The 144,179-nt window shown below is 39.1% G+C and overlaps 3 protein-coding genes across 14 annotated transcripts; 1 reads left to right on the top strand and 2 right to left on the bottom strand.

Moving 5' to 3' along the window:
• Window positions 1-20,666: 20,666 nt before the first annotated feature.
• LOC148875503 (SUPPRESSOR-OF-WHITE-APRICOT/SURP RNA-binding domain containing protein 1-like) lies at window positions 20,667-37,517 on the bottom strand. 4 transcript variants are annotated; one of them, XR_016105063.1, is made up of 5 exons: window positions 37,362-37,517; window positions 35,425-36,495; window positions 22,404-22,684; window positions 20,856-21,951; window positions 20,667-20,755 (listed from the first exon to the last, which is right to left on the bottom strand). XR_016105063.1 is itself a non-coding variant. In XM_088964820.1 (4 exons), exons 2-4 carry the CDS (start codon window positions 36,426-36,428, stop codon window positions 21,122-21,124), a joined length of 2,115 nt encoding a protein of 704 aa, XP_088820946.1. In that variant the 5' UTR covers window positions 36,429-36,495; window positions 37,362-37,517; the 3' UTR covers window positions 20,733-21,121. The 4 variants fall into 4 exon arrangements, 2 of the variants coding, with proteins under 2 accessions (XP_088820946.1, XP_088820947.1); XR_016105064.1 differs by having other exon boundaries at window positions 37,075-37,367; XM_088964820.1 differs by having other exon boundaries at window positions 20,733-21,951.
• Window positions 37,518-41,311: 3,794 nt separating this feature from the next.
• On the bottom strand, window positions 41,312-104,679 carry LOC148875504 (uncharacterized). Of its 8 annotated transcripts, XR_016105065.1 has the most exons (12): window positions 103,817-104,679; window positions 103,488-103,535; window positions 103,267-103,332; window positions 91,337-91,423; window positions 91,085-91,189; window positions 67,161-67,274; window positions 66,882-66,982; window positions 59,512-59,623; window positions 42,178-42,302; window positions 41,848-42,057; window positions 41,695-41,749; window positions 41,312-41,576 (listed from the first exon to the last, which is right to left on the bottom strand). XR_016105065.1 is itself a non-coding variant. In XM_088964822.1 (11 exons), the coding sequence occupies exons 1-11, from the start codon at window positions 104,399-104,401 to the stop codon at window positions 41,502-41,504; spliced, it is 1,473 nt and encodes a 490-aa protein (XP_088820948.1). In that variant the 5' UTR covers window positions 104,402-104,679; the 3' UTR covers window positions 41,312-41,501. The 8 variants fall into 8 exon arrangements, 3 of the variants coding, with proteins under 3 accessions (XP_088820948.1, XP_088820949.1, XP_088820950.1); XM_088964822.1 differs by lacking the exon at window positions 41,848-42,057; XR_016105067.1 differs by lacking the exons at window positions 41,695-41,749; window positions 41,848-42,057 and having other exon boundaries at window positions 42,178-42,253.
• Window positions 104,680-121,202: 16,523 nt separating this feature from the next.
• Window positions 121,203-138,870, top strand: LOC148875505 (Zinc finger C-x8-C-x5-C-x3-H type family protein). Of its 2 annotated transcripts, XM_088964825.1 has the most exons (12): window positions 121,203-121,523; window positions 121,620-121,940; window positions 125,380-125,517; window positions 125,821-125,854; window positions 133,141-133,282; window positions 133,375-133,431; window positions 136,714-136,811; window positions 136,917-136,988; window positions 137,130-137,344; window positions 137,429-137,646; window positions 137,915-138,112; window positions 138,432-138,870. In XM_088964825.1, the coding sequence occupies exons 2-12, from the start codon at window positions 121,814-121,816 to the stop codon at window positions 138,525-138,527; spliced, it is 1,395 nt and encodes a 464-aa protein (XP_088820951.1). In that variant the 5' UTR covers window positions 121,203-121,523; window positions 121,620-121,813; the 3' UTR covers window positions 138,528-138,870. The 2 variants fall into 2 exon arrangements, with proteins under 2 accessions (XP_088820951.1, XP_088820952.1); XM_088964826.1 differs by lacking the exons at window positions 121,203-121,523; window positions 121,620-121,940 and adding an exon at window positions 124,897-125,265.
• Window positions 138,871-144,179: the final 5,309 nt, after the last annotated feature.

Raw genomic sequence — 144,179 nt, forward strand, 5'->3', positions numbered from 1 at the left:
TGGGTTGTACAAGTACCATTGAGGATATTAATCAGAATTTTGGAGTTTGATTCCACCATAATCTTATCTAAGTTAAGGGTAACCGCCATGTGTAAACCATCCAGCAAAGCCATAGCCTCTACAACTAAATTGGAGTTCAAACCATAAGTGTTAGAGAAAGCACTAATAAAACCATTTCTTCCATCTCTGATGATATCCCCTCCACCACATGGGCCAGGATTTCCTCTAGCAGCACCATCAACATTCAATTTAAAGTAACCCTCCGAGACTGCTAATAAACGCACCACCTTGATGTATCTACTCTTAATTAGGTGAATCCACAACCCCAAACCCTGTAAGGAGAGTTGTTGATTAAAACTCACCTTGTGGGTGAGATTTAGAGGAGAAGAGACCTCATGAATCCATCGCACTATCACCCAAATCACTATATTAGAGCATTTGAATTTATTTTTCATTCTGCACTTGTTTCTTTCTTTCCAGATTTCCCAAACTACAAAACAAGCAATCAGCCCTACTGTAACAGCCCCATTGATTTTTTTTTCTGAGACTGTTGAAAGCCAAATAGAGAAAAGCTCCTTAATACTCTCATTACCCTTGAAAGAGAGCCTAAACAATCAGCTAAAGAAAAGCCAAACTTTCCAAGTTAAACAGCTATGCACCAACAAATGGTTGATATTTTCCTCTAAGTGAACACGACAGCAAACACATCTGGAGACAAAAGGGACTCCCATCTCCTTTATATCAGAATCCACCCCTACCTACCCAACCATAAGTTTCCAGACAAAGAAACTTATCTTGGTGGGCACTAAAGCATTCCAAGCTACCTTGTACCAGTCCACCGTAGGACGAGCAGTCCAATAGAAGGACCAAGTTGATTTTACAGAGAAATCCCCTTTCGCCTCAAGAAGCCAAATTATCTTGTCTTGGCTGTTAGAGAACTTCACACCTGACCCTTGAATACTACTAAGAGCCTCCTCCTCAAGAAAACCCCTAACCTGATCCAGGCGCCAAATTCCTGCCTCATCAACAACATCACAAACTCTCAACTACAAATTTAGACCATCTAGCTGAATGGCTTCCTCAATTAAAGGACCATCCATGGTCCAATTATCAAACCAAAAACTATTTTTTCTCCTTCCCACTAACCACCTCGAGAGAAGGACTAAGTCACCTCTTAGTTCCGTGTTAATTTTCCAAGTACGAGAAGTGTAGCAAGGAGAGGTGGCTGTATAGAAATGATCATGTTTCAGCACCTTGAATCTAAAGAATTCAGCCCACAAAGAGTTTTGAAAAAGCACTCACCACAAAGCTTTCAACTTGAGGGCTTTTTGGACATCAGACAAACTTTTGATTTGTAGCCCACCTTCAGAAAAAAGGTCTCACAATTTTCCTCCAAGCGATCCAATGGTGATAATTACCTGAATCCGAATTAGACCAAAGGAATCCTTTCATCAACTATTCCAGGCGCTTGATAACCTTCTTGGGAGTTGCAACTGCTGACATCAAGTATATAGGAATACTACTCAAGACATGTCTAATTATGATAAGCTTACCTCCAACTGAAATCACTTTCCCTTTCCAACCCAAAATTTTTGCTGCCACTTTCTACACAAGCCCATCAAAGGCTTCTACTTTCACACGACCCTTACCAATTGGGATACCAAGGTAAGTGAAGGGAAGAGGATTATGCAAGCAACTCGTGGTTGAAGTTATAATTTGGATTCTGTTGTGAGAGGCTTTTGTTAAAGTGAAAAAGCAGTTATTTGCCTTGTTCACCAGTTGACCCGAACATTGCTCATACCTTCGGATTATTGACATTACTTTATCTAACACTTGCTTGGACCCTCTTGTGAAGATGATGGTGTCATCTGCATAGAGACTGTGAGTGATAGGAGGGCATCCTCTATGAGTCACATAAACACTTGTAGGATACTTTTCACCCAACTTGGACAAATTTCTGTTGAGTACATCTTCTACAATGATAAACAAAAAAGGCGAGAGTAGATCCCCTTGCTGCAAACCTCTGGTGGACTGAAAATACCCTATGACTCCTCCATTCCAAAGAACTAAAAACCAATAATTCACAACCATTTTTCTAATCAGCTCAATCCAGGCTTCACTAAAACCGAATCGTCTCATGGCATTGAAGAGAAAGTCCCAATTCAGTCGATCATAAGCTTTAGCAATATCCAGTTTAAGCACTACATTTCTTCCCACTACCTTCCTTTCAATATCTGTAACCATTTCCTGCACCAAAGCTACATTATCCATGATGTTTTGCCCCTGAATGAAAGCACCCTGCTCTTGTGAAATTATATTAGGTAAAATGCCGACCAATCTCTTAGTAAAGATTTTAGCAATAATTTTGTAGCAAAAATTACCTAAGCTGATGGGACAGAAATCTGTGAAACTTTCAGGAACCTTGCATTTTGGAATCAAAGCAATAAAGGATGAAGTGTAACTCATCGGAAGCTAGCCACCATTAAAGAAGAATTGGACAACCTCCACCATATCCGCTCCAACAATATCCCAACATGAGACAAAAAAAATGTCTTGTGAAACCATCCGACCCTGGTGCGCTGTCTCTGTCCATTGCATGAACCACCTCTTGATTTTTTGTCTCAGAAGGAATGACCAAAAGAAAGTCATTGTCTTCCTGATTTACCACACACGGAATGATTTCCAACAAATCCTCATCACCAACAGCCCCTTCCACTGAAAAAAAACTACATAAATAGTTTACTGCGCCTTGTTTAATCTCCTTTGGATCAGCAATCCAGTCACCTGTAGAATTTTTCATTTTCCAAATTCTGCTTTGCATTTGATTCATCTTAATAGAGAGATGAAACAATTTTGAGTTTCTATCCCCCTCTTTCAACCATTTAATTCTAGATTTCTGCCTTCAAAAAATTTCCTCCTGTTTGTGAACTTCGTGAAGTTTCTTCCTCTCCTCTCTTAACTCCGTGAAGCTAGCAAAATAGTTCATCTATAAATGATTCATTTTAGCATGTTGAACCCTATCTTCTGCCTCCTTGGCAGCCTTATGAACATTCCCAAAAACCTCCCAATTCCATTGCTTGAGTTTACTCCTTAATTTATATAGTTTAAGAAATAAACTCACCAATGGATTGGCATGAACCTCCTCAGTCCAACAGTCCCTAAGAAACGTGTGAAAAGAGTGATAAGAGAGCCACATCTGCTGAAACCTAAATGGCTTGGGATCTGTTTGCCTTTCTTCCTCAACAGAAAAAACCAAAAGGTAGACAATCCCTAACAAACGTGTGAAAAGAGTGATGAGAGAGCCACATATGTTGAAACCTAAAAGGCTTGGGACCTATTTGTCTTTCTTCTTCAACAAAAAAAAAAAACAGAGGGTAGTGGTCTAAACAGGTGCGGTTAAGATGAGTCATAGGCTTCAAAGGGAAGGGTTGAGCCCAACTAGAATTAACCAAAACTCAACCTAGACGAGGCCAAACACAGTCCAAGCCTTCTTTGTTATTGCACCAGGTGAATCTACTTCTAGAGATACCCAAATCTACCAAGCCTGCGGCATTTATCAGATCAGCAAAACCCTCCATTGTGGAAACATCAGGATTTCTTCCCCCCCACATTTTCCTCTCTATAAGTGATCACATTAAAATCTCTAGCTAACAACTAGGGTTCAAAAATACCAGAGGCTATGTTCTGAATTTTGACAAAGAGACATTCTTTCCAACCGGTAACATTTGGCATAAACCACAGAAAGAAAAAATAACTCATTGGCAGTGGTGGCGACTTTCACAATTAGGATTTGGTCACAGCCCTCAATCAACTGTATAGAGAAAAAGCTATTCCAAAATAGAACAATTTTACTATTGATACTAACCATAAAACCAATCATGTTGAGTCTACGATCCCTCTAATAATACAGAATAGATCATTCATTGAGAATTCTAAAGGTAGTCATACCTTTGCCAGTCTACGATCTGGTAACTAGTTTGTTCTCACTGTATATATTTTTTGTGAAGCCTTTTCTTGCAAACCACCTGTGTCCAGTTCACTTCCACCTCTAACCTATCTTTGCCTTCAAATAAGGCGTAGGAGGAACCTTGAGCTCCTTTAGTAATTTTATCGAGCAACTTGGCACCAAAATTGATGACAGTGTTGTACCCCCTACAAGAAAGCCTCTCGTCCAATTCCATCTTGGATTATTGCAGCTCCTCAAGACTCCAAATTCTGTCAGGTTTCCTAGACGAAGGAGATCATCTCCATACTGATTGGTCAAGCAGCTTCAAACTAATGCCGTCTTTGGAAGTAAAGGATTTCCGCACCCCCTCCGTATATCATCTATTTTGGGATTTCAGGTTGTTGAGAGTCTAGATCTCTTCTACATTTGGATTTTCTATCACTTCAATTTCTGGGACAGTTGCTTGGTTTCTTCGAACTTCCTAGTAAACCTGCTTCACAGTTTTTTTTCCTAGGTGCTTGTTCAGGTTCTACAAGCTTTGAAGCTGAAGTGAATTTAGACATGGCGACTTCTCCCTCAGATTTCAAATTTCTCTTCAGTTTCAGTTTGCATTCCCCCTCACTGTGACGATGTTTGAAGCAGAAGGTGCAGTATTTGGGGAGGTTCTCATAAACTATTTTCTGCCAGAAACCCTCCTTGTCGAGCCCAACCCAAACACGACTAGGGTTTTCTTTCAACAAATCAACCTCCACGCAAACCCTAGCCATGGTTGTTCTAGTTAAACGAGCAGTTGTCAGATCTACTTTTAGCACTCTTCCTACTACTTGCACAATTGATCGCAGGTACTTGTCATTGTACAGATTAATTGGCAACATAGGCAGAGAAATCCAATGAGGAACCATTGAAGGTTCCCATCCTAACTCCAACCCAGGTGTCCATTTCAGAAATCTTAGAAGAAAATCCTTGATAAAAACAACCTCTCACAGCCAAACCCTTAGGTATTCTTCTTCACTTTCAAATTTGAGAAGCACATGCCTCGGATCTAATGCAGTGACAACAATAGCTTTTTGGAGTCTAAACGTACCTACTAGAAATTCCCTGATCTCTACAAGGGAAGGGCAACCATATGAGCATTTTCCAACCAGTGCGAATTGGAGAAGGGAGAGAGATTTCTCAATATCTTCTTCTGAAAAAAACACCGCCGGTTCTCCCCACTTGATCGAAGGTACCTTCAAAGGAATATCCATCGCCGGTGGATCAAGAATAGTAGGAAAAGGATTCGCGGAGGTAACAACCACCACCAGTGGATCAACAACCTCATTTTACCAATAAATTTAAATATAGAGGGGTAAATTTTGTCCTTAGAAAATTCTAGAAATATTCTTGAAGCCATTCATACTTTTTTAAAATAGTATAGATTTGTTAACTCTTAACTATATGAGTATTTCATACACTATTGTTTGTTTCAATTTGTATCATATAATGTGATGCTCAAAGAGCAACTTATGTTTGAGAAAGGTGAATGAATTTTATATAATAGTAACAAGTGGCACTTGTTAACATTTCAATTTGGTGTTTGAATTATATCTGTTATTTATGTAGGTATACATGCTATTTGGGCTTTTTAATTGGGTTAAGCCCAATAGAATGGCCCAAACTATATTTGATTAGAACAAATTTGGTCTAGTTTGGTTTCTATACTAAAATGTTTTGGTTTGATCTGAGAATTTTTCATACTGTAATTTATTAGTTTGGTTTAAGATCTTCTCCAAACTCGAACATGAACACACCTACTTGTCACTTCTAAGTATTTGCTTAAGAATTTTTCTTTTCAAAAATTTTCCAATAAGAAAATGTCCCTTTCACATATGTTAGCATATTACAAAGATACCCAATCTTATAGCATGATGATGTCCAAATGTGTCAATTTAACAAATAAGTAGGTTATCCTACTAATTAAGGTGTGGAAATGAACATTTATGATAAGTTAAATCTTAATATCAATAAATCTGTCTAAGATATCGCATGATCTATCTACGTTGTCATTAACTATAAGGGTGGCAATTTTCTCCATCCCCGACCTCATTAGGCTAGGGATGGGAGGAGGGACAGGGATTGATAGTGATACTTATCCAAGGATGGGACAAGGACGGGGAGTGAATTTCCCATCCCATTCTAACCCCGATTATATATTTTAATTATATAAATACATGATATTATTTATATCATATATATCAAAATATATTTAAACTATTTTTACATTTTAAATTTTTTTCTTATTTTAAGTAAAACTATTTTCTAAAAATAGTTTTAATTCAAAAATTTAAAGGGGTTTAGGTCCCCCAATAGGAAATCCGCCTCCGTTGGAGATCGGGGTTAGAGGGTCATTTTTATCACTGGTATGGATCAAGGTTGGGGATAGGGATTTGTTTCATTGTTGGGGTCAAGGACGGAGGAGTATGGTCCCTACCCCATTGCCATTCATAAAAACATTTCCTATTTGTCATATTTATTTTTGTTTAATATGATAAACACATAATTATGACATCATGTCTTGACCTATTTGACTTAAAAGAGAAAACAATCTTGATGGAGGGTGATTTGGCCCGACCTCATAGCACAGGGACATGTGTGCGTGACTTGGCTCGACGAACAACACAGCCTAATAGCACAACCGTAACTCGGCGGGAAGGACCCGCCAAGTCCAATGTCGGCCACTCGGCGGGTTAAGTGACTCGCCGGGGACTAGCGCCCGACCAACCTTGACTCCCACCAAGTGTGGGAGATCCCGGACTCCTCTGAGGGCCCGAGCTCCCTTTGAGACTCAAGCTCCTCCTAAGGGGCCCCGAGCTCTCCCTTCCTAAGAAGAGAGCACCCCGATTTTTGGCTAAGTGTCCCGAGGGAGGAACACCTCGGGGCAGCACCGTCGAGACTCCTGTTCAAACTTGCTTAAGGCCCATCTACAGTGTGGGCACCTCGGTGCAAGACAAACCTGCCCCAAGTGGTCCTGCATACAATAGCTCGGCAGGCTGCAGTGAGATCTACTGGACATTCGTACCTACCTGATTCGGTGGCAGGGCTCGGATCCCTTAACAGGCAGCGTTCTACTTACCATCTCTGAAAAGCATGACACACCTGTCGAGTTCGTACCTTGCAATAGCAGCCTGTAGCAGCAACCTGCACCTGCCGCACCTGCCCTGGCAGTAACGGCTAGGGCAATGGCGGTTATGCCAGATATGATCGAGCTCCGACAAAAAAGAACCCCAACCCTCAAGAAGCAAAGGTATTGAAGCTAGCACTTTTAGCACTCTTAACTCTCTATATCTTCCTTGAGTTTTCCTCAGAATTCTAACTTGGCCATCGGACTGTACCCTTTGGGAGATCTCCCCGGGAACCCTTCACCTTCTTCTTCCTCTTAGGTTCCGTCCGTCACAGCTAGGAGCCAACTCTCAACCAGCTAGGAGTGCCCAGATTGTGCGGCATCATTTGGCGTCGTCTGTGGGAAACACTTTAAAAGGCCTTCCTCAAAATTCTGTGAAACTTCCCTCAAAGAACTCATCATCACCATGGCTTCCTCTAGCAACTCTAGACGTCGGAACACCCCAGAGGAACAACTCCAGCTACCCACCGTCATCGGGTAGTTCACCGTCCCCCTCTCCATGGATGGGGTACCTACTTTGAATGTGCCCCTGACGGTGGCACCTGTGACCATTCCATTACCCTCTACCATTGGAACAACCTTTACTGAACCCACCATCCTCCCTCCGGTGGCCAACCAAGGTCAGTTCGAAGACCTGATGCAATGCATGCGAGCCATGCAGGCCCAAATGCAACAGTTCCAGCAACTTCAGTGTTGCACCAAGTGTCCCAGTATGAGTATCAGCAGCAATTTCCTTCACTCCCTCCCCAGCACCCAGCTGTGCAGCCAACTAAGCCTCACCACCGCAATGAACTCCCTCCCCGCCGAGGAGAGACCTCGGCATCATCTCATGGAAGGAAGGAAAGACTCCCTACCCCCGCCTCGCAGCCTGTAGTCAGGTCGGAGGCTTCCCAGCCGATTAGGCGGGCGTCACTTCAACGTTCGTAGTTCAAACCTCTGGTTGCGGAGAACCGGTTCGAAGTGCTAGCTGATGACCAGGAACAAGGTCCCTCTATTTGCAGCTACCAACAGCCGTCCCTGCCTCTCCCTGGGACCATCGAGCTCAGTAACACTAAGGCCAGTAGCACCCACGTCGAGCCGGCCAGGAAGCAGCGAAGACGCCACTAAACTCGTCAAACTACTGCCACCCACAGCCTGCCCGAGCTCAGAGGCAAAGTAGAGATAAGTTCAGAAGAGGTAAAAGCTGCACCACTACATTCAGTGCCCTCCCCTCTATCCCCGGAGCTCCTTGCCATCCCCATGCCAAGGGACTTCAAGCTCCCCCCGCTAGACAAGTACGATGGGTCCTTTGACCCCAACAACCACGTCAATGCCTTCCAGTCCCAGATGCATCTGGCCAGGGTGAGTGAGTCTTGCATGTGCATGGCCTTCTCCACTACTTTCAAAGGAGTAGCCCGCACCTGGTACCGAAACCTCACACCGGGCTCAATGAGGAGCTGGGCGTAGTTCATGCAGATCTTCACCTCCCACTTCATCACTAGTAAAAGGTGCCCGAGGACCCAAGAAAGCCTCCTCAGCATAGTCCAGAGGGAAGGAGAGTCCATTCGAAACTACATCAAGCGGTTTAATGACGCTTGCCTGTAGATACCCGACCTAGACCCTGCAGTTCGACTCATTGCGGCCAAGTGGAGCATTACCCACAAGGAGTTCAGATGGCACGTGGTGGTCAACCAACCCAAGACCGTGACCGAGTTCCTTAAACTGGAAAATCGGTTCATAGGGACAGAAGAGGAGATCAACCAGAAGGGCAAGCAGGCCCTTGAAAAAAGAAAAAGGGAACCAGAGCCCCCAGCCCCAAGTGACAGCAAGAAGAAGAGGGACCTAGCTTGGGGGGCAAAGCCAATGCAGCCTTTTCGAGCTCCGACAGCAGAAAGGGATTATACGCCCCTCAACACAGAGCGGACCGAGATCCTCATGGCAATCAAGGACGCCCCATATGTGAAGTGGCCTCCTCGGTTTAAGGTTGGTCCCATTGTTAGGAATAAAAACTTGTATTGTAGTTTCCATAGAGATCACAGTCATAGTGTCGAAAATTAAGAATCTCCGCGATGAAATAGAAGAGCTTATCCATCGTGGATATCTGAGAAATTTTGTACAGCAGAACAGCCGCAGAGGCAACCTCCCGATGAGAGACTAGTTCGGGGGACCATCCATGTCATTGTCGGGGGATCAATTGTCATGGGCTGCACTTCGGCAGTAGCTCGATCATCAGCCCACGAGGCCACTAGGGAAGAGCTTAACCCCCCAAAGCGGCCAAGGATGGGGGAACCGATCTTCTTCATTGAGGACGATGCGCGAGGGGTCCATTATCCCCATGATGACATGCTCATCATAAAGATCAAGGTCAACGACTTAGAGGTCAAGCGTGTCCTAGTCGATTCGGGCAGCTCGACAGATATTCTCTTCAAGACGGCCTTCAATCAGCTACAGCTCTAGGAAAGCGACCTGAAGCCCACAAACACTCCACTTGTGCGATTCAGCGATGAGGAGGCCAGGCCTTTGGGGAGAGTCACTATACCAGTAGAGGTCGGCACTGGGCCCAGCATGGTAAGGCTCAACCATGAGTTCCTAGTGGTCGCGACCCCCTCTCCGTAAAACGCAATAGTAGGCCGACCCATTACCCACGCCCTATGAGCAGTAGTCTCCACTTACCACCTGGCGATTAAGTTCCCTACAGACTTTGGAGTCAGGGTGACGAGAGGCGATCAGCTCGAATCCCGCAAATGCAACGTAGCCGCCCTCAAAGGAAAGGCCAAGGTAGTAGACGACCTCGAGCTAGAACGACCTGTGAAATAGTTTGCGAAGTGAGCCACGCCTACCGAAGAGACCGTTCCCGTCTCGGCTTCGGCAAATGATTCGACTCGGGTACTTCAGATCGTCGCTTCTATTGATGAGCCCCTTCGGTCTCAACTGGTAAGTTTCTTACTCGAAAATTTAGATGTTTTTGCATGGTCGGTGGTAGAAATGCCCGACATAGACCCCAACATTATAACTCATAAGCTCAACATTGATCCTGTAGTTAGGCCCGTTAGACAGAAGAAACACAACTTATCCCCAGAGCGGTGGAGGGCAGTCGATGAGGAGGTCGGGAAACTCCTTGCAGCCGATTTTATCAAGGAGGTTCATTACCTGAGCTGGGCGGCCAACCCCATTCTGGTGAAAAATGCCAATGGTAAATGGCACATGCACGTCAACTACACTGAGCTAAACCAAGCTTGCCCAAAGGACTGCTTCCCACTCCTCAGGATCGACAGTCTAGTGGACGTGACCTCGGGGCACGAGTTGCTGAGCTTCCTAGATGCCTATTCGGGCTACAATCAGATCAGGATGTAGAGAAAACTGCCTTCATAACCGAGTTCGTCCTGTACTGTTACAAGGTCATGCCCTTCAGGTTGAAAAATGCTGGGGCCACATTCCAAAGACTTGTAAATATGCTGTTCGAGCCACTAGTTGGCAAGAAAGTAGAGTGTTATGTAGATGATATGGTCGTCAAGACCCAGTTTTCACATGAATTAGTGTAAGATTTACATTCAGTTTTTGAAATTCTACGTAAATTTAATATGAAGTTAAATCCAAACAAGTGTGTCTTCGGTGTCACCTCAGGTAAATTCCTAGGATACATCATTAACCGGTGAGGCATTGAGGCCAACCCGGACAAAATCAAGGCCATCCTAGAAATGAGACCACCCCGAGAGTTAAAGGAGGTTCAGAAGCTAAACGGTCGGTTAGCCACCTTGAGTCGCTTTTTGTCCAAGTCAGTAGACCGCTGCCTGCCTTTCTTTAAGGCCAGAAAAGGCAAAGGCTTTGAATGGACCAAAGAGTGTCAGCTCGCATTTAACGAGCTCAAAAGACACCTCGCCAGCATTTCGGTCTTAACCTGACCCGAAGTGGTTGATATTTTAGAGCTATACCTCTCAGCAAGTGACGGGGTGGTCAGCTCGGTACTAATAAGAGAAGTAGATCAGATCCAACGACCCGTCTATTATGTTAGTAAAGTGTTGTAGGGAGCAGAGACAAGGTACCTAGAGATAGAAAACTTAGTCTATGCACTGGTGATAGCAGCTCGAAAGCTTCGCCCATACTTCCAAGCTCACACCATCGTTGTCCTTACCAACAAACCTCTGAGGCAAGTTTTGCTCAAGCCCGAGGTCTCGGGAAGGCTGACAAAGTGGGCCATCGAACTCAGCGAGTACGAATTCTAGTATAAACCATGAACTGCTATCAAGGCCCAAGCCTTGGCGGATTTCGTCGTAGAATGCACTTTTAGCTCCGAAGTTCCTAGGCCGGTGGAACACGAGGCCCCCAGTATGGGAGAGCTCGGAGTTTTCCAGGCTGGTTGAACTCGAGTGCCATGAAGTAGCAACCAACGCGGCATCTCTCCTAGTTAGGCCAAACCCGGACTGGGATGAAGAACCCTGGATCCTTCATGTAGATGGCTCATCAAATCGGCAGGGCAGCGGAGCTGGGATAGTTCTGTATGGGCCAAACGGCATGAAACTGGAGTACACACTACGCTTTGAGTTTGTGGCATCCAACAATGAAGCAGAGTACGAGGCACTGCTAGCCAGGCTGGATCGGGAAAAGGAAGTGAAAGCCAAGCACATCATCATCTGCAGTGACTCCAAGCTCGTGGTCAATCAGGTTCTGGGTGAGTACGAAGCTCACGAGCCAACCATGGTAGCATACTTAGCCAAAGTAAGAGGGGCTCTGCTCAACTTTCGGTCACACTTCATCCAGCAAATCCCGAGATCAGAGAACGTTGAGGCCGATGCCTTATCACAGTTAGCCAGCACAGGAGATAACACCATGAGAACTGTGTATATAGAGAACTTGCCTCGACCTAGCATTCTCAAGGGGGCAGAGGAGGTCGCACCCGTCGTTCAAGCAGAGCCGAGCTGGATTGATCCTTTCACGAGCTTTCTGCTACACGGAGCCCTCCCCGTAGATCGTAATTCCGCTAGGAGTGTAGAGCGCCAGGCAGCCAAATACGTCATGATAGACGGACGACTGTACCGAAGATCCTACACGCTCCCCTACCTGTGCTGCCTGCGATTCTCTAAAGCTGAGGTCGTCCTCCACGATACTCATGAGGAACTGTGCGGTGGACACCTAAGGGGTAGAGCCCTCACTCAGAAGGCACTACGACAAGGGTATTACTAGCCAACGATGAAGGCAGATGCGACAAGTGTCAGCAGCACACCAACATCCACCACCGACCAACCGCCGACCTAAAGTACCTCACTAGCTAGTGGCCATTTGAACAATGGGGGGTTGACTTACTCGGACCATTCCCACCAGCTATAGGACAAAGAAGGCTCCTAGTGGTGGCAATTGACTATTTCACAAAGTGGGTCAAAGTTGAACCTCATGCAACAATCACTGCTCGGAATGTGGAGAACTTCTTTTGGAAGAACATAGTGTATCGTTTCGGATTACCTCGGCTACTGATCTTAGACAATGGTAAGAAGTTCAAAGACATAAAATTCAAAAACTGGTGCCGAGACATGGGAATTCAGAAGAACTTCACCTCAGTGGCGCACCCCCAGGCAAATAGTCAGACAGAAGTCACGAACAGAGCTATTCTCTGCGGACTAAAAGCGCGACTAGATTGAGCTAAGGAACTATGGGCAAACGAGCTACCCAGTGTATTATGGACCTATCGTACCACAGAAAAACTGCAATAGGAGAAACCCCCTTTAACCTCACCTACGGCACCAAAGCAGTCATTCCAGCCGTGATCGAAGTTTCCTTGCTAAGAGTAGAAGCGCATGATGACAGGGCAAATGAAGACGAGCTACGCACCAACCTCAACTTGCTTAAAGAAGTACGGGACCTCGCGTACACCAGGATCGCGACCTAACAACAAAGGGTAGCTTGGTACTATAACGCCACAGTCAAAAAGCAGACTCTCCGCATTGGCGACCTAGTTCTTTGTAAGGTTATGGTACCTAAGCCCGGTGTTGGCAAGCTCGGCCCGAACTGGGAAGGACCCTACCGAGTAAAGAGAGTACTCGGGGAAGGAACATACGAGCTCAAAACCCTAGAAGGGGAACAAATACCTCGGATGGAATATTGTCAACCTAAGGCAGTATTACCTATAAATGACTGAGTAGACCACGGGTCACTCTCAGGGTTTAAGGGCCAAAATACCGGGCTAACAAAGACCTCGGCGCAATAAAACTCTGAGAGTAGACCACGAGTCTCTCAAGACTCAAGGGCCAAAATGTCGAACTAACAGACTCCAACATAACAACCTAGCCACCTATATTACCCATAAATCATCGAACTGAGTAGACCACGAGTCACTCCTAGAGCCTAAGGGCCAATCCGTCGAGCTAGTGATGACCTCGGCAACACGAGACCCAGTCACCCCCTCGGCAAAGGCAGACTTTAGGAGAACGGATCACGAGTCGCTCCCTCTAGCCTAAGGGCCCACGTGCCGAGCTAACTAAAGGCCTCGGCGCTATGCATGACTTAACCATCTCGCCAGCATAGGCTTAGTATGCTAAGGACAAAAGGTGTCTTGGGTACAGACTCTCTGATGCTTAGTCTACCGCGGTATATGCTGCTAAGGGTAAACACCATCCCAAGTAGCCAAGTAGACAGGTTGGGCACGCGCCCTACTATGTCCACCTCGGCATACGTTGTAAAATCTTATGGTCACCACTACTAAGTACAGGGAAACAGTTCCGGGTGACAACGGTAATGGGACGCCCACCTCAAGAACTAAAGTCGCTAGCTTGATAGCTTTGGATAAGACAAACACTTCAGCAGAAGAGAATTACATAAACACTTAACAAAATATGTACTTTCATTACATAATATACGCTTTCATTACACTTAATAAACACTTCACAGGCCCAGAATACAAGGAGCACATAACTACTTTGGAGGCTTGTCAACTTCACCCAGAGCCTCTTCGGGGGTGTCAACCATGTCGGTAGCACTAGCCTCCTCATTGCCGCCCTCCTCTTCGGAGTCTGAGTCATCCATGGCCTGGTGGGCCATGTCTTCTATGATCCTCCAGGTGGTGATGGCGCTTGTGTCGAGGTCGGGATATGCATGCCTTATCAACCACCTGCTGAGCTTAAACCCCCTACAGTAGGCATGCAACATCACATCGTCAAACCTAGATGATTTGACGTAGTCAATGACAGCCTAGACCTTCGTCTCCTAGAGAGCTTGATTGAAGATCTCGGTCTTCTCCTTAATATCAGCTTTGAGGTACTCCATCTCATGCTCTAGGGCCCCCTTGGCTTCCTTAAGTTCCCGCACCTCGAGCTGCGAAGCCTCCTATCCCGCCTTGAGGCTCTCCATCTCGAGCTTTAAGGCCTCCTGGCCTACTCTGAGCCCGTTCACCTCAGCCTTTAGCCAGTCCCTCTCACGGGCTAGCTCCTCCTTCTCTGACAGTAGGATTTCAATAAAGCTCTTTTGGGCTGCAGCGTCACCTTCCAACTGGTGGATCCTACACCGAGCTACCCTCAAATTAGTATGAGCTGCACGAGATGACTCCTCGGCAGCCAAAGCCCGCTTCAGATGTCTGCCAGGCTGAAGAGTCAGCGAGTGCACAGCGGTGTTCACTTGGAAAAAAGAGGTCGGTCAGTACCAAAGAGAAGAACGAAAGAATGGGAAAATGATGATTCTTGGAGTGTGAACTCACCACCATAGCATGGGTTGCAGCACAGGCCCCGAGCTGACCAGGGGTGAGGTTGGCTTAGTCTGAAACCTCTACAGGGTAGACAACCCCTTTACTTTTTTCGAGGCTACTCTGGGGGATCAGGATGCTCTCCTCCCCCTCCTAGCTCCCCGAGCTGAACATCGTCGCCTCAACATCATGATGTGCCAATTCTTCGAAAACCTCGGCAACAGCCTCGGCGGGGTTAAGCACTTCGGCAGCAGCCCCAGCTGGCTCAGCGACCGGCTCTGCCGCCACTTTAGGCTCCTAAGAAGGTAAGTCCCCCTCCAAATCTATCACTGGAGGGGCATTAGAGAACTTAGGCTCCGAGATGGGAGCCTATGGGAGCTTGGGCCCCGAAGAAAGAACTTGTGGGAGGTCGGGCTCAAGAGTGGGGGCACCTGGGGGCTCTATGCGTGCTTTCTTGGCGGCTCACTTCTTCCTTTTCTTCATTTGGTGAATGAGCCTCTGACCGGTAATCCTCTCCTCCTCCATGGGACTTGCAAGAGAGCTCGGCATCAGTAAGCTTGAAAACATTTAGCAGATTAAGCGAGACGCTGAGGTAAAAATAGACCTACCCGGCCTCAAACCGGCTTGAATGAGCTTCTCTTCGGCAATGTAATCTTTGTGATCGAACCTAACCTGAGCCCATGAGTGGAGGGTTTCCCTCATCTTCCGGTCGAGAATAATGTCGGGGTCTTGGGTAGCCACCCTCCAGTTAGTAAGGAAGGGCCACCCTGTGCTGCTCCAGACTACAAAGTAGTCCCGCTTCCAAGCCGGGACCTTGCTTGGGAGTTTATGTAAGAATTTGAAGCCCGGGCGAGGGGACAGATAGTAAGTCTACCTGTGGTCGGGGAGAACACCCGAGACGCTCTTCTTTATTGATAGAATAGAACAAAGGATATCTATATCTAAGGGAAGGTTGTATTCGAAACAAAGGGAGATAATCCCAACCGCGTTAAAACGTCTCAACACCTTGGGGATAAGGGGATGAAGAGGGAGACGAAGCCCGTCGACGAGTTGCTCCCTAAAGATCATGATCTCATCTAGACCGTGCTCCCAAGGGAAGTTGCCAGTAGGAAGACTATACGAGTATTCTTGGGGTAGGTTGAAGTGCTGGATGAGGTGCTGAAGTCTCTCCAGCGTCATGGTGGATGGACCGAACTGATCTGGCACCCGACCTCGGCGGGAGGTGGACGCCAGCATACCTGAAGTCACCTGTGCCTCGTGGGAAGGCTGGGCAACAGTGGGGTCACCCTGACCCGAGGTACCCACCTCGGGCTCGTCTAAGAGACTATCCCCGCTAGACATCGAATGAAATAAACTGAAAAAAGAGAAAGGGAGGCTCGGGGACTCACCAAGGAAAAATGCAACCGAACTAGAACTGGACGAGTTAGAAGACCCGAGCTGAAGACTCCATACGCGAGTTCAAGCTAGATGAAGGATACTTAGTGGCGAAAGAAAATAATCAGGGCCCCCACTATTTATAGCCACTAGGCCCGGGCACCAATAGTCAAGACCAAAGCAATTTGACGGTTCTTAAGAAAACCGGCTGCACGACTCTCGAGGTGAAATCAGTTTAGCACATTTTTTGGCATCCACGAAGTCCAGATCCCCATGCGTGAGTTGCACGCGGCCCGGGTATTTTCCTTCCGAGTGAATCGAGTGCCAAACCGGTCTGGCCAACGGATTGCCCGACAAGGTGGCATAAGTGCCGAGCCAAATACACCCAGCACACCGTGAACTCCCCGCGCTGGGTCAACACCCCCAGCACGGGGAGTGGGGGGCAATTGATGGAGGGTGATTTGGCCCGACCTCGTAGCATAGGGACATGTGTGCATGACATGGCTCGACAAACAACTCAGCCTAATAGCATAACCGTAACTCGGTGAGAAGGACCCGCCGAGTCCAATGTTGGCCACTCGACGGGTTAAGCGACTTGCTGGGGACTAGCGCCCGACCAACCTTGACTCCCACCAAGTGTGGGAGATCCCGAACTCCTCTCAGGGCCCGAGCTCCCTTTGAGACTCAAGCTCCTCCTAAGGGGCCCTGAGCTCTCCCTTCCTAAGAAGAGAGCACCTCGATTTTTGGCTAAGTGTACCGAGGGAGGAACACCTCGGGGCAGCACCATCGAGACTCCTGTTCGAACTTGCTTAAGGCCCGCCTACAGTGTGGGCACCTCGGCACCTCGGTGCAAGACAAACCTGCCCCAGGTGGTCCGACGTACAATAGCTCGGTAGGCTGCAAGGAGATCTGCCTAACATCCGTACCTACCTGATCGAGTGGCAGGGCTCGGATCCCTTAATAGGCGGCGTTCTGCTTGCCGTCTCTGAAAAGCATGACATGCCTATCGAGTCCGTACCTTGCAATAGCAGCCTGCAGCAGCAACCTGCACCTACCGCACCTGCCCTGGCAGTAATGACTAGCAGTGGCGGATATGCCAGATATGACCGAGCTCCGATATAAAAGAACCCCAACCCTCACGAAGCAACGGTATTGAAGCTAGCACTTTCAGCACTCTTAACTCTTTGTATCTTCCTTGAGTTTTCCTCAGAATTCTAACTTAGCCATCGGAGTGTTCCCTCTGGGAGATCTCCTCGGAAACCCTTCACCTTCTTCTTCCTCTCAGGTTTCGTCCGTCACAGCTAGGAGCCAACTCTCAACCATCTCATTTTGGGAAATTTTAAATTTTCTATTCAATTTTCATAATTAATTGTAAAAACAATTCTTAGCTGATCCATTTTAAACGACTTTGGGTTATAGTTGATTGTAAAAACAATTTTCATAATTATGGCATCTTTCGTAGCCCGTTGGCAAAAGAATGGAGGTCGTCCATTCAGATTTGATGGCTTCTTCAGATCGTCCATATCTTCGATTAACAACTTTTCAAATCACCCTTAGCAAAACAGAGGGCGAAGAGGGTGATGGTGTTTAGTCGCCACATCGAAAGGAAGGGGACGATGAATAGTCCCCTTTCACTAGTTACGGGATTCAGAAAGGACAAATTGAAAAGGGTTTCAGAGAGACAGTAGTGGTCGTCGTTGCTGCTGCCTGTGATTTATTCAACCTACAAGTGGCTTGTGCAAATCTGAACTCAAACCTGAGATCGTTTTTCTCCTCAAGGGTGGCTTGTTCAGTGGACGAGAAGGAAAATGGCGATTTCTTCAATCGCCGCTGCAAGCTCTCTCTTCTCTTCGTTCTTCCCCTCTGTTCGTCAACAACGGCGGTTTCGGCAACGTACCCAAAATGGTGGTTTCGGCGACATGCTCTCTAAAAACATGGATGATTGTCACTAGCAACAGTGGCAACCATCAGCGGAGAACAGCGGTGGATCTCCCCTTCTCCTTTTTTTTCCTGTGTGTTTTGGTCGGACCAAGCGATTGAGAGTAGCGGCGGATCTCCCCTGTTCGTCTTGTTGAAGTTGTCCGAAAGTCGATGACTACTGCAACATTCAATGGATCTTATTCCTTCGGTTCCTTTCAGTGATGAGGTTCTTTGATTGGTATTTCTATCCTCCCAACCTCCAAAAAGTCTTTAGCTTGTCTTTGCCACCCACCAAGTGGCCGGAAACAAATTCCATATCTTGCTCAATTAAGAAATAGTTGTTTGTACCCAATCTCTCTCACCGAAGATTTTGGGAGGGAGTCTTGAGTGGTCATCCTGTCTGACTGCTCCATTAATCCATCCATTTGCCGAGACCTAAGAGCAGAATGCGAACCCCAAAGGATTGTGGCTCCTTAGAAGGAATTTAGCTTGTCGATGATCCTTGTGAAAAGAATTGTTCTCGGGTTTGGACCGTCTGGTTACAGGACGAACAAAACCAAACGGATGCTTACTCATGAAACATAAATAGTCACCGTGTAGCTACCTGTCTCCGTCGTGTGCTGGGCTAAGCATTTGCTCGTCCAGTCTCCTGTGGGTACAATTTTGTTCAATCATGGCTTCTTGCTCCCAAAAGAGGTTGCTCTGGCCCATAAAAAACTCTATATTCTTTTATTTTGATTAGAGGGAGAGAGACAGAGAGACAAAGAGAGAATTTCATGGACCTTTACTCAGTCCATGAACCCAACAACGATGGGAAAAAGGAGAGAGAAAAAGGGAGAGACTGATGGGGAAAATAGTCCTTTTATGTTTTTATTAAAGGGAAATTAAGGGGTGTTAACGATAAGGAAAGTATTAGTTAATTGTTAGAAATAATAGGGGTAGCATTAGTCAATTTTCAAATAGTAAGTGTATACTTAGTCAATTCGTTAAAACATAAGATTAGTTTAAAAAATTTACCCTTTTTATTGTTATATAAAGTTCATATGTGAGAATTTGCAAATTGATTTGGTATCCATTTTATATTAATAAAACGTTATCTAAATTCCCTTTCACTTTTTTTAATAATCTCTCAAACTTGCCATGACTTTTTGGATACCTTTGGAGACCTTTTTTGTCATACTTTTTTTATTTATAAATTAAATCAACATTAGTGATCTACACGCACGATGCAAAATTATCATTTTTTATAGATAAAACTAACCTAGATCAATCAGTCTTGTTAACTTATTTTTTATATGATAAAAAACCAATGGTTCAATTCAAGTAAATGAATAAATATTTTTTAAGGGAATTTTCCCGATTAGTATCATGTACTTTGGGCCTAGTGCCATTCTAGTCCCCAAACTTTAAAATGCGATAATTCAATACCCAAATGTCAATTTAGTACATACCATTACTAACCATTAAGTAGTATTTAAAAAAGACATGAATGCCCTTAGAGTGTCATCTAATTTTCTTTATCAACCATCTAAACGTTGACAAAAAATTAACAATCCCAAGTTCTTACTTCTTCTATTCAAGAAAGTTGGGAGGCATATCTCAACAGACATTCTAGACCCCAACTTTCTTAAATAAAAGAGGCAAAAATTTTGGACTATTAATTTTATCAATATTTGGATAATTAATAAAGAAAATTAGATGACACTCGAAGGGCGTTTGTATCTTTTTCAAAGGCATTTAACAACCGATAAACAGTTGGTTCTGGATTCACATGTTTTGAAAGTTCAGATATTAAATTATTACATTTTAATTTTTCCCTTGTCAAAATACAGGTTATTAATCAGGAATTTTCCCTCTTTTAAATTTTGAATCAAAGAATAAAGTGTAATCTTGTAAACACCGTTTGATAGAACATGTTTGACAAGTGGATTATTTCCGGAGAAATCAAAAAGTCAGCATAAGTTTGAGGGAATGATAGAAAAAGTGAAGGGGATTTTCAAATAATAACCCGTTTAGTCTTTAGATTTTAATATGTGGAATTGTTGGGTTCCAGTCACCTTATTCACAATAAAGAATACCACATAAGATAATCTAAGTCAATTTTGATTTTTGAACAATGACCTGTATTGATGGAACAGATTTTGATTTGAGTACCTTCGGCGGGGTGTAAAGGGCATTCGAAGATCCGACCTCAAATTCGAAATTCGGCGTAATCGAATCGAATTCGATTAGTGGCAGAATGTTGCATGTTTACTAAGATTCCCTTGCACACTATTAGACATAAATCGTGTTTAATTTTGGATTTCTGGTTCAGTAGTTCTGGATGCTTCATCAGTTAGATGGGGCCATGGGCTTCTGAGGCCCATTCAATTGGGAATGGATTATGGATGCAATATTAGGATTTTATATTCATCAACCAAAAAAGAAAAAAAAATGGAATTGCAGGATAAGTGTAATGAACTAATGATAGACTACATTGTTACCTGATAGGCTTCACTCCAGCTGCTACACTTACCCGAGCTATTGTTGCATTCCCTAACTAAAAGTATTTTCCTCTTGAGTGTTTGTGTTTGTGATTCATGAGTATTCCATTTAAATAAGCTAACAGAAAAAGCAAATGATTTTGCAGATGAAACTAACGTTTCTTCTTTCTTTGATTCCTAACTTGAAAAAATCCGATGCCGAGATGACTCCACAGAAATCGTTTATGCTACATATAAGATGCAATATTAGGAGAAAATTCACTGACAACGAATTACATATGATGCATTCTAAGGCAAACCAAATGACTGAATATTGAAAATGCTTACGAGGTGGTCCGTAATGATATCACGTCATGTTACAGGCACCCTATTTTTTCCTAGTCAGTACTGTTTGTTATGAACAGCCAAACCACGAACATCAAAATTGTATATCTTTCCAAGCTCAGATGCACAACCCTAACCAGCAAGGACCAAAACAAGCCAGTTTGCTACATTTTCATGCACGTAGAATCGAGGTTGCAAAGCCACAGACGCCTTTGTGCAGAAAAAGACCGGATACAGGATTCTTCTACTTTTTGACTGGTAATTGGCCGCTACCTTGCTGCAGCTCTTGCACTCATGGACGAGTGGTAATTGGAGCTCCTTTGTTTCCTATAGGAAGTATAAACATCATCATATTGACTCACCTCATTTGGATTAGCTGTGGCCCCAAGTCCCAAACGTCCCGAACCACTTGATCCCAGTTTCCGTTCCACACTTCCATCCGCGTAAGTTCCTGTCTCAGGGTCCACATTCAAGCTTGGAGGAGGAGGAATACATGCCCCTCCCTTCCGAACTGGAGACTGCCTTTCATACTCATCATCTTCTTCATTTGAGTCCAATGGTTTCATGGGCCCTTCGGATGGGTTAACCTCTCCAATCTCTTTGAAATATTTTGAAACTCTCTCAAGAATATCTGAAGGAGATATAGTGGATGGAGGGATTACAGTAGGGATGTCCAAAGGGCTCATGGGAGAGTAGGGTACCCCACTACCAATCTGCATCTTTTTTACCATTCCAGGAATAAGGCCAGGTGGGAATAAGGGATAAGGAGGTGCCTTTTCCCCAATGTTAACAGCTGAAGATGGTAATAAATGGGATGCAGGTGGTTGATTGGCTGGTTGAGCAGGGGTGGGTGGTGGTCCAGACCCCACAAAAGGGGTAGCCGTGACTGGTGGGTAAATACCAGGTGGGACTGAGCTTGAAAGAAATTGCTGAGTTACAGGAGGTGCAAATTGGGAAGTTGACAGGGATGATTGCAAGACTGTGGTAGGAGGCACTTGTTTATCTAGTTGCTCCTCATCTGGGAATCCTGGCACAGAACTTCTTGGCTTGTCAGACTGCCATTGAGGGAGATTTTGAGGGGGCGTTTGCTGTTGCAAGGCTGCATAGAAGACAAAATAAGATATCTGATTATATAACATGGAACTTCGTAATTGTGTGTATGCATGTGTATTTATATACAAAGAAAAGCTCTCATACCAGAAGACTTCTTCTGTTCTTCATTAGACATGTGGTCACCTATCATCTAAAAAAAAGGTATTCGTTCTGATAGCATTTCATTGGAATAGTTCCCCTGTACTAAGTACAAAGTACAGGGTGGCTATTAACTAGTTTCAAAACATAAGTACAAAGTACATTACCAGGAGTATGTGAAATATATTAGTATTGATGTATGTATATGCATGTCTTTGTCTGTATGACATATAAAATCAGGCATACAAAAACATATATATGCAATTATTTATAAGCAAATGCTAGTCCCTTTGAGGATAAGTGGAATATGCACCACTTAGCTTGCACAAACAGGAAAGAGAGAGGGGCGGGGGGACATACCTGCAGTGCTTGAAGGATCTGCTAAGGTAGCAGATGACTCCTTAGGAAGCTGTGGAAAAGAATTACCAGGAAGTCTAATCATCTCACCCTCAAGTGCATATATAGTATCATGATCATAAACTTCCTTTGAAGCCCAAAACTGTAAAATTTTTTGCAACTTAGGCTGATTTGCCTCTTTATTTTGTGAATTGTGGTAAATCCTTGCAAGCATGGATCCAAGAACAGGCTTGAAGACAAGGGCCTCATTGTCAAGGTCACAAGGATTGACTCGCCTCTGCAAGCTGCACCGAATGTCATAAGTATCAGTATACACAGCTGAGGCAATTCGCATTAATATAAATAGTGTTACGGAAAATAGAGTAAAAGATGAGCCTGTCAGGAGTACCTGTAAACTTCATTTATCTCCATAAGAAAAGCATATATATAATATATATATATATATTATAAAAAAGCAGTAAAAGATGAAAAAGAAAAGCATTATGACAATGCACAAGCTAATTACTTCTAAGTTTCTCCTAGGAGCCAGACCAAATAGCAGATATCTCCTCCAAGGCTTGGGGAAGAGATTATCATTGTTATGTTGTGAGAAGTGTTGCATGGCATCCAACCTTTGGAGGATTATCCGAAAATTGGCACATGTCCATGAGCCAACTCATCTTTTTTATTTTATCAGTAAAAAGAAATTTCATTAATGGAAAAAGAAATTAGCGGGGTTACAGTATATGAGTAGCCTCAGCTACCGCACTACAATGTAATGTATCCACTATTAAATTGATTTTTCGCACTTACAGTTGAGCCCAGAAACAGTTATCCCTGTTCACCCCTTGTTTGGCTAGCTGGTCTGCAAATCCATTTGCTTCTCTATGGGTCCACTGAATTGAAAGCTGCATGTCCTTGGATAGACTTTTAATCTTCTTGATGTCATTTCTGAATATCCAGGGTGTGCTGTCATGTTGTTTTAGCCAACTGATAATAACTTTGGAATCCCCTTCCACAACCAGCCTTTCCACCCCCATCTCCTTATATCCCATATACCATTGCCTTCAGTTCAGCTGTAGTGGAATTTCCGATTCCAATGGGATCCAAATACAGTCCCAACACATTTCCTCTTTCATTTCTTATAACTCCTCCAATTCCAAATCTTCCTGAGTTTCCAAAACTGATGCCATCAAAGTTTAATTTGATATGTAGAAACCACTGATGTGGTCCCCACCTCTTTCTATTGTACTCGTATACAACTACTAGTTATTTAAGTGTCAGTCCACAATTAGTTGTTAGTCTTTTATTAGGATTTTAATTTTGCCATGTAAGCAGTCTTATCCTTACTTCAGAATTAATATAAATAGAAAGAGTAGGGCGGCAGATTAAGAATCCTCTTCTTTTCTGAAATCCTTCCTTCAAAATCTTCTTCTCTTCTTTTCTCTCTCCTCTCATTCTCTCCTCTCATCCTCTTAATTCCCTGTTGATTATACACCACAGCTTGGGCTGTCAGTAGTCTCATACGACTACATGGTATCAGAGCCAACCTAGGAAATCTTATGATAGTCTGACATGGCCGGCTGCATAAGAATTTCCTAGGGTTGGAAAATTTCCAGCAAAAGGGATCATCGGCTGAGTCTTGGAGATTGTTGGTGAAGCTTCAGAGGATGACCAGCAATCAGGAAGAGTCAGAAGGAGGAATCCTCAAGATTAGGGTTCAGACTTGTCTTTGAAGGTTGCAGCCAGAGTTTTGCTGAAGTCAATCTTTTCTATTAAAAGGATTACCTAATATGTGAACATTGCAAGAAACCTAAGCATACCAAAGAAACCTGTTGGAAGCTACATCCTCATCTAGTTCCCACAAAACTCAGGAACAAAAAGGGGAATGCTAATACAACTGTTACTACTGATTGTGCAACCTCATCAGGCACAAGAGCAGCACCACTAGACACTCTCGCTGCAGTCCGAGCTGCCTTGACTCAGTTGGAAAAGGAGGTTGGTAATTCAGCATCATCATCTCAGCCAGTCACAACATCAGCTCCTCCCACCTCAGCATTTGCTCATTCAGGTACACGGGCCTTAGCTTATCATGGTTCAGCTCCAGGTAACACTGAACATTGTTCGGTAATAGACTCAGGTGCATCTAATCATATGACTGGTTTGCCTTCACTATTTACTACCTATCACTTATCCTCTGGTAAAGACAAGGTGTCTATTGCTGATGGATCACTTGTTCCCATTTCTGGCAAGGGGGACATCAAGTTGTCTAGTGCCATTTCCCTATCTTCTGTTCTACAATTTCCTAAACTTAGCACCAATTTACTTTCAGTTAGCAGCATTACTAAAAACCAGAATTGCTCAGTAACCTTTTTCCTGATCGATGTGTTTTTCAGGACTTGGAGACAAGCAAGGTGATTGGGACTAGCCAAGAGACAAATGAAATCTATCTGCTTGGCGGAAATTCACATTGGGACGGTAGTGAAGTTAGAGGGTCTTTTGTTTCTCAGTCTATTGGTCAATGTTGGAAAGTAGAAGATTGACTCTCTGATTGATTCTCCATAATTTTAGGTCCATCGGTTTAGGAAACTTAATTTCCTAGAATCATGGGATATTAATTGGAGAATCCCACTAATATAGAAATTAGTTTTTTAGGAAAAGTTAGTTTCCTATTTTATCACCCTGTAAATTAGCTCTGTAATTCTATATAAAGCTGTGTATATGCTCCTTCCAAGACAATACAATCAATTCATTTTTTCTCTCAAATTTTCACATGGTATCAGAGCTGGTCACGACTTAATCCACACATAGTATCTCTTTGGTCATCTCTGTTGCTGGTTCAAGAACTCTCTAACAGTATTTGGGAGGTTCTTGAGTGTCCTTGATTCTTCTTCGAGATCGGCTACAGATCTGAACTCTACATTTTTGCTTCTTCTGGACTGCTGCACCATCGGATTCATCCTTTTTTCTTGGATCTCTTTGTAGAGACATCAGATCAGTCTGAAATCTTAGATCTGGTGTTGCCCAGAGCAGATTTACTGAATCATTTGGTTTGGTTTGGATTTTGAGTGGTTTCGATCCACTCTTCAGTTAGGTGGAGCATTACAGTTACCTTATTTTTTACATTGGCTGAAAGATTCTTTAGGCCTTCATCGCCAACACTTACTAAGTTTTTCAGACCTTCATTGTCTGTTTTTCTCTCTTTCTTGAAGCCCGCCCAATATGTCAGAAGCCACTGTATCAAATACCACTGCACAATCGGAAGAAGTTTCCTCACATCAAGCATCTGGCGACCTGCGAAACATTCAAGCAGCATATAGGTTGAACGGGAAAAATTATTTGAAGTGGTCTTAGTTTGTTCGAACATATTTAAAGGGAAAATGAAAGCTTAGCCATCTCTTAGGGACGGGACTGAAGGAAGGAGATCCAAGATTTGATTCATGGGACGAAGCTGACTCCATGATCATGTCATGGTTATGGAATTCAATGAACCCTGAAATCAGTGACACGTGTATGTTTTTATCCACGGCTAAAGAGATCTGGGATGCCGTCCGACAAACATATTCAAAAGCACGTGATGCAGCACAAGTGTACGAAATCAAAGTCAAGACTGGAGCAACTAAACAAGGCAGCAAGACAGTTACCGAGTATGCAAATTTACTGCAGAACCTTCGGCAAGAACTCGATCATTATCGGTGCATTGAGACTAAATGTGCAGCGGATGCAGCAATCCTAAAGAGTTTTATCGAAAAAGATCGCGTTTATGACTTTCTTGCAGGACTCAAACACAGAATTTGATCAAGTTAGGGTTCAGATTCTCGGCAAAGAAGAGGTACCATCTCTAAATGAGACTATTTCTCTGATTCGTGCTGAAGAAAGCCGTAGGGGGGTTATACTTGAACCCCAAGTACTAGAAGGTTCAGCCATGACTACAAGGATGGAACAACCGAAAATACTGGAAGGAATGAAGACAGATTTGTCCTCTGCACAGGACAACAAGGAGTCTCTTTGGTGTACCTATTGCAAGAAACCAAGGCACACCAAAGAGAAGTGTTGGAAGCTGAATGGTAAACCATCGAATAGGGAATGGGGCTACCGAGGAGGACAACAGAAGAGTCGAAGTCAAGCTAACTTCACCACAAATCAGCCGAGCCAAGAAAAGCCTCCAGACAAGACCAAGTTCAATAAGGAGGAGATCGAAAAGTTAAGGGGGCTTCTAGGATCGTTGGAGAAACCTAGTGGTACAGGCTCTCTTGCAATCTCAGGTAAGTTTTCTATTCCTCACGGACTAAATGTCTCAGATGAACCTATTAGGGATTTATGAGTTATTGACTCAGGAGCCACAGATCACATGACTCACTCCTCACTACATTTTACCACTTATACCCCCTGCCCAAGCAATCAAAAAATAGCCATTGCAGACGGTTCCCTTGCTACCGTAGCTGGCCTTGGGGATATCCATATTAATCCATTACTTACACTAAAAAGTGTCCTTCATGTTCCAAATCCACTAACCTGATATCCATCTAAAAACTCACCCATGACATGAACTGTAATGTGCTTTTCTATCCTTCTTACTATATACTTCAGGACTAGGATTCGGGGAAGAGGATTGGACTTGCTAAGGAAAAGAATGGACTCTACTATCTTGAAGAATCATGCAAATCAAATATTGTCCAGGATAAGTTATCTCTGTCATTCCTTTCATCATCCAACAAAGACACCATTTGGCTTCATCACTTTAGACTAGGACATCCATCTTTTCATTGTGATGTGTGTGAATTTGCAAAACACAAACGTATGCCCTTTCCAATCAGTAACAAGAGAAGTTCAGTCCCATTCTTTTTGATCCATAGTGATATATGGGGACCCTCCACAGTTCCAAATGTGTCTGGCTCACGATGGTTCGTCTCTTTTATTGATGATTGCACTAGGGTCTCTTGGATTTTTCTTCTTAAATCTAAATTAGATGTAAGTAGTGTACTCCCAAATTTCCATAACATGATCCAAAATCAGTTTGGGGTCAGAATCAAAAGATTTAGATCGGATAATGCACGGGATTATTTCAACCAAACTTTATCCCCATATTTTCAAAAAGAAGGGATTATCCATGAATCCTCCCGCGTTAATACTCCACAACAAAACAGAGTAGCAAAAAGAAAGAATGGTCATCTACTAGCTGCAACCCGAGCCTTACTTTTCCACTAGCATGTTCCAAAAACCTATTGGGGGGAAGCTGTGCTTACAGCCGCATACATTATAAATCGATTACCTTCGAGGGTGTTGGGATTTAAAACACCAATGGAAACACTTTCTCAATTTTATCCCGATCTACGTACCACAAATAATCTCACCCCAAGAATCTTTGGATGCACTGCTTTTGTCCATGTTCATACCCATAATAGAGGGAAGTTAGATCCAAGAGCCGTCAAGTGTATTTTTGTAGGTTATTCGTCCACCCAAAAGGGTTATAAGTGTTACCACCCACCTACTAAAAAATTCTTTATCTCCATTGATGTCACTTTTGAGGAAAAAACACCATATTTCACTCAACCTTATCTTCAGGGGGAGTCCTTGTCATTCATTGAAGATAAGGACAGAGATTTGTTCCCGCTTGGTTTACCTACAGTTTCTCAACACCCAAACTCAGCATCTATACCAGTTCAATTCGTATCTACACCTATCGAACCACCTCAAACCAAACCAACTTCTTCACCTATTCATACCAGACCCATGACAGAGAATGAACTTTGTGACTCTATGAGATTGTAGGTATATTCAAGAAGAAGAAACCAAGATCCTAATCTTGTGCAGGTTCAAGATTCAACTCCTAATCCTGAGAAAGAGGTAAATACAGTTCCAGAAATTTCTTCTGAATTAGCATCTGACCAAGATCTTCCTATTACCCTTAGGAAAGGCACAAGAGAATGCACTAAACATCCCTTATATCCCTTAGCAAATTTTGTGTCCTTTAAAAAATTCTCACCATCACATAGGAGTTTTCTAGTTAGTCTAAACACCACTCATATTCCTAATACTTTATCTGAGGCATTATCTGATGAGAAACGGAAAGATGCTATGAGAGAAGAGATGCAGGCTCTAGATAAGAATCAAACATGGGAAATTGTTGACCTACCACCAGGAAAGAAACCCGTGGGCTGCAAGTAGGTTTTCACAGTAAAGTACAAGTCAGACGGCTCTCTAGAAAGATACAAGGCAAGACTCATGTCACTAGCAGTTAACTTCGACTGGTACTTGGAGCAATTTGATGTAAAGAATGCTTTTCTTCACGGTAATTTAGAGGAGGAGATATACATGGATATTCCTCCGGGCTTCAAAGGAAATCTAAAGGGAAATAAAGTTTGCAGGTTGAAGAAAGCACTATATGGTCTCAAGTGGTTTGGAAGATTTACTAAAGTTATGCTTGCCATCGGATACAAACAAAGTCAGGGAGATCATACACTCTTTATAAAGCATCCAAATGCAGGGGGAGTCACGGCTCTTCTGGTATATGTCGATGACATAATTGTGACAGGAAATGATGAAAAGGATAAGGAAGCCTTGAGAAGATGCCTAGTCAGAGAATTCGAAATAAAAGAACTTGGGAGATTGAAGCATTTTCTAGGGATTGAAATAGCTCATTCCAAAGAAGGCATCTTTATCTCACAACAAAAATATGTAACAGATCTTTTAAGAGAGACAGGAAAGTTAGCATGCAAACCATCCTCCACACCGATTGAGCCAAATTACAAATTGGGAGAAGCAAATGAAGATCCAGCCGTGAATAGGGAAATGTACCAAAGATTAGTAGGAAAACTTATATATCTTGCCCACACAAGGCCAGACATAGCATATGCCGTGAGCGTGGCTAGCCAGTTTATGCACAACCTGAAAGAGGTTCACCTATAGGCGGTCTATAGGATACTACATTACCTAAAGGCTAATCCTGGCAAAGGAATCTTGTTTAAAAGAAACACTGGATTAACCCTAGAGGCATACACCGATGCAGATTATGCAGGCTCTCCCATGGATAGGCGATCCACTATAGGTTACTGTACATTCCTTGGAGGAAATCTTGTGACATGGAGGAGTAAAAAGCAGAATGTGGTAGATAGATCAAGTGTGGAGGCAAAATTCAAGGCAATGGCACGGGAGTATGTGAATTACTATGGCTCAAGATAATTTTGGAAGACCTAAATATCAGATGGGAAGGTCCAATGAGATTATTCTGTGACAACAAGTCAGCTATTAACATTGCTCACAATCCCATACAACATGACAGGACAAAGCACATTAAGATAGATAGGCATTTCATAAAGGAAAAGTTGGATAGCGGATTAATTTGCACTCCATACGTCTCAACGAATGGTCAACTGGCAGATGTGCTGACAAAAGAGCTTTGTAGTGTGGCATTCCAAGGACTTATCTCCAAGCTGGGAATGAAAGATGCAGATTCACCAACTTGAGGGGGAGTGTTGGAAAGTAGAAGATTGACTCTTTGATTGATTCTCCATAATTTTAAGTCCATCAGTTTAGGAAACTTAATTTCCTAGAATCATGGGATATTAATTGGAGAATCCCACTGATATAGAAATTAGTTTTTTAGGAAAAGTTAGTTTCCTATTTTATCACCCTGTAAATTAGCTCTGTAATTCTATATAAAGTTGTGTATATGCTCCTTCCAAGACAATACAATCAATTCATTTTTTCTCTCAAATTTTCACAGTCAAGTCATGCTTTGGCATAACCAATTGGGTCATTTATCCTTAAGGTCTTTGAAAAGCTTGTTTCCTAGTTTATTTGAATCTATCCAGATGTCCAGTTTAAAGTGTGAAAGTTGTGAGCTTGCAAAGCATTGTAGAACAACCTATTCATTAAGTAATAAGAGAAGTAGTGTTCCTTTTGACATTGTGCAACCGATGTTTGGGGACCAAATCACATCACTGCTATGGGGGGGTACAGATACTTCTTGCTATTTGTTGATGACTACACCCAGTTTTCTTGGGTCTACTTGATGCGTTCTCGAGATGAGGTCCCTACCCAAACTCAGACCTTTTATCATATGATTTTAACCCAATTTTGAGTAAAAATCAAAATTTTCCAATCAGATAATGCGAGAGAATACTTTAAAACATCACTAGCCTCTTATTTTCTTGACCATGGGATTATCCATCAGAATACTTGCCCTCATACCCCTTGGCAGAATGGGGTGACTGAGAGAAAGAATAGGCACATATTGGAAGTAGCTAGAAGTATCATATTCAACTCCAATGTGCTTATCCATTTTTGGGGAGATGCCATTCTCACAGCTATGTATCTCATCAACCAAATTCCTTCACAGGTTCTTGACATGAAACCCCCATTCACTCTTTTATATCTTGATAAAGAGTTGTTTTCTGTCCCTCTTAAAACCTTTGGTTGTACCTGCTTCGCGCAAACTCTTGGCCCTCGCTATTCCAAATTTGACCCTAAAGCCTCAAAATGTATTTTCCTTGGTTATGCACAAACTCAAAAGGGATATTGCTGCTACGAACCTGCTTCAGGAAAGATATTTGTATCCATGGATGTTATTTTCTTTGAGGATGTTACCTTATTACTCTAGGGTTTCTTCTCAGGGGGAGAGTAGTACAATTGGGGTTAACACATCAGAAGTCCCTTTACCTGTTCCAATGAGTGAAGAGGGGTGTAATGGGGAGGGTTGTAAAAAATGTCAGGATTTGAGAGTTTATCACAGACGATGGAGGCAGGTTGATTTCGGTCATCAACAATCCAGGCCAACCCCAATTCCTTCTGAAGATCCAAATCCAGGTACTACATCTCTTCCAGCTCCCATTACAGATGAGCATTCTACTGTTGAGCCTTCTCCATCTTCTGAGCCCTCACTTCCATTGAATGACCTTGACCTTCCCATTGCAGTCCGTAAATGCAAACACCGTTGCACCTCATCCACAGTCCATTGTATCTCACAATTCTTGTCCTATGATCACTTGTCTCCCTCTTATAAGTCATTTCTTACATCAATTGTTGATATTCCCATTCCCAGAACAGTATAGGAAGCCCTGACCATTCCTAAGTGGAAAGATGCAATGAAGGTAGAAATGGATGCCCTTCTGAGAAATAATACCTAGGAGCTAGTTGATCAACCCAAAGGAAAGAAACCAGTTGGATGTAGACGGATGTTTACTGTGAAACATAATGCTGATGGTTCCATTGGAAGGTATAAGGCTCGGTTAGTTGCAAAGGGATTTACTCAGACTTACGGTATAGATTACTTTGAGACTTTTGCACCAGTAGCAAAAATTACCACTATCAGAGTGTTATTATCTCTTGCAACCAGTTACTCTTGGCCCTTGTTCCAGATGAATGTTAAAAATGCCTTCCTCAATGGAGACTTGCAAGAAGAAGTGTACATGCAGTTACCTCCTGGTCTTTATAGTACAAAGACAAGTAAGAAGGTTTGTCGGTTGAATAAAGCTTTGTATGGACTAAAATAGTCCCTCAGAGCTTGGTTTTATAGATTCAGACAAGCCCTTGAAAAGTTTAGTTATGTGCAGGCTCAATCAGATCACACTTTGTTTATTAAGAAAGTGGATACTTCCTTGACTCTACTTGCTATATATGTGGATGGCATTGTAGTAACAGGGAATGATAACAGCAAAATTGAGTCTCTTAAGAAACTTCATCAAGAATTTGAGGTAAAGGACCTGGGAGAGCTACGATATTTCTTGGGTATTGAGGTAGCTCAATCCAAGCATGGAATCTTTGTTTCTCAAAGGAAGTATATCCTTGATTTGTTAGAAGAAATAGGAAAGTTGGGTGCTAAGCCAACTGATACACCTATTAAACAGAATCACAAGATTAGTGCAAAAGGTGGAAAGCCTCTTGAAGATAAAGCTATGTCCCAAAGATTAGTTAGTAAACTACTATATCCGTCTTACACGACCAGACATCAACTATGCAGTCAGTGTTGTTAGTCAGTATATGCACTCTCCCAGAACTACCCACCTACTTGCTGTTGAGAGGATATTGGCATATTTAAAGAGGTGTCCAAGCAGAGGTGTACTATTTAAGGAGAATAATCACATGAAGATAGAAGTTTATACAGATGTAGATTGGGTCGGTTGTGTTGATGATAGAAGGTCTATCTTTGGATATTGTGCCTTTGTAGGAGGTAACATTGTTTCTTGGAGGAATAAGAAACAAAATGTTGTTTCTTGTTCCAGTGCTGAAGTTGAATATCGGTCCATGGCAAATGGTGTGGCTGAAATACTATGGTTGAAATCACTGTTTGATGAATTGGGTATAACCTATGAGAAACCTCTAATGTTGTACTGTGATAATCAGGTTGCTATTAATATAGCTCATAACCCGGTACAATAGGACAGAACCAAGCACATTGAAGTCGATCGACATTTTATTAGGGAAAGGGTTGCATCTCAAGAAGTCTGTCTTCCATATATCAGCTCCAACATGCAGCTTGCTGATCTTCTCACCAAGGCAATTTCAAAGAAGAAGTTAGAAGTAGATCTATGCAAGTTGGGAATGACAAATATCTATTCCCAACTTGAGGGGGAGTGTAGAAACCACTGTTCTGGTCCCCACCTCTTTCTATTGTACTTGGATACAACTACTATGTGGTCCCCACCTCTTTCTATTGTACTCGTATACAACTACAAGTTATTTAAGGGTCAGTCCACAATTAGTTGTTAGTCTTTTATTAGGACTTTAGTCTTTAGTCTTTTATTAGGACTTTAATTGTTGTCTTTTATTAGGACTTTAATTTTTCCATGTAAGCAGTCTTATCCTTACTTTAGAATTAATATAAATAGAAAGAGGGGGGTGGCAGATTAAGCATCCTCTTCTTTTCTGAAATCCTTCGAAATCATCTTCTCTTCTTTTCTCTTTCTCCTCTCATCCTCTTAATTCCCTGTTGATTATACACCACAGCTTGGGCTGTCAGTAGTCTCATACGACTACATGATAAAACCTGGTTCAGGGGGCACCCACTCCTTCAGGACCTTCTTTTTTTTTCCGAGGAAGAGATAGCAATTGTCCTCCAATTCCTAATCAATGTTTTAAAACGCGGAGGCGTGATGCGAGGCGTTCCACTACCTAGAGGCATGAGGCATAGTTCAAAACACAAGAGCCATAAGCCTCCCGAACACAAGCCTCCTTGAGAGGAGGGGGGTTAGGAGGAGGAAGGGGAGGAGGATGAAGAGGAAGGGGGGTCTCGCTTTTTCTTTATTTTTAATAAAAATATTTTATATTAAGAAGAATAAAGATGCATAACATTAGTTGAAGGGGCAGGGGGCAAACCACTTTCTTTCCCCTTATCTTTTCTTCCCTTCCCTTTCCTTTTTTTTTCTTTTTTCCCTTTTTTTTGTCTTTTTATATAAGATGCACATGAGGTGCATGAGGTGTACACCTCTAGCACACCTCATGAAAAAAGTGCATGAGGCATACGCCTCAAAGGTGTCAGCACCTCTGGCATACACCTCAAGGCGTTTTGGGAGTGCCTCGCCTAGAGGCGCGCCTCAAAGCGTACACCTCCCACGCCTTTTAAAACACTATTCCTAATCATGTCATCCACTGCAAAATTTGAAAATAAATTCAGTGTTTTCACCCATGAGATCACCTTCATCATAATACTTTCTATCGGTTCTGCCTTGCATCTTTCCTTATCTTCAAATATTCTCCGATTTCTTTCCTTCCATAGTACCAATAGCACTGCTGCCCATCTCCACAGTATTCTCCCTTTCCGCTTTGGCCATCTAAAAGTAGATGGCTCAAACAATCTTTTCCAAGCTCAGCAGGGTGCCCCACCTGCATCCAAATATGTAGAAAAACCAATCCCAAATGCTACTAGCAAAAGAACAGGAAACAAGAATATGAGGCATTCTCACCAAGCACAATAGCACCAAGCAAGAATAAAGCACCAAATCCATGAGCCAACTCATCTTCGACTCTCCAAAACATGTCTTGGATTCAGCTACAGTGTCAACCAGGTGGATTTACCAAAATGCTCACCACATAGACTCCCCAAAATTATAAATCCTCGCTTTAAACACTTTATGTAAAAATACTCCAAGCATTTAAACTGTCCAATAGGGCACTCTAATGTTTGTATTTATTCAATTTATAAATAACTTATGATCCATTTTTGTTGGATCTTTTCCGATTAACGTTAAATTTAGAAAAAAACTGTGAAAACAACTAGTGTGTACATGTGGTGTGGCAAATAGGAAAAGGTTGTGAGGTTAACTTGTCAATTGTAAAAAGAATTTAACTATTTAAGTTTTTATGCTAATATAGCTCTATGAGTTTTAAAAATAATATTAAAAAACATAATGTCCAATATAAACATATACAAACAAAACTTAGTTATGTTAGGCACATCTAAGAATCCAACATTTTTGGGTTCACCATGTTGGACTCCTAGATATGTGTCAGATTCCAACTCCCATGTTGGAGTCCAAGCAACACTGGTTGTGAGTGATTACCATCTTGGGAACACTCTTCAGTGAATGTGTTGCTTCTTGATTGTGCCAACCCTCCATCCCATACAGAATGATTGGAACTTTAGCTGTCCTACAGAGTTTTTCCTTCATATTTAATTGATTGAAAAAATTACATAAGAAAGTTATAAGAGCAGAGATAAAATAAACAGAGAAAGCACCACGAATATAAGGCTTAATTTTAACTGATGCAAAAGAAAATCCAGGTTGAAGTCTCAAGTTTCATGGAGTAGAATGCAACTACCAAAATGAAATTCAGCAAGAAATAACTGCATGACAGTCAGTAGCATAGGTATAACAATCTAAAATAATATCAAATGTATAAATAATGGCTGGTATTTTGGTGAAGAAGAAAGCACAATGAGGGGAAGTGGGGGGCACAATGGAGTTTGGAAACTATTAACAAATGTGAAGAAGAAATAGCAGATCTATTTTACATAATTAGCAAGTCAAATGCCTGCACCATGAAGACCAATCAAAATTAAACAGCTGCAAGGTATAAATGTTGTATTAGGGTATTAGGGAATTACCTGTCAAAAAGAATGTCATTTGCCAAGTAAATTATATGCAATTGTCTCTCAGAATCATCAAGAACAAGCACCCTATCTCTAAGGGCCTCAGCTAGAGCTGGTGCAAATGGAGACCTCTGCATAAACCAAATCTTGGCACCTTTAATCGACTCCTTCGTACCATTCAGATTGTTGAGCACATTATTGAGCTCGGCAGCAACATCAGAAGGAAGGGGTCCAGAGAGACCCTTGAAGGAATTGGTCAAAGGATCATAATCTGGTCGAGGCTGGCCAGAGAAAGGTTGAACATGCTGCTGGTGGTCATAGAATGGTGGAAAAGGAGGCTGATGTAATTGGTGAGCACCCAACATTCCAGCAGCAGCAGCAGGAGCATTCAAGGGGGGAGGATTTAAGGGAGAACTATTCATCATGGGGTTCAGAGGAGGCATCATAGGTATAGAGGATGAAGAGAAGGAAGGATTGAAAGGAGCACCCGAGGGACTTGTAGTTAACCAAAGTTTGTAGCGGTAGTAATCATGTCCCTCAGCACCAACGAGGAAACCATAAGCAGGATTATCTCGCTGCTTCTCACGGATCATGGCTTCAAATTCAGGGCCATTCTTAGCAGCATATTCTACAAGTTTATCAATGCGTTTGTGGAGCTCAGGATCAGATGGGGGAGCAGCTGGGGGTGGAGCAGAATCAAATGGCCCAAGGAAAGGTGAGGGAACGAGGTGATGGGGAATGTGAGGTGGGAATGCTTGTGGTGGTTGTTGCTGTTGCCGGAGATGAAGAAGATGGTGTGGATGAGGGTGGAGTTGCTGCTGCTGCAAAGGCCGATGGAAAGGAAACTGCTGAAGAGAAGGGTGCGGAGGCACAAAAGGAGGACCATGCACCTGCTGAGGGAACTTCTGGTGCTGTGGATGAAACCCAAACTGCTGTTGCTGTTGAATATTGGCTGCTTGCTGCTGCTGCTGTTGAGCATAGGCCATTGCCGCTGCATAGTCATGAGCCTGTCGATCCATCACTGCTGAGATGGATAGGGCGGTGATATATAAATGGTTTATAGGAAGCTTTTTAGACTCTATTCACCTGAAAAATACCCCTTTATTATTGTGAGGAAAAGGTTATTGCAATGACTATCCAAAAAGGAAAAAGAATCGCAAGAAATAGATTAAGCACAGAATCCTAATGAAAGGTATTGACTGCGAAGACACTCAACATACTTCTTGAGAAGCATTATCAAAGGATTAGAAAGAACATCAAGTGAATGGAATAAGACGAGGAAACAGTGTCTTCCTATCTAAAACCAAGTGCCCCAAAAAAGGGAAGGAAAATAAGCACTATCCACCACATACATAATCCCAGTTTTAACTCAACTCCCAACTGACAACTCAAAGGTTCATACAGCACATAGAAACATTAACAAGTGATGAATCTCAAAATTAGGCGAGAGAGAGAGAGAGAGAGAGAGAGAGAGAGAGTCGCCAATAAAGGAAATTATTCCATTTTCACTTATCCGGAACTTCAGAAACTGATTACTAGTCAGTTTGTGAAGTGCGCAGCCAATCTGATGTAAAACTGAATACTAGTCATAGCAAAGAACAAATTTTGATAACCTCAACGTTATAAAAAATCAACCATTCGAACATGTAAACTAAGTTAACTAACCAGTAGGTCATTTGTACGCTTATACGAATTCCTTGAATAAAATCCATCTACCAACTATAGAATGAAAAAAGAAAAAGGAGGGCCGAAAGATCTGTCAGTAATAGGATCGAGAAACAAGCAAAAAGCGCAGTCTTTTTGGTTATAGAACTTTGAGCAAAAGCAATAGATATTCCATGCTTTTATCAAGGGAAATCAATCAAATTTCATTCCCAGAAAAACCCGAGGCTACAAAACAAATGCAGAAACTCTTTAGGGCATCGATAGCAAAGGAAAAAAGATTGACTGACCTCTTCAAGTAGTAACTAATCCAGGCTTCCTCGGTCCTTATGGACGAAGTAAAGACCGAAGATATATGAGAAGAGGATTTGATTTGACGCAGCTCAACGCCTTAGCTAGCTATCCTAGATTTCCACCTTGAATTAATCAGCTGGAGAATGGCAATTGGCATGGAAAGCTACGTGTTAAAGAAAAGGGGACACGTGCGTTGAGTCAGTGATGAATGGTGATTTGGTATGACCTAGCAAAAAGGGATACGTGGCTGATCAAGGGATGACAGTTCACTTCAGCATGGTGAGCTTATTTCACAACATTTGGAGATTGGGTATTCAACCACCTCGGCCCAAAACCTACTTCGGTATAGAGGCACCTCAGCATTCAATCCAGTTCGAAACTAAAGAATCGAAGTATTAGTTTGGAGCTAATGACTTGCATCGCTACGTAATTGACTCCAGAGACCTCTCCAACAAATCCCAAGTTTCTCGAGATCACGATGAGCTAACATATCCTCGACTTTTCCAAAATCACGATGAGAACTCATCCCGGCTCAGCTAGAGTCGAAGGTGAAACAATAAACCTTATCTATTTACCACTACTTCGGTATAGAGGCACCTCAGCATTCAATCCAGTTCGAAACTAAAGAATCGAAGTATCAACTTGGAGCTAATGACTTGAATGAGCTAATGACTTGAATCGCTACGTAATTGACTCCAGAGACCTCTCCAACAGATCCCAAGTTTCTCGAGATCACGATGAGCTAACAGATCCTCGACTTTTCCAAGATCACGATGAGAACTCATCCCGGCTCCGCTAGAGTCGAAGATGAAACAATAAACCTTATCTATTTACCGCTCCATCAAAAGCAGAACGAACCTTATCTCCACACCCTAGAGATCCCAAAGCTCTTTTGTGATACCCACGACTACTCCAGTATATAAAGACAGGAACCTCAAGGCAAAGGTTTGCGTGATTACTCTATTCTCTAGCACTCAAGCTCTTAAAGCATTCAGTTCGCATTTACAACATATTTACTGACTTAAGCATCAGAGCAACTTCGTCGGGTTAGCTACTCTAGGTTCTCTAATAGATTGTTTTGCAAACCAATCCAGCTTGTCGTCTACCTGTCTGGATCATCCTCCAGTTAGGAGTAGTCAGATCGCGCACCATCAGTTAGGTTTAGGTTTAATCCTAACCCAAACTTGGTCTATTGACACCTATATTCTTATGTTCTATCAATTGATCAATGGATCAGATAGATTGGCTCAATCCAACCCAATCTAATATAAAATTATTATGGACGGATCAGGTCCAATCTAATCCAATAAATATTTGGATTATCAGATCTGGACTGATCCAATTCAATATGTTTGTTGGTCCATCCAATCCGTCCAAATTGATTTTTGTTTAGACGGATCTAATTCAAAATCGGTCCATTAACGCCCCTAAATCAGGTGCTATTTAAGGGGCAAGTCAGGCCAGGTTAGACCATACAGGGCCACAAAAATACATGCATGGATATTGGACTAAACAAAATTGGACTGGATTAGATTGGTAAAAAATGGCTGTCCAAATTTGATAACCTGGGCTGCCAACAGGGCCCTCCCCACTCTGACACAGTAGCTCACACCAAGGTTCGAAATTTTATCATGATCCGATAAGTATCAAATCCATTACAACATCAAATACATGTGTTTTGGGGTATTTACCTATTTGAAGGGATAGATAGGCCTATGACCTACCCCTGATTTTTTTGAGTTGTTGAACTTAAACCCCCAAAATCAACCGACATCGGGGTGGGCTGGGTCGGGTTAAAATCAGGTTTGCCCCTTTTTTTGTTGCCTTAAAAAAGAAAATATTTCCACTTAAGCTGATTGGGGCAAGGTTCTAAATATTGACACGGGTGACATATCAGCCCGTGTGGTGTTTCTAATGTTTTATTTATTTTTTTAATTGGTTCAGAAGAACCGATTTAAGGCATAATTACCCTCTGAACCAGTGATTGATCCGATACAATCCTTATAGGGACGTATCAGAAAACCACCGGCATGATATATATCAACCAATATGAATTGATACGTGTTGATACTTTAAACCTTATATTGGGGTCAACTAACTAATACATTAATATGTATATGATATCCAAAATAAAGTTTTAGTGCTTTGGGAGTACTATACCAATGTCACTCTAAAAGATATTATCTTAATGCTTGAGCTTAAAATCATTGATGCATATACGCATGTTAATAGATGCATACAGACATGCTTATATGATGCATATGCAAATATCAACAGACAGTATTGGGTTTGGATTGGACTTTCTTTTCTTGGTATATGGTTTGGATTGGGCTAGGCTCCCTAAGGCCTCAACCTAAGATTTTTAAAAAAGAAACTCTATATTATGGATAACTAACTACAATCTTGTTCTTTTTTTTGTTTTCCGGTGAGTGTAGTATTTAATAGAACAGAACTATAATCCAACGCTGATACCACTGATATTGAGTTATTGCCAGTAGGATGCAAGAGTACATACGACCACTTAAGAGTACTTTATTCGATGGACAATCTAGATTGGCCACGAAATTTCTCTACGTGGCTAAAATAAATTAAGTTGTCTGAGAAAACCCACATGACTTGACCCAACCATCTTTACTATATAATATTGATACTTGTCTCGGCCTCACATCCAAATGACCACCCAAAAACTTTGGTACATATTTACTTTCCTGTATGCACATGCCGCTCAATTAGACTGTGGTTGAGTGGCATGTGCGCAACCTTGTATTGATTATTTTCATGACCAATATGACCTTTCGGGTTGAAAATATTTTTTCCATAAGTAGAGCATAAGGAGAGGGACTTGAACACTCCTTTTAAGCTCTTAAAAGTTTATCATATAGGCCTTATTTCTTTTTCGGTAAGTTATTTATCCAGATAAGTGTTTCTCAAGAAAGACTTACCTGGATAAGTGCATTTATCCATATTCTCTTATTTTCCATGTAAATAAAATAATGATCATTTTAGTCATAACAATCCATTATCAAAGGAACATTTTTGTCTCATTCAAGACATTTTTCCCCTGGGTGGGAAGGTTATTTATCCACCTAGGAGATGGGCCCAGAAAAATAAACTTTCTATGGTCCCCACATAAATCTGAAAAAAGAACATGGGTTTCTTAATCAATGGGAATCAAAATCCCATTGACCAACTTCCCCCCCTCTCAAAAAGTCCCCATATAAGATTCCTTTATGCCCTTAACTTTCTGTTTCTTATTTTCCATCAACCCAAACACAGCCTAAGTGACCCAACTAGCAAAGGAACAGTTTTCTGGATCAAGTTGTCAAACAAGGAAGTTCAAATAACCAAGGAATATCCAATGTGACAAATTTGCTTGGGGCTCAAAATTTCCCCACAAGGCACAGGTTAGGTGCATATGACTATCCTCTATTAGTGGACAAATTTTAGCAAAAACGTAGCCATATGGCCAAAATAATCCATGCTTTTGTGAAAAGTTTAATATTGAAATATTAGACTTCCAACGATCAATATTACATGTCCAAAATTCTAAAGCTGTGTTTGATATTTTGAGAAGGGAAGAGAAACAGAAGGTTGTGGGAAAACTCTCTTATTTTCTGTCAAACCGAACATATTAAGGTGGCATACAAAGCAAATGCAGAAAGTCGTCATAGTACCAAATAGACGATCAATATAGAGGTTCCCTCTGTGACTCAGATTGGCCATGCCATCACTCCGCATAGTGAAAATAAGGGAATCCATTTACTAGTTAGGTAATTTCTAGAGCTTCCCTGGCCAAGGAATTTTACATATAAAAATTGGCTAATATGTGCTAATTGAAGACGTTCATTTGCCTTGCTTGATAGAATGATGCATTTTCCTTCCGTTTGTTTTCAATTCATTAGTAATGATTAATTTTCTTAATCTACGAAACAAGAGAAACTCGACAATCCAGAAAATGGCATTCTCAATTTAATCAAAGAAATTGGAATTTTGTTGGATTGGTTCAGTTCCTCATCATCCACAAGCATAGAGGTATTCCATTTATTAATAAGGTCGGGCCCTTACAAATTACAGCAAACAATTACTTGAAATGTTGGTTATTTGAACATAAGCACACTGAAATCAGTTTTGTGTGATCATTGGAGTTTTACATCTTCCACCACCATAAGAATCATCCCGTAAGTTATGAGTCTCAGATATTTGCATATGCCCTGCAAAAAGCATAGGCGATAGCTTATATCATATTGAGAACTGAAAGTAGGTGAATACCCGCCAATATGGGGTTGTCATAAGTGTAGGCAAAACCAAAGAATCTTTATCCATTCATACTTTCTGTCGTTTCAGAATTTGGCTACTCTTTTTAAGTTCCAGTCTGGTTATCATCCTAAACAAAAAAACAAGGTTTCAAGCACTTTTTTCACTTTCATCAATGATTTTCACTCTACATATCAGATGATCTAGAAGATTATAAGCAAAACGTACATTATTGTTGTTTAGAAAGAAACCAACAGGAATCACTGGCAATAAGATCTCTGAAGAAATTTGCAGCATCTCCAATTCTTTATGAATAATTATCATTGGAGAGCCTTCTGGCAATTCCAAAAGTATATTAACACAGATGACACACCGTTCCAGAGTACAAAAGGACCTTACAGAAATTGAGTCAGCTTCACTCCTTGTCATTATGACATTCTGATGATCAAGAACCACGCATCTTCAAACAACTACTATCTTTATTTGTAAAGGAAAATCCCCTAAGCGAGTGTGTGTATGTTGTGTGTTAGGACTTATGTGTAAATTTAGGAATGTTACCTCTTTCCCGCAATATATACACCGTAAATTATAGCTACCCCCGTGACTGCAGTGCCAAGAGATGTGAGGATCTTCACTGCAGAGACAGCAGGCTTTTGTTCAGGGATTTCTAGCAGATCCTTTATCTGCAATACATGGAACAAATAACCATTCGACATTGACACCTAAAAATTCATTTTAAACATAGGGAAAGAAAGATGCCCCTAGTCCAGGGGTATGCACTAGTACAGAGGTACACCAGGCAAGGCACGGATCAAGGTATGCATTACGCACTATGCCTGAACCTAGGCATGCACCTTTTTAAGTTGTCTTTTTTTTTTCCTATTATGTTTTACACTTCTGTAGTGGTCTATCAACTACTGAATTACCTTTTATTTTTACTTGTACACTAATAACGATCTATTAACTTATAAAATAACAAAAATAAAGACTTTTTGAATACTTAAAGCATTAACTCTAGTAAATAGGTCCTTAAAAGCAATATTTCCACTAAAGAAGCAACAACACAATTAATATATTATTTCCAATCCTAAAGCGTAATGAATTGCAACTAAAATCACATGACTGACCTCATTATATATACGGACCATAAATTTATGTTGGAGGGCTCAAACCCCAACATGAAGTTTAGGTCAAATGGCTTTTATGAAGGACCAATCTCTTATGATTAGAAATGCAAGATGCTTAATAAATAATGCAACTAGAAATAAATAAATAGATTGAAAGTTCCACATACTTGAATTGTTGAATGCGTGAAGCACCTAGGTACAATCCACATATGTTTGCTTTTTTTATCAGCATCCACATGTTTGTTTTTTTTTCTTTTATCAGCATCCACATATGTTTTCTTTCACTTCCACATTTTCACTTAGAATAAGTTTTATATGTCATGTTTATCAGTTTATATATTTTAGTTTGAGCTAAAAGGCTATTTAAAGCATTAAACTTCTTTTAAAGTTCAAATTTTCATGTTTCTTAATGTATAGCTGTTTTTCATTTTCTATTTTAACTTTTTCTCATGCTTTGTATTTTTTTTTTTTTCTGACCTTGTGGCTTGCACTTTTGAAACATTGCTCCCAGGGCATTTTTCCTTTTGATTAATGACTCCAAGTTTATGTTCCCCACTGTCCAGAACTCTAGATGCAGGATGTCTTTACCGGATAATGAGAAAAGAAAGGTGAAATGTTTTATCTAAAACAGACATGAAAGAAGTTAATACTTAAAACTCATCAACTCATGATTTATTCATTTGCATTTCAAAATATAAGAAAAGAGATGTTGCTTGATGCAATGGTAAAACCTCGGGTGGACAAGCATGAGAACATGGACTCAAGTCTGAGAGTAGCCACTTTGTGCAAGAAAATTCTGAAGGTCTTATCATTTCAATACAATACGTCCCAGGTGTTTCGGGACCCCTCTTTTTTTAATACAAAATGTGAAAACTATCCAGTCGAACTGAGATGAGATAAAAAAAGAGAGAAGAACAGAGAGAAGAAGAAGAAAAGTGTCGAACTGAGAAGACCAAGAGTCTCACCCAGTCGACCATCTATTTGAATTTGACAAATAAGTATACAAAAACAAAAATGTCCCTGCATATGTAGGAGGCAAATAACTAACACATTACTTAGATGGAAAAGATTAAAATACCCTCTTTAGTCGACTCTAACACTCCCCCTCAAGCTGGAGAGTATTGTAGTTCGGCAGATCTACAAGAGAGAAGGGAGAACAGAGAACTGTGAAGAGAGGAGAGAAGAGAGAAAAGAGAGATCTATTCCAAGAACTATAGCTGGCGGCGCCTAGGTTAATATTTATACTTAGGGCAACCACTTATAACTAATACACTGAGGAAAAGACAAAAAAAAAAACCTTTTAGTAGGCTGCAGGCCTCTACATACACATTACAACACTCCCCCTCAAGTTGGAGCATATATGTCAATCATGCCCAACTTGTCACACAATTCATTATGTCGCAAATAGTGAAGACCCTTGGTAAGGACATCAGTTAGTTGTTCCTTGGAACTGATGTAAGGAGTACGAACTTCCCCATTTTCAAGTTTCTCCCTTATGAAATGGCTTATCGACTTCAATGTGCTTGGTCCTGTCATGAAGAACTAGATTGGCTGCAATACTAATGGCTGCCTTGCCACAATAGGGGGACATTGAGCCATCAACCGAGAGGCCTAGCTCTCCAACCAAATTCTTCACCCATAGTACTTCAGCAACTCCATGTGCCATGGCCCTATACTCGGCCTCAGCACTAGATCTGACCACTACACTTTGCTTTTTGCTTCTCCAAGTAACCAAGTTCCCACCAACAAAGGTACAATATCCACTAGTTGTTTTCCTATCATCAACTGCTCCAGCTCAATCTGCATCTATCTAAACTTCCACTTTCATATGATCATGTTTCTTGAAAAGTAACCCAGTTCCTGGATACTTCTTTAGATATCTGAGTACCCTCTTAGCTGCCTCTAGATGGGAGGATGTTGGTGCATGCATAAACTGACTGAAGACACCAACAACATAAGCTATATCCAGTCGAGTCATTGATAGGTAGAGGAGTCTTCCTACCAACCTCTGAAATTTCCTGATATCTGTCACTGGTTCTCCAATACAATCACCAAGCCGATGGTTTTCTTCAAGAGGATAGTCTACAGGTTTTGAGTGGGTAACCTCAATACCTAGGAAATAATGTAGTTGTCCCAGATCTTTCACCTCAAACTACATGCAAGGGATTCTTTGACCATTTTAATCTCAGAGTCCCAATTCCCCGTAATCACAATGCCATCAACATAGACAATTAATACCACAACATTCTTCTGGTTTCTCTTGACAAATAGAGTATGGTCAGATTGGCACTGCTTGAACCCAATTTGTTGTAGAGCCAAGTAAAATCTGCTAAACAAGGCCCTTGGGGATTGTTTCAAACCATATAAAGATTTTTTGAGTTTGCAAATTTTCCCTTCACACCCTTGTGCTACAAACCCAGGAAGCTGAATCATGTAAACTTCTTCTGCCAAATCCCCATTTAAGAAAGCATTTTTTTATGTCTAGTTGGTGGAGATCCCAATCAAAGTTAACAGCTAAGGATAGTATAATCCGAATAGTGTTCATTTCGGCAACTGGGGCAAAAGTCTCTGCATAGTCAACCCCATACACCTGAGTATACCCTTTTGCAACTAGCCTGGCTTTATACCTTTCAATCGACCCATTTGCTCTATGCTTTATTGTGAATACCCACTTGCATCCCACTGGCTCCTTGCCTTCGGGAAGATTCACGAACTCCCAGGTATTGTTTTTGTGAAGAGCACTAATTTCTTCCTTCATTGCCTCTGTCCATTCAGGTATAGATAAGGCTTCTGCAAACACTTTTGGGAATAGAGACGGAATCAGTGGCAGTCAAAAAGGTACAAAATGCGGGAGCAATGTTTTCATAGGATAAAAACTGAGTAATAGGATGCTTAGTAGTACATGATCGAACCCCTTTTCTATGAACAATCGGGACATCAAGATCATTAGTAGGATCATCAATAGCAATAGGTTCAGTCATATCAAAGGGAACAAGGGTACTCGAGAATAGGAGGAAGAGGGATTTGAGGAGTTGGAGCTTGCCTCTCCTCCTTCACACTATTCTCCCCATGAGGAGGGGCTTGAAAGAAGGGTTCTGACTCAATAAAGGACACATCCGTAGATAAAAAATATTTAGAGGTGTCTGGATTGAAGCATTTGTAGCCCTTCTGGAAGAGGGATAACCCAAGAAAACACACGGAACAGATTTGGGGTCCAATTTACCCTGGTTAGGAAATAGATCATGAATAAAGCATTTACACCCAAACACACATAGAGGAATGGAAAATAAAGGGGATTGAGGGAAGAGAAGTTGATGTGGGACCTTGTATTAAAGAAGGCATGATGGCATACGATTAATAACATAAGTTGCAGCCATCACAGCCTCAACCCAAAACCGTTTTGGAACATGCATGTGAAGCATCATTCTACGGGCAACTTTGAGGAGATGGCGGTTCTTCCTTTCAACAACTCCATTCTGTTGTGGTGTTCTGGCACATGAGCTTCTGTGGAGAGATCCATGTGAAGAGAAAAACTCAGCTAAGTCATGATGGAAATACTCTTTTGCGTTATCCGATTGGAAAATTTGGACTTCAACATGAAATTGAGTGAAAACCATGCGATGGAAATCTTGCACAATCTTGGGTACATCTTCTCTCGAGTGCATACGATATAGCCACATGTATCTTGAAAAGTCATCAATAAAACTAATAAAGTACTTGTACCCACCCTCAGTAGGTATGTTAACAAGGCCCCAAACATCAAAAAAGACAATATGGAAAGGCAAAGTATATCTTTTATTATTCAATGGAAAAGTTGTTCTACAATGCTTACTCAACTGACACATTCCACAATGCAAACTAGTACGAGACACTGACTTGAACAATTTAGGAAACATAACTTTCAAAGGCTCAAAGGACAAATGACCAAGGCGATTATGCCATAACCACAATTGACTATTTGTAGACTGACTCACAGGCTGACTCATAAGACTCACAGAAGCCGATGCCACGGGGCCAACTTTATTCTCTAGGATGTAGAGACCATCAACCATATGTCCTTTACCGATCGCCCTCCTCAAGGTTAAATCCTAGAAAACACATCAATGAGGAAAAAAGGTTACACAACAATTTAAAGACCGAGTAATACTACTTATAGATAACAAATTGATAGGAAGTTTGGGAACATGAAGGGTATGGGATAAGACAAGGCCATCAAGAAGAGATACAGATCCCTAACCAACAATGGCGGATAGAGACTCATCAACAAGCCTCACTTTATCTCTTCCAGAAAGAAGAGTGTAGATCTGAAAGATATTTGACTTGCTGGTCATATGGTTTGATGCCCCTGAATCAATGACCCAAGGTGACTCAGGAGCAGAGGTACACACATGAAATGCAGAAGCACCTTTACCTGATGTAGAAGCAAATGAGGTAGAAGGGGTAGGAACCAACCCGTCCAACTGCCCGAGTGTCCTACCACAAAATTCCAAATGACCTTTGAAAGAGTTGATGATGTCTTCCTTAGGATCAGAACCACTAGGATGCTCTTGAGAAAACACAGTAGTCTTATTACTTTGTTGATAGTCTTGAGTGGCCAAGTTTGCAGAACTAAATTTCTTCTGATGAGGCTTCTTTGAAGTGTCTTGATTTTTGGTTGCCCACTTGGGCTTACCCACTAATTCCCAACAGGTTTCTCGAGTGTGTCTAGGCTTCTGGCAGTGAGTACACCACAGTTTGTCCTTATCTTCACCTATCCTTGGTTCCCCCTTTTTCATTCCTGTGTTGCACCCTCTTGCAACTAGGGAAACTGGTTGCTTCCCCTCAGAAACACTCTTGAGATTGCAGCTAGAGCAACTGGTTACTTCCTTAACTGAAGGAAGTTCCCTACTTCCCAAAATCTGCACCCGGATAGGTTCATAAACCAGGTTCAGCCCATGTAAGAAAGCAAAAACCTGCTATTGGGAGACAAGTTTTTTATAGTCTTGTGCATCTTAATCCTTCCTCTAGTCAATGGTCTGATAATAGTCTAGTTCCTTCCAGACAAATGTAAGGATTGAGTAGTATGTAGATAGGCTACAGTCACCTTGTCTACACGTAGACGATTCTGCTTGAAGTTGACAAACATTGGAAAAATGCCTCTGTTCAGAATAGGTTGCCTTGGCTTGGTCCCAAATTTTACTTATGAATGTAACAGTATGTACCTGGCTTCCACGACCCACAACACAGAGAAAGAAACCTCAAAAAAGACAAGTTTCAATGCATTCGGCTGCCACCGCAAAACTCAAAAAAAAACATTCTACTGCATTCAGTTGCCACCACAGATCCAGATATCATTTTTTTAATGCATTCGGCTGCCACCACACCCTTCTTCTTGGTACAACAACCAAGAGAGAAGAAGAAAGAAAAAAAAATCTGAAAGTAGCGCCCAAAAGAAGCACACAATGGAGTCTTCAAACAGAATAGTTTTTCTAGAAAAGGAAAGAGAACCAAATCTGGAAAAGTTGTGCCCAGATCAGAGCTCTGATACCATGTAGTTTGGCAGATCAAGAAGACAGAAGGGAGAACAAAGAACAGAGAAGAGAGGAGAGAAGAGAGAAAAGAGAGATCCATTTCAAGAACTATAGCTGGCGGCGCCTAAGTTAATATTTATACTTAGGGCGACAACTCATAACTAATACACTGAGGAAAAGACAAAAAAAAAAACTTTTAGTAGGCTACAAGCCTCTACATACAGATTACAACAAGTATATATCATATAATCCCAGCTTGTTACATATATAGCTCACTCTTCCCGAACTCAACCCCTTTGTGAACAGATCAGCTCACTGATCACCTGTTCTCACATGCTCTATGCTTATCACGCCATTGATGACCTTTTCCCTTACAAAATGGTAATCTACCTTTGTGTGTTTAGTTCTCTCGTGAAAATCTGGGTTGGATGAGATGTGAATTGCAGCCTGGTTGTCACAGTATAGCTTCATGGGTTTGCTTATTGAGAACCCGATTTCCTGCAATAGCTTCTTTAACCTCACTAGTTCACATGTATTGTGTGCCATGGCCCTGTATTCTGCTTTTGCACTACTCCTTGCTATCACAGTTTGTTTGCTCTTCCATGTCACTAGATTTCCTCCAAGAAAGGTGCAATAACCTGTAGTGGATCTTCTGTCTGATACAGAGTCAGCCCAGTCTGCGCCGGTGTATCCAACTATTTCAAGATCACCTCCTGGCTTGTACAGTAACCCACGACCTGGAGCCCCCTTCAAATACCACACAATCCTAAGAACTGCATCCCAGTGAGGTACCCAAGGACTTTGCATAAACTGGCTTACCATACTGACAGCAAATGAGAAATTAGACCAAGTGATAGTTAGATAATTCAGTTTTCCCATTAGCCTTCTATACCTTCCAGGATTATCAAACAATTCACCCGTGTCACTTCCCAACTTCACATTCAGTTCCATGGGAGCTTTAGCTGGTTTAGCACCTAGAAATCATGTTTCTTCCAACAGGCCAAGAACATATTTCTGCTAACAGAGGTTTATGCCTTGCTTTGATCTAGCAACTTGTATACCTAGGAAATACTTCAACTTCCCAAGATCTTTTGCCTGAAAGTGATCTTGTAGGAATGTCTTCAGTTTATCAATCCCAACTCTATCACTGCCAGTTATGACTATGTCATCCACATAAACTACTTGCAAGATCTTCCCAGCCATAGAGTCATAGCTGAATACTAAATGGTCAACTTGACATTGTCTCATTCCGAACTCCTTCACCACTTCACTAAATTTTCCAAACCAAGCACGGAGAGACTATTTAAGCCCATAGATCGCCTTCTTGAGCTTACACACCTTACCATCCTCCCCCCTGAGCAACAAACCCTGGTGGTTGCTCCACATACACTTCCTCTAGAAGAGCACCATGGAGAAAGGCATTTTTAATATCAAGCTGAAATAGAGGTCAATCATGCATTGTAGCTAGGAAATCAACACACGTACTGTGCCAATCTTTGCAACTGGAGAAAATGTTTTTACATAGTCTACACCGTAAAGCTGAGAGTACCCTTTTGCAACTAAACGGACTTTCAGGTGTTTCACTCTCCCATATAGTAAATACTTAAAAGTATACACCCATTTATAATCAACAGCATGCTTACTTGGGGGGAAGAGTGGTGAGTTCCCATGTATGATTGTGATGAAGAGCAAAGAGTTCCTCTTCCATAGCGTTTCTCCACCCTGGCAAGGTAAGAGCCTCTTGGACATCCTAAGGTGTGGATACAAAGGACAACAGGGTAATAAACTTGCGATGGGAAGCAGAAATGTGAGATATAGAAACATAATTGGATATGGGGTGTAGCATGCAACTACGCTTACCTTTTCGCAATGCAATAGGAAGGTCAAGAATAGAAGGCAATTTGATTGTGGAAGGAGCTGGATCAGCCATCGGGGTAAAAGGTGGTGGAGGTGCTAGTCTCTGTCGATGAGTATACACTTGACGGATTGGTGGTCTTTCAATACGCTCCTGCATTGGGGAAGGTAGAGACTCAAGCATAATGGGAACCACAGGAAGGGAATTATCAACCGGAAGAGGAAGAGGAACCTCTGTAGGAGGAGGAGGGATATCAGGACCAGAGAAGTATGACACTGATTCAAAAAATGTAACATCAGGACAAACAAAGGATTTCTGAGTAATAGGATTGTAGCATTTATACCCTTTCTGAATCATAGAGTAGCCAAGGAAGATACATTTAATGGAACGAGCATCCAACTTGTCTAGACCAGGACCAAGATTCTGAACAAAGCACATTCACTCGAAGATCCTGGGAGTCGGGGGATATGGAGACAAAGTGGGAAATAGGATAGAGAACAGAGAACGACCATCAAGAATGAACGAGGGCATGTGATTAATGAGAAAACAAGTAGTAAGAAACTACATCACTCCAAAAACGTTTAGGAACATTCACATGATGAAGAAGAGACCGAGCTGTTTCAAGTAGATGTCGGTTCCTCCTCTCAGCCACCCCATTTTGCTGAGGGGTGTAGGCACAAGATGTCTAATGAATAATACCATGTTGTTCTAAGTATTGCTAAAATGAAGAAAGAAAATACTCTCTACCATTGTTAGAACGAAGAATTTTAAGTGAAACACCAAATTGTGTACGCACTTCAACATGAAACTTTTGGAAAATGGAAAATAATTCACTTCTTTCATTAAATAAAGTCATGTCATTCTTGAACAGTTATTAACAAAGACAACAAAATATTTGTAACCATTATAAGACTCAATTCTGATTGGACCCCAAACATCTGAATGAACTAAATCAAAAAGACTCAACATACTACTATCAACTCTACGACTGAAGAAAACCCGATGACGTTTCCCATATTGGCACGACTCACACTACAAAGATGACAGATGACTCAATGACAGAACAAGAAAATTGAGAGCTTTAAGAGATGGATGGCCGAGTCTACAATGCCATTGAAGAGGAGTCAAAGAGGTTTGAAGTGCAACTGTAGAGCCACCACCGTCAAGATAATACAATCCGCCAGCTTTATGCCCTCCACCAATCTTCTTCCCCGTCGTTAGATCTTGAAAAACACAAGGCAGGGTAAAATGTGATAGAACAATTGAGGGATTTGGTTAGTTTACTAACAGATATAAGATTAAAAGGAAACTTGGGAACGTATAAAACAAAAGACAAAGAAAGAGATGTTGTGTTAACATTACCAATTCTGTAAATGAGGGAAGTAGATCTATTGGCAAGGGTAAATTTATTAAATGTAGAGGTTGGAGAAAGGGAGGAAAACACACCCGAAGTCCCGATCATGTGATCAAAGGCTTCAGAGTCAATTATCCAAGGTGAAGGTTTGGATGCTAGGCAAGCTGTACCTGAATGATCAAGGATGGCAGTATTCTGATGTGAAGTGGCCTGAAGAAATCTCTCATACTCCTCTCTTGGAATATACTAATCATCTCCTTCCCAGAAGTAGTTGTGACAGTAGAAGATGTTGGATCAACTGGTTGAGTATCACTGACTTCACTACCATCAACAGCTGCATGATTAGCCCATGTGGATGGTAGGCCATGAAAGTCATAACAGAATTTAACTGTGTGTCCTTCTCTCCCACAATGTGTGCATTTCCTAGTAGTTCTCCCCCTTCCTCTGCCACGGCCTCCCCTTGAATCACGACCTCCTCCACTGCTACAACCACCCATAGGGTTACCACGGCCTCCCTTAACCATACGACTACCTCCTTTGTGCCCATAAGAACCACCTCGACTGCCAATAAGTGCTGATCTGTCAGAAGGTATGTTACTCTTTGTGGGGCTAAGAGATATCCTATGGAAACGGACAAACACTTCTTCTAGAGTAGGGAGAGCTGACCCTCCCAATATCTTTGCTCTAACAGGTTCATACTCTGCCTTCAGTCCACCAAGAACCGTGTAACATCTAGTTGTTCCCTTTGTTGCTATTGAATTTTGATGCCCGGAGTTAAGGGATGGTAGACATTAAGTTCATTCCGAAGCTTTTTCATACTGGCATAATATTCTTCAAGAGTCTGATTTCCCTACTGCAAATTGAAGTATTCCTGATAAAGCTGATAAAACCTTGTAATGTTGTCTTGTCTAGAATAGAGTTTCTTGGCATGTTCCCATATATCATTTGCTATATCTAAAAACATGAAGTTAACACTGATTTTAGGCTCCATATTGTTCCACAACCATGTCATGATTTGAGCATCCTCTTGCTTCCAATCACTAAAACCCGAGGATTCAGCACTAGGTTTCTCCTCTCGTACATGTTCCGCTTTCTTCTTAGCCTACAGAAACACTTCTTCCACCAACTTGGCCCACAGAACATAGTTTTCACCGTTGAGTTTGATGGATGTCACCTGAACACTTAAAAAAATAAGAGGAGATCATCACACTTGATTTCTGGTCACCACTTGCATCACCCATCGATGCCATTTAAGTCTACGAAGTCAGTTCTGCCAGTCACACACAAAAATAAATCAGTTCCAACCACTGCACTACTGTTCTTCAACTATCAAACCAACACGCTTATAATCACCACGAACTTGCCCTAACGTACATTCGACCACTTTGAACACCACTGTACTGCAAATAGGCAGATTTATAACCATAGAGAATCCCTCTTGAAACTGCTCATTAGAGGGTTCAGACCACCACAGTTGAACCTACTCGACCACCACAGCTGTCATGCATAGTGACAGCAGTCCACACAAAGAAAAAAAAAATTGTTTTTTTTGTTCACTCAAACTGTTGCACTCATCCCCTGTCACCGGAGGTTTAGCCACCAAAACCCTAGAGATTGCTGAGTTTCGCCACAGTCTTCTACCCCAGATTTCTCACACTAGAAAAAAAATGAAAATAAAAAGAGAAGGAAGGGAAGAGAGCAGATCAATGGAAAGTTGTAGTTGATTTTTATCAGTGGTGCTCTGATACCATGTGAAAACTATCCAGTCGAACAGAGAAGAGAGAAAGAAAAGAGAGAAGAAGAAGAAGAAGAGTGTCGAACTGAGAAGACCAAGAGTCTCACCCAATCGACCATCTATTTGAATTTGACAAATAAGTATACAAAGACAGAAATGCCCCTGCATATGTAGGAGGCATATAACTAACACATTACTTAGATGGAAAAGACAAAAATACCCCTCTTTAGTCGACTCTAACATATATAAATAAAAATGTACCCAAAAACCAATTTTTGAAAAAAAAAAAACAAAAAAAACATAGAAGCGGATGGTTTTTAGTACCGATATGCCTCTGTCGATACATAGGGGCGTATCGATACTTTGAACCATAGTTCTATCCCATCCACTCCTCCCAAGACCTTGGGTAGGTAGACCAATATTGTAGTGGCCCTTTCAAGAAAAATAACAAATCAACCTTATCAATATCAGAAGAAAAAAAAGGTTGCTCTAATTATAACTGTGTGACACTTTTTTTTATCAATAACAAAAACATTTCATTAAAGAAAAAGGAGAGATAGGTACAAAGGCAAGGGGAGATAAACACTCTTAACTCCCCCCCCCCCCCCGCCCCAAAAAATAAAAAAAGCTAAAAAATTACATATAAGCCCAGAACAAATGAATTCTTCCCACCCCTTGTTTGGCCAGGAGGAGATAAACACATATTGATCCATTGTAAACTCACTATCATATCCCAGGTGATATAGGACCAGCTCAATTCTAGTCCTTAAAGAATGTTGAATTGTCTTCTTTGATCAGAATTTTATGGCTGTTGATGGCTGTAATGATTTCTTAAAGGAATAAGAGAGAAAATAGGGAGAGAAAGAAGAGAGAAGATACCTGGAATCACTCACAGGGTGCCTAGAGTCACTCTAGGGCATGGGAATCATTAACCATAGTTAGCATAAGCTGAAGAAAACTCCATAAACTTCATTGCTCTTCGTGTAAAATGCTCATACATATTTATAGATTCTAAAATCATAATAAACCTAGGAGTCAAACTGTTAGACTCAATAATCCTAGTAGAATGGCAAAATTATCCCCGATGTCCAAAAATACAGCAATACATAAAATTTCACAAAATTCCAATTTGGACTCTTCAGCTCCTACATCACCGAATCAACCATTTAAAGATTAAGTAACTCCACATGCTACCCTCCTTTTTCATCCAGTCTATTACCAATTTAGAGTCTTCCTCAATAATCAAACTTCTTATGTTGAGTTCCCATGCCTTTTTGACTCCTTCCAAGACAGCCATGATTTCAGCTCAGAGAGAATCTCCTTCCCCAATTGGGCATGAAAACATAGCAATAATCTCGCCCTCTTCATTCCTAAAGACCCCTCCAATGCCTGAAGTGCCGGGCATTCCTTCACTGCTGCCATCAAAATTTAGCTTTCTAAAACCAGGATCTGGAATAGACCACAAGGACAAGGAACATTCTTGTTAGGAGATGAACAAGCCATTTCCAATTATTTAGCAGAGCTGTTGTAGAAATGTCTTCACATATTGTCCCTCTATTCCTTTCCTTATCAGCAAATGTCCTCTGATTTCTTTCCTTTCGTATTATCCAACAAACTGCAGCCCTGGTGCATCTCAACAAAACCCTCTTCTTTGTCCAGCTATCAGCAAAAGAATCAAAGAGGCCTAGCGCATCTGGTGGAGGAGTCCGTCTACAACCAAACAAAGAAAGAAACCATTCCCAAATAGAAGAAACAAATGGACAGGAGAAGAATAAGTGAAAGCAAGACTCACCATCAACTTTACAGAGAATACACCAGTTAGGAGATAAGCACCAAAAAGGCTTTTTCTTTGAAGGAGATCACCAGTGTTGATCCTTCCAATGAAGCTTCCCAACAAAAAGCCCCAATCCTAGGTGGAACCAATTTACCCCAAACTTCCTTAACTAGAAAGGTTTGCCCAATACTATCAAAAGGTAAAGTTAAAGCTTTGAAGAATGAAGCACAAGTAAAACTGCCAAATGGAGAAGGGACCCAAATACCCAACTTTGAAGGGTCCAAGCAAACTCCTTTTAAAATTTGAAGTAAAGTCAAAAGGCTGTTTAGATCTGAATCTCTAAATCCCCTTCTGAAACCCAAATCCCAGGCAAGCTCAAGACCCTCAATAGGAGAAGAGAGGAAAGTGGAAGTTGGCTCATTTTTGTAGTCAAACAAAGTAGAGAGAAAGGGAAATCGATCTTTCAAGGGCAAGTCCCCCACCCACAGATGTTCCAAAAATTTTACTGAATTTCCAGAACAAAGGTTATACCTAATAAAAGGAAGGAATAAAGGTAGGGTGGCATGTATAGACTTCCAAGGAGAAGCACTAGTAGCTCGAGCCAATGCTCCCGCATCCCAACCCTCAATCGTCAACCCAAGAATGCTCAAGATTACCTTAACCCATAACCTGTCCTCTATCAGTAGTCTCCACACTTTCCCAACAAAGGCATATTTCTTTTTTGAAGATTTCCAATTCCTAAGCGTCCAAACTTCATGCTTTTAATTACAATTTCCCAGCTAACCATGTGATCCTTTCTTTTCCCCTAGTTCCCACAAAAAGTCCCTATTATTTTCTACAGGCTTTTGGAAACCCCAACTGGAATTTTGAACACCAATAAAAAGTAAACTGACAAATTGGCTAAAGTCAAGTTGATTAAGGTTATCCTCCCTCCTAAAGATACCTAGTTCCTCTTCATTGAAGCTAATCTCTTCGTAACCCTATCCATCACTGGGTTCCAAATTATCAGTTCTCTGATTGTCTGCCAAGGGAAGGCCCAAGTAATTCATAGGCCAATTGGATACTTCACAATCCAAGATAGCTGCACATTGTGACATATCCCTTTCATTCATATTCACTCTCACTACACAACTCTTGTTAAAATTGATTTTCAAATTTGACATTCGCTCAAAGAGTTGAATCACTAATTCCAGATTTCTCGCCCATCTATGAGCATCTCCTTCACAAAATAATATTGTGTCATCGGCAAACTGCAATTGGGTGATAGGCATTCTATCCCTTCCAACTCTCTTCAATCTCCTCTTTGGGTTAATCTCCCCATGACATCAGCTACCAAGGTAAACAAAAAGGGTGAGAGAGAATTACCCTGTCTAATCCCTCATATTGCTGGAAAGTGATCAGCAACAGTCCCATTCACCAAAATTGTATAGTAGCAAGTTCTTAAATAACCTTGAACCCATTTGCACCATTTCTCCCCAAATCCAAAATTTACCATTACTTCCAAATAAAAAGGACCAGTCCACCAAATCATAGGCCTTCTCTAGACCAAGTTTGTAGGCTGTGGGTATTTTAAGGGACAGGTGTCAAAAAGTTTTTTAAGTGCTCATTGAATGTTCTTACAATATTGTGCCTACCTGATCTGGACGAAAAAGACCATCCCTTATTAAGGAAACGTTACCCTCCTTGATCTTCTTTTACAAACCATGCGTGCAACATAAACCTAATCAACTAGGAAAGAAATCCAGGCTTACTAGTCTCCGACTTGCTTTCGCACCATCCAATTCTCCTGTTAACGCTTCCTCTCGATTGGGCGTATTTTGAAATGCATAAAAGAAACAAGTTGCATCTCAAGAGCCATTGAACCTACCAGGGAGATTTTTTATTTTGCTCCATAGGGCTACATTACATGTTGATGGAACAGTAGGCACTTCATTTTGTTTTCTTCCCACCATTCCTTAATTTTCTCCTTAAAATCAAGGTGACAAAGCCACATATTCTCAAATCGAAATGGAGCTGGACCCCTTCCCCTCAAGCAAGGTTAAAGTTTCGATACAATACGCCCAATACGAGGAGTATAGTATTGTATCTTTGAAAAATAGATACGGGATACACATGGAAATCGGATGTTTCATCTTTTTTCATGTGTATTGGACCCATATCGGGGGCATATCGAGGGCGTATCGGGGGTGTATCGGGGCGTATCGGTAGCGTATTGAAGAAAAAGATACGGCCAAAAAATTAAAGAAAAGGGGGAAAGCAAGTTTCTTTTCCCCGAAATAAGTCTTCTTTCACCCCTAAATGACTCTAACTCCAAACTTCATTCCTAGAGTGCTAGGTTTAAAGAAGTTTGCAAGAAACAAGTGTGAATTGTTATTTTTTTTCTAAATATTTTTCAAATTTTGAAAAAATGACAAAAATAGGTAAATTTTTTCGATTTTTATAATATCTTGTTATTTCTTTTTTTTTTCTTGAATGTTTAAAGTTATGTTGATCTACGTTTATTACATTCAAAATCACAATTTTTTTGTGTTATCAGTAGATTTGCAAAAATTTCATGAAGATATTTGGGGAAAATATAAATTAACAAAAAATTTGAAAATGTAACTTTTTCTCTGCCTATAAAGACTAAATATGTTTTAGATCTATGGATTTATCTATCATATCCATAGAGCAATTGAAATTTCTTCTTTAATATTTTTGATATTTCACATTTTTAGAATTAAAAAATAAATAATAATTATTTATATTTATCATTTGATCACGACAATTGAATATATTATAATTCTATGGATGATCTATCGTATCCACAAACCAATTGAAATTTCTTCTTTAATATTTTTTTTTTATTTTTAGAATTAAAGAATAATTAATTAATTAATTATATTTTATCATTTGATCACAATGCTTGAATATATTGTAATTCTATGGATGATCTATCATATCCACAAAGCAATTAAAATTTCTTCTTTAATAACTATTTATTGAATATATTATATAATGCTTATTTTTTTATAACTTTTGGAAATGAATAATAAATAATAATTATTTAAATAATAAATGATTATTAATTATATTTTCACATAGAAGTTGTGCCAATGCATGTTTTATGGTTGGATAGGAGAGTTGGTTGTTTCCAATCCCATAAAACATTAAAACTTAAGAATTATAATTTATAAACTATAGTTAGGCATAGGATTTTTAATGAAATTATAATTAACTACAATATATTTCTTCATAAAACCATTAAAATATATTAATTTAATGTATATACACCTCATTGAGGTCTTATATTTAATGTTGTTGATGTATTTTTATGATTTATTAATGTATTTATAGTGTTTCCAAGAATATCTATGTGTTTCTTAGTTTTTCTCTGATACACATGCGTATCCAAGGCGTATCCCGATACGTCTCTTAAAATTGCCTTTCCAATACACTTGGCGTTTCTGATACTATGAACCTTGCCCTCAAGTCCTCCTTAGATAGAGAGATAGGCCAATGATCAGAAAGAATTGATAGGAAAATTCAAAGTATAATTGTGTGACACTAAGATGGATAAGAAGCAACAAAAGAGAAGACTTAGCGATGCAAGCATGAAAGTAGGAAAGGAATCCTTGGAAAAAAGAAATGAAGATTCTTATTTCTTCATATCCTTGAACAATAGGTAATTTCATAATTTTTGGATTATTTGAATTTTGTTGCATTAGTTTGGTGGTGTCTTAAGAATACGGCTGTAAGTATTTAGAAATTTACTATTATTAGATAAAAAGCAAAATTACTATTTATGCTAACTTATGGACTTAGTGTTATAGTAATTCCCACAATTACAATTTATAGTAAAATCACAAACTATTATATTTAGTAATTCTTTAGCCTCTACAGTTATTTCTAACAGGATAAGTAATGGGTATTTAGAATTATTGTTATTCATAAAATATGGGCATTTTGAATTATTTTACAAGTTAGAGTCCTTACTTGAGTATCCCTGAGTTACTTATTGCCTACTGGGTTGCCTTAGTTCCAAAGTAGTTCGATTTTGTTTTGGGATCAGTTCTCACTCCTCTTCCCACCATGTTCACCCCAATAGGACTTTCTGCTGCTCACCCTACATCACTTAGGGTACCTCAGAAGTTACATCTAACCAGGCCACCAGGGTCTACCATACACATTGGTTCATCAAGTTCCATGCTAGATGGTTGGATACAATAGCTGGCCCCATGTGGGAGATTTCCAATCTCACCAGATAATCATCTGATCAACTGCAGTTTTTTGGACAGCACAAACATATTTCAGAGTTCAGAAATAACCATAGAACATATGTTTATTTCATCTGAGTCATCTGCAATTCTGCACAGTCCACTTCTGGTGCAGTAAATCTCCTACGTGGGACCAGTAGACCAAGTATGCTAATATGCTTTTCAAACGTCCTCCTTGAATCCTATTCAAATTAAGTTGTCGACTCACCAACTCCGTGTGGCCTATTCAAAATGTATTTTTATGTTCAGGTAGATTTTTCCAATAAAAAATGTTCACTGACTTTCACAGGTTGTTTCCAGTGCTTCTTAATTCCTTGTAGGTGCCCCTTTCCAACAACTACAACAACAGAAGTATGTTTACTGGCAACTCGAAGCAATGTGGATGACATGTACCTGCACATAGACATTAATTTTAAAAATACATATAATAAAAATCTATCCCACCTTATAACCAAAGTTAAAACTCAAAGGAATGCCAAAAAATGTTTCTCTATAGGATATGTAACAGAAAGATATCATTGCAAACAAATTATAAAGGATCTTATCATTATCATTACTTGGAATGGCTAATTCTTCAAAACAAGGGGCACTAGAGAAAAAATTCATTGCCAGCATAAGCATTCTCAACACTATTTCACAGTATTCACCTTGACCACTCCAATAATCTCTGGTGGTTATATGGGTTTTCACAGAAGGAACAACTTCATATATGATAATAATAGGGAGTGGGAAAGCTACGCTTACATCAAGAATATTTCTTTGATTTTTTACTTATGGTTCACTTTACACATCAAACCTTTGGTTTTTCATGAAAGATGTATATAACCGATATTACTTCAGCTACTCTCAGTGCAATATGCATACACACATGACATATACATGCATTTGTCTGTCTTTTGCACGTGTGGAAGTGCAGTCAGTAATATGTTGGACATCACTTCTTTCTCAATATGATGGGCATTCAAGCAAGGAATCCCTTTCATGACCGTCTCAGAAGGTTTCAACTATATCTACAAAAGTAAAAGGTTTAGTAGATACATGCGCAGAGCAAATCATCCATTAGCATAAATAAATTTTAAGATTAGGGGAGCTTCCTCCCTTCCAGAAAACCATATTACAGAAGTGGCAAAGGAAACAAATAATAGGATCCTTAGAAACTGGAAAATTGTATTGGTGCTATGATACCCAAATGCCTGTACATGCCTACTAGCATACCCATGCCAGGCACAATATTTAACGACTATGACGCAAGATACAGCATGGGCACTTCTAGATCTACTCTACATCATTAACACTTTTAGAACAAGTAAAGTGGCATTATTAACAAATTATACCATAAAAAGTATATGCTTGTTAGAACTCAAATAAATCTGGAAAGAAATAAGTATTGAGATGAGAAATGATGTTTTTCTTGATAAAACTAGATATAAGAGCTGATAATAAGTGTATTACATGGGATACCTGTACTTGCATCTGTGTCTGGGATTTTACAAGTTATATCCTTATTTCTTATATCCATGCCCGTGTCTGTATCTGTATCTGGGGATCATTGCTGATAGAAGGACAATGCCCAGTATATAATATTGCTAATTCACATTCAAACTTAGATGATCTAATAATATTGTCAATGCTTTAGGCTCAGTTTGGGAAGAGTGCAAAAGACAAACATGCACAGATAAATACACATAGGTTCTGTTTGAATTTGTACTGAGCATATTTGTATTTGAACTCTTCCCAAACGGAGCCTTGGGAAAAGCAAGGATAACAAGGCAAAATCTGTTACAAATTGCACCTGATTCAGGAGTGTTGTAACAAGGTGATAGTTTTCTATTTTTTGTGATGCGTCACCCCTGGCTGTTGTATTTTTTTTTTTATGAGCTTGGTTGTTGTAATAGTTCCTTCATTTCAACATTTTTGAAGTGTGGGATTCTATTATTGTCTAATGAAATGATGATTGCTGCTGATGATTAAAAAAATAGTGATGATAACAACAATAAAGGTGTCATCATTCCAACCAAGAAATGAAAGAAAATGTTAGTAGTAATCACAATTAATTGTGCAATGGAATGTCTTTTCTTTATCAATGACAGAATTTCATTAGAAATATTTAAAAATTACAAGATAGGGAGAGGTAAATTTTCTTCCCAACCCCTTGTTAGCTATAACATCAGCAAGACCATTTGCTGCCCTTTTAACCCAACTGAACTGCACATACATATCTTGCATCCACTTGAATCTCCTTTTCTCATTAATGAAAGCCCAGAAACCTTTTTATTCCTTTTGTAACCACTCCAATACTAGCTTTGAATCAACTTCTACAACCAGCTTCCTCACATTCAAATCCTTAGCCTTTTGAAATCCCTCCATGACAGCCATAACCTCAGCCCTTAGGGAATCACCTACTCCAAATGGGCCTGAATATAGACCAATGAATTTGCCTTTACTATCCCTAAACACCCCTCCAATACCAGATGGGCCCGGGTTTCCTGCACTACTCCCATCAAAGTTCAGTTTGATGTAGTCAACCGTTGGAGGAAACCAAGCAGGGCTTATAATATATTTGTGGCAATCAGAACTAGCCACTTCCTTTCATGATATCACCTGTTAAGAAATCAGCAAATATCTTCATAGATTTTACCCAATGAACCACTCTCTCCATGATGGTTTCAATGACAACTTCTCTTCTTTCCTTGTCTTCTTTCTTCCCATATAGTCCAGCTCACAGCCACCCTTACACATCTCCATAACACCCATCCCCTTTTCTTTGGCCATCCGAAGAAAGTAGAAGTAAATAAGCTTTGCACATTAGCTGGGGGAGACCACCTACACCCAAGCAACAAGAAAAAACACTCCCAAATAAAAGCTACAAAAGGGAAAGAGATCAATAAGTGAAAGCAAGCTTCTCCACTAGCCTTACACATAACACACCAGTGTGAAGATAAGCATCAATTAGTTCTTTCCCTTCGGAGTAAACCACAAGTATTAATTCTTTCCAGGAAGACTTCCCAACAAAAACCTCCTACTCTTGGAGGGATGGCATTACCCTAGACTTCCTTCACTAGGAAAGTTATCCCCAAAGAGTCAAAAGGTTGAATCAAGGCCTTAGAAAAAGAAGCATAGGAAAAGACACCATAGGAGGATAGGTATCCCCAAAGAGTCAATAGATTGTCAAGGATATGCTTTACTAGATTTGTTGGATTTGCCAATAACAATAGAGACAAGGAGGATCTAGGTTCAACTTGCAGTCAAAATCAGCTATTACTTCATCAAATGATGTTTAATGAGGCCAAGGTGACTTGCACAGCTTGGTCAAACATCAAAGATTTTTATTTTTTTTTCTTGTTTGGAAAATACAATGAAAAGAAACATTTACTAGAGAAACAAAAAGAACAATGGAGTGTCAAAATAACACCCTATCGTCAAATATCCCAATTTACAACAACAAAAAATCGAAAAATTAAAAATAAAAATAATCGCAACTTAAAACCAGCCAGCTATTACAATATCATGGTTGTCTCAAAAACTCCAACCCAGAGACATCTCTCTCTCAATGTCTTCAAATTCCAGATGAACATTCCCTTTGAAGAAATAGTTGGTTAGCCACGAGTGTGGGGTTCCATACCCAATTCAAGCTCTAGTGTGTGTGGTTTCATACCCACACCTAGTTGTTTCTAATTTATTTTATTAGTAGTTTCTAAATTCTTTAGCTTCTAATTTTTGTTATTAGAAGTTTCTAACTTCTGTTAAGTTGGGTTGGCTGGCCTTATTGTTTCTATTTTTTGTTTATTTCCTATTCTTGTAAGGATCTTGAAAGCTACAAATAAAGGAGTGTATGGGGCAGCAGATCATTCACCACTGAACCCCTTCTTTCTTTTCTCCTCTCTTCACTCTTTTTCTCTCTCTCTCTCTTTCTCTCTCTTTCTCTTTTCTTCTCTTCAAACCTGTAATACAATAAACAATTTTGTTCTTCTTTCAAGTTGGTATTAGAGCCTTAGATCTAGGGTTTCTCATGTGGATTTAATTCATCCGACCACATGAGAATTGTTTAGGGCTGAAAGTTCAAAAAGATCCTTATTTCGGTTGATTCTTGGAGGTTGCAAGAAGGCTTTAGCAGCTATGCTAAGCTGTGGCAAAATTATTGTTACCTGATGTAGATGCAAAGGAAGCCAGGGGGGAGAAGCAGAATCCATCTGGCGGATTGCCCTCCCATACAACTCCAAATGGTCACGGAAAGAATTAATAATATCTTCCCTCGGATTAGTCACGGAAGGACTCATAGTAGTGGTAGATGATTGAGGCTCTTGAGAGGCTAAGTTTGCGGCATTAAACTTCCTCTGGCCTTGTTGTCCTGGCTTCTTATTTCGATCCAACTTTTTACTCAATTCCTGAGCCCACTTTGGCTTCCCATGAAGCTCCCAACATGTCTCCCAAGTATGTCTAGACTTCCGACAATGTGTACACCATAGTTTATCTTTGTCATCAACTTTCTTCTAAAAGTCACACTTCTTGAAGGAATTTCCACCACCCGTAGCAACACTCCATTTAGTTGCTAATCCCTCAGGATTATTCATCACATTTAGTCTGCTCTCTTCTGACTCTACTAGAGCATAAACTTCTTGTATTGATGGGAGATCTTTACTCCCCAATATTTGAACCCTAATAGATTCATATGTGAAATTCAGCCCTAAGAGAAAGGCAAACACTCGTTGCTGGGAAACCAAAGACTTGTATGCTTTGGCATCTGCATCACATTTCCAGTCTATATTCTGATAGTGATCTAATTCCTTCCAAATAAAAGTCAAGTCTGAATAGTAGACGGAGAGACTCCCCACCCCCTGTTTACAAGTTGAGGAGGCAGCCTACAACTGATATGTTTTAGCATAATGTCGTTGTTCTGAATATGTAGACTTTGCCTGCTTCCAAATCTCATAAGTTGCTTCTGCCCACATAAAGGTCTTTCTCACTTGTGGCAGCATAGACAATAACAGCCATGACATCACAATGTTGTTTTCCTGGTCCTACCTATCATGTTCCATGCCACCAGACTAAGGTTCTCTGATTCTACCATCGATATACCCCACTTTTCCCCTTGCAATTATGTAGAGCTTGATTCCCCTTGACCATTCTAGGTAATTGAGGCCATCAAAGGGAATCACAGCCATGGGGGAACTCATGTCAAAACCTCCGCTCATCCCACTCTGACTAAAGGTTACACCAGACATACCAAATTCCTCAGAAGACATAGAATATGAATTCGGTTTAGTCGCAATCCAGCTAGAGAACAAGTTTTCACTTCAGTTCAGACTCACAGTATAATCAAACAGGTTGAAGTCTTAGCTCAGCCAGAATTCTGGACACAAGAAACTTGTTCTCCACAGAGTAATCAAAACTGATCACACGCCATTACTGTTCTCAGATTTTGGCCCTACTAAACAAGTTCAGATGTGCAAAACATATCAAAAAACAGGTCTGACCAGTCCCTCCAGCAATAAATCATCAACTTTCACATTTCAACTTAGGTTCAATATGAACAGAAGAAGGAAACAAACTGCTGTCACAGCAGTTACAGATTTGCAGACCTGAAAAAACCACCTTTCAAGGCATAAGGAGGATCACTCGATCCACACACATTGAGAGAAGACACTCTCACACCAGCCGCAGGTCATTAGACCCACATAACCCGCTCACCTGGGTACAAAAAGATCAGTTCGATCCACAAAACTGAGGAAGAAAGAAGAAGAAACAAACTCACAGCATTCGGCTTCCCTCCCCTTGATGATTTCTGGGCTCACAACCAAGAAAAAAAAATTGCTGTAAGCTCCCTCACACGTCCACCAGAGATCTTTTCTCTTTGATTCGATCACCAATAGACAAAAAATGAAGATTGGATCTGCCACCCTGCTCCTAAGATTGGATCTGCCGCTCTGATACCATGTTTTCTTGGTGAAGAGGTAGTGCGGTTCCAGAATAGTGAGAAGAGAAGAAGGAGAAGAGAGAAGACAGAAGACAGAAAAGAGAAAAAAATATTTGAGAAGGGAAAAAGTCAGATGGCGGCACCAGCCTTTTAATATTTATACTAGGGCGACCATACAGAAATAAAAAGGTGTAAATACAAGTGTGCCCTTGTGGCACTAAACTGAAAAATAAACTAAGTTATTCAACAGAGTTCATGTGCTGTTTTTTCTTGCCCTTGGAAAATTCTATTGTTTCTCTCTTCCCACACTGCCCAAATAATGGTTGCCTTGGTTGTTCTCCACATCACCTTTCCTCTTTTCTTTGATTGTCGGAAGAAGCTAGATTCAAAAAGACCCGCCACGCTTGTAGGAGGAGTCCACCTGTACCCAAAGAGAGAGAAGAACCAATCCCAAATAGAAGTAATAAAAGGACAGGAGATTAGTAGATGATTTACCATCTCACAACTCTTTTTTTATTAATTACCATCTCACCACTCTTCAAGCAAAGGCTACAAACATGTGGGGATAAGAACCAGTTTGGTAGTTTTCTTTGAAGCACATCCAAAGTGTTTATTTTTTGGAGAACAGCTTCCCAAAATAAGGCCCTCACCTTTGGAGGTACAGGAACACACCACACTTCTTTTACAGGAAAAGAAGAATCCAAGTTAGAAGATTGCATCAATGCATTGAAGAATGAGGAACAAGAAAAACACCTTGAGGACTATTCTCAGCAACTTCTCCTATCAAGACAAGATTGGTCCAAAAACAGAGTTTAGAAGAGCAAAAAAGTTCATTTGCCGACCCTATTTCTAAATCCCTCAAACCTCTTCTTAACCCTAGATCCCAGATTCTACAAACACACAAAAGGCAAAGATGACTTTAAATTTGTTCAAAGAAAGGGAATAGAGGGCCGAGAATTTATCCTTAAGAGGATAGTCCCCAATCCAAGTGTCCTCCCAAAAAGAATCTTATTTTATTATGTTTTCCATTACCTATTAGCACAATATAGAGGATGAAAACCCTCCAAATTTATTTATTGCAATAGTATAAAATATTATAAATAGAAGTGGGAGCTTTATTTCTTTTAATGCATTACAACCACTTGAATATGAGTCTTTTATATCAGCTTATATATTTGGCTAGGTGAATGAGATACACAATGGGGAGTAGCCCTCAAAACCACGAAAGTCCTTCCTCAACCATGGTAAAGGATTGGACCCCACATCTCTACTATAAGAAACTTTACTGGCAAACCAGTTAGCACCTTCAATATCAGCTCATACAAGAAACTCTTTCCATCACAAAATTACATGCATTGAGTTATTTTAAAAAACATATATCATGAAATATTCCTTTCTTGATATATGAAATAAAGTGCAACTTAACAATGGATAACAGCACTGAACAAAGCGCAATGGCATAACAGGATTCATATAGCTAAACATGTGTAGTTAAGAGTTAGGACAAGGCTTAGTTAAGTAATACAAAATAAACTGTTAGAGGTTAATAGCAGCTTCCTTATTATTTAGATACACCATACAAATTAAAAATCATAGGAAAAAAGAAAAGTAGAAAACAAAGGATCAACTAACCATGGAAAATAATATGTTCAGATGCAGAGTCATCCCTACAAAATTATTCTCAGGCCATAAAATCACTAAGCAGTTCAGCATGATATGGAATCAAAAGATACTAACAGATCTCGTTCATAAAGGAGGGTCTCCATCAAAGTGGGAAATGCCTTGCTCATCTCTTGAACCATAAGAGTTAACATGTCCACATCATCCATTTCCTTCAGCTGGAGATAAGTACAACCAAGATATAGTCAATCCAACATACAGAGTTCCAATCATCAAATATAAAGGAAAATCAAAAGTTAGAAACATGATATAGATTTCCTTCTTAAGTAACAACATGGTACGAAAAACATAAAAAGGTCAATATGTTTGATAAAACAAGAAGGCAAGCAAGCTTACCTTTTTATTGAGATCCTCAGAACTTGGTAGAAAAATTGTTTGGAAAAACGCGCAGCATAGAAACTTTACTTTGTACCAAAGTGTCATCTTTTCCCATGTCCTTCGCAAGGTAATCTATTTCAGTTCACAGATCAGTCATACTTAGAAGGTCCACATGCAATAACAGGCACTGCACCACAAATGTGTAAAACTGAGAAGAGACTGCTTGCACAAGCGACTGGGAATTCAGAAACACAATGTGTAGGATAAAACGATATAAGAAAGAAGCTACTCAGTGTTTGGCATGCTCAAGAAATTGCCATTATGCTAGGTTTTATTTTCGCAATAAGCACATACACAAATACTGCTTACATGGAGACATTCTTTCCCAGCCACATAGCTAGCTCTTTTATTCAGAAAATAGTGGCTTTTCAAATATGGCACATGGACAATGGGTCCCACCAAAGAATCCCTTTAAGCTAGTATACTTCTTTCTCTAACTCCAAGTCCAATTAGTTTCCCAATCAAATCAATCTTCTTTTATCAAATCTCTTCCTCATGCACCCTTCAACTTGGAAGCAAATCCAATTTAAACCCACAAGCAAGATTAGCATCCATATAACTGAGACTGCTAAGGCTGAGTTTGGAAGGAGTACAAATGCAAATATGTAGAGTGCAAAACAACAGTTTCCGCTTCCAGACCGAAAAAGACACATGTATAATCATCTCAAACAAGAACTAATATTCTCTAGAAGAGTTTCAAGGCAATTCATTAGAAAATCCACTTTCAGGTAATTTCTTTCTTTGCTTAAAATTTTGATGTCATACTTGCTACCACATACATACATAGTGAACTATCTGGGGTTAGCTACATGATTCCTGTTTCACCATTCAGTTTTGTTTAGTGCCTGGGCTAAAGATTGCACATAGTGAACTAGAGACACAGCTACAAAGATAAAAGTCTGGATTTTACAGGGTAAAAATGGTCCTGTGACTGCTTTAAGTACACCTTTGAGTGTGGGATCTTCACTGTAAAAAAATGGGATGGGCAAATTGTAAACCCATCTCCATAATGGCATAATCTAGGTAGAGACAAAAAAAAATCTAGAGTTAAGACTCACATCATGGAAAATTAAAAATCTACGTCTTGATTCTACTTATTGAGGTCACAATTTTTACAAAGTAAAATCATATCCAAGGAACAAAGAATCCACGAATCCATAGTTTCCATGGTTTACATAATTACATATTTAGGAGATTTACTAAGTGAATGTTTGATAACAGCTGAAGATGCTGAACTAAACAGCTTATTGCTTTGTCCTTTAGTGAATAAGTATTTAAGGAGGTTGTGGGCTCCGTACTGGCTGAAACCAAAGTTGGGTAGATCATTATACTCATGAAAACTTATCATTTAATTAATTTAACAACTAAAAGACAAAGTAACAAGTCTTTCAGTTGAGCAACTTCAGTCAATATCAAACGGCCCCTAAGATCCCACAACATGATGGGTCACATGTAAGGACCCATGCTAAAGGTCAGGATTAATATGACTTTCAACCAAGGTTCAAAATATCGCAATGTATCAGTGCATATCATGCAATACATATCGGTTTTCAGGGTCACATATATGTTGGATACTTTAGGTTATTTCAATGGTTGTAAATGATATTAGAGGTCATAGCATATCCACCGAAAATTTGTAAAATCAAGAAAAAAATAGTTTCAATTGAACAAAACTCTTATATGCAATTTTTTCATATCGAGAGTTTCAATACTTTGAAGTTTGAACCTTGGTTTCAACCATCTGATTGGCATTCAATTAACTGTTAAATAAATAAAATATTATAAAAATCAATTATTCTAAAGTATATTTAACTAATAAACTAACCATTTTTTTATAGGAAACGGTAACTTACATTAGCTTAAAAAGAAAAGAAATACAACTGTAACCTACAGAGACATAAGGTGACCCCTCATCATATAAACTAATATAATGCTTTAAAGATGAGAAAATGACACCTCTTTTAAGCAAAATCCAAAACACAGTTTTCAAGGCGCCAAGGCAAACCTAAGCGACAAGCGAGCACTTAGTCGCCTGGTCGCCTAGGCATCGCTTAATGTCTAAAAATAAATAAAATAAAAAGGGGATGAACCCCTATTTTTGTCGTTGAAATAGAAATAACAGAAGGGCAGAGCCCCTATCTTTCTTACAGAAAAAGAAATGGACCTGTGTTTTTTGTTCCAGAGGAAGAAGAAGAAGGGCGGAGACCCTGTTGTTGTTCAAAAAAGGAGGGGCAAAGCCCCTGTTTTTACTCCACAAAAAAGAAAAAGGAGGGGCAGATCCCCTGTTTTTGCTCAAAAAAAAAAGAAAAAGAAGGGGTGGAGACCCTGTTTTTTGCTCCAGAAGTAGAAGATGAAGAGAAGAGGAGGAAAGAAGGGGTGGAGCCCCTGTTTTTTGTACCAGAAGTAGAAGGCAAAGAGAAGAGGAAAGAAGGGGCGGAGCCACTGTTTTTGCTCAAAAAAAGAAAAAGAAGGGGTGGAGCCCCTGTTTTTGTTCCAGAAGTAGAAGACGAAGAGAAGAGGAGGAGGAAAGAAGGGGGCGGAGACCTGTTTTTGTTCCAAAAAAAAAAAAAGGAGGGGCAGAGCCCCTGTTTTTGCTCCAAAAAAAAAGGAAGGGGCAAAGCCCCTGTTTTTGGTTCCAAAGAAGAAGAAGAAGAAGAAACCATACCTTGAATGTGATTGATTTCCCTTTCTGAGACATACAACTTGGAACCTTGACGAGGATATCTCTCAAACTCTCTTTGAATATCATATCTCTCAATTAAGAAGATTAGAAATTAATAAAAAATTTATTATAATATGAAAAAAATAAAAATAATGATTTGGTGCATCAAGTCTATGCTTATATTATAAACTTATAATATAAAAAGAATATTAAAACAGGTAACAAGTAACAGGTTATATATAATCACTTGAGACCATATGGTGTTTGGGTGAGGCGAGCCCTAAAAAGCGCCTACACGCCTAGGCATCGCCTTGACAACTATGACCCAAAATCTAAAAACCGGTTGAACCATGTAACAACTCAGCCAATCCAAGCACAACCACAATGAAGGAAAAAGCTCAGTTTTCACAGTTCATATACCTCACCAATTTTTCTCAGAGAACAAAAAGAGACCAATAACATGTCAAAGTCAAGTCGAAAGTTCAGAAAGAGAGAGAGAAACAAAAGACTGGTGGGTGTGACACCTTGTGTCAGTCGAAACCCTACAAGATATATTTATATTATAAAAGGTAAAAGGACAAATCTGCCCTTAGTGTACAAAAGAAAGAGAGTACATAAATTAGATGTAAAACAAAGAAGAGTAAAAGTACAAAAATAGCTTTGCGGCTAGATCTTCTCACTGCCTCTACACTCCCTCTCAAACTGATGCCTAGGAATAAGCATCAGTTTGTCCATGAGAATAAGATGTCGAGCCCAAGTCAGATTTAGTCAACAGGTCTGCTAGTTGTAGCCCGAAGGAGACACGAGGAAGAGATATAATACCCTCAAGAAGGAGATCGCAGATGAAGTAGCAATCAACTTCTATGTGTTTGGTGCGCTCATGGAAGACAAGGTTGGAAGCAATTTTGATTGCACTAACATTGTCTACATAGAGAGGAATAGACGGTGATGGTTCATTACGTATTTCAAGTAGAAGAGCCTGAAGCCATATGATCTCACTACACACAAAAGACATAGCCATGTATTCAACTTCAGTGGAAGATTTGGATACAGTAGGTTGTTTCTTGCACTTCCACAAGATAAGAGAGTTCCTAAGAATACACCCCAGCTAGTAGTGGACCGTCAGATGTCAGGGCATCCAGCCCAATCAGCATCTGCATAATCTGTAAGGTTAATAGGGGATGAGGAGAAGAAAAATATCCCGTGTGACAAGGTGCCTCGCACATATCTAATGATCTAATGAACTACAGGTAAATGAGGTTGTCTTAGAGAAGACACGAACTGGCTCACCAGCTAAACTGCATAAGATATATCTGGCCGAGTAATGGTGAGATAGATTAAAGGGTAGGGTCTTCAAGAAGAGAACCATCATCTTGGCAAAGTTTCAAATTCAGTTCTAGTGGGGTGTCCACAATCTTGAAATCACTAAGATTTGCCAATTTAACGAGATCAGTCATATACTTTTGTTGGTTAACAAAATAGCCCCGAAAGTTTCTACTCACTTCAAGTCTCAAGAAATATGTCAAAGGCCCCAAGTCCTTCATCTTAAAGGACTCACTGAGTAACTGTTGTACCTTAGCAATTCCTTTTGTATCATCCCCTGTAATGAGTATATCGACATAAAGAAGTAATATCGCTACTCCCTACTTCCGCCTTAAGTTGAATAAAGATTAATTAGAAGAACTCTGGATAAAACCAGCATCAGTCATGACAGATCTGAACTTCTCAAACCAGACTCTAGGAATTTGCTTCAGGCCATAAAGTGACTTCTTCAAACAACAAACAAGCCGCAGGTCTATACAATATCCAAGAGGGGGCTACATATAGACTGTCTCCTTCAACTCCCCATGGAGAAAAGCATTCTTGATGTCCATTTAATGGATTGTCCACTGTTTGGCTGCAGATACAGTCATTAGAAGTCGTACAGTGGTCATTTTAGCTACATGAGCAAAGGTCTCCTCATAGTCTATCCCATATTCCTATTTATAGCCTTGTATCTATATAGGCTTCCATCATATTTCAGTTTTACAAGGTAGACCCATCGACTTCCTAAGAGAGATGTCTCAGGTAGAGCTTTGACCAAGTCCCAAGTGTCATTCTCAAGAAGTGCTCAAATCTTAGGATCCATGGCATCTTTCCAATGTGGTTCTACTACAGCCTGCTGGTAAGATCTAGGAATGTTTGTGGTAGATAAAACAACAGAAAAGGAGTTATGGTCTAGTGAAAAACCATAACGATCAAGTGGGCAAGAAATTCTAGAGGAATGGCATAAAGCGGGTGCAATGGGTTCAAGGGGAAGATCAGGTACACTTACTGAGGCAACTGGAGTGATTGGATCAGCAACTGGAGGTGGAGCAGAGGGAGCATTGAGACTGAAGAAGACCGTTTCTTCCTGAAGTAGGTCTAAAGTTGTTGCAGAGGTGGCAATGGTATATCTGAGGTACCTGTAGAGTCAAAACTATGAAACAAGGAAATGGAAGGAGTTGGGAATTTTACAATATATTCAAAAAAAAGACACTCTCACGAAAAACTACATTACGAGAGACTCTAATAAGACAAAATGAATGATCAAAGCAAAGGAACCCTTTATGTTCAGAACTGTACCCCATAAAGGCACACAAAGCTACTTGTGTAGTTAACTTAGTGCATTCATGAGGTGGAAGGTGAACAAAACACACACAACCAAAAACCCTGACATAAATAGGTTTGGGGGTTTGTGAAAGAGAGATTGAAAAGGAGAGGAATTATTCAAAACAGATGACGAAAGACAATTTATGAAATACACAGCAATGCTAACCGCCTCCACCCAAAACCAAGAGGGTACATGGTAATCTTGTAGAAGTGTTCTAACTACATTCAAGATATGCCCATTCTTCCTTTCTGCTACCCCGTTTAGTTGTGGAGTGCCTGGACAGGATATTTGGGGTTGAATTCCATGTTTTAAATAAATTTGGAAGTCCCCATCAACATACTCTCCCCTGAATCCGGTCATAGCACACATATCCAAGCATCAAATTGGGTAGTAACATAGGTACAAAAGAGTTTAAAAACAGTGTACACTTCAGATTTCTTTCGAAGAAAATAAACCGAAGTGAAACGGATGTAATCATCAATAAAGGTTACAAAGTACTTATATCCCAACCGTGAGACAACTGGAAACAACAACCAGACATCACTATGTATTAAATAAAAAGGAACTGTAGCATGCTCAGAGTGAGAAGGAAAAGATAAAATATGACTCTTACATAAACCACAAGTAATGAAATTTTTATTCACAATCTTAAAGGAAACTGTAGAAATAGGTAAAATACTAGAAGCAAATAACTGATCAAGTTTCTTAGAAAACGGATGGCCAAAGCATTTACACCACAAATGCTAATCGTTATTACAATTAAAATATTCAAAGCTAGAAGTAGTAGAAAGCAAACACGAAGTAGAAATAGGTGCAGTCTTATTCTTCTCAAACTCCAAAGAAAATAGTCTTCCTAGTCTATGCCCCTTCCCCTTCACCTCCCAATTTGTTGGTCCTGTATCAAACAACCATCAAAAGTGAATGAGACGGTTTTACCTTCCTCTACAAGTTGGCCAACAGAAAGCAAATTGGTGGTGAGCTTAGGTACAAATAAAGTTTTGGATAAATGAAACGGAGATGACTTAGAAGTAGATAAATACAGATCATCACAGCCAAGTATATCCAATTTTTCACCATTTGTAGTGACAATATGTTTATTGGGAGGATGGAGTTTGGGATTCTAACCAAGTGTGGCCCCTGTCATATGGTTAGAGGCTCCTAAGTCAATATATCAGAGGCGGTTTGGTGAAGGACAATAGGTCGGTGGCTTACTAGATTGACCACTAGCAAAGAAGGTTGAGGAAATGACCGAGGACATGAGCCGTCGAATCCGTTCTTCAGACATGCCACCGAAGGTGTCATTTCGGCCAGCTACAGAAGTAATAGAGGAGGCATTTGAACCATCTACAACAGTCAGATAGGCCTTGTAACTTCCTTTCTTCTGATTTGTTCCACTACCTTTCTGAGGCTGGGTAGGACATTCAGTAACAATATGGCCGACCTGCTTGCAATATGTGCATGTATTCTTTTTTCTTACAATGAGAGACAATGTGCTCAAACTCCTTACATTCATAACATTGTACCTTAGAGAAGTCCTTCTTCCCTTTTGGTTTAGTTTCCAGGAAGACAGCATCAATTTTGGAATTTTTTCTCCCATCCAGTGTAGTCTGTGTAGCCAATCCGGTTTCCGCTCTCAAAATTTCCCCAAGGATAGTATCTAAGTCGGGAAGTGTTCCTCGGTTTAGGATGTTAAATCTAACAATTTCAAACTCGGGCTTTAGATGCATTAGGAAATGCATAATCTTCCTCCTGTCAAGGTGTTCCTTCATGTACTTCACACAATAGTCTGGTGGATCCTTTCCCATGTGAACTCATATTCTGTCCAATGGTTAATGAACCCTACATAATATTCTTGGACCTTTTTGTCTCCTTGATAGTACGAGAAGATGTCAACCTCTATCTAATATTGTCTAGAGGGTACAGAACAGCCTATGAGATGTACCAATATATCGAGAAGGTTTATCAGCAATCGAACACCTCTAAATAGCAATATCAATTTCGACTAAACCTAGGATTCATGATGCAATTTTTGCATTGTCGATCTTCCACTGATTAAGGCCCTTAATATCAGAACCATCAGGTTTAGATACAGAGCCATCTAGATATCCCCAAAGACCATTAGCTTTGACATGGAATTGAAAGTTAAACTTCCATAATGCGTAGTTTGTGCCATTGAATTTAATAGGAAGAACCTCTGTCCTTTCTGATGCCATTGGGAGACGAAAGGCAACAACACACACTTCCAAAAAAACCAATAAAATTCGAACCAGAGGATGAAGAGAGTACAAAAGAAAGAGAGTACATAAATTAGATGTACAACAAAGAGCAAAAGTACAAATAAATGGGAGAGGTGAGAGACTTTTTTTCTTTTTTCTTCTTGTGCCAGTTTTGCATGGGAGTTGCAACTCCCAGCACGTTGGGGGAGTTGTGGGCAGTTACTCAACTATGCACAACTCCTCCCCCTCCCTCTTGTTATGGATCAGGTCAGGTCAGCCATCATGGGCACCCCAAATCTGAATCCAATTTCCAACATCTCCTACTCGCACATGATGGGCACAACAATGCCCAACTAACTTGGTGAAATGCATACAACAAATGGATTGTGCAACCGGAAAGCACACCTATACTTGGGAGCTCAAAAACTATGCACCCGTTAGGGATTACATAGTGGCTACTAGCCAAAAAGAATCATGAATAGAATGTGATCTCGCTATTCCTCACACAGATTCAGTTACAACAGATCAAGCATACCTAATCCCTCAAAGATTGTGCCTGACCTCTCTCTACTCACTATGTATCCACAATTATGTACTAGCCATCCCATGGCCACATAATTGGTCAACCGGTGAAATACATTTGATAGATAGAATCCAAATTGTCTTCCTTTCCTTACTCATGCCATTCAATTTCTCACCCTTGTTTAATTCAGATGCCATCTTAGAAACAAATGCCATGCGCATTTCAGACTACACAGAGACATAAGTGCACAAGAATGAACACTAGCACTTTACTGTCTCTCTTTTTTTTTCTTTTTTTTTTTTTTTGAAAAAGGTAAAGTAATTTTATTTCATCAGAATCATATTACAAAATACATGGGGCTCCAAATCCATAAAGCCTGGGGCCAAGAAAGCCATAAAAATTACAGATAAGCTGCCAGCAATCAGCTGAGCTCCCAAAACCCTTGGTTGAACCCCTAAAGATACAGCATTGCAAGAGATTAGTTGTCCAACAATACAGGACAACAGTTGATCCACACTGTGCTTATCCTGGAAAATTCTTTTGTTTCTTTCAGCCCAAGTGGTGCTAATCACAGCCGCAGGAATTGAGAGCCAGACACTTTTTCCTGACTTAGATAAGCCTCTCTGATCCCAGCACCATAAGAGATCCAGAATAGATGCAGGCATGGCCCAAGATAGCTGCCTAGAGGGGAAGAAGTGGTTCCAGATTTTGCTGAAGATGGGACAATGCAGAAATAGGTGGCTGCTGCCTCCTCCCCTTGGTTGCATAACACACAAGAATAATCCTGCAACTGCATACCTCTTGATGCAGGAGCTGAAGAGTTAAAATTGGAATTTTATGATATTTTATGCATTTCTGCATTTTTGGACAAGAGGGGTATTTTTTTCATTTTTGCAAATTTCTGTGGGGTCCAATGATATGGTTTAAATTAGGGCTGTTCATAGGAAGGCCCAACCCGACCAAACCAACCAACCCGGACCGACCCAACCCGAGTTGGCCGGGTTTTCATAAGCACCGGTCGGTTTCAATTCATAAACCGATGGTTTGGGTCGGTTTCGGTTTTCTTGTGTGAAAACTGAAACCAACCCGAACCGAACCGACTTAGTTCCTACTTAACTAAGTTGCCTCTAACCTAATTCCTAATTACAACCTAACCTAGTCTTCTAGTTCCTACTTAACTAAGTTGTCTCTATCCTAGTTTCTATAGTCCTTTACACCCAATAGGCAACCAATTAGGCAATTACAATTAGAATTAGGTGTCCTTTTTTACTTAGATTAGAACTTAGAAAGTTTCTTGAAATATACAAATTTCAGCCTTCTTTCTATAAAACAGTTTGACTTTCTATTTTCTTTATAACTTTTGTCTTCTATTCTAATTCTAACTTGGTCCACCCCCCTTAGGCCTTAGCCCCTCAACTCAAGCACAATCTCTATTCTCTAATACAATTTGACTCTCAACTCAAGAATCAAAAATTTTAAATTTCAAGTTCTCAAGTCTCAACTTCAAGACATCATTTGAACTTGGCTCTCCCAACTCCCATCTTCTCAAAGTTCTCATTCTCTCAACTCAAGCTCAAGTCTCAACTTCAGTCATTCAAAGGTTAGTATTTTTTTATTTAATTTTTTTAGTTTAATGCATGTTACAAGTTGATATATTTTATTTGTGTTTTGTTTAAGTTTAAGCTTTGAAAAAAATCCGGTTAATGATGATATATTTGCACAAAAAACTTCAGTTTTGTATGAAAAACCTAATCTATTTAAATATATATTTCGGTTTTAATTTAAATATATTTTATATTTAAAACTGTTAAATAAAGATAATTCAGCTTTACATAAAAACTGAAATATCTGAAAAAATCTATATCTAAAGATATATATTCTGAAATATGTGAGATATATATTTCCAGAAAATATATATTCCAATATATTTGTATGTATATTTTTGTTTATATATATATATATATATCCTTTTTGTACAAGAGCAAAACCGAAACCGACCCAAACCGACCCAACCCGACTCAAACCGACCAGGTCGGTTTTGCTTAACACTGGGTCGGTTTTGGATTCCATCTCAGGTAACCCGACCAGGTCGGGTCGGTTGGGAAAACCCCAGTAAACCGACCCAACCCGACCCGTGAACAGCCCTAGTTTAAATTGTATTGTTATAGTTTGCTTATGTTTAAAATTTTAGAGTCATTGCATAAGTAGGATGAGAGTTATTGAATCCTCTTTGAATTGAAATAAGATATGACAACTTAGTTTGTCTCCTACTAGGACTATTGAGTCTAACAGTTCGACTCCTATAAATATGTATGGACGTTTTACACAAAGGCAATGAATTATATTGAGTTTTCTTCAGCTTATGCTAGCTATGGTGAGTGATTCCCATGCCCTAGAATGATTCTAGATACCCTGTGAGTGATTCCAGGTATTTTCTCTCTTCTTTCTCTCCCTATTTTCTCTCTTATTCCTTTAAGAAGCCATTATAGCCATTAACAGCCATAAAACTCTGATCAAGAAGACCATTCAATATTCTTCAAAGACTAGAACTGAGCTGGTCCTACATCACCTCTCCTCTCCAGATTCTTCTTGGTAAGGCACTTATCCAGAGCCACAGCCCAGATCAAAGCATTAAGCTTTGAAGGGACAATCTGGTTCCATACTTTATCAGCAGGGAAATCAGCACCTTCATCAGTTGAAAGGATCCTGGAAAACGAAGAAACAGAAAACAGCCCATCTTTACCCCGAGATCATATCCAAGAGTCTTCTTCTAATAAATCCAGAGATTGAGTAGATAACATCTCCAACATCCCTAAGACTTGAACTAGTTCCCAATCCTGAAAATTCCTTCTGAATGAGGGGCCCCAAAGACAAGTGTTGTTTCTAATCTCAGCAGTCAGCAACCAAGGCTTCTTGGTTTTCTGCCATTTGGAATAGCTGAGGGAACACATTGGCAAGGGGTTTATTAGAGCACCACACATCTTTCCAGAACCTAATTCTCCGGCCATTCCCCAGCTTCACCAAAAGGCCATTACTCAATAATGGGAAGACTTTCATTACTTTCTTCCAAATCAAGCACCCAAGAGAGATCAAGGAATTGGTAGTAACCCAGTCCCCATTGTCAGAATTATACTTTGCAATTAATCTCCTCCACCAACTTCCTATTTCTCTACCAAATATCCAAATCCATTTCCCAAAAAGAGCCTTATTGCAATTAATCTCCTCCACCAGCTAACTAGGTGAATTTTCTTCTCTTCTTCCCACCCATTCCATAAAAAATCCCTCTGCAATTTTTCCACTCTTTGGGATACTTTTCTTGGCATTGGGAAAAGAGACAGAAAATAGGAAGGCAGATTTGATAAGGCACTCTTGAGAAGAGTAATTCTTCCCCCCAAAGTAAGATACTTGGTCTTCCAGCCTGCCAGTTTCCTTTCTAACCTCTCCACCACTGGCTCCCAGATCAGAGATGAGGTACATTTAGATCCTAGAGGGAGACAAGATAAGAGGTTGGAAGGAAACCAAATTGGCAAGCAAGCACCTCTGCCAAGTTTTCTATATTTTCCACCTTTCCCACCGGAACTAACCTGCTTTTGACCCAGTTGACTTTCAATCCTGATACTACTTCAAACCAGCACAACACCCAAAGAAGCACACCCAATTGCTCCAAGTTAGCATCAATGAAACATAGTGTGTCATCAGCAAATCTAAGCAGCTGCACCTTTTCTCCACCCAGAGTCACTTCAAAACCTTGCTAAATACCCTCCTCTCCCACCCTACTCACAAGGGCAGAGAGAACCTCCATCACACAAACAAATAGAAGAGGAGAGAGGGGATCTCCTTGCCAAAGACCTCTGGAACTTTTGAAAAAGCCAGCTGACTGACCATTAACCAAGACTGAAAACTTTGAAGTGGTGCATACTTTAATCCAATTTCTCCATTTTTGCCCAAAATTCATTCTTTCCAGAACAAAATCCAGGCACCTCCAATTCAAGTGATCATAGGCCTTTTCCAAGTCTAACTTGCACAGCAGCCCAGGCTTTCCTTCTCTTTTCCTAGAACCAATCAGTTCATTTGCCACTAGAACACTGTCCAGCATTTGTCTTTCTGGCACAAAAGAGAATTGGTTCTTGGAATTCACCGAGTTTAGCACCTTTTTCATTCGTTCAGCCAGATCCTTGGCCGGGATTTTATAGAAGTTGTTCTGTAAGCTTATAGGTCTGAAATCCCTCATGTTTGTAGCTCCTTCCACCTTCGGAATCAGAGATATGAAAGTAGCATTCAGACTTCTCTCAAGGGCAGCATTGGAATGCAACTCCTGAATCACTTTAAGAGGGTCCCCTTTAATTACCTCCCAGCACTTCTTATAGAAGATGTTTGTGAGACCATCCGGCCCTGGTGACTTATCCACTTCCAGTTTTTTTAATCACTTGCCATATTTCTTCCTCTGAAAATGGAGCTTCTGACTCTCTTTGTTGTGCTGCTGATTATTTATTGAAAGGCAGATCTAGTGGGAGAGGTCTCCTTTTCCAGTTCTCCTTGAACAAATCTGAAAAGTAGTGGGTTGTGATGTTTTTTAATTCAGTCCAAGTTTCGCACACTTGGCCTTCAAACTCCAATTTTTCAATATGATTGATTATTTTCCTTGCATTTACCATCTTGTGAAAGAAGCCGGAGTTTCTATCCCCATCCTTCAACCAGCTGATTTTTTATCTTTGCCTCCATTTCAGCTCATCCCTATATGCTAGATTATCAAGAACCAATTTTGCTTCAGACCTTTTCTTCCTATCCTCTTCAAGTAAGGGACCATTCTCCTCGGCCAAGTCAATATTTTTTATCAGTTCGAGGCACTTTTTCTTTTTAGAATCCGACTGATCTCTAAACTCCTGCTTCCAAGATTTAAGCAACTCTTTAATTGAATTTAACTTCTTAGCCAAGATATGAGAGCTAGAGACCTCAAAATCTGATTGTCCACTTTGAGGAAAGTAAAGGCACTAAATTCTCTTCTTCAAACCAAGCATTTTCCATCTTGAAAGGGCATTTTCTGGATCCCTGACCTCCACAACTCAGCTGAAATGGAGTATGATCAGAAACAGGCCTCGGAAGGGCCACCTGCTTCACTTGCTGATATGTATCCTCCCAATCCGGTGAGTAGGGGTGTCAATGGACCAGATTCAGGTTGAACCTCGTCCAAATCGCATTTAAATTGGACGGGTTGGACGGTCCATGCTTTGGCATCGGGTTGGACTGGTCCGTATTATTTTGGTCCTAAGTAATTGGTGGACCGAAACGGATGAAGTTGATTAGTCCACAAACCACCTGAGGATCGATTTTACTTCAGACTCCAACTCTCCAAGTCTCCAACCTAGGGTTTCTCCAAGGGAACTCTCTCCAACGTCTCTTTTTTTTTCCGACGGTTCTCTCACCAGCGAGTCGGTGACTATCTCCGTCAGTTTGCTTGAGCTGCATCTACAGATAATATATTGTCTTCACTTCAGACTCCAACTCTCCAAGTCTCCAACCTAGGGTTTCTCCAAGGGAACTCTCTGCAACGGCTTTTTTCCGATGGTTCTCTCACCGGCGAGTCAGCGACTATCTCTGTTAGTTTGCTTGAGTTGCATGTGCAGAAAATGTATTGTCTTCACTAGCGGCTATCTCTGACATTTTTTCTCTCCAGCAGTTTCTCTCTAACATTTTTATCTCCACCAGTTTTCTCTCTCCAACGGCCACCTCTCTTCTGTGAACTGCAATCGATCATTGAAATAGGTAATATATCACCCCTCAGTTGGCTTCCTTGATGGTGCAGCTCATCTGTCTTGTAGTCTAGTTTGTTATTTGATTCATTTTTGAAGTGGTTGTCTAATTGTGTTTGTGCCAAGTCTAGTGATGTTTAATGTTGCTTTGTCTTAGGTAGTATCAGTCTGTTTTCTGTTTCTTTTTTCTTTTAGAAAATTCAAACTTAAGATGCCTGATTGTTAAGTAGTGGCTGTTCCGGCCAGTTGTTTGCTATTTCAGATCCACAAATTACAAAGATCTTTCACATCTTCTGCTTTTTGAGCCAAATCAAAAGCATCTCTAGTGAAAGACCTAGATTTACAATGAAGATATTGCTTACCCAAAAAATAAAAAAAAAACTGGATTGCTCAAACTTTTCAGGAACTGATTGGCAAGAAATAGTAGGCAATACATCCATTTTTTACTGTTGACAAACCAGGGTTTTCTCTTTTAGTGACAGATTGTAACAGAATAAAATCCACATTTATCGTTTTAGGAAATGTATGGGCCATCTTGTCATTCCATTGTAGGATTGCATCTAAAAACATCTAGAAATGATTCTCAAAATATTGGAAGAAAAAGATGAAGGGGGTGTTCTATGTGAATTATTTTTCATGTGAGTTCTAAAAACAAATGAGAACCATCTGGTTTGAAAATAGATTGGGTGTGCATGTGTTGTTTCCAAAAATTGAAAGATGAAGGGGGTGTTCTATGTGAATTATTTTTCATGTGGATTATACTAGTCCAATCTAATCCAGGTTGAATAGTCCAATAAGACAGTGGATTGGATTGGACCAGTCCAAAAGACTAGCTGAATGTAAGGATTATTGTCTGGCTGGATGTGTAGTGATGGAAGGCGGTGGTACTGTGTGGGTTCCTAAATTTTGCAAAATCTTCTTTGATTGGGAGATGGGCTTTGTTTGTGAGATTTTACAGGTCTTAAAAGATAGAGCAGTCAAGGAGGGGCAGCTAGATATGTGGGGCTAGAAGTGGAGCAAGAGTGGAGAGTTTTCAGTTATTGTTCAGTGGTCATTCTAGAACTGCAACAGTAATATACTTTTTAATTTACTGTTTTTTTTTCAGATGACATGATTGATTACTTTTAGTGAACTATCCATTGCATTCTTAGGAATTTTGCCTTGTTAATTGCTCTGTTTCTTTGAATGTGTTTTAAATGTTGTCATACTCACTCTAGTTATTCTTAATTTCACTAGAACAGGGAATTAAAAACTAAAATTCAGTTGTTTTCTAAATCCCATTTCTTATATTTTTATGTAAGAAGAATTTATAGATGAACTACTAATCATATAAAAAAGGGATACTAATTGGTAAGATCCTATTAAAGATCTTTTTAGACTACTAGAAAATTATTAATATAAATCCTTCTTTGTCCTCTGCCTCCAACACCCACCTCCTGTGCTATGATATTTTTACTCCAGAACCAAAAGGGATACCAAATAGAAGATGTGTTCCATTAAATGTTGCATGTTCTGTTCTGTCTAATCCATATTGTTGTCTTTGGCTTTAATCATTTCTGCAACACCCTCATAGTTCAAATGTTTCTGATTCCCAAAACCATTGATAGAAGTAGCAGACATGAACCACTTACTACTCAGAGAGTCGGAGATGAGCATCTCACCCACCTAGTCCATCATCTGTCATGTGAGTCTGTGACAACAATAACATGGTTGGGTTGTGATGATATTAAAAATAACATGGTTGGGTTGCTGTCCTGTGACAGCAATATCTTTTGGGTTAACAAAGAAAAGATAAAATAAGGCAGAGCTTCTAGTCAAAACAGTGTTCTCAGGCTTGGACTGCACAGAAAATTAAACCAGAATGCTGATGGAGTGATGGATCATGGAACTCATGGATTTGTTTACTAGTAACCAGGTCAAAATTCAAGGTTCCAGACATAGATCATGGGGAGATTCTACTAACTTATTTGAACTGTGCAAGTTGGATTGAATCAAATGGTTATTAGATGTGAGTGTTGGTTATTTCTTGTAACTTTGTGGTTTAATTGGCTGATAGAGTAGTCAATGCAAAGTTCATTTTCAAATGGTAAAACATATTGTTTGAAGTTGGGTAGCTTGAGCATTTTTCATGTCCATAGCCGTTTTCCACTGATTAATTAATTCTTTCACTTTCTATACATTTGTTTTACAGGCATTGCAGAACTCAGACTGATGATGATGACAACTTTTTTTGGGTAGTTGTTTACTCCAAGTAAGCTGTGTTTGGAGACTTGGAGTGATGATGATGATGATTTGTTGTAACATAAATGTTAGGTAATAAATTGGATAAAGGGTTGGATGATCTTGACAGCAAAGATTCATGGTGACTATCAATTAAATATCTTGATTTTCTACCTAAAAAATCTCTAACTCTATGGTGCGACCCATTTACTGTGTTTTTTTGTGTGGGTCCTCACTCCTCTCCCAATTAAAATCATGTTCCTGGTTTGCCAGAAAATCAATTCCCTAGTCTCCTGCCCTAATTTCTAATTTGACGTGTAATTGGAGTTGGCATCGTTTGGTGGTCTAGCTGAAATTTGTTTTTTCTTCACAGGATAAGAGTACAAGGAGTTCGTTCTTAACTGCATTTCTTTTGTTGCAGGATTATAGTTTCTCAGAGAATCAGCAAATTTCAGGAGAAAAGCATTTGGGGTGTGTCCATACACCCACACAGAGTGCTCACATTATTTGGGGTGTTCATCATGGGGAGTGCACCTGCTAGTGGCTCCTCAAGAAGCAGGAAATAGAAAGCAGAATCTGTTTGGATTCAATTGATAAGTAATAACCTGCATAAGAACAGTATGCAGTAGCTCTTGCATATTCTTTGGTTAAGAACTTGTCAAGATGGTTGGAATTTGGCTCATCTTTTCTTTTCTTTTTTTTTTGTATTAGTATTGAAGAATTAAATTCTAAAAGATTATATTGACAAACTCTTAATATGGAATGAAGTGTTGCATTTCAATCTGGTTTGGACTGTAAATCTGTAATTTTTAAACAACATCCGTGCTTCACGTATAAAGCTTCATTTAATTTGGACCGGATTGGATAAATCTGTAATTTTTAAACAATATCCGTGTTTCATGTATAAAGCTTCATTTAATTTGGACCGGATTGGGTCCAATCCGGTCCATTTGCATTTCAGTTGGACTGGATTGGATTCAGTTTGTATGGGGTTTGGATCAGATTTCGTCCTGGACTGGATCAGATTGGACCAAATCCAGTCCAACTGACAGCCCTACCGGTGAGATTAAAAATCTGTCAAGTTTAACCAGAGCTGGGTTCTCTTGATTATTTGTCCAGGTGTATTGCCCACCTAAGAGAGGTAGGTCAATTAAGTCAAATTGGTTAATAAAGTCCACAAACCTTCTCATATCCCTAGTTCTTCGGGTTTCTCCCTTTCTGTCCCCCATGAACCTGACAACATTGAAGTCACCTCCCAAGACCCAGGGAATGTTGAGCCCCCTTCTAGCATTTGTTAAATCCTCCCAAAGCTTCTCCCTGTCCAAGCTGACTGTTGGACCATACACATTGGTGAATTGCCTTTGGCTGCCTCCTTCAAACTCCAAAATTACAGAAATAAAAAATTCACCTACCTGAGAAGAAATTAACTTACATTTTTGCCTGTCCCATAAGATTAGTAAACCACCGGCAGAAACTCTGGCCGGTTTGCTCACCTATCTTACGTGACCTTGCCCCCAAATGCTTCTAACAACTCCTGCCTCCACAACTTCCAGCTTTGTCTCTTGGAAGAAGATCACATCTGACTTCCACCTATTCAGGAAGTTGCATACCACCATCCTCCTCCTTCCTGACCCCAACCCCCTCACATCCCAAGAAATAATTTTCAGATCCATAGAACAAAGAGATCCCCAAACCCCTTAGATCTTCTTCTTCCCCCCTCCCCCTCTTGACACTCCCTCCCCTTTTCCTGCATTGTCATTCAGACCCCAAGATATAGCCTCACCATTTCTCTGTTTTTCCTCATCCCCAAATTCCTTTTTTTTACTAGTAATTTTCCTCTCTCCTCTAGACATCTTTTTTCGATGCTTTCCAGGTATCTCACTTTCTCCTCCTCCAAACCCTCTATTGAAACCCCCCAAGAAGTTTCCAAATCCCAGCAATTTTGGCATAACCCAATTCGAGGTTTCTGCCACCTTCTTACCTCTGTCTTCTCTTCTCCCCTCCCCTTCCTCTTTATCCTTTGCTTTCAAAAGAGCATCTTGAACACAGGTTCTTCTCTCTTCCCTTTCTTTCCCATGCGTCTGAGAATCAACTTGAGCCTCAACTTCTTCCGGCCTTTGGCTCAGAGGGGCCCTAACTTCCAGCATAGCCAAGGGGGTAGCCTCCATCACCTCCACCTCAGCATTTTGGAGCAAAGAGAGGGTTAAGATCCCATTTTCCGCCATCTCACAAGGGGTATGAACAGCAGCTAACGAGTTCACCATACCAAAACCTGTCGAGGTCGGGGAGGAAAATTTCGATTGTTGTGCATTTGGAGGAGTCTGGACAGGTTTCGGTCGTGACCTCTGTTCTGGCTATCTCTTTCTTTTGAGGCCTGACAAGGGGTTCTCCTATCAATAGTGACTGGTTGGGAAGAAGCCAAGAGCCAGTTTGGGCCTTCCGTCAGACCTGGTCAGTCTTCTCTCTAGCTAAGAAAGACTGGATTCTGGTCACTCTGCAACTCGTTCCGAACCGGATGCTCCCAGTTCTCAGGTACCAAGTCAAGGGTGTTCGACCCTTCCTTTTCCAAAGCTGCCCTTTCCCCAAAATCTCCAACTTCTTTTACTCCCGACCCTTCATTACTTAAACATTGGAGAACCTGCCCTGTCACATTCCAAGATCGAATGGTTCTCCAAAGTGTTCTTTTTCTCATCCCCACACAACAAACGAGGCAGCCGCAAGGGATCCATCCTGGGCACGGGTTGTCTTCCAACTCCAGCCTCCCCTATCAAAACACCTTCCTCTCCCATCTCCGGCGTCGATCTTCCCCTAGAGCTGTCCATCTCATCTTGGACTAAAACCACTGCCTCTCCCATCACCAATTCACCCCTTGAAGACCTTTCCCTTTCCTCCCTCTCCCTCTTTTCTTTTAGGCTCACCTTCGGTCTCTTCTCCTGCAAAAGCCACACCCAGCAAGAAAGGTCACCTACGACTATTTCTAACCTCTCTGGAATCACCACTCCAGCCTTAACTTTCATTCTCACCCATTCGCATGTCTTCAGCTCTTCCACGGAATCATCTGTCCCCAAAAAACCCCCACACAAATTGCCAATCCCTTCAATCACACTCAAGCACCACAGAGGGAGTGGGAGCCCAAAGACTCTTCACCAAATCTCCAACAGGTTGTTCGAACTGCTCAGTTTTTCTGGTAGCAAACTCGCCACCATTTCCATCCACCAATCCAAGGCCAATCTGTTCCGACCGATGCACCAGGGTCTGTTTTAGAGGACCCACTCTGCCTTGTCCTTGGAAGGGAAGATGAATAGGTAGCAGTCATCAATCAACTTCTTAGTTCTCACCCCTCCCACCGCTCTCCAACTTCCTGTTGCCCACATTTCCAACTCTTCTACTGGGATTTTCCGGTCCAAACATCCCACCAGGTACCTTTGCAAGAAGAGCTTTCTCACCTGAACATCAGTCGTCGTTTCCAAGAATGATCTAGCTCCCAAATTTTTTAAGGAAGTTTCCCCAAAACTCGGCCAGATGCAAGCCGCAGTTGCCTTTTTGAAGGAAAGGTTTCTTCTAACTCCACCTACACAAGCGGGTTATACCATGCTTCCGCCCCCCATCTTCTTCCTCCCCTTCCCTTTTTCCACATCCTTAATCAATTTCCAGGAAAGATGTAGCTCCCTTCCCTTCAATGGATTGCCACGAAGAACAGAGGAGATTGTCTCACCGCGAATAACCGCATGTCCAAAATATACCCGTTTTCTACACAAGCAAAAATCATCTCTTGTTCTTCCAGATCAAGTTTAAATTCAGGTTTTAGAAACACATACCATATTCTCTCCCTTTTCGAGTTCATCAAACTAGGACCATAAGAGTCTTCATAGAGAATATAAACACAAGCAAATACTAGCACTTTACTGTCAAATGAACATATAACCATTTTGCAACAAGAAATGATCTAAAATAATCACAATTTTTTTATCAGCAAAAAGTTATAATATTAATCAATTATGGATGGATTAGTACAATTTGAATACAACAATGTAATCCCCAAATGCACATAAGTAGATTACACAGAAGCACAGTAAAAATGCTGCCTTGCAGCCCCTTGTTTTGCTAGGGCATCAGCTAGCCCATTTGCAGTCCTTCTAACCCATTTCTAAAATAATGATAATTTGACACCCAAAAAAAAAATTAAAAGTGGAACAAAGCTACCAATCAACTGTTGCATTCAAATGTCTAATCATCAGTGATTTTGGAACCACCTAAGCAAAAAAAAAAAAAAATGTAGCTCCAGATGAGAATCCTTTAACTCCTACCAACCTTGGAATTCCCACTCAAACTAATAGTATAAGCATGTTATAAAAAAATAATGCCAAAAATAACATGCTTTCCTTTCATACGGAGAATATTTGCAAGTCCTATGTACAAAAAAAATGCCTTGAAAGAATCACTCTTTCTTGTGTTTCTCATAATAAGGCATATTTTTGCTTAGTCTCCTATCAATCTCACACATAAATTCGTTACAAAGATTAAGGGTCATTTCATCTTCATTAATTCTCATTCCAACTCAGCATACCCAGCCATCTCTGACATCTCTTCCACTACTGCAATAGCCCATTGGCCCATGTGCCTTGCATTGCAAAGATTTGGGAGCTGGGAAAGCATAGAGGTCCTCCCGATGCCTTGCAAAATGCAGCACTATTTAGCCAAATCAAGTTCACAGGCCTGCTTGTGAAGGAGTATATCTTCTTTTTCCTGTACTTCTCCCATATAGTTTATGCAATTGGTTCCCATTCATCAGATAAAGAGTTGAGGATAATTAACACCAGCTTTTTGTAAGGGAGTTTTACATTCCTACACCTTAAATCTTGTTACATGTGCTAGATGGTCCCTATGTGCTCCATCGTGTTGTGTTCTAATCTCATCTTATAGTTTTTGAATTTTCCAAGGGTGGACATGTCCACTATGAGGTCCAATATGCCGGGTATGGCAGACATTGGTGGTGTAATCAGAGATTCCTCAAGCAAGGTGTTGGCTATGTACTCAGGACCCCTAGGGGAAGGTGGCTCTCTAAAAGCTGAACTGTTAGAGCCCTGCTTCAAGGGCTAAAGATTTCCAAGCAAGCTGATCTTAAGAACTTGGAGATAGAAGGGGACTCAAAAAAAGTGATATCTTGTACCAATTCAAGCAGTAATGTTCCGTGGTGCTACAGACATCCATTAAAGAAGATAATAAGCATAGCAAGGGAACTTAATGCCTCGTTTACATGGGTTAGGAGATCTGCAAATGGAATGGCTGATTCTTTAGCTAAACAAGGAGTTCAAAGGCAACAACGTTTGTGTGCTTTATTGTGAAATTTTCTGTTGAAATTCTGTGTTCTATCTGCTGTAACTATGTATTTATTCTCCTAACTGAATAAAATCATCATCTTGCTGATCAAAAAATAAATAAATAAATGAGTCCAATATGCTTTGTCTACCCTAAAAGCATGATGAAACCACTAAACCAATGGAAGAAAGACATGAAATTTTGTTAGACTGTAGATCATGCTCTCATAAGGCTACAACAAAAAAATAGGCTCAAAACAGGTTCAGAGAGCCCCTAAACCGACCCCTTAAACATTCGGGTTCCAATGAATAGAGGATGAACCAGAGGGTTTCAGTGGGAAAGTATGGGACCCACATAAATAGACTCAGAAGGTTAATAAATAAACGAGTCCAATATGTTTTGTCTACCTTAAAGCATGATGAAACCACTAAACCAATGGAAGAAAGACATTAAATTTTGTTAGACTGTAGATCATGCTCTCATAAGGCTACAACAAAAACTAGGCTCAAAACAGGTTCAGAAAGCCCCTAAACCAGCCCCTTAAACATTCAGATTCTAATGAATAGAGGATGAACCAGAGGGTTTAAGTGGGAAAGTATGGAACCCACATAAATAGATTCAGAAGGTTAAAAAACCCTAGGGTGCCAAATTTCATAAAAAACTAAGCACCAAAAATCCATGAACAAGCCCAAAGAAGTCTCGAGTTCAGGTGAATCAGCCCAGTCTCACACATCTATGGGTCAAAGTTGACTTGGTCAATTTTTTCAGTTTGGTTCTAGTCAGGTTGGGTATAGGAAATATTCAAAGGAGGAATGAGACTTTACTTAAAAAATGGTTGTGGAGGTTGCCAAAGGAAGAAGACAAGCTATGGGCTAAGGTGATTGTGAGCATTCATGGGCAAATGGCTGATGGTTGGGATGCTGGAATTCTGGCTAGGGCTACACGAGCTTCTCCTTGGAAATCTATACATGCCATTCTTCCTTCTTTTTTCCATTCATCAGGTATAACCTATGTTCTGGAAACCGAAATTTGGGGAACATACTTGATTGGGAGATGTTTGAAAGAACAATTTCCTTCCTTGTATTTCATTTCTTTGTTTAAAAATGAGCCAGTGTCCACCTTTGTGGTACCTTCAGATTCTTCCCATGGTTTGGATTGGGATTTAGGTCTGAGAAGGGGCATTAGGGATGCTGAAGTCAACCAGGTTTATGCCTTAATTCAGACCTTGGGTGGGGTGGGGTTGGACCCTGGGAGAGGGATAGTAGACTTTGGACTTTGACCCCTTCGGGTGAGTTTTCTTGTACTTCTTTTTTAAGGCCTTAACACAACCCTCTGATAGCTTGGGTATATACTTTCCAGTTCTGGAAGTTTGGGGTAAACGCTTCCCCCAAGGGTTGGTGCTTTTTGTTGGGAAGCCTTTCTAGGAAGATGTAACACCTGTGACTTACTCCAGAGAAAAAGACCTAAATGGCGCCTATCCCCTAATTGGTGCATCCTATGTAAGGCAAATGGTGAGTTTGGCTATCACTTACTAATCTCTTGCTCCTTTGTTTCACATAATTGGAAATGGTTTTTCTCTTTCTTTGGTTGCAGATGGATGCCCCCACCAGTACAAAGTTTGTTAGCCTCTTCCTTTTTCAGGTGGCCAAAGAAGAGGGGAAGAATTCTTTGGAGATGTGTCAAAGCTGCAATATGCTGGACAATTTGGGAGGAAAGAAATTCAAGGATTTTTAATGAGGAGAGGAAAAAGGATGCCATCATTGAAACAGTTACTATTAGAGTGGTGCATTGGGTGAAGTCTCTAGAATTATTTAAGAATATCTTCACAGATATGTTGAGAAGAAATTGGAAAGAAGTGGCCACCTCAGCTCCTATTAAAACCAAGACTAGCCCCCTTTGGTCTCCCCCAGTATCTGGTTTTACAAAGAAGAACTTTGATGGGAGTAGTGAAGGTAATCCGAGACCTTCTGGAACAGGAGGAACTTTTAGGGACGAAAGGGAAAGTCACTGCTCTCTTTTCTGGTCCTATTGGCATAGGCGATTCTCTTCAAGCTGAAATCCTAGCTGTGATGGAAGGAATGAAGAGAGCAAAAGAGTTGGACTACCAAAAGATAATTATTGAGGGGATTCAAAACTGGTCATAGGATGGCTGCAAAGAGAGGAAATTGGTCTATGAAAGTATGCTAATGAAAAAAAATTGTTCAACCAGCTAGCACAAGGTGTGGAGATTCAGTTACAATGGGTAAAAAGGTGTGCTAATACATTTACGGATACCCAAGGGGTGGGAAGGGAACATTTAATTTGCGCCAGTTTGTAACTGACTTGTATGTATTTTCTTGAGGAGGGTTAAGAGAGTTTGCGCATCCCCAGTCCATTGCACTTCCTTTTTTTAATGAAAGTTGTTATTGATCAAAAAAACTTATATAATTCAAGCAATCAACTCAGCACCATTAAACCATACACCATTCATCTCAATCAACTAAGGGATTCCTGGTCCACCATTTCACTTTGTCTAGCATCATATCAAGTAACAGCTTCAAAATGGTGATATGTATCTTACATTGACTGGACGATCACCCAATATCACCTTTCCACCATACTTCCTTGCTTCTTCAAATGCTACACGAAACTCAGCTCCAGGAAAAACCTCAAGCTTATTTGCAACCTGAAAAAGTACAAGGAAATCTCAGGCTCATAAACAAACAAAAACTAAAAAAATGATAAAAGTAATTGAGCTTAGGGGAAAAATTATGAAACCAATGCTTAAAACAAAATTAACAATTGAAAGTGTAATGAGAATATATAAGCACACCTTGGCAAGAAACCAGCCATAAAGAATTCCAAAACTATTCATTTTCTTTTTCTTCAACATATCGACCATTTCTTTCATGGTTGGTACCTGTCTAATTTGATGATAAATAAACTTGCACATGAAGAGCAGATTAAAAGGTTGCAAGTCTAATATGAAATACTATCAAACAGAGAAAGAAGTGAAACAGAACAGCAAAATATTATTGTTTAATCAAGAAAAACAAGCAGGAAAGAACAGAGAAAAATTCAGATCACTAGAGAAGGGTTGAGAGATAGAAATAGGGTTTTAGGAAGAAGAGAACCGAACAGTCTCCCAGCCCCTTTAATCGTATTTTCTTAGTTCTAATCATAAAATAATGCAGAATTACAAGAAATCCCTTAACAGGGTGGCTGCACTAATAAACACTTAAGAAATTTATACTCAGGCCTATAACAACTTAGTCCCATGCACATAAAATAAGAGATAAAACACATGGCCTAATAGCTCAACAGAGAAAAACACTGAGCTAAAACGTGGATACCTAACTGCAGTTTAAATGATGGACAATAATGTAAAGCTTAAACACCTTACATCATCCAAAAGTGACACAGTCCAATAAGTTATTTTATAAGTACAAGGTCCAATAAGTTAATAACCATCTTACAATTATTGGATGAATAAATGAATAAATAATGCATCATAAGCATAAGTACGTTACAGGAGGATACCAATAGAAAGAGAACGACTTGTTTTTCAGAGAAAAATAAAGTGATTGAAAAATCATTTATAAAGATTACCAACGTGAAAACTGAAAAGACATTTCTGACACAGGAACTCCAAGATTACTCCAAATTGTTCCGCCATAACAGTAGGCATATAAACAAAATGTGGTCCAAAGAAAGGGCAAAGGAAATAGGAAATGTGCTGCTTCTCTCAAGTTCTACTACTCATCCTCCAGTTGTATCAACTGTTATGCTGGTTCACATAAACATTAAACTATTCCCAACCCCACTCCAACACCCACGATTATCCAATGACTCAACAATCACAAGTTTGATGTTACTATTAAAATAATGATGAGATTCACCACAATGGATAATGGAGCCCTCAGAATGGTTACACGTTAAAGAATTCAACTTGACTTTCATCCGGATGCAATGAACTCTCCAGTATTTGCTTCTTAAACTCAGCCTGCATTTGATTTACTGGTTCGCTTAAACACCACTAAAGTTCCCCATGTTGAATTGAGGTAGTGTTGGTGATGCTCTGCCAAACCCAAATGTACAGATAACAGATGTTTGAAGTTACCACCCATTTTTATTCTTCATGGTCTTCTTCTGTTTTCTCTAAATGAAGCAATTATACTTCTGCATAATGGAACAGGAGTAGGGTTTGCACCTTAATCTGTTTTTTATTTTTAAGGATAAAAATCGATTTCATTAAACTAAAAAAAAGGGAGTACATCTCAGAAAACCCAGTGTTTTAAAAGGGCGCAAAGGCGAGGCGCTTTCCAGGCTGGGCGCCTCGCCCAGGCTAAGGTGCACAAACCTTGAACAGGCGCTCGCCTTTGCACCTAGGCATGCGCCTCAGGCAACAGGCAGCCCAGGCAAGCGCCTGGATGATGTTTACACAATTCAAGTTCAAACAAGTTTCAAAATTATATTAAAAAAGAAACACACACAAAATAGGAAACTTAGGAAAAAAGGAAGCTGAATCAACAGGGTCTTTGCCAAAACAACCAAAAGGAAAAAAAAAAGTTTGGAGGGAAGACTTCCTTCATCCAAAAGTTACCACTCCAGAGGAGAAACCAGAGGAAGCTGAAGCTCATTCAAGCTCATGTTCGTCCAAGACTCCAAGCCTGAATCAAACAGAGCTACAGTATCAGCCTATCAGGTATGTTATGTTTTTCTTTTTTTTTTTTTTTTTTTGTTCTTCTTCCTGTGGCAGTTGGCAGTTCAGGCTGAAACAGGGGCTCCGCCCTATTTTTCTTCTTCTCCATACAAAACATGCATAAAAAACAGGGACTACGCCCCTTTTATTTTTTTTGACTTTTCTCAGTAAAACAGGGGCTCCGCCCTCTCTCTTCTACTTCTTCTTCTTCAGTTTTATGAGTAAAACAGGGGCTCCGCCCTCTCTCTTCTTCTTCTTTTTCAGTTTTATGAGTAAAACAGGGGCTCCACCCTCTCTCTTCTTCTTTTTCTTCTTCTTCAGTTTTATCAATAAAACAAGGGCTCTGCCCTCTCCCTTCTTCTTCTTCTTCTTCTTCTTCTTCTTCTTCTTCTTCTTCTTGCAGTCTTGTTTCTTGCACAAAAATTGGGTCTACGCCCCATTTGTTTTTTCAGTTTTTATTATAAAAACAGGGGATCCGCCCCCTTTTTTTTAGTTTTTCTTATTAAAACAGGGGCTCTGCCCCATGGTTTTTTAGTTGTTATCATAAAAACAGGGGGGATCCACCCCATTTTTTCAGTTATATCTATGAGGCTATGGATTGAGCAAAGGAGGCCATTGACAAGGCATATGAAGAAATTTTTGGAATTATTGATAAGAGGTGGGAATGCCAACTCCACCAACCATTGCATGCAGCTGGTTACTTTTTGAACCCCTAATTTTATTATGATGATCAAGAGAGAATTGAAACAGATGAAGAGGTTATGACAGGGCTTTTTTAAAGTAATTGAAAAGGACAAGAACAAGAGAAGTGTAATCATTGATGAAATATCCAAGTACAAGAATGCAGAAGGAATTTTTTGTTTTTTTATTGGAAACGGTAACTTCATTAATATAACTTAAGAATAACTTTCCAGATTTAAGTACAGCCGTCAACCCCTAAGTAGGTGTTCAGCCCCCAATAATCATTCTTACAAAACTGCCCAGAACATTCTCTCCCTCACAGTCCCTTGTTTAGCCAACGTGTCAGCTAAACCATTAGCTGATCTCTTATCGAGGTTGACAGACATTTTATCCGAGAGCAAGTTGCATCTCAAAAAGTATGCCTTCCTTACATTGCCTCAGACATGCAGTTAACTGATCTCTTCACCAAAGCAGTCACAAAAATCAAATTGGAGACAGATTTACGCAAGTTGGGCATGACAAATATCTACTCCCAACTTGAGGGAGAGTGAAGAAATAGTTACTAAGTCACAAGTGTGGGGTTCCATACCCACACTCAGGCTCTAGTGTATGTGGTTCCATACCCACACCTAGCTATTTTTTATTTTCTTTTAAGATTGGGCCAGCTCGCCTTATTATGTTTATCCATATTATGTTTTGTTTTACTAGGACTAGGACTTTATGTTTTCTCTCCTATTCTTGTAAGGAACCAAAGGCTATAAATAATAGAATGTATGGGGTGGCAGATATCATCAACCGAACCCCTTCTTTATTTCTCTCTTCTCTTCCTTCCACTCTTCTTTTCTCTCTCTCTCATTCTCTTTGAACCTGTGTTTCTCTTCTCAGATTACATAGCAGCAGTTCTGATTTATTCAAGTTGGTATCAGAGCACGATCTAGGGTTTCTCACGTGAAGTCTAACCCAACCGACCACATGAGAATCATCTAAGGCTGGAAGAATAGAAAGGAGCTATCTTTGCCTGATTCTTAGAGGTTACCAGAGATCTCTAGCAGCTGTCCAAAGATTGGAGGGTGATTCTTGGTAATCAGGAAGAATCAGAGAAGGTTAGTAGGATTCAAGATTGGATTTTTATCAAGATTAAAGGAGGCAATCAGAGTTTTCTGGGTAAGATCTCATCCCTTCTTGAAACAGCAGTAGTAAGAAATAAGTTAAGCTTATTCAGAAGGTACGGCTGAGAAAATCTGATTTTTCTAGAGTTTGTTCTTAACCCTACGAACCATTTTTTTTACTGTGAGCCTTTCTTGGAGGGATCGGCTGAGAAAAGATCTGATCTTGATCTTTGACTGTGAATATTGGACTGAGTACAGTCCAGGATTATCTATCAAGGAGTTAATCCTTGACTGAGATTACATTTTTTGAAAGAATTCGACTGTGTTTGCACTCTTGGCAGCTGAGGTCAAATTCTGGACTGTTAATATCTGGTATTCTTTTGATTAAAGTTATAGTTTTAAGGAGAAACTATCAACTGAAACTAAGTTCTGGTACTTATTCTTGCTGTGATCAGATTGTTTTCTTGAAAAAAAAACAATTAGTCTTTTTTTCTTGGAACTTTGAAATCTACTTAGTATGAAAAAGGCTGGAAGTGAGGTAAAAACTCAAGGGGAAATTTTTGGGACCGGTAACATGACTGAAAATACGTTCCAGATTACCACTGTTAGGTTTGATGGAACAAATTACATGGAATGGGCCCAATCGGCAATGATGGCCATTGGGGGCAGAGGAAAAGTAGGGTATGTAACCAGAGATACAGAAGAACCAGCCAAGGAGGATGTATCCCGCCCAAGATGGGTTCAAGAGAACTACTTGGTGATGACCTAGTTATACAACTCTATACAGCCTCACATCAGCCAAAACCATCTCTGGGCAAAAACAGCCAAGGAAATATGGGACAGCATGAAGGAGACCTATTCCCAACCCCTCAATATTGCTAGAGCTTATGAGCTAAAATGTAAGGTGAAAAACCTCAAGCAATGAGAGATGTCAGTCTCAATATATTTTGCTACTCTAAAATCCCTTTGGCATGAAATTGATCACTTAGAAACTATTGAATGGGAAAACCAGAAGGATGCAACAACATATAGAAAACTGATTGAAACAAATAGGGTTTTCGAGTTCTTAGCCGGCCTAAACTCAGATTTTGATATTACAAGACAGCAACTCCTCACTAGGGAGTGTGTGACCCTATCTTAGGCCTACTCATTAGTCCACAGTAAAGAGAGGAGGAAGGTAATGCTATCCTTCTAGCCCACAAAAGCAGCCTTAGCAGCAACAAAATTCAAGGTTGGAGGAGAAAAGGAAAAGGAAAAGGAAGTTAAGAAGGAAGACGAAAAAGATATTTTTTGTGACCATTGCAAAAAGCCCAAACACACTAGGGACACCTGTTGGAAGTTGCATCCTCACCTAATGCCAGCTAGATTTAGAAACAAGAAGGGAAGTGCTAATACAGCAACTACTATTGACAGTACATCCTCTTCCAGCACAAGAACCACACCCTTGGATGCCTTGGCAGCTATCCGAGCTGCATTGACACAATTAGAAAAAAGAAGCTGGTATTTCTGGATCTACATCTCAGTCTTCAGCTACTACACCTGCTTAGCCTACTTCAGCCCTTGCTCATATAGGTACAAGAGCTACTGCATGTCATGCTTTTGTCCCAGGTAATACTAAACCTTTTTGGGTAATAGATTCAAGTGCTTCAGACCATATGACCAACTTATCTACTTTATTTAGCACCTATTGTTTATCCTCTGGGAGAGACAAAGTTTCTATTGCTGATGGCTCTCTTGTACCAATTTCTAGCAAGGGAGACATCAGATTGTCAGATACCATCACCCTATCCTCACGTTTGCATGTTCCCAAGCTTATTGCTATCTTACTTTCAGTTAGTAGTATTACCAAAAATCAAAACTATTCGATAACCTTTTTCCCTGATCAGTGTGTTTTTCAGGATCTGGAAACAAAGAAGGTGACTAGGATTGGCCGTGAGATGAATGAAGTCTACCTGCTTGAACAGTCACAGGGGGAGCAGAGAGAAGTAGGACAATTGTTTGTTTCTCAATCTTGTAGTAAGATTATGCTTTGGCACAACCGCTTAGTTCATTTATCTTTTGGGTCTTTGAAGAGTCTTTTTCTTTGGCACAACCGCTTAGTTCATTTATCTTTTGGGTCTTTGAAGAGTCTTTTTCCAAACTTGTTTGAGTCAGTAGAAGTGTCTAGTTTAAAATGTGAAAGTTGTGAGCTTGCAAAACACAATAGATCATCTTATCCTTTAAGTAATAAAAGAAGCAACCTTCCTTTTGAAATTGTGCAAACCGATGTTTGGGGCCCATATCATACTCCCACCATCGGGGGGTACAGATATTTCTTATTATTTGTTGATGATTATACCTGCTTTTCATGGGTCTACCTTATGCACTCTTGAGATGAGGTCCCTTCTCTGACCCAAGCTTTCCATCAAATGGTTCTAATCCAGTTTGAAACCAAGATCAAACCCTTAGATCTGATAATGCCAAGGAATACTTGGGCAAAACCCTTGGCATCCTATCTCCTTGATCATGGGGTCATTCATCAGATCACCTGTCCTCATACACCTCAACAAAATGGGGTTGCTGAGAGAAAAAACAGACATATCTTAGAGGTAGCAAGAAGAATCATGCTCAACTCTAATGTTCCCATACGCTTCTAGGGGGATGCAATCCATACAGCTGTGTACCTTATTAACAGGGTTCCTTCACAAGTTTTAAACATGCAAACCCTATTCAGTCTCCTATATCCAGATAAGGAACTATTCACTATTCCCCTCAAAACTTTTGGGTGTACTTGTTTTGTTCAAATCCTTGGACCTAATCGCTCCAAGTTTGATCCCAAAGCTACTAAATGTATTTTCCTTGGGTATGCACAAAATCAAAAGGGATATTGTTGTTATGAGCGGGTTTCAGGGAAGCGCTTTGTGTCCATGGATGTCACGTTTTTTTGAGGATATGCCCTACTATCATAGAGCTTCTCCTCGGGGGGAGAATAGTGAGGAAGGGATTTCAGTTTCAACACCAAAAGTTCCTTTACCTGTCCCAATTACTGAAGGGGGAGTTGTGAAAAAGGTTGTCAAAAATGCAAAGAGTTAAGAGTATCATAGAAAGTGGTGAAGGCAGGTTGACTCTCGTACTCAACAGCAATCCAGGCAAGTTCCAACATCTTCTACAGCCCCGGATCCAGACACTACTACTGCTCCCACTATTACAGATGCTCAATCTCCACCATCAAATGACCTTGATCTTCCAATTGCTATTCATAAAGGGAAGCGTCGTTGCACCTCATCCACGCCCATTGCATCTCCAAGTTCCTTTCCCATAATTGTCTCTCAAAATCCTACAGATCTTACTTGGCATCTATTTCTGCTATTCCTATACCCAGAAAAGTGCAAGAAGCCCTTTTGATACCTGAATGGAAGGAAGCAATGCAAGTAGAGATGGATGCTCTTGTCAAGAACAACACATGAGAACTAGTTAACCAACCTGAAGGGAAGAAACCTGTTGGATGCAGATGGGTGTTTACTGTGAAATATAATGCTGATGGTACTGTAGAGAGGTACAAGGCCAGATTGATTGCAAAGGGATTCACACAAACTTATGACATAGACTATACAGAAACCTTTGCACCTATTGCAAAAATGAACACTATCAGAGTTCTTCTATCCATTGCTGCAAGCTACTCTTGGCCACTATTTCAACTGGATGTTAAGAATGCCTTCCTCAACGGAGACTTGCAAGAGGAAGTTTACATGGAGTTACCCCCTGGCTTTTATAGTACAGAAAAAGGAAAGAAGGTTTGCCTTTTGAAGAAAACCTTGTACGGGCTGAAACAATCTCCAAGAGTTTGGTTTGATCGGTTTAGACTGGCTTTGGACAAATTCGGATACATACAGGCTTAGTCAAATCACACTCTCTTCTTTAAGAAGACAGGTCATTCCCTGACTCTACTTGCAGTCTATGTAGATGGCATTGTGATAACAAGGAGTGTCAATAGTGAAATTGAAACCCTTAAACAGCATCTTCACAAGGAATTTGAAGTTAAAGACCTAGGGAAATTACACTATTTCCTAGGAATTGTGGTAGCTCGATCTAAGCATGGCATTTTCATCTCTCAAAGGAAGTATGTTCTGGACTTATTGGAAGAAACAGGAAAGTTAGGAGTGAAACCTGTTGATACTCCTATTGAGCCTAACCATAAGATAAGTGCAGAAATTGGAGAACTCCATGAGGACAGGGCTATGTACCACAAGCTGGTTGGGAAACTTCTTTATCTCTGCCAAACTCAGCCAGATATTTCTTATTTTGTTAGAGTTGTCAGTCAATACATGCATTCTCCTAAGACCACCCACCTCCTTGCAGTAGAAAGGATTCTTGCCTACTTTAAGAGATGTCCAGGGAGAGTATACTCTTCAAGAATAATGGTCATATAAAACTAAAAGGGTATGCAGATGCGGACTGGGCTAGATGTGTTGATGACAAGAGGTCAACCTTTAGATATTGTGCATTTGTGGGGGGAAACCTTGTTTCCTGGAGAAGCAAGAAACAGAATGTTATTGCTCGCTCCAGTGTAGAAGCAGAATACAAATCCATGGCCAATGGTGTTGTAGAAGTGTTATGGCTGAAATCCTTGCTTAATGAGTTGGAGATTGATTATGAGAAGCCTCTGATGTTGTATTGCAATAATCAAGCTGCAATTAATATTGCCCATAACCAAATACAGCATAACAGGACTAAGCATATTGAAGTTGACAGACATTTTATCCGAGAGCGAGTTGCATCTCAAAAAGTATGCCTTCCTTACATTGCCTCAGACATGCAGTTAGCTGATCTCTTCACCAAAACAGTCACAAAAATCAAATTGGAGACAGATTTATGCAAGTTGGGCATGACAAATATCTACTCCCAACTTGAGGGGGAGTGAAGAAATAGTTACTAAGTCACAAGTGTGGGGTTCCATAACCACACTCAGGCTCTAGTGTATGTGGTTCCATACCCACACCTAGCTATTTTTTATTTTCTTTTAAGATTGGGCCGGCACGCCTTATTATGTTTATCCATATTATGTTTTGTTTTACTAGGACTAGGACTTTATGTTTTCTCTCCTATTCTTGTAAGGAGCCAAAGGCTATAAATAATAGAATGTATGGGGCAGCAGATATCATCAACCGAACCCCTTCTTTCTTCCTCTCTTCTCTTCCTTCCACTCTTCTTTTCTCTCTCTCTCCTTCTCTTCGAACCTGTGTTTCTCTTCTCAGATTACACAGCAGCAGTTCTGATTTATTCAAGTGACTCTTTTATTTATATAGAAAATTGTCTATGACTCATTTTTTGGGTAGAAAACTGTCTATGACATGTCTATAATCTATGTCTTTTTGTTTTAAAGAAAATTGTCTATTCTCTTTTTTTGAAAGAAAATTGCCTATGATGATAGTATGACTATGACATGACTCTAACTCTATGTGATTGTTGTGCATTGTATTGCATTAATGGCTTGTAGCTTGCTTGAAGTCCTAAACTTAATGTTGATTGGTCATTGATCATTGGTGAGTACTTGAGAACTTGATTATTTCAGATTTTTGTTGTTATTTGGCATATCAATAGGTTGTTTGTTAATCATTTAATTTAATTTGAAGTTTAGGAATATGTCTTTTAATTATACCCTTCAATTTTTTTCATTTATTTTTTATTTTTCAAAAAATTGTACGCCTTTCCTCAAAAAGGCGCGCACCTCGCCTTGCGCCTTGCCTGCACCTTTCGCTTTTAAAACACTAAGAAAACCAATGGTTGTCAAGTTCACAAACCAAATACACACTAGAAATCAAACTGAAAATTAATCATTATTACAAGGCTGTAAATCAAGGGTGCTCCAAAATCTCTCCGACAGATCAGCTTTGGATACTTGATCAAATTCTGAAAGTCTAAGAACCCAGTCAGAAATCAGGTTTCTCACAGCTGCTACAAGATATTCAATACTTTTTTACTTATTCTGAAAAACCATTTTGTTTCACTCTTTCCAATATAGACCACCATACTGCAAATGGAATGCAGATCCAAAGAATTCTCCCTTTCTTGCTTCCTCTGAGTTTTGACCATTTGGAGAAGACCTCTGCTGGAAACATTGTTTGGAAAACACTCACTCCAAACAAAGAGGAGAAGAACTTCCAAATGAAATTTGCTACACTGCGTGAGAAGAACAAGTGAAGGACTGTTTCTTCCTCCTGTTTACACCAGTAACACCAGCTTGCCAACTGTAATCCCCTAGACTTCAGGTGGTCAAAAGTGAGAATACTGTCATGCGCCACCGGCCAGGGCCGCCAGGCAAAGGCTTCTACCCTTGGGGGCACTGGGTTACCCCACACTCCTTTTATCTGGTCTGACTCCATTCCTTCTCTTAATAATGCCTTATAGAATGACTTAACAGGAAATCTGCCTTCTCTACGTTCTTTCCACAATAAACCATCTTCTGTAGATCTAGTAATGTTACCTTTTAAGTTTTCCAATAACAGAATGCATTCTTCCACTTCTTGGTCCAATAGAGGCCTTCTGAATTTCAGATTCCAAAATATTTGCACGTCTCTCCACTCATAACACTGGTCTATTGAAACTTGTTGTTCTGTCAACTTGTATAATCTTGGGTAAACATCACAAAGCTTCCCTATCCCAAGCCACTCATCTTCCCAAAACCTCACTCTAGAGCCATCCCCCACTTTGAGCTTGACCAAACTTCTAAACACTTGATTGAAACTCATGATTCCTTTCCAAACACTTAACCCCATAAGAACTTCTTACTTCCCTTGATTCCCACCCGAACCTTACCACTCCATATTCTCCAACCACCACCCTCCTCCAATAAAACCTCCCTCTCTCTCCCTTGCCCAATTCTCCACAACCACTTCCCTAGCAGTGCTTTGTTGATTAACTTTACCCTTGCCCTAAACCTCCCCCCTCCTTTGATTTGCACACCTTCTCCCACTTGACCAAATGAATTGGAAACCCCCCCCCCCACTCCTTCCCATAGAAATCTCTTTGAATTTTCTCAATTTTCATAGCCACTTCTTTAGGGACTCTTAGCAAGAAAAGATAGTAAACTGGACAGAACACTCTTTATAAGAGTGGTTCTCCCACCCAAGGACAGGTACTTGGCCTTCCATCTGTTCAACCGCCTCTCCACTCTTTGCATTAGAGGCCTCCAAATGTTAATTGTTGCTGTCTTTGACGGTAGTTTGACTCCACCGGCATCCCTAGGTAAAGGAAAGGTACCTCCCCTACCTTACATGTTATTCATTTATCCCTAGCCCCTAGGTAGAGGCCTCCAAGTGTCTTTGCACCTTAACCATTTATCATTAATTTTATTCATGTACATGGAGTTAAGTATAGACAAAAGGCCATTTTAGTTCAATATTCTGGAAAACAAAAAGATATCATCCCCTGACCGGAAAATAGAAGGGTCTCGTATTCACTTTGAGCTTTGATTCCTTGCAGTGCCAATCAAGCAAACCTCAAGGAATCATCACAATATCCAACATACATTCCAGCTACATAACATATAAACACCAACCTTTTTCCTTCTTCAAGTAAGTGATTACAAGGATAAAGGGAGAAAGGAATATCACAGCATAGATCCCCAAAATGGAACTATGGAGCATAAAACAACAGCTTCTCTGGAGAAGTTAGCCCAAGCAAAAAAAGTAGTGTGTTTGTGTGTTTGTGTGTGCATGAGTATATATAAAATGAAATAAGTATTAACCATACATAATGTATGGTATTTAATTAGATTTAACTTTTATGAAATATACATGGAACCCAAGGCAATTATCTGCTTTATATACTATAGATGAATGATAAGATTACTGTTATACTAGCTAATCTATTTTAATTTTTGAAAAAAAAAAAACTAAATCGTAACAATTCATCATAAAAGGTTAAACAATAGGATGGATTCTTATAACCTAAAAAGTGAAGTAATGGGAAGAGGTTACAAACAATAGCAGCTAATTTGCTGTTTACTTTGAACATGAAATTATAACACGGGTTTATGAAAGAACCAATTTTTCTACTAATAGAAAGTATGGTATTCAATGTGTTATTAAATTGAAGGGAAAAAATACTGAAGAGAATGAATAAATACATTATTGGTTTGGATGAACAAAGACAAAGTTGCCCTTATGAAATCAGACAACAATTAATTGCTAGGTAGCGCATTCTGTGTGAGATAAAAAGATATATTGCAAATATGTGGAAATTATGAACATAAAGGGAGAAAAAGAAAAGCTACAAAAGATAATTAAATACCTTTACATTTTGAGGGGTGCGGGTGAGTACAGACACCCGGTTAGAGCATAACTCCAAGAAAACCACCTTTCATCAACAGGTAAAAAAACACAAGCATAAGGAAGTCCTTCACCAAATTTAGAAGATGGAAATCAGCAGTTGTACAGTTAAAAAGCAGGTATACAACCTGCTAAAGTATCCATCCATTAATCAATTGTTTGTGAATTTCAAAAGGGAAGCACCTGGGGTTTCAAGTAACTGATGACTGCTTGAACTTGTTTACAAGACTCCTGCAACCAAGCAATATGAAAATGGCTTAAATATGAAAAAGAATAACATTAGAAAATCATTTCCTTCCAGGTGACAGATATGAAAAACCTTACAACTTAGGGGTAAGAACAAACACTGTGGTTGAGGTTCATAATAGAAATGCATCTAACGTTAATGGATGTAAGATGGACTGGAATCTATATTTTGAACCCACTAAGAAAAAGTGATTTCTCAATCCTGCGCGGGAGCTTCCTTACATATCAAGAACAGAACCTGATCAATCAAAAGAAAAACAATTTACCATGGAAACATGGGCAGTGCCGATTAAGTAAACATCGCAGGAACCACCTTCGGCAGACGATTCACACTGCAAATACACCACATCTTTCGAAAACTCTTCAGGAAGAGCTTTCCTCCGTTCTGTCTCTGTTACAAGAACTTCAGAACATTCGGATTCAGTAACTGCAGAAGCATTACCGAGCCCAATAGCATCAACCATAGCAACTGTTTGAGATGAACTTTTGGGATTTTCGAAGATGTCTGCGCTAGAGTTTTGTCCGGATTGGTCCACGGGGATCTCTGGAAGGTTAGGGTTTTGAACGTGCACTGAGTCCTTAGGGACAGATGCAGCAAATTCCGGCAAAGGTGTTGCCCGGATTTCCATTGTCCTTTTGAATCGTAGAATTTCCCGGTGACCAGTAGCGAACCCAAGGGACTTTAATTGCTGGTTAGGACAGGTCGAGTCTTGATTATGTCTTGTTCTGGTGTGATTGCTTAGGAATTGAGAAGTTCCGGCGAAATATCTGGTGCTCCGACTCCGATAATGATACGTGAAAATAATGCGACTAAGCTCGGACGAGCTCAGTAGGCGAGTCGTACGAACCATGAATAAGGTTCGAGCGGGAGCTCAACTTCAACTCTCACGTTTCTCTAACGAAACGTTCGCGTGAAAATTGCCAACGACGTGAACGACGTCCACGCCTCCACGCCCGTATAAGCACCACCTACTGAAGTCCGGTGCACGCAACTCTCAGGCGACAACTTCAGTTGAGATGATGACGGGAGTATCCGAGTAAAAATTAGGGGAAATTCGCCATTGGTACGCTGTGATTTGGGCATAGTGACATTTTGGTCCCAAATTTTAAAATCAATAATTTAATATCCAGATTTTCAAAACGTATGAATTTATTACTTATCATTAATTAACATTATTGGTATGTAAAAAGACACGGGTGTCAAGTAGTTTTCTTTAGGGAGATTGAAATTCGCCATTAGTAGGCTGTTATTTGGGCATAGTGATATTTTGGTCCCAAACTTTAAAATCAATAATTTAATATCCAGATTTTCAAAACGTATGAATTTATTACTTATCATTAATTAATATTATTGGTATGTAAAAAGACACGGGTGTCAAGTAGTTTTCTTTAGGGAGATTGAAATTCGCCATTAGTAGGTTGTGATTTGGGCATAGTGATATTTTGGTCCCAAACTTTAAAATCAATAATTTAATATCCAGATTTTCAAAACGTATGATTTTATTACTTATCATTAATTAATATTATTGGTATGTAAAAAGACACGGGTGTCAAGTAGTTTTCTTTAGGGAGATTGAAATTCGCCATTAGTAGGCTGTGATTTGGGCATAGTGATATTTTGGTCCCAAACTTTAAAATCAATAATTTAATATCCAGATTTTCAAAACGTATGAATTTATTACTTATCATTAATTAATATTATTGGTATGTAAAAAGACACGGGTGTCAAGTAGTTTTCTTTAGGGAGATTGAAATTCGCCATTAGTAGGTTGTGATTTGGGCATAGTGATATTTTGGTCCCAAACTTTAAAATCAATAATTTAATATACAGATTTTCAAAATGTATGAATTTATTATTTATCATTAATTAATATTATTGGTATGTAAAAAGACACGGGTGTCATCAGCCAGTTCAGATTTTTTAACCTACCGTATAGAGGATGACCAAATCTAGGGTTGTTCATAAGTAGACCAATCCGATCAAATCGACTAATTCGAATTGATCCAATTCGAGTCGAACGGGTTTTCTTCAACATCAATCGATTTTGGGTTATAAAAAATCATAAACCGATGGTTTGGGTCGGTTTCGGTTCATGTATTTTTCTTTAGGGAGATTGATTGATCGGCGAGCTCAGATTTTTTAACCTATCGTATAGAGGATGACCAAATCTAGGGTTGTTCATTAGTAGACCCAATCCGATCAAACCAACCAATTCGGACTGATCCAACCCGAGTCGGTCGGGTTTTCTTCAGCATCAACCGGTTTGGGGTTATAAAAAATCATAAACTGATAGTTCGGGTCAGTTTAGATTCATGTATTTTTCTCTAGGGAGATTGATTGATCAGCCAGCTCAGATTTTTTAACCTACCGTATAGAGGATGACCAAATCTAGGACTGTTCATAAGTAGACCCAATCCGATCAAACTGACCAATTCGGACTGACCCAACCCGAGTCGGTCGGGTTTTCTTCAGCATCAACCGGTTTTGGGTTATAAAAAATCATAAACCGATGGTTCGGGTCGGTTTTGGTTTTCATATGAAAATCAAAACCGACCCGAACCGACCGATTTAGTAGTTAGTAGTTAGTTCCTAATTAGTAGTTACAACCTACTTAGTTCCTACTTAACTAAGTTATCTCTATACTAGTTACAACCTAACTTAATTTATAGTCTTCTAAATATGAATGGCATCAATGACAAGTATTGTCTCTATACTAGTTACAACCTACATAGTTTTCATATGTAAGACAACTAGACAATGAATTTTTTTGGAAAAGTTTAAAGAAATGAATCAAATGAACCTATTTTTTATTGTCTTTTACACCAAATAGGCAACTAATTACAAATAGAATTAGGTGTCCTTTTTTACTTAGATTAGAAGGCTTCTTGAAATATACAAATTTCAATCTTTTTTCTCTAATACAGTTTGACTTTCTATTTTCTTGATAACTTCTATTCTAACTTGGTCCGCCCCCTACCAATTTCAGTCTTCTTTCTCTAATAGAATTAGGTGTCCTTTTTAAAATCAAATTCCAGTCTTCTTTCTCCAATCTACCAATTTATTACCATGGTTGAACTTAGAGCTGAAATAGACCCAAACCAACCCAACCCGACTCAAACCGACCAGATCGGTTTTGCTTAACAGAGGGTCGATTTCGATTTCAATTCCAAGTAACCTGACCAGGTCGGCTCGGTTGGAAAAATCTCGGTAAACCGACCCAACCTGACCCGTGAACATCCCTAACCAAATCCATGGGAAGGATGTGGTTTATAGAGGAGAAGGGAGGTTAATTGTAATTCAGAATTCTGCAATGAACTACAAAATAATTTTTCTTTTTTCTTTATCAATCATCCACTTAAATCAAAAGAAACTATCATTTTTTTTTCTAGCTCGAAAGGCAATCCTCAAGAGAGATCCAGCTTCAAAGCCCACTTCATTGCCGATGCATAGGACATGTGGCATGGCCAGGGACGAAAAATTTGAGGTACGAGATCAAGATCATTGTAAAAACATGTGAAATGTTGAAACAAAGGCGCACAAATTATAAAACAATGGGACAGGCAATCTAGCAAGAGTCCATATCTGCTCCCACTACCAATGAAAACAACGTTAGGTACATCATTTTGCAAGGTACGTTGCAGCCGTGCATTAGAAATATATGTATGAATGAGTGAATGACAATATACAGAGATGGGTCTTCAATGCATTCTTTGGTCTTTACGTTGTTATTCTCTTAATGGGGTAATTTGAGTTCAGTTTAGAGGTGCCAATGCCTTCTCAACATCCTGATACGATTTTAAGAAATAATAATAATGATTTTGTCCATCTAGCTCCTGTAAACAATTTAGATTCAAATGAACCAAAGTTTTTTGCGAGTTCAAATACAATAATTTATAGTGGTTTGTGGATGACCATGAGAAACCACTTGGACAGGGTTATATTCTCAACCACCTTGGAGGGGATCATCACTATGGTAGAATCCAAATTCAGTTCCACCGGACTTGAATGTGAGATTTCAAGTACCAGGCTGTCCAAATTCTAATGTGAGGGTTGATTCACCATAGCTTAACTTGGCATTTGCAGCTTTGAGGATAATAAGAAAGTCTTTCTTTCATTTGATTTGTTGGGGATTATTGCCTTATTGGTGTTGAAATACAGCTCCTGTAATTCAAAAGGAAATGAGATGGCTGACTTGACAAGAGGGCCGAACATAGCCAGACTGTAATTGTGTTATAAAAGAGTTACACTCTTGCTACTAGAGGGGAGGGTGATTTGTACAAATTAATGTATCCTAATTGAAGGGAAATTTTCCATTTGTAATATTAAATTCATCATTTAGTAGAAGAATTGATATATTTTCCTTGTTCCAATTAATCAAAAACTTGGTTTTTATTTGTATTTTCACAGAAAAAAATACCCCTACTTAAGTTTAATGGTAGAGAATAGATGCCAGGTGATTCAAAACAAAAATAGAATAAACCAAATAATGGATTTTTCGAAGTAATATAATAAAGAATATGGTGCATCATCATCATCCATTTGTATTAAAAATCACATCTAAATGCAGGTTTTGGTGTTCTATGTGTTTCATCTTTTTTAGCAAGAAAATGATCAGCTATGTTTTATTTCAAGGGTAATTCTAGCATTTTTAAAATACTTAAGTCGCACATGATATCACATAATACATATAGCTAACGGTCCATTACACAACAGGCACTAGATTAGCACGTTTTGAAAGTCCGGGTACTGAATTGTCGCATTTTAAAGCTCGGGGACCAAAGTGGCATTAGGCCCAAAATATAGGGTACTAATTGGGATTTTCCCTAAAAATAAGGTTCCATTTGGTTGTCGTGACTAGTATGAAAAAAGGCAACTTCCCTTTAGATTCCTCCATTTTCGTGTTTAGTTCAAGACAAATAGTGAAATGCAATGTGAACCTGATTCACAAAATCAATGATACAATATCTCATAAAAAACATGCGCCATCAAAGTAAAATATTGAGAAACAAGTGAGAAAAATTGTCGAGGACAGAAGACTTTTCATTATCTGAACCAAACTTTAGCCTCCCAATGGTCAAACTCCATTGTCTCCGACGAAGGTATGTCATCTAATCATTTTCCTGCAAGTTTTTCTTGGACTTGGGTTTTGTGTTACTATAACCTTATCAATTGTATCAAATACTTAGAATTGAACCCCATCTACATCAGGGTTAGAGAGGTTTTTTGTTTCAGTTTATGGGATAGCTTTCTATCCCCATCATGTCCTACTCACCCACCCACTCCATGGAAAAAAAATCACGAGGAATCTTTAAAAGTCTTGTGTCATATATTTTTGGCATTATAAATTTACCTTATTGGTAGCATTTGAAAACCATGTAAATGTAGTTTTACATAGATGAAACCAAATGGTTTAAGGTTTAAAAGTGTTAAATGTGAATCAGGATTTTATATCATAGTTATCAAAGTTATATTTATACCAATTATCGATATAAAGTTTGATATATATGAAATTTTGCATCAATTTCCAGTCTTTAATTACACTCCATCCAAATGGATACAAAATCAGGTTGGGATGTAAAATAACATTGGCCCAGTATTTACATTGCAAATAAAGTCTTTCTAACTCTTCCTCCAGCTTAGAAAACTATTGGTATGAGATGCTAGGGCTCACAACAACTACCCATAAGATAAAATTACAAAGTATTTGAAATGAATAGCAATTAAAAAATTACAATAACAACAAAAAACAATGAAATCCAAACAAAGATGAATATAAACAAGTACTATTAATAATATGAAAATATTTACATTGTTAAGCCTTATTGTCTATATCAACAAAAGAGGCGAAAACCGTGCTTCACTATGACAGCCATGTTTTAAAAACGGTTCAAGCCCAAACCCCTCTTGCCTCTAGGCCACTAGTCATCAATTCAACCATCTAGGTCAAAATGGGTCAAACATTGCCACGTATGTATGTACGCATGTGCATGTGTGTATGTGTGTAAATAGGCATGCCTACATATGTATTTTATCAAAAAATAATATATATTTATTTTTACATGTAATATATGTGCTATTTTATATTATATTTATGCTCTTTTAATCCAGTTTTTTATTTTTTAATTGGAACCAAATATTTAAAATATGATTTGAGGCCAAAAAGTTTTTTTTTCATGAAATTAATGGGGCAATGCACCTATGGGTCCTTAGAATACATAGATTTCAAAAAGTTAGAATGCAAAGTTATGGCCTCCTAAAGTTTGCATACACATTTAGGATTGAACATTATTTGGTTAAAATTGGAAAACCAAACCAGAAAATTCGATTTCATTTTTTTATTCAGTTTTTTGGGTTATTTTGATTTTAGAATTAGAAATTCTGTTAAGAAAACAAATTAACCAAACTTCGCTATATAACATATAATATATAATAGAATGAAATTTGATTTCATAACATATATGTTATAATATATATAATATGGTGTATATATTATTCAAATTCAATTTTAATCAAAATAACAAAAAATATACCAAAATTTTCAGTTTTGGTTATTTTCGATTTTTTATGATTCAGTTCCAATTCGGTTTTCATTATTTTTAATTTATTTTTTATTTTTTACTTTGGTTTATTTGGTTAAACTGAATAAACTAAATACCCACCCCTATACACATTTAGTATGCAACCCATGATCCAATCAACAAGTTAAAACAGGGAATAACAGTTCAAATGGTTCAACTGGTTAAATCAACAATGAGTTGGAAACATTTGGATAAGATACACAAACATGTATGCATGTATAAAGCATTGATCCCAAGCAAGACTTTGTGGGATGGCAACTTGGAGTCAAATTGGGTAATATCCAAATTTGAATCGATTAAAAAATCCAATATACAAATTCGATTGAATATTCAAATATTTTATTATATTTGAATTTGACCAATTAATTATTTTAGGTAATTAATAAATATTTTATTTATATAAATATATAAATTATTTATTATATATATATTATAAGAATTAAATAATCAGTCAAATTCAAGTATTTATCAAATCAAATCAGGTTATATATGAATTAGAATATGATTAGCTAATTGATATGAATAGGATTTTCAAATTCAACCGACTATGATATTCGAATTATCCGAATTCGATTCGGTCATATTAAATCTCAAATTCGAAATCAAATTTTTTATTACCATTGACACCCCTACTGGCATGGAAATTGACTAGTTTGTTGAGGTGTATAGGCCTATGAAAAATAAATATAAAGGGTAAATTACATATCACTACCCTATATTGTGGGAGTAGTGGCAATTATCCCTTTAACTTTTATTTGTGATAAATATGGTTTAAAAAATAGGCTTAGAAGCAAAACTACTTTGACCACAAGTTTTTGAGTCAAATTGTCCGACCTTATGGTCCAAACCTAGTCAAGAGGTTTTGCAATCTAAAATCAAACTCGGAGCCATGGCCAATTCATAGATCAACAGTTCTGACTATCGATCTAGTATATTTTTCAAAACCATGGTGACAAAGACCCCCTACACTTTTAGATTCCACCAAAGTACCCACTCAAAAAACTTAAATAAAATATAAACTAGAAAGCAAAATTGATGGAATAGCAACATCGAAAAAAATGCTAAAAAATCATTGGAAAAGGGTAATTTGTGGATTTAAAAAAAAAGTTTAAACAATTATGTAAAAACCTTTTTCAATATTAAGGGAAATTTTCATATTAGTACTCTATACTTTAAGGGTAGTGCCAAGTTAGTGCCCGAACTTCGAATTGTGTCACTAAAGTACCTAAACTTCAAAAAACTGTCAAGTTGGTCCAGTGCCAAGTTAGTGCCCGAACTTCGAATTGTGTCACTATATTACCTAAACTTCAAAAAACTGTCAAGTTGGTCCAGTGCCAAGTTAGTGCCTGAACTTCGAATTGTGTCACTATAGTACCTAAACTTCTAAAAACTGTCAAGTTGGTCCAAAACCATTAATAAACATTAAGTATCATGCAAAAGGACAAAAATGCCCTGCACCTATCATCTAATTTTCTTTATCTACCACACTCACATAAATTGCTTCGTCAACACCTCAACCTCCTGTCGGACATCGATGGGCATAAGTTTTGGTTCCTAATGGCACAATTCCTAGCAAACATGTTACAGTTCTATAAGACAACAACTACATTCCTAAATATGAAATCAACAGTACCATATGCATCACATTCTCTATAAAATTGTTTGTTAGAGTGGAAATAGAGTGTCTTGATATCCTTTGAAACCACATCAAATTCAAATGAGCACAAAGACTTGCTATATGCAATAAATGTAGATGCTTTTATAAGAAGAATACAATTACACAACAAGGGTATCAAGATTATCTTTGATAGAGTAGTAGCCAGTTACCTTCAATCTCAAGTCTACTTTGTTAATGTTTTAAATAAAGAGATTGTAGTGCTTTTAACTTCTTAAGTCTACCCTTTGAGCTAACAAATTACTCACAATGTTCTCCACTTATCTCTTTTCACATCTCCTCTTATTGACTCAATAATGGTGAGCATGGAAAACATGAAAACATAACGCCATTAGGCTACGATGCCATTGTTGACAAGAGAAAGGAAACAATGGTGTCTCTTACAGGAGGCCAACAAACATTGAGGATGGCCAAATTCCTCAAACCCAATACAGGCTATCCTAGTGAAGTCCTTCAAGTCCTCTAAGCTTCTCTCTTATTTGACATAGTAGCTTCTAGGATCCCAAAGTAGCCTACAAAGTTTGCTTTCAACGGGTGGCAGTGGAGAAGTCCACAAAAAATGGAATGAATGAGTCGAGTGTTTGCCTCCACATTACAAAGACGTTTGAAAGGATGTCGGTATACAAGAAGCAATTAGGAGTTTTGCATGTCAAATTCGAATCAATGGTGAGCTCATACTTCGGTTAGTTGAGTTTTGGTGCCCAAAGATTAGTATATTTGTCTTCCCTTGGAGGTAAGCAACCATTACACTGGAGGATGTCTTTGTTCTTAGAGGATTCTCGATTCTAGGTGGACTCGTAACAGGTAGCTTGTTGGAAGAGCTTGCAGGGATAGGAGAAGAGATAAACAAAGCGCGCAATAAATTTTTGAAAACAAAAGCAAAGAAAGCCACTCACTTGAACTAGATTAACTACTTCATGGGTCACGGGAATGAATTGGAGCATGTAGCCTTTCTTTCCTTGTGGCTCTCTAAGTTTGTGTTCCCTACAATGGGCTGCTAGGAAAATGCCTTGTTTGTAATGGCCATATGGAGTGCATCGTCGACAACCATTCATGCAGAGCCACTTATAGCGAATGGTTAACTTGTGTTTATAAAACAAGAGATCACCAAGGAAAGAAGAGCCCATCAAAGTGCCGAAGGGCATCAAGGTTGACCTAATTAAGCAACATCAAAACCCAAGTCATTGCTCTCACATGACATTTATAGTAGAAGACAATGAATAGTATGGTTCAATCTTAAGGTAGAAGAGAAGGAATGATGTCTTCTTTTGAAGAGTAGTTTTGACATTTTTAAAAATTTTAAGTTGCACATGTCATCACATGATAAGTTAGCTAGACTATTAACGGTAGGGACCGAACTTGACAATTTTTGGAAGTTTAGGTATCGTAGTGACACGATTTGAAGTTTGGGTACTAACTTGATACTACCCCTAAGGTTGTATTTGGTCGTAATGCAAATAAATTTGCACTAATGCAAAACCATGGCAGTGCAAATATTTGAGTGTAAATTCTAACCTATTTTTGTTTCAAATTTTAGCTTATTTTGTTTGATTAAAGTATAAATGAAGTAAATTAATACATGAAGCAAAATAAAGTACAATCCAAAACAAAATTAAACAAGAATTTGCATGTTTTACATTTGCACTCCCATGCATTTGTACTAGTGCAAATAAAATTGCACTGCAACCAAACACAACCTAAAGTACAAGGCACTAAACTAGAATTTAAGCAAATGGCGGGGATCTTTGTCAGAATTTGAAAGTTTAGGACGTAATTACTAAGGACACCTGAATAATTCAATTACCAAAATATTTTCGTGGCTGATGTTAGTTGGACATAACTCGTCGAGGTACTGGCAACAAGTTAGAAGAATCAGATGGTGCTTCACTCCGATCCAATGCATTTGGACTTGGGATTTTCTCTTTGAGTCCACTAAAATTTTGACATGTCAATCCATGCTCAATTAGCCATCACCTACAACTGAGTGAGACTTTGAGACTGATAACAATATTTTTTAATAAAAAATTAGTTACGATAGAAAATTCTAAAACCCTCACATTCTCTTTTATCACAGATGCAAACCCACTCTCCCAACCCAATCATTAACCTCTCCATCAATGGTGTTCAAACCACAATTATGAGCGGTTCATCCCTTCACATTCAGACATTCAGATTCCCTAATGTCATGCTCCTCAAATCTAAAGACGTACCACCATTCTCTATGAGGAAAAATGCTCCAAAATTCACTATGGAAAGGGATCTTCTGCATTTGAAGCCTTCCAAACACGATATACTAAGGCATCCCATCTTTGTCTCCAGTCACCAAAAAACTCCCATTCTCATTGACTTAGAGGTAAGAAAGCAGGGTTGTAATGGGGAAACATAATGTGTAGAATTCAACCAAGACATCTACATTTGGAAATAAGACAAAAACTTTGCGCTGTTCATCTCTAGACTCCAATAGCAACATATTTGCAATAACCTTTATAGTCCTCAAATGGCAAAACAGCCATAGCTTTTGATTCAATCTTTACTGTCGACAAAAACTAAAACCTCTTTGACTAGGACGGGTTGTACTTTGTCATAGAAGCCCCTCTCCCTCTATTTCCCTCCCAAGTCTTACCTTCAAAACCCACCATCTTCAACCTCCTTCAATGCCCTGCCATCTCCGTTTCCACCATTAGTCTTACCTTCAAAAGCCATGCCTAACTGAAGACTTGCTACTGAAGAACATTCAATACTAATTCTATCTTTTTTATTTCAAAACTCCGCCAGACAACTATTCCATAACCTCACTGCTTCCCATCTTCCTCAGTGAACACACATGATATATACCCTTTAATATGTTCGATATATTTTCATTTAGGCCCCGTTTGCTTTTTGGTAAGTTACTTACCCGGGTAAATGCACTTACACGGGTAAATGTTCCTTAGGAAAGACTTATCTGGGTAAATGCATTTACCCATGTTCTTTTATTTCCCATGTGAGACAATGAGAATTTCAGCTATAAAAATCCATTATTAAAAGGGGTATTTTTGTCCCATTCAAGTGTTGGCAATTTTCCCCCAGGTGGAAAAGTTATTAACTCACCTAGGAGATAGGTACCACTTACCTGGGTAAGTGATACCTAGAAAAATAAACTTTCCATGATCCCCACATAAATATGAAAAAAAAAAACAAAACAAAAGAACATGGGATTCTTGGTCAATGAGAATCAAAATCCCATGACCAACTTTCCTCCTTATCAAAATCCATAAAAAGAACACCCATTAGTTTCACTTTAAACATGTTGAAGGAGATGTTAATGGTTGGATTGGGGGAGCAAGGTTTGCGTGCGAAAATAGAGAATGCGAGGGGTTTAAAATTTGGGAAAATTCTTGATTAGTACCCTGTACTTTGGGCCTAGTGCCACTTTGGTCCCCAAACTTTAAAATGCAACAACTCAGTACCAAAACTTTTAAAGCGTAACAATCCAGTACTTACTGTTAACTAGATGCTAACTAGCCATTATGTGGCATTTGAAAAAGACACAAATTCCCTTCAAGTGTTATTTAATTTTCTTTATCAACCATCTAAACGTTGACAAAAAATTAACAGTCCCAAATCTTTGCCTTTTCCATTTAAGAAAGTTGGGGTCACGTTTGAGTGGATATTTTGGTGACCCCAACTTTCTTGAATATTTTTTGGTGAACCGACTTTCTTGAATAGAAGAGGCAATGATTTGAGGCTGTTAATTTTTTGTCAATACTTGGATGGTTGATAAAGAAAATTAGATGACACTCAAAGGGCGTTTGTGTCTTTTTCAAATGCCACTTAATGGCTGGTTAACAACTAGTTAACAACAGGTACTGGATTGTGATGTTTTGAAAGTTCAGGTACTGAATTGTCACATTTTAAAGTTCGGAGACCAAAGTGGCACTAGGCCCAAAGTACAGGGTACTAATCGAGAATTTCCTCTTAAAGTTTTCAATTATAATATCAAATTTTTATTAAAAAATATTATTATCTTACCCATTAATAAAAATGAGTATGGTTCATTATCGTCAAAAGAGTGATTTCATACTTCAACTTTTACCCCCGTTATTAAAATATATTTCCACTTTTCCCCTTGTCTTCACCCATTAATAAAAATAAGAATGGTTCAATGTTATCGCCAAAAGTAGGGGTGAGAAAAAAGTCAAAAAAACGAACCGACCGAAAGCATACCAAAAAATTGATTAATTGAATCAATTGGCTCTGTTCCGGTTCAATATTCTTAAAAAAACTGATAGTTTCGGTTAACCATTTAAATAAATCGGCAGTTAACCAAACCGACCATATATATATATATATATATATATATATATATATATATATGAAAATCGAATAAACATTTTTGGCAATCTGAAAGACTTTTAGACTTTCTCTTTGAAAGTTTCAATTTTCAAATTGAAAGTTTGACGGTCTGCCTCTACGAGAGTGCTAGACTACTAGTCTCTTAGTCTCGAAAATAAAAAATTTTCAAGCCTTTATTCTCTTGTCTCGGTGGTTTTCCACCAACTTCTTCGAATCAGACTCTCATAGTCTCACTCTCTCAAACTCTTAGTTCTCTTCTTCCCCAAAGAACCAACGGCCTCTGGTGCTCCGCCCTCCAAACAAATCACCGACGGCCTCCAACAATTGAGTCACCGACATTCGATACTCTAACCAGGTGACCAACTATGTTTGTCTCACCTCACTCTCTGTTCTGTGTTCTCTCTTTCATACTATTCTTCTTCTCCCCCAACAAGCCAAACCTACCCACGTGCGAGCCTTCGACCGACGTCTGGCATCTCCTCTCAGATTCAACCTTCACTCTCTTAGACTGACATCTCGCGTATCCTCTCAAATCTGAAATATCAATCTCTCATCTCTCACTCTCTCTCCCACTCGACACTCAGATTCATTGATCTCTCTCAATCTCCTATCTCTCAGTCTCAGTCACTCATCTCTCTCACTCTCAGTCTCAGTTCACAATTCAGTTCAGTGTTCACTCTCTTCAGACCATCGACAATGAAAGTTTCCCCCTTTTTAATATTAAGGGCATAAAAAAAACTAAAAAACTAAACTGCGGTTAACTAGTTGCACCAGAAAATCACCCCACGGTTCCATACTGTGGGCGCACCCCTAGTCAAAAGACCTTGATTTCATACTTCCATTTTTACCCCTATTATTAAAATATATATTTCCATTTTACCCATTAATAAAAATGAGTATGGTTCATTATCGTTAAAAGACTGATTTCATACTTCCACTTTTACCCCTATTATTAAAATATATTTCCATTTTTACCCCTTTTCAAAACATAAAAAAAAGCAGTTTATACATGTTGAAGCAACTGTAGAATGGGCGAACATGAGAGCTAAAGATTTTTCTTCTAGACACTTGTTGCCATTGGAATGCATAGTGTTTTGCTTTAACTTTGATAAAGGGCTAGTTATGCTAAGAGGTTTCAATCGGTTTTGTCGTAAAGTTGAACGATTGTTGGTCAGGTAGGACAAGTAAGATGCCATTAATGTGGCTTCATCATTTCGACAATGTAATTAATCTAGCAAGTAAAATACTTCTACCTATTGTATTTTTAATTTTAATTATAATTTTTCTCTAAAACTAAAAGATGTTGTAGAACCCATCAGATTAAATTTAGTCATGCATGTTCAGACTTCAAAGTAAAGTACTTCTACCTATTGTATTTTTTATTTTAATAATAAATTTTCTCTAAAACTAAAGGATGTTTTAGAACTCATCGGATTAAATTTAGTCATGCATGTTCTTTTTTCTTAAACAAGTTTTATTTTAAATGCAATACATTTTCCATTAAGTTCTGATGACACTCTTTTTAGAAGATAGACTCAATATGCTAAGTAGTGAGTTTGTTCAATTTAGTAACTGAAAAATCTAGATGAGGTCTATATTAGGTGGTTACTAAAGCCCACTCCATGTGTTTGGTTGACTGCTCCATAGACATTTTGCCATTGGCTGCCAAAATTAGCTTAAGGTATTGAAGAGATATATGAACCCAAGTTCCTTAGCCCCAAGTAGATCATGGATGATCATTTACCTTTCACATTTGATACATTAAGGCAACTCCTTCCATTCAAATTTCCAAACGATCCCCTGCAATGAATCCATTGTTCCAAGGAAGAGAGAGCATTTCTCATGAGTCAATTGCCTATAGCCTAAGAAATCCAAAAAAGATTGCAATGTGGCAAAATGAAACTATTTACTTCAAAGATCTAGCCCCAAATATCAATCATCCAAGTTTTGGAATAATCTACTTTTGTTAACCAATTGACACTGGACAATTTCCATCCACTAAAGCAAACAAATCATTTGGGTGTGACATATTAGATACTCAATATAAAACTTGCTTTTATTATATTCTTTTTGTTGACCTGTATGAATAGTTCCATAAAAGCACAGATACAAAAAACAAATTAAATGTACATATTTTTAGTATGAATATAGCTAGCAATGGCTTATATTCCGATGGGTCATAACATTACCAATGAAGTTGGAGATCACATTTGGTGTTCTAGGTGCATTAATTCCTGACATAAAATAGCTTTTGGTGATACTTGAAATTATGTTTGAACACATTTATCTTTTTTGCCTTTTGGCTTGATATCTAATTTAACAAGACTTCATTTAGAATACTTGCATTATGTATAAGTGGGAGATATTTGAATATTACAACTGAAGTAGTTGAATTGAATGGCTTAATAATTTGTCTTTTTAGTGAATAAAATATAGGAGGTTGCAAGCTCCCTCATAGGTGAAGTTGAGGCATGACATTGATTACTAATTACTATTCCCTCTGATTTTTTTTTTATTATTATTTGGTAATTTTATCCACACAAACAAATAAGCCATTTAGTTCATCCATTTCAATTTTGTGTGTGTGTGTGTGTGTTTGTGAAATGTGAAGTAACACATATTATATTCAAATGGCAAAAAGTCTCTACATAATAGGGTGCTACACACAAAGTGTATACATTTCATACCACTATGTGATCAATCTATGATAGGTTTACAAAAAGGAAACTACAATTAATGAAAATAAATAATTAGTTTGTGTTTAAATAATTTGTTAGTTGTCAACTAATAATTAATTGAATATATAGGTGAATGATCTTTTTCCCTTTTTACCCCAAAATGTCAGTTATATAAGAGTTTTATTTGCCTTTTGCTATTTATTTTCTAGGTCTTTCTTTTTCATATTTATGATGATGTTTCTTATGGCTAATTTTACATGTGCTTGAATTTGCTATCAACTCTAAATTATATAGCCTGAAAATATCCTCTTTGACTGAAGGTGTGTTTTAGCGATCACAATGCATAGTTTATTTCTCTTGTAGTTTTCAAATATTTTGTTTTTGGGCATGTATTAGGACTTTGTGTTGTTGGTGTTGGAATCCCATGCTATGCTTTCGATGGTATAGATGCTAGAAACCAAACAAAATGAATATTTTGATGATTGGCTTAGCACCACTCGTTAACATTTATTATGAGATGAGTAATTGATGGACACCCATTGGACAACAAATAGTGACATACTGCTATGTTTGTGTTTTACATGCATTAATAGTTAAAAGGTGTGACAACACAATTAGGTTGGTTAAAGAAATCACCTTCCCAAATCAAACATGTTTTAAGCTAGTTTAGAGGTCGTTTGATAATGGCCGAAGCAATTAAATCAATTTATATTGAAAACTAAGGGTCCGTTTGGTTCATAGCTGGAATCAGAATCAGAATTGGAATTGAAATCCACCATAATCGGAATTTGAATGGTACATTCCCATAGTCTGTTTGGTTCAAACAAGAATGAGAATGAAAATTAAAATCAGTAGGAATGAGATTTCATTCCCAAGGGAGAGGTAGGGAATGGTCATTCCCTCAAATGGGGGAATGCCATTCCAGCAAGAATGGGAATGGGATTCCGATTCTGCCCAACCAACAGTTGGAATCGGAGTAGCTCATTCCGATTCTGATTCCAAACCCCTATTCCCGCGATCCAAATGGGGGCTAAGAAGTTTACATGTTTTTAAATTTGACCAAAGACAAACCAAGAAAATGGTCTCAAATTCTACTAAACAAAATGCTTCAAAAAACATATATGAAATTATATTAAATTTGGCCAAAGATAAATTGATCTTACTTGCTTCGTCAACAACATTTTCTTTAGTGAGTACAATTATTGTTTTGAACTGTATTTGATTTTTTTTAGTGGACTCCCTTCTCATTCAACATCTCTTTTTATGATTGTCTTTAATAAAAACTTACTAGCTGAGAAGATGCTAGAGTTACCAATTTTTCCCTATGCATTAAAACCCAATCTAAATAACACAAGCCTTGCATATTTAGTTCAAAGGAGCTTAAAATCAGTTGGTGCATAAGTGGAAAAGGCCGGTTAAATCCTTAAGTTCAGAGGCCCTACCAAGAGTCAAGTCATCGCAAGTGCTCTTAGGTGCCTTTATAGTCTTCAAACTTGTTTCACTATCAAGATTTGTAGTTCGTGGTAGAGGAGAAAAAACATGGCATATAGAAGCAAAGATAGACTTGGGTCTTCTTTATGTTGAACTAAAAACCTGTAAATAACTTTTCCAACTAAAAGAGATGAAGAAAAAGCTTAGTGCAACATACATCATCCGGATTTGTACTTGTAAAGAACAATAGATATACAGGAAAGAAGCGATCATGCTTAACCAACAATTATGCAATATGTAGCTAAGATCTCATGAAATGCATGCCTCAAGGGAAAAAACAAGCTCGGTAAAGTACTATTCTATTTACCTTTCTCATTCCCTTGAATAAATTTATGGAATTAAAAAATTGATCATGGAATTTGACATCCTTTAGTGGTTGTGGTTATGGAAAGAACAGGTACATGCCCTTGGATTAGTGTGTTATTTTTACCCTTGGACCTGATTGTGTATGTACTTAGAGTGGGAATGTATTTGATCGATTTCCAATACGGAAGAATAGCTCCTTCATTTGGAGCTCAATAATATTACTTAGAGTTTATTAAGTAACTCCGAAATAGATAAAACTAGATATTGTCCTAATTTCAAACTCTTTCTCTTTCATGTTTTTTTGTTAGTTAAATGCTTATTTGATTCTGATATATTAAGCACGAGAACATTGTTGCTCATCATTTCAAAATACAGGAATAAGTTTCCACATTATGTCGGTTTACTTGTTAACCCTATTTGTTTACCAATTCATGTTTAAAATAGTGAGCCTACATATGCAATTCACGTGCCCCACCACTAGTTGTCATAAAAAATTGGGGTTTTTATAGTTCAATCCACCCGTAAGATGGAACAACTGAATCCTGCTCTAGATTAATGCCAAATTCACGACGAGAGGGCTATTGGGCTGCCATTTCAGATTTCTTACGGTAATACATTATACTTATCCCGAAAAAATATCAACCGGTTGCAACTGGCAGTTAAATACGTATTGACGTGTCAAAAGTTTAGTGGACTCGAATAGAAAATCCCTTCGAGTCTAAACGCACTGGAGCCGGTCTGATGTTGCTTACATGTTAAGCTAAAACACGACCGCAGTGCCTCTGCCGCACCGGGTTGTCTGATCGACACTTAATACGGTTCTTTCTTTCTCGCTGTAATTTTTTCATGGAATGTTGATTGATAGGGTTCTATCTTTCGTTGAGCCACTCGGGCTGTTTTCGTTTCAAGGTACTTTCACATATTGCTCAATGATGTTCTTTGTGTTCATTCCTGTTATACTGTTTGGATCTCCATCTTACGGCTTAGGGTTTCTTCAAAATGTAGGGATTGGTTCGTGTCTGCATTTCCGTTAAGTGCCGAACGAATTCGTTTTATTTTTATATGATTGTGGAGTGATTGTATATAATCTTGGCTGAGGTTATTATGATTGTCGAGTGATTGCGTATAATCTTGGCCGAGGTTATTTATCCCTTTGACGACTCATGATTGCTTAATTTGAGGGCTTATAATCACTAACTATGCTTGAAAGGAAGCTTTTCAAGACGAAGCTTTGCATACTTTATCAGAGAGGTCATTGTGCGCGACAGAGCTGCTCTTTTGCCCATGGAGATGCAGAGCTTAGGAGGTTCTCTGGTTCTTTTAATGGTGAGAGTTTTTTGATTTTTTATTTTCATTTATTTTGTCCCGCACTGTAACTGTTCCGTAACTTATAAAATATCCTACATAGAGGCACAGCTTTGTCTATATTTTCTTTGTAGTATTTGCTAGTTCTTGATCTGCTAGCAACTATATATGCAGAGGATCCATAGCTCCCATATATTCTGTCAACAAATACATATTGGTTTCAAACAACTGTTAAATCCCTTTTAATACTAGTTTTACTTATACTATCTTCGTTTTCGAATTATAAGAGTAGTTCCAATAAGGTAAAAAACCCCAAAAGTGCGACTCAATAGGAAGTTGTTGAGATTGTTCAACATGACGGAGTGACTAGATTGAGTTTTCCTCTTGCATTATGTTATGGCATTCATTCTTGCAAGGTTATGATCTGGACTGCAAATTATCTTGCATAAATAAAACCTTGCGAAACTCACTGCATTGCTACCAAATATTTTGGTTGGTTTGCTGCAAGATATTTAAAAGAAGGGAAACAATAATATAAATAAAGTGATTCTTAAGATTATCATTGTAGATCCTCAGACATAGTATCAGCAACCTAATACAATCATAGTTCGTACAGATTATCAACCAAGGTAATAAAAATGTGGCCTCATGTTGCTAGGTTGTTTTAAAAATTAGTTATAGCAATAATCGAGTAGTATTAGGATATAGTTAAAAAATAGAACAAATGAACAAAAAACGTCTAGGCAATGTTTGCATGGAAGCTCAGGTTCTTACCTACATCCCCTTTTTAGGTTGAATCTTATTGTGTTCATGTCAGCTCAATTAACTACCTTCCATATTCATTGATGCTGTCACAAATTACTATTTTTTACTCATCCATTTATTTGTTTGTCAAGTTACTATATGGCAGGGCTGCAAATGGATTGAATCTGATGGATAAAAAACATAGTATTTTGTATTCAGAACCCTAATATAATCAGTTACCTGGTTCTATCTGATTTGGTTCAATTATTTATTTATTTTTTTCAAAAAATATGAAACACAAGCAAAATATCACAAAACCTAGCCAATTTGAAAATCCTTTCAAGAATGATACATAAAAGAAATAGAACAAATCTACAAATATTTCCAGAACATAAACTCACAGACAGGGTTCGTCAAGATTGATCATCTATATGCAACCAAATTGACTTTTTAGAAATTGCAAACTACATGTTGTTAAAGGAAGCAATTAAGGAAAGGACTCAAACCTTGTATTCTCCCCTTTGTCAATCCATCTCATCCTGAGCCTAACCGCTTGTAGTTCCAAGGGTTCAATCCTTGATCAGATGCTTTTGTTTCTGAAATAGAAAAGTAACGACAATCCCAACCTCTTTGCCTCTCAGCTCATCACTCTTGCGTAGCTGGGGCTGAAGCCCTCTCCTGTCCTTTATTAATGGTTTCTGCAAAATACCTTCCAATGCCTCTTTTAAGGAGCTCATCATACCATTTACAAGGTAGCAATGGCCCAAGTTAGGTTTCTTTTCACCCATGGGCCATAACCCAAGGGCCAAGACAGCCTTCATTTTTCCTGTGTTAACTAGACTTTTTTTTTTGATAATTTTTCTGTGTTAAGTAGATTTACTATTTTAGCCTCTTAGGTTTATGTAGCTAATCTTTTTCTCTTTTTATTTTAATGAATTTATTCTTTATTCTTAAAAAAACGATATTATATGTACAAGTGTATTAATGAGCATGTTAATTGAATATACTATTACTATCATGTTTGTTGAATTGAATTGGATATCAATGGCTTGCAACATGGTGCATTTGAATTCAATGCGATTAATAATTGAATCATACTTTAGAGTTTGAATTTGCTTTGTTAACATATATAGGCCATTCACTTTCCTGTTAAACAGATTGATTTTGAATTTAACTAGGATCATGATCCATTCATTTGCAGCCCCTATACGATAATGTGTCTAAATTGTTCCTTGCCAATCAATAAAAAGAACTGTATACAATTAGAAGGAAAGAGAAAGAAGAAAGGGCCCACAAGATGTACACAAAGGGATAAGTATCAATGAGGGGAGACATTAAAATAATTTTGATCAGTAGATAAATTAACATTTATTATGATGAGCATGTATGTGTTTGCTCAATATGGACATGCGTTTAATTTTATAAGGTTTCTTCCAAATTAGATTCAAAAGTTTTTAGAAAGTGGATAAATATAAACAATATAAACTGTTGGGAGGACACACATGGATTTTAATCATCTTGTTCAAAATTTCACTGCATTGGAAAATCTGAACCCTGTTCAAAGTTTAAAACACTTAAGGCATGTCAATCTCACTCATGGAAGCTGTAGTTGAGCTATTTTCCGATTTAGTTCTCTATAATTTCTTAGCAGCTCTTCTGTATGTTATGGATCGGTTTGTTTCCATCTTAGTTTTGTCTTACCGGACTTGCATTTTGTAGCTCTCCTCCCTTTTTATGTCATCATGAGTAACATCAGGACTGGACTCCATTATATGCAGATTAATATTCGTTGTTGTGTTTCTTCAATGTATGCAAGCTAAATTCTGCATATATCAACCATCTCTGTGGGGAAATCCTCTTCTCTTGACTTGGTAGATGCTAATGTTGCCTTATAACTTGCTGTCATGTCATTGATTGGTATTTTTTTGCTGGATTGTTCCATTTCTTCTGCATCTTGAAGGTCTCTGGTTGGCATCTCTTCATGTAGTCAGTGACATTACTTCCTGGCATTTTTAATTGTTTCTGTTCTCACAATGCCTCAATAAAATACGAGAACCTACATAGAGGGTTGTGGAAGTTAGGTTTTCTCGAATATATTTGATGTTCCATCATGTTATAGGGCATAAACCATCCAAGTGTTTTCTGTAGTAAGTCCTGCAGTTCATGTAACGGTGAAGCACATGGTTTTCACGTCATCTGTGAGTCCTCCTTGAGTAATATCAATATGGCAAACGGATTTCTTTGGATGTTCAATGGTGAAATATTGCAGATTATTATGGGAAGATATGGTCAAGGGAGACCAATTTTATTGGATTTGGAGATGCTTATATTTATTATTGTCTTACTATGGCACCAGAGAGAAATCTGTACACTTCAAGTTTTATTGTTTTTCTTGATGCCCAAGAAGACAGTCATATCAATTATCCTATATTAATTGCTTCTTCAGTATTGGATGGGTTTTCTCAATGATCTAAGCTCAAACACGGGTATAGCCGTATCTATCTTTTTTATGAGGGAATTAATTTCTATGGCCTCTCTGGGAACTGGCAAGGAGACACTATTACTATTCATAATTAAGTTTCTCGTATTGCTCCATGTAATGGTAAGCCTGGCCTTTTATGTCATCTGTGGGTTCTCCACTTGGCCTTCAACTGAGAAACAAGAGATAGGTAATTTCGTATACCATACTGAAAATGCTTTCTTTTGTTCATTGCAGGTAGGCGGGATAACCAAAGTAGTGATTTGAGGGATAAGCTTGACAGAAGGCATTCGCCCCAGCATAGATACTCCCCAGTAAGAGATGCAAGAGGCCGGCGTGCATTTCGTAGCCAGAAACAAATTTCATATGACATGGGTAAGCTTTTTTTTATGATGTAGGTAAAATTTCTCTTGGATTTTTCTACTTCTGTTTATCTTGAAAATTTTGAATCTTTGATATGAATTTCATGATATGAAGATATTCTGATGCTGAAAACTTGTTTATTTGTTACTTTGTTTTCTATTTTCTTGTTTATTGCTTTTGGATTTGTTAAAAAAAGTTTATTGATGCTATTATACAATTTTCTATTTTCAATGTTCTTTTCATTTTCCTTTGTTCTAAAAGTTAATAATGACATCTAACTTTTCGATTGCCTTTTCTTGTTCTATCTGGTTGCAGGGTTTAGTACTTCAAGGTCCCCTGCAAAAAGGAGGTAGAGTAATATGAATTCATGAGTGCCTGCTACTTCATTATGAATATATCGTTCTAGTTGAAACTGTTTTTTTGATGATTCCTACAAATAAAGCTTCAGAGGTTCTTAGATGTTGAGCTGTCTATTTGATGATAGTCTGTCATGTATCTCTCTGTTTATCTCTATCTCTCATGAAATTTTATGGATGAGTAAAAAGAAATGCATCTACTCTTATGCTCAGCATTGTTTCTTTTTCAACTATAGCCATCATCTTCAAATTGGTTCTCCGAGGTTATTCACTCATCTTCAAAAAATACACATTTAAGCCCAACTCCATTAAACTAATGTTAGATTGAGGGGTAAAATTATGAAAATGCCCATGTTCTGACTCTTTGTTTTTTTTTTTTTTTTGTTTTCCACTGTTCATCTTTCTTCTCCATTTGGACTCTGCAATCTGGACCAAACCAACGGTAGCCAAGCAAACATCCGAAGGTGAGGCTATCTCTAATGAACAGACCAGGATGAGCTTACTTTGCTGCCACCGGTTCGTGTCCGAAGTCCAATGGTAGAAGAAAGATGAACAATGAAAAAACAGTCAGAAGATGGGCATTTTTGTAATTTACCCATCAACCTAACATTAGTTTAACTGAATTGGACTTAAATGTATGTTTTTGGAAGATCAGGTACTAAAGTGGCACATTTGAAAGTTGAGGCCCTAAAATGAGACTACCCCCAAAGTACAGGGTACCTTTCTGCAGTTTACCCTTAATTTTATTTTTATAAAGAACAAGATGAAAGTGATTCATTTTTGTAAATAAGATAAAAAAGAACATCCCATCTCTTGGTAGTAGATGGGAAGCCATCCATAAGGGAGTTTGCATTAGCTAGAGATCCATTTGAACACTCTGACATTCTCTTGAATCTGGTTTCTTATTGTCAAAAGTTTTAGCCTCCCTGTAATGTCTCATCTCCCATGTTCCATTTGAAGATGTGCTCATCCATTCCACCCTTTCTTTTGTCAAGTGTCATCCCCAATAGGACCTGAGAATATGATACAATCAATTGCCCTAATTGACTACTTTGAACCCCCCTCTCAAAAGATTAAGATTGCCAAGAGAAATCTTGCAAAATTAAGTTTCCGCTTTCCTCGAGGTGGTGGCAGGAATCCCACTCCTGCTGAACCAGTAATCTGTGAGAAGAAAATGATGTCATTTTTGCCAACCTCTAATAATATAGTCTACAAAATACACCCTTATACTCCTCCCTTGTCAATATCCAATTGGCCATTTTGTTTATAATTTTCTTTTACCTATTCCAAATTAGATGCATTTGTTGATCTAGGAATTCAACTTTAAGCCTGATGGATACAAATTAAAACTCAAATATATTAATGCTTTTTCTATATGTTGTCCAAATAACATGATGGGGATGATGTTGCAATATTGTAGTTAACAACTTAACATTGTGACAAAGTTAAGCATGACTTGGCAAGAGTAATAATAGGATGAGTTCCTAGGAAGTCCTTGTGCTGGAAACTTGATTGAGAATAATTCTTACATTTGTTATTATAACTTTGGAACTTGAATGCAATATTATCTTGCCTTATTTTTTTTGAAAAGTAAATATAAAATTTTATTGATAAAAAAAGAAAAGCTGGTTACAACTCAACATGGTGCTAAGATAACACCCGAACCAACTGCAACAACAAAAGGACTACAAAGGCACGGCAAACAAAAAGAAACAGAGAACCCCCCACTACAAAAGCAGCTAGTCTTCAGCTTCAAATGTCTCATCATACTCGTCATCATCCTCGTCTCAAGCTTTTCATTCTTTGATTCTTTCCATAACAAGTTTTTCTTCATTTTCTCTTTTACTCTTTTCAAAAACTTCGAAAACTCTTCTAGCAAACGCCTCATCTCCCAAAAATAAAAATAGCCCTAATCTCTTGCCAATTCTAACCTCCCTGTTAGCCAGGCTCTTAATCTCCACTTTACCCTCTTCCTTCTTCTTTCCAGCTCGTTGAGACAAAGCGAGACAACTCTCACCAGCTTGACCCCCTCCTCCTTATCCCATGACCTTGGCTTACCCTCCAGACTTTCCCTTGTCGAAGTTGACGTTATCTCCCCTACTACATCTTGAAGCTCCTACCCCCTCCTTTCATTGCCTTTCTTCTTTGAATCTATACTTTTTAATCTCTTCCTCTTGTAGGTTAAGAGAAGTGCAGAGAGGTTCAATGCACATGGATAAAGAGAAGTGCAAACTCTTTTGCAGATGGCTTAGCTAGACAAGGGGTGAATATGAGTTCTGTTTTTTGGGGTCAGTTGTAACTGTTTTTGTATTTTGGGTGTTTAGTGGCAGTTGCGGGGAGTTAAGATATTTTAGCTCCCTTTCTATGTACTTTCATTCCTCAATAAATTAATGAAATCTCTGTTATTGGTAAAAAAAAGTCTCTTCCTCTTGTAGACTCTCTTATATTTATTGGAAGTACCTGCCCCAATCAATCCATCTTTTAGCCTTGAAAGACCTTTGACACATGGACAAAATGAAACTTGCTTGTCTCTCTGGCTTTCTTCACCCCATCTAGAGGTTCTGTGACTCCTTGTTCACATTTCTTCTCTGACATAGGATTTGTTGTTCTTGTTGTCAAGGCGTTGCCTAGGCGACTAGGTGCCCTTGGTTGGATGCCTCGCCCAAACGCCTTGACTTTTAGCAACTAGGCACCCACCTATGCGACAAAAATGACTAAGGCAGACACCTTTTATAATATCATTTATATTGTTGTCTTATTAATGTATGTGCTGATACATTTTATTATGTGCTATATATATATTAATTATACTTTGTTTTAATGTTTTACTATTGAAATTTAAAAGATCAAAGGGTTTTGAGGAGAGGAAAAGAAAGAAGGAAAGAGAAAAAGAATAAAATTATAAAGAGGTTCTTTTTTTCCTATTCTCTCTAATTAAATAAAACAGAAACTCCATCCTTGTTTTTTTTTGTTTTTTCTATACTGATAAAAAAATCCTTGTTTTTTCTATTTTACTTTCCATATTGAATGTTTATCATATAAAGTTAATAACCTTCTTTAGTTGCTAATTGACATGAAATTGCTCTATTTAATATTTATTATAGTAGTATTATTTTTGAAAATAATGAAATTTATATATGTAAAAGATTTTTATCTTTTAGATGTGATAATTTGCCACATTTTTAGAGGAAATTTAATGTTCGTAATAAAGAGAATTGCTACCGTGACCTAAGGCCTTGATCGGATAACTGGACTTGCTTAAAACCCAGTGAAAACCGGTTGATCGGCCGGTTTATCCAGAAAACCGGTGAACAAGATTTGAACCCAAGACCTCTTATTTTCACATATTACTTAATTACCACTAATCCACCTCATTACTTATGTTAATTAATGACTTTATTGTACATATTACATTATTATGCACGTATTTTAAAGAAAATGTAAATTAAAAGACTCGAATCCTAGTCAGTTGTTTTAAAAATTAAGAAGCTTATCATCCATCCGCCATATTTAAGTATATTAAAAGTTGTAAAATATATTATATATAGTATTTATATGATCCGTAATATATATGTATATGCAACATCATCACGGTTCAACCTCCGGTTTAACCCCCATTGAACCTCTCCCTTCTCCAGTTCTATGCCCGGTACGGTTCCCTGAACATTGATTAATATACATTCTGAATAGTATATAAAACTATGGAACGAGGGTGGATTCAGTCCTCACAAAATTATGCTCACACCATTCTCACAGCCCTTTTCAGCTGTGCATCGGGAATATGCCCATACTTGTATCTTTTTATTCATGGGGAGATGTTCACAATGCACAGCTGGAAAGGGCTGTGAGAACAGTGTCAGCACAATTTTGTGAGCACCAAATCTGGTTTCCTATGGAACTAGCCAAAAGTTGGTTTTTAATACTATAAATTTTTTATTGCCTAGGCAACACCTAGGTGCCTGCAAGCATTTGGTCTCTTGTCGTTGCCCCCCTTCACCAGCCCTACCTAACAATCCTTCCCTGCCTTCCCCTTCCCACCTTTCTAACTCCTTCCTTTCTTCCCCAGATCCCACCTCCCTTCCCTCCTTCTGACCTTCTGAACAAACAATCCCTTGGCCCTCCAGATCCAAACTCCATGACTCTGACGAATTGGAAGAGATCTCAACTACAAAAGCACCAAAATAAATAAACTTACGTGCTTACTGCCTAAACCTTGTCTTCTCCTTTTTCTTTCACTGCATTGTTCTCCTAGATCAAATTTATCATCGTGGCTTCCTCATTGATCGCCCTCCTTAAGATCTGCACAAACAGTCTCGTATCTCAGACTTGAGAGCCACTTACCAGGATTCTCAGGCTGAAACATATACCCAAATCTTCGGCTATGCTTGAACTTACTCTTGTTCAAGATCCTTAACCCAGAACAAAGCATTGTAGAAATCACTCCAACTTTGTTGTTGAGCTTGGCTTTCGAACCTCGATCCACGTTCAAAGCTTCAATGCCTTTTCCAGTCTGAGACGCATATTTGTCTTCTAAAACTCCAGCTTCCTCCTTTTCTTTCAACACCCCAACTCTCTCCTTTTTTTCTTCCACGTGTCCCAGCTGGTTAGCCTCTCCCCTACCACCGCCACCTTTTAATAAGAGAAAACCTTTCTATATAGCAACCCCACTTAAGTTCCTATGTGCCCCATCACTTAAATTTGTGTGGGCTCCGCCCTTTTAATTCCTTTTGGGACTCTCTATCATTATCCTCTATGCAGCAGCCCAAGGAAAAGCCCCCAACCGAACCAATAATATTTTTATTTCTGAAAACACCTCCTTGTCTTTAACCTCACACCCTTCATCTTTGATCTCACTGTTTGCTTTACCTCCAAAACCACCAGAACGCAGACAAACCTTATCCTCCTGATTCCACATCTTCATATTTTCAATCCATCTTGCTGGGTATGGAATTGTGGGGAATTTTGAGGGGCATTGTATGATCCATAATTGTTAAATCAAGTATAATAATTTCAGTTTTGAGGGGAATTAGACATCATTAAATCAAGTATAACAATTTTGAACAGAAGTTAGTCCTTTAGAAGTAGATTTTTTTGTTGTGAGATATTGAAATTGTAGAAATTTACATTTTGTGGGGATATGTAACAAAACATTTTTTTTTTTTTTTTTTTATGAATAGGATATGTAACAAAGTATTAATGAAGCATAGAATCCTTTTGCTAGTTTTTGGAACTTTTTGAGTGGGCACGTTTGTTTATGCCAATGAACCAGAAATGCAAGAGAATATACCATGTGTAACAAGTATGAAAAGTTTAGGGATGAAAATAGTAGTTTCAGACATGGTGGTTTATTGAAATCCAACATCATTTTTTTCTCGAGTATTTAACAATTATGGATCATACATTGCCCCTACAAAAATTGGTCATACAATGCACATGCATAGCATCTAAATAATGCTCTCTATGCACTTTTTTGTTATTTAATAATGCTCTTTATGTACTTTTTTGTTATTTAATAATGCTCTCTATGCACTTGTCAAAAAATAATGCTCTCCATCCAAAAATTGTATTCATCATGTAGATTGGTTGTTTGTTTATGTCAAATAAGAAAGGAGGAAGAAAAAAGAAAATGTTTCCTGGAAGTGCATGATAGGGGGTGATCATTATACCTGACCGGGCTTAGCACCTATGCTAAGGGCATAGCCTAGGGCCCTAGGCTAGACCTGGCCTCTCTGACAACCTGGCCCTATACATGTCTGGGCTGGCCTTCTGGGCCTGTAACTTTTATGTTATGTTTGATATAATATTAAATTGCTATGAATATTAAATAATACATTCACATATATTGTGGACCAGGCCTGTCCCTCAAATTTTCAGGCTTGATGTGATCAGGGGCCGGGCTGGACCTGGACACAAAACTATGCCTAAGCCTAAGCCTGGGAATTTACAGGCTAGGCTAGAAATGATCACCCCTAACAACTCTAGAAGGTCCAAATTTGTGTGTCATTCAAAGGCAAAACAATTATCCCCTTTACTTTCTCATGATCAGTTGAGCTAAAGTCTTCTTGTTGATTTTTTTACTTCTTGATCTTGATCTCTTCTTTTGGGAGGGGGGGGCTGATCTTACTTCGGTTGATCTCATTAGATTTGAGACTTGAAGATGGTGAGAATGTTTTTTTTTTTCATGGCCAAAGTTCCATGAGGGTGTCCTTGCAAATGGCTTAAGTAGTTTTTCTTATTTTCTTCTTTTGAAATTGTTTCTCCAATTCATCATGTATATTTATATGTACTTACGATTTATCAAAAACACATACACTGTACATTTATATGTTGGAAGCTTGTTTTGTTTTCAATATCGTTATTTATTGTTAGTTCATTTTAATTAAAAACTTATAATATATTTTACTAATTATGTGGCCAAGTTTTAATAAAATTTTATTTTTTAAAATGCAAGTTAATATTAAATAATGCTTATTAATGGTTGCCTATTTTGGTATCATCTTATAGCAAATCTGTGCTTACTCCTTACATTTATGTGGAAAGATAGGATCAGCTTAAGTTGAAAATCATCTTTAATTGATTAATAAAAAGTTATCTGTTACTGATAAAAAAAGTGATTAGATCAGCTAAGTGTTGTATGTAAAATTGATATGATTTATCTGTACAGATCAATCTATGTAATGAATTTTCTTTAGATGATGTTCAGAACTTTTTGTGATGATATTAGTGTTTTTATTCTGAACACATCTATCTGGTATCAAAATGAGTTTTGTATGTATTTGATTAAAAGTTACAACAATATAATATATATATATATATATATATATATATATATATATACATATATATATATATATGTATATATATGTATCTCTCTCTCTCTCTATATATATATTTATATCAACAGCCTACTTTATAATTTGATGTATGTGGCGTTAGGGGACATCTTCAAAAGATGCAGGGGGGTAGGCTGGGAGATCTATTATCTCTGTTCCACTTTATTATTGCTGGTCTCCATGCTTTTATTCCATTTGTATCTGTGGAATAAAAAAAGAGTTAAAATATGGTAAAAACATGCTAGATAGTAGGTACTTCTGGTCTTGGTTCTTGGACTTAATGGTTTCTTGGCTCTGAAAATTTCTTGAGCTATAATTAGAACCCTAGATATATACTTGAGAGGTCTATGACAAGCGGTAGGTTCTTATTGTTTGTGCCTTCCTGATGTTTATTGCATTTTGCTATTAGAAGCATTTTATTTTACACGGTACTGTTTATGTTACAGCAAGAAGAGACAAAAGAAGAAACAACATTTAGATGGGCAGAGTGATATTTCTGGAGGTCTCAAGATCTCGGAGGGTGCAGAAGATAGAGTTAAAGAAGGGAAGCATGGATCTTCTGATTCTAAAGATGCTCTTGAAGAGCAGGTTTGACTTCATTTTGCCTTATACATATTGACTCTTAGGAATTATCATCCTGCCAATAACTCACCCTGACTCTCTCTCATGTGACTATGCAGTTGAAGCAAGTACAGCTGGATATTGACATGCTTGATGACCATAAATGTCAACTGCAGGTGAGTTCAATACTTCTGTATAGATTCCTAGTATTTGCAGAAAGTGCAAAGCTGTAAAATTTTGTAGGAATGAACCATAGTTTTCAAGGCACCGAGGTGAGGCTAGGCGATAGGGGAGCACCTTGTCACCTAGTTGCCTAGGCGATGAAATTTTTAAATAAAAAGCAATATCCTAGGGTAGTTTCCTAGGTTCCATAACCACATTTCCTTAATAATTATCTATAATTTTCATAAGAAAGTATAGACTTCATGTTAAGGTATAGAAAATCAACATATTCATAAGAAAAAGAAGAAAGAAAAGAAGATTCAAAAAATATGGGGGCTGAACCCCTATTTTGTTATAGGAAAAGAAGAAAAGGAAAATACAGATCAAGACACTCAAAGAGTTACATAGGCATAAAATACAGCATTTAGCAATGTTTGTGTTGATTAAACCCTAACAAACATGAAAATAATAAAACGAAATTAGTATATAAACACACAAAATGAACATTTTAGTTTAGTAATGTCATTTTATAATTATAATCTCAAAAAATTAAGAATATAAAAGTATTTTATAACACAATGTAAAAACTACTTGGCAATTAGGTGAGGCGAGCCTCCAAGGGTGCCTTGTCGCCTAGGCATCATCTTGACAACTATGGAATGAACTTCATAAAAAAATACTACCTGTCAGCAGTATTGTTCTCTGGACTCGTGTTTTTCTTTCTATATTTGTGTTTATGTTTTGATTATGTTCAGTATTTCATATTCTTTTTATCTAGAGTATTGCCTTTCTTTAATTACTCGATACATTATTTTGTTGCCAGCGGCATTGTCATTACTATGTAAGGTAGCCAATGGTGATGTCACAGTGAATTCTCTGGTCTGTGAACCTTTGTCCCATATAGATCATACAATATATTAAGCAGAATAGAATGGTGAAACAGGACTCATGTAGCCAATCCCATATAGTTGGGATAAGGCTTGGATGATGGTGATGATCATACAATATGTTTGTTGTTTCAATTATAGTGTTTTGTTGACTTGTGATTGAAACTGACAGATGAATATCCTTTTTGGTTGGTACAAAGCCAATAAGGATTTTGTTAGCTTGGGCTGAACCATCAAATTTTCCATACACCCAAAGCAAACTAGTCTAAAGGGGTCAGGCCCTGATAAACTGCAACCCTACCTACTTCACTCATAGTCAAAACTGTCAAGCATAATTTGGTTCATTATCTTTTTGGTACATGTTACTATGCATGTTTGGTTTGACGACCTCACCATTCTGAGATTGGTTCATTATCTTGAGGATGTGAAGCCTGTGAACATAGGTGCAACAAACCTTTCAGAATTTGTCTGCACCATCTAAACATTTCCTGAACTTGAGGATTTCTTTCAGTTTTGAGGGTTATGAAAATGGGATTTAAAACAAATCAAGGAAAAGCACATTTTTTTTCCTTCAAATCAATGAAAAAGTAGCAAAAAATGGAAGAAATGGTGAAGCTGTGAGTGGGTAAACCCCCCAACTTGGAAAAACAGAAAATATAGGAAAATAAACAAAGGATTATTAAAAAAAAGTTATTACCTAAACTTGAAAGTCTTAGAAAATTCTGGTCATAATTACTATTCTGAGCCATGTCTGAGTTTTGGTAGGGCTGTTCATAACAAGACCCAAACCGACCAACCCGGTCAGATCCAACCCGAGTCGGCCGGATTTTCTTCAGCATCGGTCGGTTTTGGGTTACAAAAAAACATAAACCGATGGTTTGGTTCGGTTTCGGTTTTCACGAACTGACTTAGATTTATATTATATATATATATAATATTTCAGATATGTTATATATATCTGATATATTTCAGTTTTAATATATATATATATATATATATATATTTCAGTTTTAATATATATCTGATATATTTCAGATATATATTTGTGGAATATATATATATATATATATATATATATATTTCAGCTTTATTTCAGAAACATACATACTATATATAAAGTTTCAGCTTTAATCCATCAAATCATTGTTAATTTCCAGGCATGTCTTCGCTTCTTAGACTTGAATCCTTTACCGTTCACTGAGAGAATCATTCACAAAACCGACCCAAACCAACTTAAACCGACCAGGTCGGTTTTATTTAGTACAGGGTCAGCTTCGGTTTCATTTCTAGGTAAACCGACCAGGTCTGGTCGGTTGGAAAAATGCCAGTAAACCGGCCCAACCCAACCTGTGAACAGCCCTAAATTTTGATACAAGCAGAAAGTTAAAATCCTGGTCCTCTATTGATAAAAAAAAAATCCTGGATCCGTGAACAGCCCTAAATTTTGGTACAAGACAGTTAAAATCCTGGTCCTCGTATGCAAACACATCAATCAATAGACAACTTGTATTTTCAAAAGTTAAAAGAAGCAAGAAGTTGAGAAAATTATATGAAAATCCTTTATTTGGATGGTTTTGAAATAAATTATGCCAATGTTCTTGGGAACCAACGATGATCAGATTGGTGCTGGTCAAAGGTTCCGAAAGAAAGGTAAAAATTCAAAATGGTATGTAGTGATTCAACATGGGTGGGTTTAGTCAGGTATGAGCGAATTAAGCTGAACTTTTAATTTAGTAGAGCCAACTTGAAGCTGATCTAGTCCAAGCATAGATCCCTTTCTTGATCTGTAGTGCTAATTATTCAACCCAAGCATAACTTGTGCTGGGGACGGTCAGGTTGGGTTTGGTTTTTCTTGTGATACAGTGCTATATTGAAAGGAAATGCAAAAGAAAAAGCTAAAGCTTTGACTGTTAAGGTTTCGACTAGTGGTGATCATTTCTAGCTCAGCATGCAAATTTCCAGGCTTGGTCCTGGGCCCAACACTTACAGGCCCATCTATGTTTTATTTTATATTATATGATATATCATATATAAACATTATAAAATGACACATAATATAATATAAAACTTTATATTCATATGAATTATAGCATATATTTTATACATATATTATGTTGTATAACATAAATTATCATGTTTATTAAATATGATGTATTTAGTGAAATAGGCTCAAAGCCCGGTCCAGGCTTAAATTTCGGGCTTGTTATCTGGACCAGGCCAGGTCTGCGCCTTTGCCCTGGCTATATTGCATTAATGCTCGTTAAAGGTGCCGAGCTTGGCCTGGGCTTGGTCTGCCCTTATATCTTCGTCTGCCCTTGTATCTTCACTAGTATTAATGAAATTCTTTGATAATTTTTCTGATAAAAAAGAATAAACTGTTACTTATCTGAATTGTCTTTTGTTTTCAAGATCGACTTGGATGAGAGGGTACAGGATGCAGTTAGTCTCGGTTCTAGAATTGAAGAGCTTGAATTGCAATTGTCCAAGGAGCAAGAAGATTATAAAAGGTATTACAGATATGATTATTGGAAAATTTCTGTTCTTTATTTCTACCATGTGGGAAAAATAGTATTTTTTTTTTGTTTTTTGTTCCATTTTCTGTATTTTTTTAGGGTCACTTCAAAAATCAAGAAATTCATTAAGGCACATACTCGTCATTCTCGAGCTCAAGAGGAGCTTAAGAGGTAAGTCTTTATTCTATTTTCATTAAGGTGCATACATTTGTCTTGCGTTTGGATAAATATTTCTTTTATTCTCAATCTAGTGCCTTCCATTTGGTCTTAAATTTTTTTATTAGTTTAATCATTTATAAATTATGTTGCAAGGTCACAAGCTCGGCTTCAAAAATTAGGAGAGCTCCTTGGCTCTGATGCCTCAGGACCTGCTATCAATGAAGAAGATTCGAGTATCAACATTGTTAGTGACGGAGAGCCTAATGATAAAAACAGAATGAGCCCAAAGAATGATCTTGAGAATCAAACTTCACCAAGTAAGAAAAGGCGGCGTTTCAATCTTGAAACCAGTGAAGAAGAAAAACCAGGTTACATTTATTTATATTTGGAATTGCATCTCATGATGGTGTGCAGTGCATGTTCTATTTGTGCTAACATATTTGTTATCCCAGCAACTGCAAGGAAAAGAGAAGGAATTCTGTCTGGGAAAACCATATTAGAAAAGTTCACTCGGTGGGATGGACCCTCAGTTCAATCAGAGAACATTAAGGAGGCTGAGGTGGTGAATCGAATCCTGACTGGAAAGAATGGTTATATTAGGCCCCTGGAAAATGTGAGCAAGCACAAGCGAGGAAAGATTGGTTCTCTTAGTAGTGCTTCTATAGACAAGGTATTTGTGTTAGTTTACCTTATAGCTAAGCTTGTTTCTGACATTCTGTTGGGCATAAGCATCCAAACTCTTATAGGGGGTGTTCGACAACATGGTTTTGTTTTTGAAAACAAAAACAGCTGCCTACTACATCAGCAAAACTGACCATGTTGTCAGACACCACCATAATTTCCATATTAGAGAACTGTAACCATCGCCTTCCAAGACATGCAGAAAAAGTTTAAAATCATTTAACAAAGTTCTTAGCAGTTTCCTGTGGAATGTGCAGGTGAAAGGTTCAGAGTTGCCTTCAACCAGCATGGCTGCACATGCAGTTGATGAACTCGTGGAGATAACTGAAATGGAGAAGTTTGAGGTGTTGGATTCTGCATCTAATCCTTTCGACAAAGGGACTATAGATGAGCAGACAGGCTTGTCACACTTGCCACCCCCACCTCCAGTGGTCCCTCAAAATGCTTACAAGCAGGTTATTCATGTTGAACATCTCTTTTTTCTTGGCCAGAGGACTTTCATCTTTCATGTCCTGGAGAACAAAGTAGTTAATTCTTTTTTAGTGAACGATTTAGGGGTGTTTGCCAAATATGTATGATTTTGCTGATGTGGCAATTGATTTTGTTTTGAAAAACATGATCATACATATGGGAAAACACTCCCTTAATGGTCAACAAGTGCGGTATCAAATATACCCAATCTTTTTGTCCAGGCTATTTCTCATGCTAGACTTGCCATTTGTGACTGACTTAAATGGGCACTGTACTACTTCCACTCTTTATTTGGTGTTGCAGTATGAAAGTGATGATGAGACTGTTGATGTGGAAGCATTGGATGTGGAGGCAGGGGATGTGGATGTCAATAGTGAGGTGGATATTGAGCAGATATAATGCATTTTTGTGCTCGTTTTTGGTCTGTCAATGTGATCGGGAAAACTGAAGGTGATCGTGGTTCCGAAGCCAATATTTAATATTTACTCGTTTTGTCTACAGTGTTTGTAGTTTTGTGGAATTCTCTCTTGGTATAGATGATCAGTTTATGGTCTGAGAGAATCAAAATCAGAGATTAATTAGGGCCAAGTTAGATTTTATGTAAAGTTTCGGGTGAATGCAGAAATGTGCCTTGCATTCTATGATGATGTTTCGTTTATGATTAGACTTGCGATTATACATACTGTTCTGTAGGCTCAGTTTACCATATGAAATCATGAAAGTAGTCGAGGGATAAGTTCAATCTCCGAGTGGTTTCAGTTTTGGGCTGCATTTGGCATTCCTTATTTTAAGAACTCTACTCCTTTTTTGCAGTTAAAATGCCCCTACACCGAGTTTTTAACTGCAGAAAGGAGGCCAAATGCGGTCTTAGTACGGTAACTATTTCAGTTATTGCTGCTAGGAATGGCAACGGGCGGGGCACCCCCTCCACATCCCCGCCCTGTAGCCAAATTACCCTACCCCGTCTTTGGGTTATTTTAAGAATTGGATTATGTTAATTTGGTAGTATTAAAAAATGAAATTAAGGTTTTAAAAATTTGAGGGTAGTTTTTTAGAAATTAATATTGAATATTTTACTAATTTGCCATCAGATTCGGGTCGGGTTCGGTGAATTGCAAACCCATTCTCGCATTGGGGATTCTTTCTTGTTCTAGCTCCGATCCCATTTAACATCAGAGATAACCTGCCTCGTTCGGGCGGGGCTGGGCCCTGATTTTGTGGGGAAATTGCGGTCTCTAATTACTGCACGTGTTTGACGAATTCCATTGGAGATGGGAGAATGCAGGCATTTACACTCCGTAAGATTCAACAAGTACGAACTATGAAGTGAGTTTGCGTTCTGTGCATGCATTGGACGAGTGCACCTGCCTCCTTTGACTGCATTCCGTCTTCTGCAAGCCCTCCATGACAGAGCCAAGCAGATTAGCAACAGAAGGAAACCTTCAATGCTTCCGACGACAATCGCAACCAGCTTTCTCCGTCGCTGGTGTGGTGACTCGAAGAGCCTAAAGGTATTAATCGGAGAAGCGGGACTAATCGGGGGGAGGCTTTAAGTTTGAGTTCCATTACTACATGGCCTGTCTATCTGATCACCATATAGGTCTAGGTTACTTGAGAACGATGAAAATTTGAACTGAATGAGAGTAGGGGTTATCAGAATCTCGCCGGAGAGTATATTGTTTGATACATTGAAGAATCCGAGACTGGTTTGATTCAAAGGTGGGAGTTCTCCGGTCAACCGATTTGTTTTGCAAGTAAAGAATTGAGAAGGGACAATGGAATGTTGCTGGAGATTTTGTTCCCCGAGAGGACTACAACCTTTAGACGATGTAGGTCAGAAATGGAGTTGGGGTGTAGCCAGAGAACTGATTATCGTTCAGGAAGAGTGACTTGAGATTGGTGAGGCCGGAGAGGTCAGGGATTTCACTAGAAACCGAGTTCCCTTTGAAGCTCAGTACTTGGAGCTGATCGAACCGGTTTAAGCTGGCTGCATCTAGGGTTCCCATCAAGTTTAAGTACTTGACAACAATTTTTGTAATCCTTCCCCTCGAGCATTCTCTAATACCTTGCCAGTTGCAGAAGTCGTATCCTTCCCATGGAAGTGAGTTTGAAGGATCAACCGCCGATTTCAGAGCTAGAAGCGCTTCCTGGTCACTTGATTCCACTAGTGTAAGATCAGAAACAAACAAAAGAAAGGAGAGTGCCAAAAGGCACCGATGAGCATCGTTGTTCACGGGGGTGCTTCCCGGTCTCTCACCATCGGTGGCTTCGTCGTTCATGGGGGTGCTGGTGTGGAGTGAAGGTACCAGTGAGCTGCTGTATTAGAGTTCGAAATAAGGAGCGGATAGGGAAGGGGAGTTCGAAATGTGTGAAATGAAAATCAGGTTTTTGTATTTTTGTATCCGGTTGAATCGGATTCCATCAATTGAAGGCCAAACCTCTTTAACATTACCCATCCCGCACTCAATCGACGTGGTTGAACGTGATTGGCAGGTTCACGAATCCAGTGTACAGAACGTGGACTCCTACGAAATGAGCTGTTGTAAATCTACAGTCTTGGGGAGGGGATGAATTGTTTCATTTATGCAGGTTGATTTCAACGTAATTTTAAAGGGGCGATTGCTTTGATTCAATAGTAAATATTAGGATGTCAAGAACTGAGATACACTTGAGAAATGTCGGGAAATGGCGGAAGAACTGAGATATCCGTGTATCTAGCAAACCAATACAAATCTCATTAATACTTAATATTAGCCAATACCAAATAATACTCAACGTCGACACAGCTGCTATTATCTATACACGTTGATACATGATGGTGACATGCTGTCAAATTTGGACCTTCCACTCCACCTATGCAAATCAAAATTGCTTTTAACTAATAGGTATTGACTAATTGACCTATTCACTTGCCTTCGCCCATGACAAAAATGAAGGTTTTTAAAATCGGAGTAGACAGGGAACTGTTTTTGGAACCGGTTCTTGGGTCAACTGGTCTGACTGTCTGGTCTGAATGAATGGCATATTCTGAAAAAAAAAAAAAAAAACAAAAAAGGCCCAAACCATTCTCTGGGTCGATGGTTCAACAGTTTGACTGTCTGAGTCAGTGGTTTTCTGACAAATCAATGACTTGAGGTCAAAAAATGGTTTTGAAGTGAAATAGAATCAATCAGATGACCTATTCCCAGTTTTTCCGGTCTGATTCGATTTTGAAAACATTCACAAAAATAAACTGTGTTTTCCAAAAGATGTTTTATACGCCGGGATGAGAGTAGTTCTTTTGGTCAAGTTGATGACTGAAAAGAATATCTCCCACGTTAAATGATCAAAAGGTGTTTAGGAACTTCTATTTAGAATTAGTGTGGGACTGTGGAGTCCTTACAAATGCCCCTAGGCCTAATGTGGTCTTGAACTAGCCATTCATCTCTCCACCGGAGGAAATACCTGCTTTCCTTTCTGCTACTACAAACTTCAATTCCGAAGGGTGGATTAACACAACAATCGTGCCACTAGCTTGAGGTTAGTATGATGGATGGACAATGTAGCAGGTGTCTCACATGTTACATAACCAAGGTTCCGAAATATACAAAAAGCCAAGGTTTTCGAACCGCCACTGACCTGGACGGTCAAACCGTTCGACTTGGGAACCAGACAACTGGTTCTGTTTTATCTCAAACCCGGTCTTTAGCCAAAAGCCGTTAAATCGGTCAATGACTTATTGATTCGGGCGTCCGAATCATTAATCTGTTTGACTTGTTCAATGGTTTTGGTTATTTTTTATTTTAATTATTTTTATAATTTTTTGTCAAAATGGGTCATCCATTCAGACTAAACGATCGAACCATCGACTCAAAAATCGGTGGCCAGAATGGTTCCAGTTCTGAGTCATTTTTTAAAACATTGCTAAAAGCAGGACCAGACCAATCCTCATAAAGCATACTCACACAGTCACACTATGCTCATGACCTTTTGTAGTTGAATTCAAGAACATCTCAGTATTTATATGTTTTTATTTTTGTTCGTGTTATGGTTGATTTGGCTCTGGATGCCACATGTCGCCTATGTGGCCACCTTATCTGCTTGGCCGTGCCAGCACCGTGCCACCTCCGCGGCTCCATCTTATCTCTTTACCCACGTCGGCACCACGTCATGTGGATAAGCGCAACCAAGACAGGAGAACTTTGTACGGATGGGAAAAACTCCGTTGGGGATTAGGTCTTATCCCAAAGACCTCAGCGGTTAACCTATTTCGACCATCCCGGTAGCCTCATCCAATCAGGACGCGGATCATTAGCTATAAGATGGTACCTCTTGCTCAAGGTAAATGATCCAACTTTTGACTCCCATACTGTTACTCTACTCGGACGAGCATCGTTCTTTAACTACTCGGCCCGACTTTCCACCGCTTTCTACTGACTTGAGCGTCAGAGTATCTACCCGAGGATAACTCCTTAGGCCTCTGACTTTTTCTCGGTTTTAGATCTTGGAGCACGACTTCGTCCTTCCACCTCGACTCCGCCCAGTTAGCAAGGATTATCTGACCGTGATCTCAGTTTAAGCACTACCTCAGACCGAACAACATTACATTGGCACCTTCTGTGGGGAACACATAAAAAGCCTTCCCAAAACCCTCTCTTTACCGTGCAATCAAGAAAGATGCTGAGAAACACCTCTGAAAGATCGACAGGTTAATCCCTATCTCAGAGATCCCATTCTCATCGCAGCCCTCTGTGCCACAAAACCCAACAACCTTGGTAGCAAGCCACGATTGACCCTGTTCAATTCCAAGCAATGCAAGAAAAGGTCGACCAGGTCTTGGCATTGATGTAGCCTTTGGGGTCTACAATGCTACCCACTCAGATTGTCCCCCCTCCTGCCCTGACGCATACTACGGCTGATCCTTGCCTTGAGGACCCCAAAACGTGCTGATTGGACAAGGATAGGGCATGGCCTGAGCAAGAAAAGCAAGAATTCTCAAGAAGATTGAGTTCCTCAGCTTGGTCCTGCGAATGCGACAACCATAGCAAAACTCATTAGTCTACTCGGATTCCAGCAAAGGAAAGGCTCGGCATGTGGACGCAGCAGCCAATCTCCATCGCCAAGTCTAGTTTAATCAAAGATCGCCCGATGGTGCCCAAAAAGGAAAAAGCCATGCCTGCCGCAGTCCCAAACGACAGGGATGCGAAAACCCGGGAACTCCGCCAACACCTAACTGAGTTGGAGAGTAGCCAGGCCCAGAGAAGTACAACCCCTCCTACAGTCCAGCCACCGGAGCCAAACATCTAGCCCATCAAGGAGACACCCTTCATACAAGACATTGTAGACGAGATCCCCCCATTTGGATGGCGAGCACCGCATTTCGAGAGGTACGATGGGACTACGGACCCTGACAATTGCGCTGAGGCCTTCAAAGCGTAGATGATGTTGCATGGCTCGTCCAAAGGCTTGATGTGTAAATCCTTCATGGCAACCCTCAAAGGAATAGCCCTGACTTGGTACTCTTCCCTTCCCCCGCGCTCCATTTCCTCTTGGAAGCATTTGGAGAACTAGTTTTTGGCATAGTTTACAGCTAGCCAAAAGCACTGGAAAACTTCGACAAGCCTCATGCAAATGCAGAAGAGGAAGGGAGAGTCCCTTAGAGACTACCTAGAAGTATTCAACCCCGAAGCCCTGCACGTCTGGTCCTTGAACCAATTAGTAGTAGTCACCGCCATCCAGCAAGGCCTTCGTCCCTCTCCCTTTAACTTCTCCATCTCAAAGAATCATCCTGAAACCATAGCTATGCTAATGGCCCATGCACAAAAGTATATCAACATGGAAGAAGCACAAGCACAACAAAGAGACAAGGAGAAACGACTAGACAGGCGAGATCCCGAGGAATGTAAGCTAGAAGGGGCGGATAGAGACAGCAAGCGACTGGACCGCCAACTAGAGTGAAGACCAAGGATACTGCCTCCGACCTTCAAGAACTTCATGCCACTAACTGCACCGTAGTCTAAAATCCTAATGTAAATTTGTGACAACAAGTGTGTTCGATGGCCTGAGAAGATG

This window comes from Nelumbo lutea, chromosome 1 (genome assembly GCF_056320005.1).
Source record: "Nelumbo lutea isolate HS-2025 chromosome 1, American lotus-T2T, whole genome shotgun sequence".
Taxonomy (NCBI): domain Eukaryota; kingdom Viridiplantae; phylum Streptophyta; class Magnoliopsida; order Proteales; family Nelumbonaceae; genus Nelumbo; species Nelumbo lutea.

Excerpts from the sequence above, each read along its gene's own strand:
- LOC148875505 (XM_088964825.1), top strand. The coding sequence starts at position 121,814 with ATGCTTGAAAGGAAGCTTTTCAAGACGAAGCTTTGCATACTTTATCAG. Across the intron at positions 133,432-136,713 it reads ACCATAAATGTCAACTGCAG|ATCGACTTGGATGAGAGGGT; the intron begins GTGAGTTCAATA and ends TTTGTTTTCAAG. Across the intron at positions 138,113-138,431 it reads CTCAAAATGCTTACAAGCAG|TATGAAAGTGATGATGAGAC; the intron begins GTTATTCATGTT and ends TTGGTGTTGCAG.
- LOC148875503 (XM_088964820.1), bottom strand. The coding sequence starts at position 36,428 with ATGGATCGACAGGCTCATGACTATGCAGCGGCAATGGCCTATGCTCAA. Across the intron at positions 22,685-35,424 it reads AATGACATTCTTTTTGACAG|CTTGCAGAGGCGAGTCAATC; the intron begins GTAATTCCCTAA and ends CATTCGGTGCAG. Across the intron at positions 21,952-22,403 it reads AGATCCTTCAAGCACTGCAG|CCTTGCAACAGCAAACGCCC; the intron begins GTATGTCCCCCC and ends TCTTCTATGCAG.
- LOC148875504 (XM_088964822.1), bottom strand. The coding sequence starts at position 104,401 with ATGGTTCGTACGACTCGCCTACTGAGCTCGTCCGAGCTTAGTCGCATT. Across the intron at positions 103,333-103,487 it reads TCAGTTACTTGAAACCCCAG|GTGGTTTTCTTGGAGTTATG; the intron begins GTGCTTCCCTTT and ends TGTTGATGAAAG. Across the intron at positions 91,424-103,266 it reads GCACCCCTCAAAATGTAAAG|GTACCAACCATGAAAGAAAT; the intron begins GTATTTAATTAT and ends CAAATTAGACAG.